General features: G+C 43.0%; 1 protein-coding gene across 1 annotated transcript; it reads right to left on the bottom strand.

Moving 5' to 3' along the window:
- Window positions 1-12444: 12444 nt before the first annotated feature.
- Window positions 12445-104934, bottom strand: LOC147454493 (uncharacterized). Its single transcript, XM_086516431.1, has 10 exons — window positions 104804-104934; window positions 104315-104433; window positions 104121-104179; window positions 66686-66750; window positions 66536-66600; window positions 66369-66458; window positions 66144-66277; window positions 25335-25440; window positions 14319-14484; window positions 12445-13130 (listed from the first exon to the last, which is right to left on the bottom strand). The coding sequence occupies exons 2-10, from the start codon at window positions 104412-104414 to the stop codon at window positions 13112-13114; spliced, it is 804 nt and encodes a 267-aa protein (XP_086372557.1). The 5' UTR covers window positions 104415-104433; window positions 104804-104934; the 3' UTR covers window positions 12445-13111.
- Window positions 104935-144179: the final 39245 nt, after the last annotated feature.

The raw sequence follows: 144179 nt of genomic DNA on the forward strand, positions 1-144179 counted from the left end.
TTGTCTTTCTATTTTTACCAACAATGAGTTTATATTGTGTAGATTGGAATAGTTAGTGTGTAATGGTTACTTACTATGTTGCCTTTCTATTTTTACCAACAGTGAGTTTATGTTGTGTAGATTGAAATTTTGGGAGTTGAAGAGAAGGCGTCGACAATAAATTATTCTTGGCTATTTTCTTAATTTGCATAGTGTTGTAATTTATCTTTTCAAACAATTAGCTACTATGGCTCGCTTGTAAATAATTAGTGAGAACTCACCCTAAAGAGGGTCATGCAATGACTGATAGTCACCACACAAAGACTAAACTGGAACTAAGTGTAAATAGGGACTTCCAATTTCTAGCACCAATAAGCAATAACACACATTAAATACCATACTCCACAAGAGGTGCCGTGGAGTTTGAGGCTATAATCTTTAGGCCATTGATTTGTAAGATTCATCTCTCTCTCTCTCTCTCTCTCTCTCTCTCTCTCTCTCTCATACTATGCAATGCTATGTTGTGTACTCTCTAATCTTGTCTACATCATATTCTCCTTACAATCTTTCACTATGGGAGAACGGTTGCTTTAACAATTCCAATTTTCAAACACACTTACCTCTTAACCTCTCACCATCTCTTTCAAAACCCAAGTACACACACATAAACTATGATACCATGCACACACACACACACACACACACACACACACACACATAAAGTATAGACTTAATAGTAAAAGAGTGTAATGGAAAGATGATGTAGACGAGATTACATAGTATGCAACATAGCATAAGAGAGAGAGAGAGAGAGAGAGAGAGAGAGAGAGAATCTTGCAAATCAATGGCATGAAGATTGTAGCCCCAAACTCCAAGGCACCTCTTGTAGAGTTTGGTATTTAATATTTGTTATTTCTTATTGGTGCCAAAATATAGAGACCCCTCTTTACTCTCAGTTCCACTATAGTCTTATTTGGTATTTAATATTTGTTATTTCTTATTGGTGCCAAAATATAGAGACCCCTCTTTACACTCAGTTCCACTATAGTCTTATTTGTTATTTAAAATTTGTTATTTCTTATTGGTGCCAAAATATAGAGACCCTTGTTTACACTCAGTTCCACTATAGTCTTATTTGTTATTTAATATTTGTTATTTCTTATTGGTGCCAAAATATAGAGACCCCTCTTTACACTTAGTTCCACTATAGTCTTTGTGTGGTGACTACCACTTATTGCATGACCCTCTTTAGGGTGAGTTCTCCCTAGTTTTGTTATACAAGCGAGCCATAGTGACTTACTAAAAAAATAAACTTGAACACTATGCAAATTAAAAAAGTGATTGAGAATAATTTATTGCCGACACCTTCTCCTCAACTCTCAGAATTCCAATCTACAGAGCATTAACTCACTGTTAGTAAATATAGAAAGACAACACAATAATTAACCATTACACCCAAGTACACACACCTAAACTATGACACCAACACACACACACACACACACACAAAACCTAGACTTGATAGTGAAAGATTGTAAGGGGAAGAGGATGTAGACAAGATTAGAGAGTACACAACATAGTAGCCCTAAACTCCACGATACTTCTTGTGGAGTTTGGTATTTAATATTTGTTATTGCTTTTGGTGCCAAAAATTGGAGGCCTCTCTTTACACTTAGTTTCACTATTGTCTTTGTGTGGTGGCTACCAACTTATTGCATGACCTTCTTTAGGGTGAGTTTTCACTAATTATTTATAAGCAAGCCATAGTGGCTTACGAGAAAAATAAACTATTTAAAACTATGCAAATTAAAAAAATGGCCAAGAATAATTTATTGTTGAAGCCTTCTCCTCAACTCACAGAATTCCAGTCTACACGATATCAATTCATTGTTAATAAAATTAGAAAGTCAGCACGGTAATTAACCATTACACCCAAGTAAATACACCCAGACTATGACACACACACACACACACACACACACACACACACACACACACACACACACAAAGTATAGACTTTATAGTGAAAGATTGTAAGGGAAAAATAATGTAGACAAGATTAGAGAGTACATAGCATAGCTTAGCATAAGAGAGATGGCTTAGGCTCAGGATCAAGCTCTCAAGTTCTCTCATCACACGGGAGACTTGGGGGTGACAGATTTGATACAGACTTTGTGGCCATTGGCCAAGTTCTCTGTGACACCATCAGACATAGCAGGATAAAGCCACATTATGGAATACTTTTTTGTTGCCACGCAGAGTCCACCATGCTATGCATATGTACTTGAGGACGATAGAGGATGTAGCCCGACAGAAAACATGTTCTTCTTGAGCCTGAGTTGGACAGACTCTACAATCACTACTATCCGGGGGTCGCTCTGATGCGAATTACTCCCCATCCAAGCCGACCTCAAAGATAGCAAGGTTTTTTGCTATTGTAGCATTGATTTTGTCTCACTGTCTCCATGAGGATCGTCTCATGGAATGTGCAAGGATTAGGTGGACCACCCCAATTTCAACGTCAACGGGTTTCTTGCGTCAGGAGCTTCAGTGATTCCTTGTGGGTGGTATGATTGATATTCTAATGCTTCAGGACCACCATGTTTGTGAGAGCCGCATTAGACAATGTGGTCAAATTTTGGATGGTCGTTTATGAGACACTTTGGTCAGCGCTGCATTTGGGCTTAGAGGCATTCGGGGAGGGGTATGTATGACTATTGCGCACTCATGGCCATTGTGGGCAAAGGTATTATTGTGCCACGTAGGACCTAGTGGATTAATATGTAGTTCAGGGTTGCGTCATGGGCTTTCTGAATATCTATGCGCCCAATGTGGCAAATGCGAGAACTACGTTTTGGTCACATATTGTAGAGTCCTAACTGCATGCAGAGCAGTGGTGTGTTGAGAAAGACTTCAACATGTTGAATGGATCCCTTAGACAGGATTGGAGATAGCCATGCTACTGTGCACGAGGCTAAGTTGGCATCTTGGGAGCGTCTATGTATGACCTTGAGGGTTTCTAATGTTTGGCACCATGTAGGCTTTGTGCGTCCCCTAGACATCTTGTCTTTCTCTCGATCTGACCACAAAATAGGAGTAGTGAATCTATTCCGGATAGATTTCTGCCACTGAACACATCTATGACATGGGTGGATTTGTTTGCATGCTGACATGGACCACATTTTTTGACAATGCGCCAGTGATTCTCACCATGACAGACACAGAGAGGAGAAAATTTATAGCATACCGATCCGATATTAAGCGTAGATTTGAAATTAAATGACAAGAATAGCAAAAATTATAGAAAACAATAGATCTAAACTATCACAACAATAGATTCTACAAACAAAAACTAAAAATGACAGATCTAGGCTACAATCCATATACCTGTCATAAAAATACCAAAAACACACACTGCTCCCTGCCTTCTTCACAAAAAAGCAAAAAAATCACAAAAATAGTAGCACAGCTGCACTTGGAGCCTAACACACAACACCTTCTCGACAATGGTGCCAAAAATATTGCATCACAAGGGGACTTGCTGTGCATTGTGTGTGAGCCACTAAGGCTACAAACACATAACTTGGATGCAAGTAAACTCACAGATGTAGTCGGTGTGTCACTCACCTCTACATAGCCATCGATGAAGGAACCTCGTACTCCAGTGAAGAGGGAGCTCACCGTCGCTGCTCACCCACCTCGCCGCCGTCTGTACTCACTCCCACTCACACACTCTCTCTCACACTCACACATAGCAAAGAGATAACGCAAGAGAGCTCGGGGGGTCCACCTCTATGTATGTAAGTATACTATGAGAGTTCAACAGGAGGGGTTTTTTAATTCAAAAGTTTTGGGTAAATTTACATAAATATATTTAAATAAGGGATTTTTTTATTGCACTTTGGAAAAAAAACCCGTAAGTTCATAAAGAAAGAGGGGTTGTTTTATTAGTTCAAGATTCACAAATAAGGGGTTTTTTAAATACCCTTTGAACGCACGTTGTATAGATGGTTTACATATAGTGGACCCCCCGAGCAAGAGAGGAGGAGAGTAAAAAATCTCAATACATTCGAGAGTAAGCAAAAACTAGGTTACAAGTCACTTCTCTGGATCATCTCGTTCACATATGGGTGCCCATGCTCGATCTACAATCAAACATGTTCTCTCTCTCTCTCTCTCTCTCTCTCTCTCTCTCTCTCTCTCTCTCTCTACTAAATCTGGTGTGTGCCTATCATCAATGATCACCCATGATTACACAGGTGGAACTGACAAGCCGTACCCATGACTCAATACAAATAATAATAAGAATGAAGCTTATAGTTAACATTGTGGCCATCGACTCTCACCACCTACTCTTCATGAGGATCCATATAAATCTAAGCCCCATGCGTGTTGGTCTTGTAGAAGGTCAATATGTGTTTGAACCTGAGAGAGGTTCTCGTCCTCAATTGAGTAGAAAAGGAAGACATCTGAGAACTTGAATTGAAGTAATTATCAAGCACTTCTTTCACTATGGTCTCTACCGGTCCCCCTTGGTTTACAATCTCCTTAGATACTCTACTCTCAGTTTCTCAAATGAAACCTTGATTTTCTACGACACGGCTTAATCTAAGGTACATAAAGACCCAAAATACTCGATGAAGTAGAACACCTAACTCTCAGAACCAATATCAATCCATTTTTGTTGTCATTAATTCTATCTGGCTATTACCCAAGCTTGATCTTGACCACTCCTATACAATCCAAGGTATATCATCGGTCTATTAATTTGCAAGTATATACAAGGACTCTTGGTAAAAAATTTAGCAGAGAGAAATTTAGGAATTTTGGGGAAAATGCACAAATTTGGGACAATTGTTTCAAAGCTTCCAATCTCCTTTGGGCGTCACAATTTCACATAGATGCATTGTGATGTGTGCGTAGACATGGAATGCTATCAACAAGTGTATTTACAATGTTCATAAGTTATTTTCAAATGCAAAGAACATACATGAAATCCAATTCCATGCCCACACAAAATTTGCTTCTCACTTGCAAAAATAAAAGAGTTGAGAAGTATTGTAACACCCAAACATCGTTTAGCTTATAAAATTCCATAGGGCCTGTGCACTCCATTTTAAACCAAGAAGAAGAGCTTGGATAATTTGTATTAGACTCCATGAATCACGAGGTGAGAAGATGTTATAGCTAGTCCAACATCTGAAGATAAGAAACTTGGACATACTAGGATACTTTTGAGAAAAACCAATAGAGTACTCCTCATTCTCTTCCCTCTCCATTTTTTGAGCACAATCAAAATAAATGCACTGCAATAGACTCGTATGCATCACAATAAACAAGGATGGACATCCCCACAAATAATAGACTTTTGACCTACACTAGTGCACTCTCAATCCCCTCACCAAAGCTTGCATCTGTTCTGCCTCTTCCCTCCTACTCGTTCAACTCCTACCTCTTTGTGCCAAGTGCCCTATGTATGCTCTAATGCTCATCTCTAAATAAATCTGCTCGTGAATTCTCTCACCCTTGTCTTCAAGGAGAAGGAATATGTGTTTGCATCTAGAGAAAGGCCTTCCCTTCATGTCTGGTGAAAACAGTGCCCTAGTTATGTGTGTGTGTGTGTGTGTGTGTGTGTGTGTGTGCGTATATATATAGAGAGAGAGAATTTCAAGATATCGTAACTAATTTCATTTTCCCTTCATACTGGCTGCTTCGATACTATATTGCACACGAGTCTTCCCGTATTCCTTCCCTAGCGCACATGGAGTAGCAAAATTTAGGGCCCTCCTGAGGATTTGAACTCAATCAGGTTCACCTTGCATTCCCTATGCTAACCACCTAAGCAAGGTACTTTCGATGCTGCACATTCAAAACCTGTAATTAAAAAAATAAATAAATTCAACCCCCTCCCAACCCCTCCTCCTTCTGTGTTGTCCCCTCTTGCTGAGGGTGATGCCGCAGCCTTGCTGCTCAAGCCTATGCCACGTGCGTCGACAACCTCCCCTTTTGGTTTGCTCCCCTCACGTGCGTGCCTCGACATCTTGTTGTTCGAGGCATCCACACAAGATTCCATCCGTGCTTTTTTCCCAAAATGGGTAGCACCTACTTGAGAGCTTGAGTTAGAATTCAAACTCTACAAACATCAAACGTATGAGTCACGATGGGATATCCAGATTCTTTGAAGAACATCCACCCTTGAGCTTGAGTTGGAACTTGGCCTTGAGTTTGGAGCCTAGACCTTTTTCACCTAGCAAACGTCAGCATTAAAACGTTGAAACTAACGATGCCTTGAACTTCTGTGAAGTTTGAAATTTGAATTTGACGTGAGCCATAGCAGGAAAGCTCGCCATACCTCTCTTGAAAACAAGCTCGCCATACCTACCTTATTGTTCCTTCTTTAGCGTGTAGCCAAGAAATCGCAAGGAAGATGTCTTGCAACGCGTGCGTGGGCCTGTCCTGCAATTAACGCACTTACACAGAAGTCTCCGCAGTTACCATCCCCCATCACACCAACAAAAAGCACAGGTCACAGATAGTGGAGCCTAAAGGGGGCCTATCAATTTTCTCTGCAGAGCTCTTTGTCGAGGTTTGCGTCTCTGCATGCTACATTGTTCTTTAGATAACCCTACATTCATCATTAGAGCTCTTCATCTCTTGCTAGAGCTCAATCTGTGTTGCATCCCCATAGTTGATCTAATGGGATCAACTCCATTTATGCTGCATTCAAGCGCCCTTCCTGGTCTTTCTGCTATGCATATGTCTTGTTTTATAACCGTTTTCAGTTAGCTTGTCGAAGAAGGCTATGTTGCAGCCATGACGTCCACTCCGCTCCGTCAGGATGGGGCACCAATGGGACCCGATGCAAACTCAGGAAAGACACATTCCTACACACCAAGAACTGCAGGAGCTATATCACAGGTTCCACGGCCATCACAATATCAAGGGAGTTCTCCCATGTCTCAATTCACACCAAATCAAACCGCTGGTTATGCATACAAGCCTCCTCCAAATCAAACACCTGGATTTGTATATAGGCCTCCTTATAGTACAGCAGATCAAGCTCCTTGTTTTGCGTACAGACCCCCTTTGAGCCAGCCAACATCTACAGAATACTCAGCATTGCCCGGGGCACCTATAAGTCGGTCAGCACTTACAGGCAGACATCTCCCTTCAACAACATTCAATCAGCCAACACCTACAGGACCCTCCCTGAATCAGCCAACACCAACAACTGGGCCTCTGCCTTCGACGACATTTGGGCAGATGTACCAATGTGCAGCCTCACCTCCTTCCTTTTTACCTCCTAATGCAGCTGCTCCTCCTCCAGTTTCCATGATGCCATCGCAACCTTTCATAACCAGCCAAATTGTGCCTCCTTACAGCAAGAATTCCATGCTTCCGCAACCTTTGATAACCAGCCAAAGTGTGCCTCCCTACAAAAGGGAGACTTGAGATCAGATATTGGTGTCGTGGCTATGGTAGCTTTCTTACTCTCTACAAGGCTCATAAGGCAAGCTGGCCATTAGCTGCCAAGCCACCAAGTGAGACATAGAGGAACAACAGCAATACAAATATGATAAGTCCAAGAGAAACTCTAGATTTGAGAGCACTCCAAGGTCATTGTGCATACGTGGTTCATAGCTAATGATCATTAACATCTTCAAAAATTGACTTCGTGCTATAGCCCAACCTTTAGAGACAGCTTTGAGTAGCCACTATTTCTCGGTGTCTACATAGCCAAAGTTTTAGCGAATTTGATTGTGTTATATTCAAGCCAGCTTATGAAACAAGAGTTTGAAAATGGGACTTGAATAAGTCCCAAAATTCCTAAATTGGTGTTAGCTTCAATCCTACCAAAGTAGCTCAAGGATGAACCTGCAACCTTCAATTTGAAAAAAACTCAATTTCAAGGAGCAAATAGTGTCCAAATTACTTCGGTTTCTAAACTATTTGTATAAGATATCTATTAACCTTGTGAACCAAAAAATGTCAAAAAATGTACTCTATGGCTAACAGGGGATAATAAGCGCGTTTATTATCTATTGAATCAAGAAAGCATCATTTTCCACTTTTGTTGAATTTCAATGGTTTAGTATATGACGCACAAGCTTTGAATGAGGTTTTACAAATTTTTGGGCAATTTTGGCTCAATTTTCATAACAATTTCTATGTTTGGCAGTTTTAGATGCAATTCAAGTGGTCATGCAAATCAAATATTGTCCAAATGACTTGAAACTTCTCCCAAGTATTGTATTACCACTATAGATCCAATTTCCTTCGAAAAAAAATCAAAAAATGAGTTTTTAGGGTGAAAGATAGTAAGTGCGCTCATTATTCACTAGGTTAAAATGAAGTTTTTTTTCAACTTTTTGACTTGTATTGGATGTTCACACTATAAAAAAGTCACAAATCCAATTTCATAGAGTTTGATTTAGTTTCCAAGTTTCTAGGCCAAATGTTGTATCTGTAGTTTGATTTTAGTGAATTATGGACCTATCTGTCAACTTATTATACTATTTTGAAACCTGTGGAGTTTTCAAATGGTTAAAATTTTGCATTTTCAAGCTTTAAGATAATAAGCACGCTTATTATATTGGAGCCCAATTTTGCAAGTTTTTTTCCACCTTTTCAATTTTCATAGTTGCAACAAGGTAATTCAAGACTTGTCAAGAAGTTTCAACAATTTCTATTCAGTTTGAAGTGTTCTTAGCCCCAATTGTCTGTCTCTACAGAGTGGAAATTTTTTCGGCTCAAGTTTTGCACTCAAATAAAACCACAATCTTTTGAGCCTTTACAAAAGTGCAACATACCACTCAACAAGACGTTTGAGTAAAAAAAATCAAATCTCAGACCTTAGCAAGAAAAGTGCTTATCATCTACATGTCAAAATATGCACTTTTTTTGAAATTTTGATGGCATTCATGTTTTATGCAAACTATTGCAAGTAGTTTTGGGCAAAAAAAATCACAACTGCATGCATCTATAACAAGTGAGATAATCATCTTTTTAAAAGCCGAACTTTGAAATTTTTCTTGAAAGCTAATTTTCGAGCTACCAACAAGTTAGTACAGCTTTTCCAAGATCAATGAAGACTAGAAATGCTGGCTTTGATGCCTCAAAGTCACCTTATGTGTCTTGTACTTGAAAACTAAAATTTTTTGTAATAAACTTCACTGATTACAATTAAGAGGGTGAGATGGGTCAAAAATTCACCTTTAAGTTAGCTCAGTCAAAGCCAAAGGTAGTGGAAAGTTTTCTTTATTTTTATTTTTAAAAAGAGTGTCAATTCCCAGACTCTGACATGGTCCACGCTGTCAACAACTCAAAAACACCTAATCTAAGCTTAAAAGTTCTCAACGGGTACAACTACCCACAAGATACCTCTACACAGTCGAAGTAGACACAGCTCAACCATACGATTTCTAAAAGTTACTCTAGGTGAACCTAGAGGAAGTTTGGATAATGATGAGATTTTTCTTAGTTTGGGTCACCTTGTCTCGAAAATGGCACCAAAATGTGAGCTTAGTGGTTGCCAAGCCTCGCTATCTTATTGTGGAGACAATGAAAACCACGTACATAAATGTCATACCGTGGGACAGAGTCGACTTAGCTAGTGCATGGAGGCTACAAGAGGTTGTTAGGCTCTTGGAAAACACAATCAATCCCTATCTACTCAAAGCTACACTAAATTGTGTGTTAGGCAACAAACGCTCACTACGGCACCCGCAAGAAAATCTTATTGATTCACTTAGCAAAAAAAGTCCAACCCCAACCAAACTTATAGATCAAATAGGTAATGCCTAAAGACACATACCATACCCTCAAATAACCCTTTTGACCACTTGCCAAGATTGTGCTTATTATCTACAGAGCAAATTTGACCTAATTTTTTTCCGGCTCTAAATACACCAAAGAATAAAATGAAGTTTTGTTATCTAAATCTTGATTTATGAATGGATCTAGAAGGAGGTTAGCTGCAATCAAAACACGATTTTATTGCGAGAAACGTAAATGCAACTTTTGCTTCCACTTGGAAACTTGTGACTTTGCAAAGTTTTAAAGTAGCCAAATTTGAAGCACTAGTCTCTAGCCTATTATAAGAAGCTCAATTTTGAGAATATAGGGCTAAGTTGATATTGCTAATCAAGCCTTTCTGGCTACTTTTAATGTTGTTTTTGGAAGTAGCAAAGTTTCCATTGTACCTTCTACAGACAATAATACATACAAGAAATCTAGTGACAATGGCAAAAAGAAGATAAAGTGCAATCAATGCAAGGCAATTAAAGCAATGTCCTAAGTTAAAAGACTCACAAGAAAGAGGAACATGAGATCACCGTGGATGTGTTTTCAGATGCAATTTTTGGTAATGTTGTGCAAGATTCAAAATGGGCATTCAAACCACATTGTGAGCACAATTTTTTTTATTTTTTATGATGCATTTATTACCATCACACCCGACCGTGACTATAGATTGGGAATGGCAACAATACACATTGCACCTCATCAAGTTATAATTACTTCTCTTGTGACCGCCTCTAATGAAAATATTATCATATATGTCAACAATCTCTCTTTCCGAGTCCATGCACTTTGTCAAATTGAGCTTGCTATATATGATAGCTCTTTCATACTTATTAATGTTCTTTATGTATACATGATTAAGAAGAATGCCATCCTCTCTCTTTACCTATGAGACTTGGCCTAGTCATAGAATTTGTGAAATATTGATGTACATTTTATGATCTCAATTTTGGCAATAAAATAGTGGCTTTTGGCGTGTTGACATGTGGAATGTATCAACTCAATACATCTGAAAAATCTTCGAAAATTTGAGCATGTGCTATTTTTTATTTTAAGGCTTTCTTACATGAAAATAATGACATGCAAGTTTTGTTCATCCAAATTTTTTGTTCTTTTGCAATCACAAAAACTTGATGGTGCTTTTTGATTCTCCTCTCTTGAATCACAATCTAGACATGTACGTGAAGGGTATATCTTGGGCACAATACAACATTTATAAGTTTCCAAAGGATGGTTAATTTTAGTAATGGATTTTCTAGAGAATCTTCCAAAGTGACTTTTGTTACCCGATGCATACTCCATCTTTTGATAATCAGAAGAAAACAAAATTATTGTAGAACAATCAAGCAAAAATATGCAAAAACCAATTCTTAAAGAAACACTTGAGGCCTCTGCAAATAAAGTGCTCACAATTTGCCTTCACTATTACTTAATTGGGCAATATCACTCCAGGCCTTCATTGGCGATGATAACTTGCACAAGAACGGCACCTTGTACATAAGCACTCGCTACACACAACAAAAAATTGTATGGATAATCCACTAAATCAAAGAACTCCGGCTCTCTTCGTTGATTTTGATTTTCGTATGAAATATAAATTTAGGTTTTGAAAAACTTTTGAAGCATTAGCTATTGAGATACAAATTCTCAAAAAAATTGGGACTTTGAAAAAAAGGTGTTAGAATTTCCACTTTCTAAACAAGAAAAAAAGAGCTTGAATAAAATGATGCATTCACATCTTCTGTGAGATACTTGCATTGACAAAGTTGTTATTGACATTGCTGGTAAAATTTTGCTTTTGACAATGTTGTGCACACAATATGTAAATAGGTATGCATATAGAAAACTCCAACGTTCACAATACACTCACAAATATGTCTGCATCAATGAGATTTGTTGGCATACATAGATGTTGTTTACATGTGCTGGGTGATAAGAGATGGGAAGTTCCATATCTCCCTACTAGTAACAAAATAGACAATACAAGAAAAATTCCCAAAATAAAATTATGTTTTTTTTTTTAGCATTTGGCCAAGGATTTAATGCACTTGTAAACGGCTAAGTTGCAAAATTTCCACGACAAAACTTTACAAGTTAATATTTACTCTTTGCATTTACATTAAAATTTGGCGATTACATCTCCCCAAACTCAAAAAACTAAAAAGCCTTTCAAAATATCGTAAGTACATAAGTGAAAGGGAAATAAAGGAAGTGGAAAGCCAAAAGACCTTCTGTGTCCATATAAAGAGAGATGGTCGATTGCAGATTGATACATTTGTGTTTTTCTTTGCTTAATTTCTCTTTAGCGTTTTCTTCTCTTTAGAGTGTCCTTGAACCATGTAAGGAGTGAATATATTTATGTTGAAGCCATTAGGTGTACCTTCAAAATATAATGTTAATCTTTGCATTTGTATTAAAATTTGGCGATTGTGCAGAACAGGACCGACAAAACAGTGTCAAATGGCAATGAAATTTACTTTGCAAGGGTCGCCCTCCCCTAGACCCTTGACAATCGGAGGGATCATTGCACAATCCTCCTCCCCCATGGCTCCCGGCATCCGCTGATCACCAAGGGATCAAAGGATGGTCCCTGAGAGACCATTCCCTACCCCATAAACACCTCAGTCATGACATTATAGCAATAAACACATTGACACTAGCAGCTTTCTCATCAAATCTTTCCAAAACTTGAACAAGGGTTAATGGAGAAGACCTCCAAGAAAAAGATGTGGAGAGGCCACGATGAATTTCGTTGCAGTCACTGCATAGAGGACCATGAGAAATCCATCTCCACTCTCAACTCAGCCAAGTGAATGGCATTCATGCACTGGACGCCTGTGTACCATACACGATGGGCCATGTGTTGCGATGTGATGCACTATCAGGAGGGAATGGAGTGAGAAAGCTTCATAAGATGCATTGAAATATGGTTAGGGTTTAGATTTTAGCGTTTAGACCCAACAAAATTATCTCGAACGCTACCAGACAAACAGTGAGTGTCCCAGCTGCACCATCTTCATGTGGAAGTTCTCTGTTATGCATGCTAAGAAGGTTTTGAATGCAACCTCAGAGAACAAGTTTGGGATTGACGTTGTCAGGCTCGGGTCCGAAGCCTGCATTTCCACCTTCCGCTCCTTGCATGAGTGAGGAAGAAGAACTTGTCTTCGAGCAATCTAAGCCTGTTCTCTTATATGGCAGCAGGGTAGGGTTGCAGCCGCCGAGGCTGCCCCATTGAGCAGACCACTGAACCACTCTTCAAAAAAATCACCATTGAAATATGGACAGATCAATTCACTTGGATTTAGTGGGTTGGATTGACCAGATGCATTGATCACAACAGTTGAGCTGATCTGCATCAGAAGCCATGGATGCAAGTTACCATGAGCAGGGAATCAATTTTTAGTAGTATTAGTGTCATGCAACCTTTAAATTCAACCTTAAATTAAAATTTCAATCACTGGAAAAACCCAAAAACCTTGCACTCGCATCACAGCTATGTGCCCAGTAGCTAAATTCGGTTACACATTTTTGTTTGTATGTACTGTAAAGTAGAACAACAAGCTGATCCAAACTCAGAGCTTCAGAAAAGTGGTTCAAAACTGGAAGTGACTAAAACGGGTTATATAAGTGCGAAATATTTCAAAATATTTCTAGATTTCGTACCCTTGCGAAACAAGTTTCTGATTTGTACATGAAGAACTGACAGGAAACTCTCACCCTAGTTGAGAATCAAGATTAAAAGTTGAAATTGATCCATGCTATCACATTTTAGCAAGAAACTGACTATGAACTTGCCTGGTCTTTTCTGCAGAACGTGGCTTGCAATCTTACTCTATAGAAAGGCATCCAACCCTATACTTCAAGTCTAAATGACTTATCGAACGACCTCCCATCCTACTTCAGACAACTTCATCTTCTTGATAACTCTCTTGAAAATTGTGCGAGTTCCTCAACATGCAAACGATCGTAATCATCAATTCAGCCGGCAGTTTTGTTGCTCTTTCGGTTGACAATTGTCATGGAAGATTCTCCCATTAAAAACCATAAGACATATTCAATCATACTAGTTAGAAGATCAATGTGTGATTTATATATCCAAAAATATATATGAGGAAGATACCAACAAACAGCTGTTTTGGTCTCCTTTAAGCTATCATTAATTACTTTTAACAAACCCTTTCTAGATACTCAAAAATACACATAACAATAGTGTTACATCTCAATAACGTACCATAATTACAGATGTTTGAAAATACGAGGCATCATTGTCTTTTTCAATGTTCTGCATGTGTTTGTTTAACTATGCTTCACTCAAAATTCAGCTTTATCAAAGAAAACACTTTTCCCTTCCTTTGGTGTGCAGAAAAATGATTGCAAAGGGTAGAAACTTCCTTTTGAGAAGGTTTCGCCACCAAATTTAAAATTTTAATAAGCCTCAAACTACAACATTAAGAGCAGGATTTCTGAAAACATAGCGTCAGCCCTGGTTGCATATACATAGTATCAGACCTGATGCATATTTTCAGTGTGTAGCGTACCTTGCACCCCAAATTTGTGAAGCAAATTCAGGGTGGTCCACAAAAGGATTTCGGTTGTGCTGGAAGAGAGCACACACACGAAAATTGCGCAACCTCTCTTCATTCGAGGGCGGATCCTCCAAATTCCATTGTAATAAAACAGATAGCTTACCCATTTGTGCCCTGCCTGCACAACACACATGCACCATGCCAACCTTGTACATGCACGACAAGCTTGAATTTCAAATTTTGAATAGCTACTTACACAAAATCAGCTCTGGCAATGCTAAGTGTTGAAAGCACACACACACACACGCGCGCGCGCGCGCGCACACACACACACACACACACACACACAGAGAGAGAGAGAGAGAGAGAGAGAGAGAGAGAGAGAGAGAGAGAGAGAGAGAGAGAGAGAGAGATGAACTGAAATGAAATGTTAAATCAAACGTCTTCAAAAGGCCAAAATGACCTATGAGACCAAACTGGTTTGATCCTGATGAATCTGATACAATGTCAGGATACAAAATAAAATGAAATGAAATGAAATAAAGACTAAATGGTTATTGTCATGAATCTAAGCATCTCCGAGCTGTGTAGCACTATAATGTGTGTGACGGTGAAACAATGGGTAGTACAATCTCCGTGTATGAACATCAATGTCTGAGGATGTCCGACATCAGGCGCTGACCGAGGATGTACTGCATCGATCGCTGTAGAATAACGTCGACGTCCAGGCTCATTCGTCAGGACCTGTCTCGGCTTGACACTAGGAGGACTTGGATTCAACTGACAAGAGAGTTGGGCACAAAGATGGCTTTCTATAGAGAGCATCTTCTCCAACTGACGAAGTTTGTGACTAGACCTAGTTACATGGATACACATAGATAGAGGGGCAGAGCACTCAGCAAAGCCCAAATATCACCCACGGGAGAGCCAGATGCCTGCGACTGGAGGGTACCTCATAACATTGACGGAGACTACGACACAGGATACGGGTCACTTTAGCTCGACATGCGAGACGCCCAGTATGAGTGGTGACCTCTATGCACGTAATAGACAGAGAGGGTGCATCCAAAGAGTACTTGAAAGGAGGCAATCTATCCATATTGAAGCCATGATGTCATCTGTTCATACCAGCGAGTAGTATCCCCCTGCAGTCCTAGCTGTCGGGAAGACTCACGAGCTAAGCGAGAATATCTGTGTCTGGGGAGGTTCCATAAACTCTGCATAAAGGAGACTGATCTGGTGAGTGCCTCCACCACAAGTGGAGATGCAGCCAGCTCTGCTCTGATAATCTCATGTGGTATGGAAGCCTCAGCTCAAATCATCTGAGAGATCTATAGAAACCAAGGGCCTTTCCATACATCTCCACTACCAGATCTGCTCTGGTGGTCCATTGAAGGTTCCCATGAGAGAGAAATGAAATGAAATGAAATGTTATATTAACGTCTTCAAAAGGCCAAAGTGACCTGGTACAATGTCTGAAAAGTGTGAGAGTGTGAAAATAAATGCGAAAAACTAAATACAAAGTATTAGATGATCTTCTTAGGAGCATTCTGGGTGTCTCGCTAGAATGCTTCTAATCCTTTGTTGTAGTCTCCTCCAGTGAAGTGTGCTTCTGCATCTCGGTCGTGGTCGTCTCGATTTCCTAAGCTCAGTCGCCCTGTCAATGAGGGTGCCTTTGGTATGAATGTGGGTACTCCTTTGTGCTCTGCCTTGTTTCTCCTTCCATTCTTGCTTCTCTCGATCCGAAGAAATCTGTGATCTGCCTCTGAGGTTATAGTGCTCTTTGTCTTCTCATTAGATTATCCCTGTGCCGATGTAGTTCCAGTAGGTACAGGCCTAAGCACCTTTGATCTTGGTATTGCATGACTCTATCTAGAGGTCCAAAGCCTTCTTTAAATAGGCAATGGAAACGCCCACGTATCTCATAGTATACGGTGCAATGGCATATGTAGTGTAATTCTGTCTCCGGCTCCATTCCGCATAACTTGCAAATTCTGCTCTCAGGTGGGATTCCCCTAAATCTGCCAAATTCAATTTCCAGTTGGTGTGAGGATGTACGAATCTGACCAATAGCACATCTCAAACCATGAGACAGGTGGGTATCCATGTAGTTCGGGCGAATCACAAAACCATCTTCAGATAGCTGTAGGAAGTTTCCTTTGTAGTCGGCCATCTTCGTGCCTAATTCTTGTGTGGGGTCTACCCATGTCCTCTTAGTGTCCAACTATATAAGATCCTGGCGGATGATTTTATTAATCTCTGTTCGTGTGATTGCTAGTGATGGAGCCTCAAGAGAGTATTGGTAGGGGGGTAATCTTTCCATACTGAACCCGTGTCTCTGAAACCACGAAGACAGCTGCGCATACCAGCATGATGTATCTCCTTTCATTGCTAACTGTCGAGAGGATTCGAGGGCCAATCTAGTATATCGGCAATTATTTGTATCCCACAAACCATGTATAAAGGACACTGATCTGGTAAGAGCTTCAATTTCTATCGGAGAGAGAGAGAGAGAGAGAGAGAGAGAGAGAGAGAGAGAGAGATGATGAAATGAAACGATATATTAATGTCTTCAAAAGGTCAAAATGACCTATGAGACCAATCCGTTACAAACTGGTGATTCTAATACCATATTTTGTGTGTGATGCATGTGCTTGAGTGTTGTTTGCACGTACGTGTCTGCCTCCTTGTGTGTCAGTGTGTGTATGATTACAAAAAAACAAAGCTTGTATGATTACATGGTGTATGTGTGTGTGTGTAATAGACTTGGACACTCCAAGCCGAAGATCTAGTGCAACACACACGAAAAAACTGAAAGAACTGAACAAAACTGAAAGAGAGATGACACGGCACGGCGAAGTTCCGTGCCCAGAGAGACTGGCTCCAAAGACTAGTGCTCCTCGGTATTTCTTTATCATTGTGCTTCACAAAGTGCAATGTCTGAGGATCCTCTTCTCTCAGCAGTGCTCCCAAGCTAATCTGCCTGAGAATGAGGCCCTGGCAGTTAATTTATAGGCCCTTGGCCTTCCAAAAGCACTTTAGATGAAAAGCGTAAGTTCCAAAAACATCTTGTTCCAAAAGCTGGCACCAAACACCCCAGCGCAAATCACGGAAATCCATACGACTGCCACGTCAACAGTCAACGAGAAAAGTGGGCGTCCATACACCTGCCACATCCTCAGTCCTCCACACAATTCTTGGGTGTGTGTGGTCCTGCTTTATTTTCATGCCTTGTGTCTCTAAGGCCCCATCGGACAGGGTCCCATAAGCTGGTGGGAATAGGCCTTTTTAAGAAAAATAGGCCCCTTGGCAAGACTTGTAAGTTGGTACAACTTCTTTTGCATCTTTCACTAGGGCTTTGAAGTTTGACCCCTCTCTGTCTGGAGTCGATCCTTTAGGCCATGCCACGTCATCACTTCGTGACATACCCCCTCTTGAAAGAATTGTAGTCACCCTTGATTACACCTAGCAGACACTGACTTTAAGTACCGACACACTAGACCACATTTATCCAGTACTTGCACGAAGACGAAAGCCGCTGAACATTCACATTACTATCCCCGTCGAGCTCTTAGATGAGAATCATGATTATTGTAACTTATTTAGCAATCGCACCCAGACGGCATTGATCTCTGACAGGTGTCTTGATTGACTAAATCTCGTTACTTACCCACATCACCCCTTGGGTGAACAAGATAGAAATGATGCAATCATTTCGTCTTATAAACATGCACTCAAACAATACATATGAGAGAGAGCACATGTAATAGATTCATTTTAGAAATTCCTATTCAAAATACTTATTTACATAAACTCATTCAGCAGAATACTATCATCTTGTCAGTATCCTTGAAATCTCAAAAGAAATCAGTGACTTTATTCTATCGACGTAACCTGTCACAAAGGAGCAGAGTAACTCTCCTCTTGTGCACTCCGCACTGCACCATATTCAACCTGTTGATTCCTGGGTAACTCTTGGAATAGTCTGTGCTCAACCAAAGCTTCAAGGTAAAGCTCTAAAAACTAAGGAGTATCTGCTAGGTCCTCCTCCTCTATCCATTTTGCATCCAAAGCCAGGTGGTTCCTGAACTTGACTAAATACTAGCGTGTCAGCTTACCTTTCACTTTCCTTTCCTTGTGAGCCAGGACCTGTTTTGGAATGAAAATCTTCTCTGTCTCTTCCATTTCCGGTCTCTTCCATTTCCGGTTGCTCCTCTGGCTCCCTGTCCATTGGCACTTCCCCTTTGAAAGATCTCAATAGACTCACATGAAATGCATTGTGAATATTCCAAGTATCTAATAACCTCAATATGAAGGATACATCATTGATCTTCTCCTCAATCTAGAAACGGCCGACGGCCGTATATCACATACTCAACTTTGGAAAAAGCCGCTCCTTACCCTTCAGTTTTTTGTAGGCGTGCCCTCTCAAACTGTAAAAGCACCCAATCATCCTCCTTCAGCTACAACTCACGGCGATGATTGTCTGCTGCCTTCTTATGCCGTGCTTGAGACTTCTCAAGAGCCTCGCCCACCTTAGCAAAGGCAGTGTCTAGATCCTTAGTGTGCTGATCTGCTTCAAAAATCTTATTTTTGGTGCTTAAAATAGGTGGAACCTTCTTAACACCCTCGATAATCTCAAATGGTGCCTTTCATGTAGACGTATGAACCGTGTTGTTGTAGGCAAACTCCACCAAAGGCAAATACTTCTTCGATTGAGTCTTCTGTTCAGAGATATATGACTTTAACAAGTCCAAAACCACCGGTGATTGCAAATCTGTCTGTGGGTGGAAAGAGGATGAGAATTGTAGCCATGTACCAATATTCTCCCACATTGCCCTCTAAAACAAATTGGTAGAGCGGGGATGTCTATCTGAAACTATACACTCAGGCATACCATGTAGTCGAAAAATTAGCAAGACAAATAGTTTAGCCAGAAGATCGGGTTTAATTGTTCTCTTTACCAGAATAAAGTGAGCCTATTTGTTGAATTTGTCGATAAATGTCCAATAGCCATCATGCCAACTCTGAGTCTTGGGAAGATAAAAAATGAAGTCCATTGCTATACTTTTCCACGGTCAGCTAGGTATAGGTAAAGGTTGTGGAAGACCTGGTGCCTTATGCCTGTCAAACTTGACCTTTTGGCATACTAAACAACTGCAAACAAACTCGCCCACATCATTCTTGAGCCTCGGCCAGTAAAACAACTGCTCCACACCTTTCAAGGTGGTGTCGATGCCGCGATGGCCCGAAAAAGGGGGAGAGTGACATTGTGTCAAAACCTTATTCCACAATGCTTGCGTAACACAACGGATTTTTCCGCATCAAATAGCCTTCCTTTAGGGAATAATCTGCAACTACCTCCCCACTCTGTAATCAGTCAAAGATGTCTGCAAAATCTGGATCTGTGGCGTACTGATCTACCATATCCTCGAAGTTGCGATTGCGAATCACCGAAATAGCCAAAATCAGTCGCTTGCGAGACAACGCATCTGCCACCACGTTTTTCTATCCGTGAACATGGATGATCTGAAAGTGAAATTGCAATGAAATGTTTGCCCACGGTATCTCTTGGTTCAAAGGCTGTTTCTGAGTCAAGAAGTACTGCAAACTCTGATGGTCGGTGAACACTATAAAGTTGGCTCCAAGTAGAAAATGGCGCCACTGAGTAAGAGCATGGATAACTGCCAGAAGCTCTTTCTCATAAATCTGTGCAACCGTTCTAGGCTTGAAAACATTTTGCTCTCATAAGCTATAGCATGGCCCTCCTGCATTAAGATTGCTCCCAGACTGCAACCACAAGCATCACTGTAAACTTCAAATGGTTTTTGCAAGTTTGGTAATACCAACATTGGACCAGTTGTCAACTTTTCTTTGTTGAAGGCTGTTATCTCAAATGGTCCCCAAGCCCTTTTTGTATCAAAGCATGCAAAGGAGAAGCAATACCAAAAAGCTTCGAACTACGTGTACATTCTTCCAATCTGGCCAATCTCAAATAGTGTCAATCTTGGCCGGGTCCATTTTTACACCCTCCGCAAAGACAATGTGTCTCAAAAAGTGTATCTTTCGCAAGAAAAACTTGCTCTTTTTCCATTAACCACCGGTCGATGTTACCATGGTGCCTGGAAAACCTGTAATAGATGGTGTTTGTGCTCTGCCTCACTCTTGGAGAATACGATGATGTCGTCGAGCAAGGTGCCCACAAATGACCTATACTCTCGAAAAATCATGTCCATCATCCTATTGAACGTTGCAAGAGCATTTGTGAGATCAAAAGGAATCACCAAAATACCCATACAATCCAAAGGACGTCTTGAGCGCGGTCTTGTATACATCTCCGGGAGCGATCTTGATCTGATGATAGCCACTTTTCAGGTCAATTCTACTAAAACATGTAGAAACCTGTAGCCTGTCTAGGATATTATCGATCTTGGGTATTGGAAACCTGTTCTTGATGGTGATTTTGTTGAGAGCCCTATAGTCAATGCACATTCTCCAAGATCCATCTTTATTTAAAACTAACAACACTGGCAAACAGTATGGTGTTGTACTGGGCTGAATGAGACTCTTCTCTAGAAGCTCTTTCAATTGGAGCTCAAAGAGCAGGTGGTGGCGCTTTAGACAGAGAGTTTGGGCACTCAAGGAATCCCTGCTAGTAGAGTGGCCACTGGACTTGCTGAGCTTAGTCACTTCTTCCTCGAGGAGTCTACACCGTACGGCTCACTTGGTTGCAGCCAAGGAGGAGGAGAAGCGTGTCAGAGGGGGCATTGCTTCCTTACAGCCGATGCAGGAGTGCCACCTGACAGTCCCTGGTTGGAGTAGCTGATATAGCAGACTCGACAGAAGCTGACTACCATTAAGAAGCTGCTCATGAGTTTGTCTTCCATCGACGGGCATCTCAGTGAACCCTGGTGGGTGACAGAGTTATGGGTGAGTTCTTTGACACTGTGGGTCCTCGCCATGCGCGCACCAGTGTTTGGCAGTTGAGGAGACTTGATGGGTTAGTTGCTACAGAGCCCGCGGATATGCGTGCAGTTGCTACTGACCTTTACCGTTAGTTGCTTTTAGTTGAGCCATAGTCAAAGCGCCAAGATGCATGTAGAGAGCAATTTTGGGGGTAGATGCCTTGCCTAGTTACTGAGTAGATGCGTTAGGGACTAGAGATGCTTGTCCAGTTGGAGCTCCACGAGGCCCTCAGGGCACTCCCTCGAGGTAGTTGCCCAGGGAAGGATGGTTTGACTTCGAGCTTTTTCTTGGAATACTGGAAGCTGCTTGGTCCGGATCTTTATAGCGCTTACAACACATTCTATACACTGGTGAGATGCCTCACAGTATGAGTAGGCTCCTTGGATGTGATTCGGCAATGGCGGTCCATCACCATTCTCAACTCAGCCTACAAAATCTTAGCGAAGGCTCTGAGTTTGAGGGTTCAGCCGCTACTTGAGTGCATTATACATGACACGCAGATAGGCTTTGTCAAGGAGCACAATATCCTTGACAACATCTTTATCTTTTGGGACGCTTCGGCCCTTGCACGATTCGGAGGAGAGGATCTTGTAATACTCCTCGATTTTGAGAAGGCGTACTACTTGGAGGGCACTCTGCACAAGATGGGGGTTGTTGATGCTTGGATCACAGGAGTGTCAGCTCTCTACAGATGTGCGCACAGTTAGGTGCTCTTGGCAGGGGGAAGAGGGGAGCACTTCATGCTCATGCATTCGGTTAGACACGGTTGTCCTCTTACCCCCTTCCTTTTTCTCTTCTATGTTGAGGCGATGAGCAGATTTTTGACTTCAAAGGAGGTTGGTTTGTGTGGTTTAGAGCTTCCTAATAGGGGACACACGTTGTTGGACGCCGAGTTTGATGACGACTTAGGCATGTACTTGGAGGGACAGGAGGCCAATCTGCACACGTGCGAGCAAGCTCTTGAGGTGTTTTGTTGTGCATCATGAGCACTGCTCAACTCAAGGAAGAAAGTGGCTTTCTGGGTTGGTCGTGCTCCTACGCTAAGGGCTTCAAGTAGATCCCCCCCGAGACTTCTATACGATACTTGGGTTGTCGAGTTGGCTTGGATCTGTCTCTAGAGCAGCAGATTGCTCCTCTCCTCCTTTCCATTAGGAGGAAACTGCTACATTGAAGCTTGGTACGGCTCTCTTTGGCTGGCAGAGTTGTAGCGGCCAACCAGGTGCTTTTGGCTACTATGTGGTACATCACGTTTTTGTTGGATCTTCTCGAGCTCTTGTATTAGCCAACTGGAGAGGGTGATCAAGGACTTTTTGAGGTCAAGGCGCGACACCCAGTCAGCTCGGGCCAAAGGATCCTGGCAGGTCCTCACTTTACCATGTTCTCAGGGAGGGCTGGGGATCATCGACCCAACACGGCAGAGCAGAGCCCTCCTTGGGAAGCTTGTGGTCACAGGACTTCTACCAAGGGAGGTGCCCTCGAAGGAGCTATTGCTACAGCAGATTCGTACATGAGTCCCTCACACGGGCGGCCCTTGGAGCCCGTCCATCAGGTGGATTTTTATAGAGATGCGCCGAGTTGGCCTGAGCAGGAATTGGGAGGACCACTTTTCTGCGAGCCTGCTTAGGTCCTAGGAGCAGCTGCAGAGTGGCCTTGAGCAGCACCAACCCACATGCATGGAGGAGCGCTTGAGGCAGCCTTTGGGACCCCATGGTTAGCACACAGCAAGGCCACTTGCTTGGTAGCAGGCCTCACGTTTCTTGGGGTCCCATGGCAGAGGGTCTAGTCCGCACTCTCGAAGACTGGCTACAATTTTTAAGCCTTCCCGAGGAGATTTAGAGCATGGAGTTATGAGGCATGAGGGGGTGCAAAGCATGTCTCAGGATATTACAAAGGCTAAACCTGCTGAGTGGCATACACTCTTGAGGCAGCAGCTCCCAGTTGGATGGGCTTTCACGCGATTGGAGGTCCTCATTGCAGTTAGGGCTTGCTCAGAGTCAGTACCCTACATGTTTTTCGAGGTTCAGGGAGAGGGTCGTCTTCACATAGTCTCAGTAAAGGCACCACACGTTGTGGAGTGTTGTTCTCAAAGGATCTGAGTTGTGGGCATCTGTGGGAGGACTTGTGTCATAGATCCTGACCCGGTAGATCTTGAGTCAAGGCACTGGCGGCTTTGGGCTGCTTGGGAGAACCACCCTTTGTTACGAGTGCAGTGGGACCCGGGAGAGTGGTTCTGGCGAGATCCTTTCTCTTCAGCCGATCACCCAGGGACTCCTTTCTTCCAGTACACAACTTATTTGGGATGCCACATAGGTTCGCCCTGCTACAGCACTTCACTGGTAGGAGAAGAGTCTCACAGTCGAGTTCTTGTCAGGATTCTGGCAGCGGTTGAGGGAAAGCAGGCAGCGGAGGAGAGTTACCATGTTTCAGTGGCTAGTTGCGCATAGAGCTATGGAATTGGGAGTTGGTTGGTACACAATGGCTTCTCGGCAACATGTGCAGCCTGTGGCCACCCTTTGGAGAGTCAGCGTCACTGTCTGTGGGACAGCCCCATGGCACACTGATGCCAGCACTTTTGACGGCCCAATAGTACACTTGGCAGTTGTAACACACTTGGGGTGTTGTAGCCTGATCCACACTCTCGGGCCCAGTGCCCCGTTTTGAGATCGCTTCCATCAGCAAGATGATAGTAATTCAAGGGGGTCGACCTACACTTCAGCTTGCCACAGAGCTCATCCCCTCGGACTGGTGCAATGATAGAGAGTGGTGTTGGGAGCTCATCTACGGCCTGACACTTTGGTTCATTTGGCGAGCCCGCTGCTTGTTTATTATGCGTTCTAAAAAGTGACAACATTTAAAAATCGATAAATTATCCTCGAAGCCTAATTTTCGTGCTTACTATGAATAGTAAGCAAAAAAATAGTACTTTTCAAAATGTTGATTTGGAGGCAAATTTCGATCTTTCAAAGTCATTGATCTTGTTTTAGTGCATAGTTCTATAGGTTAAAACCAAGAAAATACATCTTCTTAGAAATCCAAACTCTTTACCATGAATCATGATAAGCTCAAAAGTTATATATAGGATACGAATTTTGCAAATACGATGGTAAGTGTATAAAAAATCCATTAGAGGATTATTTGAAATTCTTTCCAGGATACACACGGCATTTTATTCACAATATTCAAAAAAGGGCACTTAAGTGTCCTGTTTTGATACCAAACACAAGGGTCAAGCGCTAAACATAAACTTTTTTTGAGCCTCAATGGTTTACAATTTTTCATACTTGTAGCTAGAGCTCTATTGACCTTTGCATGTGAAATACTTTATAAGGGCGGAACCTCAAAAAAACCTCTTACGCTCTGAAAAAATTAGGGAAAACTTTAATGTTTTAAAAATTTAAAAGCTAATAGCTTCTGCGAGGTTTCCAATACTCTAGGAACATTACTTAGGTAGGCTGCCTAATGCAGCCCAAAATGAGTGGGCTAGGTCAAAATGAAGACTGAAATGACATGCAAATCAGCTGCAAAAAATGATGGGCAGAAAGTGAACTGTGACATGGGACAAAATATCATATGGCCAACCCACAACGGCGGGCTTGTGCACTACATGTGGGCACCTTGAAAAATAGGAGTTGAAACATCTAGGTGACCCCTCACGTATTTCTTGTTTAGAAGGAGCTTATTATTAGTTATACGCACAGGGGAGTCCGACGCCCGGAAAACAACTGATTTCACGTTTTGTGCAGCAGGAATGACATTTCCCGCACCAAAGATGCCTTTACGAAACCCTCCCTAGTTACTATTCCTACACCCCCCACCCCTCCTCTCTTAAAATCCCCTTGACAAGCTTATATGAACTGCAATGATTATAGCCCCAAAAAAGCGGATTTCACCCTTGTTATCATCATTTTCCCAGGCCCAGTGGCTAAGTATATGTAAGATTTTCTAAGATATCTTTATTTCCTTGTAAAACACAAGCAGTTGTTTAACTGATACCATCAGTCGTGTCGCTCATGAGTTCCCTTGCTTAGCATCTCCCAATACAAAAAAAGGATATATAATTACCCTTATTGGGAGTATCTGAAAGCTGCAAATTACTGCCCTCGCCATGTTTGTCCACCCCATACCGTACAACCATATACATCAAAGATCGGGCTATATCTCCTCTTACCTATACACATAGAAATAAAAGATATGAACATCAAGATTAGGCTATATCTCTTACCCACACACATGGAAATAAATACATGTAATCTGATCGTTATTTAGAGAAATTCTGGGTTCTAGTTTGTAGGTGCATGCATAGAATTTTTGAGCATGTAATAACTGTGCACACATAAAGCAGTAGTTGTGGGTAATGGAGGGACACTTTGAAAAAATTGAGCAGGACTGAATTACCAGGAACACACCATTACCCAAGAACTACACCAGCTAGGTTATGTATCCTTTTTAAGAAGGCCTTCATTCCTTTAATAAACCATTCCTTAGGCGGCTAAGTCCAGCTTTTATAAAACCTCATGCATCATTTTAAACCCAAAAAAGTTGCTTGCATGGAGAAAGGCAACCACCACATATTGTGATTTATCTCTCAACATCATGGTTCTTTTCAAAAGTAAAAGACGGAAAATGCTTTCCGAGTTTATAGCAAGAACCCAGCCTATGTAGGCCCCTAGCACATATTTGAAGGCCCTTGGCCATGAAAAGCTTCAAGTTCTAAAAGCATCTGGCCCAAAAGCTGGCACTGAAATCAGCCAGAAAAAAATACAGATATCCGAACAGGTGCCACATCAGTAGCCAATGCAGAATGCGGGATTCCGTACAGCTTGCCAACGTGATTTACGAAACATCCTTACAGCTATTGCCCCATCATCAGTTGAATTCCAAAGAGCATTGTGTGTGTGTCCTGCTTTGTTTTTATGTCTTTAGGTCGCTTGGCCCCATCGGACGGGGTGCCATAAGTTGGTGGGAACTCTTCTTTAAAAATAGGCCACTTGGTGAGACTTTGCAAGTTGGTAAAACTTCTTCCGCTACTTCCGCTTCTTCAGTTACTTCTAGGGTTTAAGCCCCTCACCTTGGATCTACAATTTGGCTCCGGTCTTTAATGGCTTGACACGTCATCAATGTGTGACATCCTCCCTTCTTGAAAGAGAGTAATCGTTCGCGATCACCGTATATCTGCAAAACAACTCAAGTTAGCTCAAAAAACTTCCGAGGGACATTCTGAGGGAAAATCAGTTTTCTCATTCCAGATTGGAGCTCTTGATATCCTGGGTCGTTGGATTCCAGAAAAATCTCATCCAATAAGGAGTATATTCTCATTCCAAATTGGGGCTCTTGATATTCCGGCGTAGGAAAATTAGCCATCACACCCAGACCGTGCTGATCTTTAACGGGTGTCTTGATACACTAAAATTACATACCCAAGCAATCTCACCCAATTAGGAATATTTTCAATGGTTGTCACATCACAATGCAACACAAATGCTAACATATACATGTTACAAGACATAGACACGTATAGCCGCGAATGAACACTCCCCTCACAAATAACCATCCAAATCCGGTTCATGAGTTGTTCAATGACTCCCTCATCACTCCTCCCCCAAATAACTTACAAGGTCCGCGCCATGAGATATAGAGGCCTATTACAAGCAAACGCCTCCCAACCGCAGCCTACGTCATTTGGAGGTGCTGAGAGTAACCACTACTCAGACTTCTTAATACTCCCCCCCTAGATAACCATCCAGGCCCGGGCCATGAGTAAAAACAGCACTCTTTAAACATTCAATACTCCCTGTCACAAGACGGGCACCACGTGCCAATAGAAAAGAACAGACTGAACAAACTTTTAGCACTTCAATAACAACCGAACTAAGAGAGAGAGAGAGAGAGAGAGAGAGAGAGAGACGACACGAGACACTGAGTGGCGGAATTCCACCCCAAAGAGTATTGGCCCCAAACCTTGGCGCCTCTTTCGGTATTTCTTTATATTGCATCAACTCAGTACAAACCGGTACTCCAGACTCTGCACCTCCTCCAAGCCCTTAGCACATATTTAAAGGCCCTTGGCCTATGAAAAGCAATTTACATGAAAAGACTTCAAACTCAAAAGCTTCTGGTCCAAAAGCAATGCCAAAAAGCTGTCAGCGTAAATCACAGAATTCCGTACAACTGCCACGTCAGCACTGTCAGCGCGTTTTGCGAAAATCTGCCACGTCATCATAGTCAGCAGAAAAGCCGCAAATCTATACAACAACCACGTCATCAACTCTCCGCATCTTTTGTGTGTGTGTGTGTATGAGAGTCCAGCTTTATCTTAATTCCTTTGTCACTTGGGCCCTATCGGACAGGGTCCCCATAAGTTGGTAGGACTTCTTCTTCTGTTACTTGTTCTTCTTAGGGTTTAGGCATCTGTAAGTTGGCTCCATTCTTTAGGGCTTTGACATGTCAACAGTTTGTGACATCTCCCTTTCTTGAAAGAGAGCAATCGTCCGTGATTACAGCATATCTGCAAAACAACTCAAGTTAGCTCAAAAATTTTCGAGGGACATTCCGAGGGACATTCAATTTGCTCTTTTCGTGAAGGAGTTAGCTTTTCCGTTCGGCTCTTTTGATCAAGGAGTTGGCTTCTCCTTTCTGCTCTTTTGATCAAGGAGTTGGCTTCTCCTTTCGTCCAAATTGGAACTCTTGATATTCTGGCGTAGTAAAATTAGCCATCACACCAAGATTGCACTGATCTTCCACGGGTGTCTTGATGCACTAAAATTACATACCCAAGCAATCTCATCCAATTAGGAATATTCAGTAGTTGGCACATCACAATCCAACACAAATGTTCACATATGCTGTTACAAGACACAACAAACAGCGCCGCTGAGCACTCCCCCGAGGCAAACGGTCTGCGGTATGAAGGCGTCGTTCGAAGGTTTTCTAGCATACAACGGAACGCTCCCCAGGCATCGACCTGCATCGTTCCGAGGTTTTCAAACATACAACGAAACGCTCCCCAGACATCGGCTTGCATTGTTTTGAGGTTCAAACAATACCAAAATAGTATTTCTCACTTCTCCATCCGGGAGTAAAATCACCAATTACTGAAACCAGTATTAAAACTAGAGTCAAACATTTCAAATCCGCACCAAAACAGGTTCAAAACAGATACCATTCAGTTCAAACAAATTCCAAACAAGATCACCAAACAGTTCTCAAACAGATTTTGAACTTAAAAAGCAATCTCGACATCAGTCGAGCTCGAAAAGTCGAATGACTTTCCATCCTGAAACCTGCACCAAAAAATTAGGGTTAGGTTCATTTCATAGGGTCGTAGCCGAGTACAACATGGTCCATCAGCTCTTGGACAGTGTTTTCTTTGGCGGCGATGGTAGTCCCAAGATAGCAATCGCACTGGAACTCCAAGGTCGTGAAGAGACATCTACTGAGAGATGTCGAGGAATAGGGTTTCCATGGCAAGCATTTCAGGATACCCCACTCTGCCAGAAGTTGCACTCCGAAGGAAGATGTCAGAAACCATATAACTTCGGGCAAAATTTTTCTTGAAAGCTTGCCAAGTCCTTGAAGTGCGTGGCTTGGTAGCTATAGATATCAACATCTGCTGGCATTGCTTTTGGGAAAAACAGTAATTCGAAACAAATCTTGGATCCTTCTTTTGCAAGTGATCTTTTTGGCTTATGCCTTGTAAGACGTAAGCGGTGAAGACGGGAGTGCGCCCGATGCACGATGTAGTAAGGGTGGGAGTGGCTAATAAGTCCGGGGTCGGAGCATGAAGCCAAACTTTCCAATGAACTTTGGAAGTGCGATCTTGTTGTGTCTGCTCTTTGGTAGGACATCCGTACAGCAGCCACTCATCAGTTTCTGCGCATCTTTTGTATGTGTGTGTGTGTGTGAGAGAGTCCAGCTTTATTTTAATTCCTTTGTCACTTGGGCCCCATCGGACGGGGTCCCCATAAGTTAGTAGGACTTCTTCTTCTGTTACTTGTTCTTCTTACGGTTTAGGACCCTCGGCCGGCATCTGTAAGTTGGCTCCATTCTTCAGGGCTTTGACACGTCAGCAGTTTGCGACACTCCCCCCACAAATAACCACAAGGGTCGGGGCCATGAGTATGTGCAAGCATTCTTAAACATCAATTCTCTTCAATACTCCTCCCGAGAGTCGATCACCAATCATTGAAACCAGTATTAAAACCAAAGTTAAAACAACTCAAATCGGCACTAAGATAGGTTTAAAACAGATACCATCCATTTCAAACAAATTCCAAACAATACTTCCTTAAACAGAGTTCAAAAGTATTAAAAGAACTAGATAGATCATTCAGGTTTTTGTTTGGATAGCCGAACTTTGAAGACAACTACCTTGCCCTTCTGCATCAAGGTAAATGTACGGTTCCAAATCTGGAGTGTCGCGACATTCTTGTCATGCCAAGGCATACCCAATAGAACGTCACAGTTGCTTACTTCATAACGTGAAAATCGGCTTTTCTGTGATATCCTTGGATGATCACTGAAAGAGCACGAATGAGAGGTATCACCTTCTGGGTCTGACCGGTGGCTAACTCGGCTTCAATTTTGCCACATAATCAAAGTCCATCCGCTTCAGGAATTCTGTATAGATGAAGTTTTCGGTAGCTCCTGGGTCAAAGAAAATTAGGGCTTTGAAGCCGTTGACTTTGCCATATGTTCAACACAATTCATTTGTACTCTCAAGGCGTATGCCATGGATGTCAGGTACAAGTCCAATGGGCGGTTTCGCTGGTTTGGCTGGAGATGGTCCTCGGGCTCTGTCGACCGTCGATGCGGACGTTGGCTCTGCTGGTGTCACAAACTGGTGACGTGGCTACTGACTGCACACACACACATGCCCGTTGGCTGCTAGCTGCCCATGGTACACACAAACACCATTTTTGAAAAACGCGGGGGACTGCTGACGTGGCATGCCCGGAAAGTTCGGCGCGTTTCAGGAGACTGATGAAGTGGCAGCAGTGTACGGAACTGCCAGGCTGCTTTTCCTACGCAATTCAGTGCTTTATTTTACGCAAATGAAGCAAGAGAGAGAATTGCTTTATTTGCTCTAAGTAAATTGGGGATAAAAAGCTTTTGCTTTATTTTCTATTGGCTCAAGAGAGAGCTTGTGAGAGATAGAGCCTTTGCTTTATTTTTAGGCTTTTAGCTTTTGGGGGTCTGCTTTTGGCATCCCTTGTAATCTTTAAATATGTGAGCAGGCCTCTCACAACACACAGCATCTGGAAGTAGAATCTGAGTGTGAGCTCTTGCCGGCACTCCTGTACGTTGAACACAGATTAATACAAAAAGAAATACTGAAAGGGGTGCCAGTCTTTGGGGCCAATATCTCTAGGCACGGAACTCCGTCGGGCTAGTGTCGAATCAATTGTAAACTGTGACCTGTTTTGAAGTGGTTATTTGTGCTGTCCCGGTAGATTCTTGATTTGGAGTGTCCAAGTTTGTTACAGTGGTATCAGAGCACGGCCAATTTCTCTTCTAGGGGAAATCCGATCCCTAAATTTTTTTTTCCGCGGCACCTGTGGCTTCAGGCAAGGATCAGCCGACTCCCTCTGCATCCGGCGATGCGGGAGGGGATCACAACGAAGATTCATGCAAAGAGTATGGCCCGCCTCAGCCTACTTCGGCGGAGCGCCGAGAGATGGAGCGTCAACGATTGATTGGCGACGCAACAAAGATGATGCTCAATTTTGCGAAGGACCCAAAATTTGCAAAATATATGAGCGAGACCTTCTTCGATGAGGTGCATACGCAGTGGCAGAAGACCACAAAACCACCCCCCAAACTCGTTCTCAAGAAACCTCCTACTCCCACGAAGTATACAGAGAAAGAATTAGAAGAGGTGGTTGATGCAAGAATTGCTTAGCTTTTTGACGCACAAAACAAAGCTGAAAAGCAAGGCAAAAAGCAGAAGGAAGACACTGACTTCCCGCGCTATTTGGGTTGTCAGTTGACTTTTGAAAAGGCAAAGAAACAGAAGAAGCGTGTTCGATTTGAAGGAGTACCCAGTTCTTCTTCTTCTTCTTCTTCTTCTTCTGATAGTTATTCTAGCTCATCTGACTCGAGCGAAGAAGACCGAAAAGGCAAAAAGCGAAGCAAAAAGCAACGCTTCGAAAAGGGCAAGAAAAAGGCAAAGAAGCCAAAATCCATTAAGCAAGACTGCACCAATTAAATGGCTGAAATTCAAAAGGCTTTTTATTTCTTCTTGGTTGACTCGAGAGTATGAATGTGATATACGAACTGCTTGGAACCATCTTCGGATGACCAAGAAAGATACAATGGACGCTTATTGCGAGAGATTCTGGAGCTCTTTTCTACCCGACTCTTGATTTAAGAAGATCTCGTTCAAGGAACAGATTGAGCGGTTTACCTTGGTTCTACCTACAGAGATCCAAGATCACTGCTTGTAACAGAAGTCAGCTTCTATTCAGGAGTTGATGAGTCATGCAAAACGAGGTTTTTCCATTCACTCTGGCAGTCTGACTTACCCCACCGATGAGATCATGACACAAAGAGTTGAACAAACTTCGACAAATGAAAGTAGAAAGAGAAAGAGCAAGTCAGAAAAGAAAGATACACAACCCAAGCTTACTCCTCAGGAGCGGGCTCGCTTCATCAGGGAGGGGAAGTGCTTTGGATGCGGGGAAACTGGGCATATCTCCGCGAAGTGCCCTAACAAGGCACCAAATGAATAGGATAAAGAAAGGCCAGAAAGTTCTAAAGCAATTGAGGGACGTGGCAGAAAAGGCAGATAAAAAGCAGAACTGGTACCACATTGCGTGGGACCTGAACCAAATTAAATAAATGAAAGTACAAACTTTACCGTTTTTAGGGCAAAGGGAAAGATCAGGAAGCTCTTTTGAAGGAGCCAAGGCCGACTTCTTTTGAATTGGCGGCTCGATCTAGAATTACGCCCACCAGGCTGAGGCCACAAGCGGAGGTAGTTCGAGTGGCACCTGGACGGGATGTTTCCATTACACCGAGCATTGGCAATCTTTGTTTGCAATATCAGGGGTGTTTAGGGCACGAGGAGTTCTATGTAATTTCCTTGGAAGGTTGTAACGTTCTACTCCGTTGGTACCACAAGAGCAACGCCATGGTTGACTACCGGGCCGAGAAAGCGACTTTGACAAATGAAGGGCTCAGAGATTGTACTTAATGAACTTCAGTTTCGTTACTCACTTTTTTTTAGGAGAGAGCTGAACGATGGATGAAGGTCGAATATGTTTTGACTTGAACAAAAGAACGCCAAGATTTTCTCCACACTCATGTTGATTGCTTTTCAGAGGGCCTGCCAGGCGAGTTACCACCGCTCGTCCTGAAGATCATACTATTGATCTGATACCTAGAAGCACACCACCGAACCGCCCACTTACCGTGTGAGCCGAGCCCAGAACGAAGAGATTATGAACCAAGTGAAAGAGGTTTTGGAAAAGGGTCTTGTCCAGCCTAGTACTTCACCATATTGCTCTCCAGTGTTGTTAGTTTTGAAGAAAGACAGATCTTGGAGAATGTGCATCGATTATAGAGCTCTCAACAAAATCACCATCAAGACAGATTTTCCGATTCCTAGAATTGATGATATACTTGACCGACTTCAGGGATCTTCGTGCTTTAGCAGGATCGACTTGAAAAGTGGATATCATCGAATCCGAATCGCGCCGGGAGACGTCTACAAGACAGCTTTTCGGACGACTTTTGGGTTATTTGAGTTTTTGGTGATGCCTTTTGGCTTAACCAATGCTTTTGCGAAATTTAAACGGATGATGGACAGGATTTTTCGAGAGTACAGGCTATTTGTTGGCACTTTCTTTGACGATATCATTGTTTTCTCCAAGGATGAGGTAGAACATAGAGATCATCTGCTTCGAGTCTTTCAGGCATTGCGAGATCACAAGTTAGTGATTAATGCGAACAAAAGTGAACTTTTCCTACCAGAGATACACTTTTTGGGACACACTGTGTCAGCAGCAGGAGTGCAGATAGATCCGGCCAAGATAGAGACTAGCCGTGATTGGCCCGATTTGAAGAATGTCCATGAAGTTAGAAGCTTCTTGGGATTGTGTTTGTACTACAGGCGGTTCATTAGAAAGTTTGCAGAGGTTGCTTCCCTTGGCAGAAAGGAGTCCCTTTCTCGTGAGGACCCACAAAGGTGACTGCCTTTCAGACATTGAAAGAGAAATGGACTACAGGACCAGTTTTTGACTTTGCCGGGTTTGCACAAGTCGTTTGAAGTATATTGTGATACTTGTGGTCGTAGTCTGGATGCGGTCTTAATGCAAGAAGGCTAATATTGCCTATGAGAGCCGATTGTTTTTAAGGCTAGAATTGACAGTACAGATATGTGAGAGAGCTTTTGGCGGCTATCCATGCTCTTATTCAATGGCAACATTACCTACTCGGAGCCGATTTTACAGTTTTCACAGACGATGGAAGTTTACGCTACTTCTTGTCATAGAAGCAACTATCGGAAAAGCAGATGCGGTGGGCAAACATCTTGTCACACTTTACTTCCGGATTGTCCATGTGCAGGGACAGAAGAAATTGGTGGCAAATACTTTGTCTCGAAAGCCGTTGGTTCTGGATATTTTCGGGATACATCATAAAAACTTCGAGGATATGGTCGGTCAGTATGCCACAGATACAGATATTGTAGATGTATTCAGTTGAATACAGAAAGGGTAGATAGTAGCTGACTATTCCATTTAGGATGGCTACTTGATGAAGAAAACCATGTTGTACGTTACACAGCCGTTGAGGGAAAAGGTTATGACCGAATGCCACTGTCCACCTTTTACGGGTCACCACGGCATTGCTACCACCTTGAAAGGGATAGAGAGATACTTCTTTTGGCCGAGACTCAAGAAGGTTGTGGACGAGTTGGTGCGCAGTTGCTTGGTATGCTAGAAGGTCAAGTTTGACAGGCATAAAGCACAGGGATTATTACAGCCTTTGCCCATACCCACCCACCCCTAGGAAAGTTTTGCAATGGATTTCATCTCCCGAGAACACAGCGTGGGCACGACTGTTTATTGCCCAGGTCTTTACATTACATGGCATGCCTGAGACGATTGTCTCCGACAGGACCCCAGGTTCACGAGTTTGTTTTGGACGGCTATTTTGGGAGAACATATGCACGCGGTTGCAATTCTCGTCATTGATCCACCCGCCGACTGACGGGCAATCAGAGATTGCTAATTCAGTGGATTTGTTGAAGTCTTCTTTGTTGGGAGAACATATGCACGCGGTTGCAATTCTCGTCATTAATCCACCCGCCGACTGACGGGCAATCAGAGATTGCTAATTCTGTGGTACTGGATTTGTTGAAGTCTTCTTTGTTGGATCAGAAGACTACTTGGGAAAGGTTTTTACCTTTGGTGAAATATGCCTACAGAAACACGATTAACTCTTTGAAGGGAAAGGTGCAATTTGAGATTCTTGAATTTGCTATGAAGGTTCCACCCTTCCTTAGCGCGCAAAATAAGATGTTTCTTTGAAGCCGACCAGTTCACGAGGGACTTGGTCCGGAAGGCTTTGCAGAAATTTCAGGAAAAACAGAAAAAGACAGCAGATCGCCATTGTCGCGATTTGAAATTGAAGGAGAATGATTAGGTGCTCTTACATTATGGGAAGGCACGCCCAAGAAAGAAAAAAAGGCAAAGGAGCAGCTTCTTTGAAAGCTTAGCATGAGATAGTGTGGACCTTTCCACGTTTTCCGAAAAGATAAATGATATCTCCTTTGGACTGAAGCTGCCAGAATACTTGGAGGATTCACAATGTTTTTCATGTGAGTCTCTTGAAGCCTTTTGAAGGCGATGTGCCTGTTGATGAACAACCTGAAATGGAAGAAAACGAGCAGATATCCGTTCGAGAACAGACATTGGCACAGAAAGAAAGAAGGTAAAGCGAACTGACAATCTTGGATTACTTCAAAAACCTACTTCGCCTTGGATGCGAAGCGATTGGAGGAGGAAGATCTAGCAGATATTCCTCGGAATGAGAATCTTTACCTTGAAGCTTTTGGTTTAACATAGTCTATTCCAAATGGAACCCAGAATTCAGCTTGGCCGGAGATCTGGTGTAGTGGGTTTGCACAAGAGGGGAGTTACTCCACTCCTTTGTCAACAGATGCCTCAATTTTTGAATACTAGAGTCACTGATGTCTCTTTGAGCTTCAGGGATACTGAGAGCTGACAGTATTCTACTGGATGACTTTATGAAATGGAATTCCGGAATATGAAACTGATTTGTTCTTGACTTGTTTTTAAGTGCACGAACTGATAGACGAAATGACTGCAGCATTTTGGTCCAAATGATCTCGAATAGACATGGTTGCAATAGGGGTTAGTCAATCGGGCATCGATGAGGTCCTGAGTGGATCTAGATGGGATTGCTAGCTACATTGCCGATAAATCATGGTCTAAGATCCGAATGAATGTTAAATGTGATTTGTCATGTGATGTCGAGTGATGTGATTGTCGATTGGTACATGTGCTAGATGTGTGTTCCTAGTACGTCGGTACTAACAATCAGTGTCTGCTAAGACAGTTTATGGCTTCTATCAGTTTTGCAGGCGTAATCGAGGGCGATTACAATGCTTTCAAGAGGGGGGTATGTCACAAACTGGTGATGTGGCTACTGACTGCACACACACCTGCCCGTTGGTTGTTGGCTGCTGATGGTACACACACACCATTTCCGGAAAACGCGGGGGACTACTGACATGGCATGCCCCAAAAGTGCGGCGAGTTTCACGAGACTGATGACGTGGCAACAGTGTACGGAACTGCCAGGCTGCTTTTCCTACAGAATTCAGTGCTTTATTTTACGCAAATGAAGCAAGAGAGAGAATTGCTTTATTTGCTCTAAGCAAATTGGAGAGAGAGAGAGAGAGATAAAAAGATTTTGCTTTATTTTCTATTGGCTCAAGAGAGAGCTTGTGAGAGAAAGAGCCTTTGCTTTATTTTTAGGCTTTTGATTTTCAGCTTTTGGGGCTCTGTTAAAAAGATTTTGCTTTATTTTCTATTGGCTCAAGAGAGAGCTTGTGAGAGAAAGAGCCTTTGCTTTATTTTTAGGCTTTTGATTTTCAGCTTTTGGGGCTCTGTTTTTGGCATCCCTTGTAATCTTTAAATATGTCAGCAGGCCTCTCACAACTCAGAGCATCTGGATGCAGAATCTGAGTGTGAGTGCCTGTCCGCACTCTTGTACTTTGAACACAGATTAATACAAAAAGAAATACCGAAAGGGGCACCCGTCTTTGGGGTGTCCATAAGCTCTTGCATAGTTGAGACTTGCTAGGACAGACAATATTCCTGCAATGATGATGGTAGTCCAATGGTGTATCACTCGCACTCGTCCTCCAAAGGAATAAACTTAAAGGACACCGGAAGGTAGATATCGAGAAACCTTTGGTTATATAGTTATCCATGGTCTCTATGGCAAGCATTTTCACGTTGCGCCATCTTGACAAGATCCAGACTTCAAAGAGAGAATTCATATAACTGCGTGAAAATATTGTCTTGAAAGCTTGCAAGGTCCTTGGAGCATGCGGTTGTGTCGCGATTGAACTCCACCACTGCATAGCACTGTCTTTAAGAAATCCCACTGCTCGAGAAATCTTGGATTCTTCCGTATAGTTCTCCAAAGCATAGATGTTGTCGAATTTCTATAGGAACTGCAATGCTTTCTTCCAATTATTCACCCCGGAAAAGGTGAAAAATTTGACTGTCCTGCCGTCATCCTTGAAAACTTTAGGCTGGTTAGGCGCGTATCCCAAGTACGAAAGGCAAGGGTATCCATACGGGCTCCTACCATTGTCGCCTAGTGACAGTAGTGGTGGGGGAGGTGGGGGCAACAGCAGTGGCAAAAGCGGTTGCACTAGATCAGGATCAAATGGCTGCACCATATTCCTAAAGACTCCCGTGATCCGAACAGACGGCTGGGAAGATTGCCGATTGGAAGCTCTCCTACTTTCTAGTGCTGGAGGAGAACAGACTGAACAACTTTAAGCAATTCATAGTACAACTGGATTGAAAGAGAGAGAGAGAGAGAGAGAGAGTGCACGACACACGAGACAGGGAGTGGCAGAGTTCCACCCCAGGAGAGCACTGGCTCCAAATCTTGACGCCCCTTTCGGTATTTCTTTGTATTGCTTCAACTCAGTACAAGCCGGTACTCTATCCTTTGCACTCCCACGCGGAGACATACCAGAGAATGAGCCCATGGCACATATTTGAAGGCCCTTTTCCATTAAAAGCGGTAACATGAAAAGCTTCAAGTTCTAAAAGCATCCGACCCCAAAGCTGGCGCTGAAATCAGCCAGCAAAAAATACAAAAATCCGTACAGGTGCCACGTCAGCATCCATCGCAGAATGCGGAATTTCGTACAGCCTGCCAATGCGATTTAAGGAATGTCTATACAGCTATTACCACGTCATCAGTTGTATTCGCAAGAGCATTGTGTGCGTGTCGTGCTTTGTTTTTATGTCTTTAGGTCGCTTGGGCCCCATCGAACGAGGTCCCATAAGTTTGTGGGAACTCTTCTTGAAAAATAGGCCACTCGGCAAGAGTTTGCAAGTTAGTAAACCTTCTTCCGTTGCTTCTGATTCTTCTACTGCTTCTGGGGTTTAGGCCCCTCAGCCGGGATATGCAATTTGGCTCTGGTCTTGAGTGGCTTGACACGTCAGCAGTTTGTGACACTATGGATTGTGAAAGCTTTCCTTACTACCATTAAACGAAGCATGACAAAAGTCTTTACGCTATGATGCCATTATACCTTGAAAACAATGAGAGAGAATTAATTGGTCCTTCCAAAGAGCCTTTCTAGTTAGATTATGGTCTTCCACGGTTCCCCCATAGAGATACCAAGAGCAAGATGGTGATAGGTCACTGGGTAGGGGATGCCTTCTTGTCTGAGAGATGACAACACAGGAACAAACCTTGCCCCTTATCTCTTGCTTGTTTTCTTAAGTTTTTGTGTCATAATGTGCACAAATGATAATATCCATTAAATAATTAAGACCAACTCTCAATGATAAGATGACCTTGCAGACGCTGGTATTCAAATGGCACAGAATTATATTAAGAGCATAATGAGGAAACTCTTGAGGCTATTTGAGTTTCCTTGAACATGTTCACAAGTGTCCCCTCAAAACTTGGACAAGTTTCCTAGATTCACCATCCACTTATAGCCAAAAAGTGGAATATGAAATAATATAGTGATTGTAAGCAGCGAATTGTTGGTTGTTTCGCCCATCATAAAGGAATTAGCTTCTTCAATAGTTGTATATCTATCACTCGCTGGTAGAGTCTCATGGTTCCAAAAATGCTTTTGGCCATTGTATGATTCATTGCCTCTTGTTAGAACTTCTCACGGTACATGCAAGGACAACACTCCTATAGTCAAAGTAGATGAAATCTTCTGACCAAGACAAGAAGACATTTCACGATTTCAAAAATCTCCAATGTTATTCATCTCCTCCAAAAACACAAGAAATTGTGAATGTTGCAAAAGTGTTTCCATTGACCTAGACACTAACTGAGGAAGCTTTGATAGTCTACAAGCTTGAAGGTTAAGTCCTTTGATCAAGACTTTGGAAAGATGCACTCTACCAACCATCACAAAAGGCGGAAACGAAAATTGACTGTTAAATGCAATTCATATACTCAAGAGACTTTGGAGAGAAAGAGAGAAAGCTTGACACATCATTGGGGACCAGAAGATAGGTTGGTCCCCCCCCCCCATAAAGAGAATATCTTTATTACTAAGGGAGAATCTTTACAAGCACAGGAATGGGGCAAAAGCCCGTCCTCTATTTTTTTTCTTGTCCTTTTTCTACTTCTGACTGAGAGAGCAGAAGAACTGCTCTTTGACTATCGAGAGGATCTTTCCTCTTCTGTGAGATTTTGGGAAGCTCTCATAGGCTAGAGTCTACCTTCCACACAACTCATCGGAAGCTCTCATAAATGAGAGACTATCTTCCGCTAACTGTGTCTCTTCGGACATAATCAATCCTGCAATCAACCCATGGGCAAAATGCACACACATGCTGTAATTTTCTGCACATAACCCGAAACTGTTACCTAAGCGCGTTCCAATGCCAAAATGGAGGTCCTTTTCGTGATGGAAACGCTCCAAACTTTGTGTATGCGTAGAGTAGGTAGAGAGGAATAAGATTCTATTAAGACTTTGCTGAAATTCACCCTAATATAGGTGATCAGGGGCTGAAAACAGAGAATTTGAAGCAGCTAGATGAGAGAGAAAGAGAGTTTTCTACTACTTTACGCGATGAAACTTCTCCCACAGCTGCCTACAACCATGAGAGGCCTTGTTCTAGGTGATGGGTGCTCAGAGGCTCTACATATACCACAAGGTGCTGCTCTCAAGCTTCAATGGAGAACTTCACTGCGTAGAGGACGTTCAACTTAGGGGGGGGAAGGGTAGTGCACTGCCAACCTGGCAAGAGGGGGAGGGGCTGCTCTCATATAGCCAGCCAGAAGAGGCGGCGCTAGCTAGAAAAGAGAGAGAGAGAGAGAGAGAGAGAGAGAGAGAGAGATTGCATGGGTAAGTGTGCCAAGTGGCACACTTAATAATTTAAAAACCATTAAACGTTTGACTTTAAAAGTCCTATGCTAATTAATGAAATGTGTAATTAAGTGCACAACTGCACACATAAATGCAACCAATGAAAATGTTAGATGCTCCCCAATGCAATGCCGTACCAGCATTGCTCTGGCATTACATGTTCTCACTTGTCCGACCACTTGATCCAACATAGACAATTTAAATTAATCTAATTGACTTATCCTAAGGCCGTAAAAATAATTCAAGCCTTAGGGTTACTGTTGTTCTAAGGACCCTATCTCATTCCTGTGCTTGCACTAACGCGCGCGTAACTTTTTGAGCCACAAATCTGAGGCTACTGTCTACCCCTTCATTCAAGACCCTATTTCCCAATCACTAGGGCTTCAAGGTATTTTCTGCTAGGGTCTCCCTGAGGTGCTCTGGCCCAAGCTTGGGCGCACCTGAGGCCCCAGAACTGCTAGATCTATTCTGATGTGCACACAACTAATTAGATAATTCTTTTATCGTAAATACATTAATTATTTACAAAGTTTGACATAGTTACATCCCTCTTGGTTCTAAACAGTTGACCTCAACTGTAGAGCGTCAACATAACTGTGCAAGATGTCTGGGTTGTCCTTAAGATCGGACTCAGTCATCCACTTTGCATCTAAAGGGGTGTAATTCTTGAACTTGACTAAATACTTTCAATGTAGGCTCCCCGACTTTAGTTGTCTCTCAGAGTGGTGTATTATCTGTTCAGCTTGAAGGATTTCCTCAGTCTCTTCAACTTCTGGAGGATCTTCTTGTACTTGCACAACTGGAGGAGGTTCAACATATGATCGGAGGAGACTTACATGAAAAGCATTATGGATGCGCCAGTGAGAAGGTAAATCCAATCTAAAAGTCACGTCATTGACTTTATCTGTAATTTTGAAAGGGCCGTAAAATCTATGGGAAAGTTTTACAACTTTCCCTTTTCCGACCTACTTTTTCAATCTAGCTTTCTCAAACCGAAGCAAGACATATTGTCCTTTTTCAAGATTGAGATTCCTTCTATGCTTGTCTCCTTTTCTCTTCTGTTGCTCTCGAGTACGAAGAATCGCTTGCTTTACTTGTTGATAGGCAATATCAATATTGCGCACAAATTCATTTGCGGCGAAGATGTTTTCTTTGGTAACCATAACAGGAAGTAAGAGTGGCTTCCCATAAATAATTTTGAAGGGAGCTTTACCAGTTGAGGAATGTATGGTATTATTATACGTGAACTCAACTATCGGTAAGTACTATTCCCATTCGGATTGTCGTTTTGAAACATAGCACTTGAGGAGGTCTAAAACAGTGGCATTAGCGATTTCGCTTTGACCATCTGTTTGAGGATGATAAGCTGATGAAAAATCAAGCTTAGTTTCCAAGTTTTCGAATAAGGCTTGCCAAAATAGACTAGTCATGCAAGGATCTCTATCGCTGACAATAGTCTTTGGCAATCCATGGTGTTTAAAAATCTGAGCTAGAAATATTCTAGCGATGTGATCAGTTTTGATCGTTTTCTTTACTGGAAGGAAATGTACTTGCTTACTGAATCTGTCTATTATAGTCCAGATTCCATCATTTCCATTCTTGGATCTAGGAAGATCCGTAATAAAATCCATGGCAATACTTTCCCATGGCGTGTTAGGCACAGGGAGTGGTTGAAGCTTGCCATAAACTTTATTTTACTTTTTGGTAGACTAAACACTCACGTACATATTTTTCAATGTCCGCACGCAGTGTTGGCCAAAAGAAATATCTTTCAAGGGCACTAGTGGTAGCAGCAATTTCCGATGCCCGGCATAAGGAGAATCATGTGCTTCATCCATCACCTTCTGTCGTAAGGGCTTAGCTATGCATATTGCTTGTTGATGAGAGCGTATTATCCCTAATGGAATAATGTGGCCTTGAGTGACCAGCTTGAAGATCTGCCCAAATTGTAGCGAAGTCTGGATCTTGAGGATACAGCTCACTGAGAGATTCTAGTTCCTTATGATAAATTGTTGTCAGTGCATTGATCTTTGGACAAGAGAGCATCTGCAATCGCATTCTTTGTTCCAGAAGTGTGTAAAATCTGAAAATGGAACATTGAAAGAAAGTTGGCCCATCTCATCTGCTTTTTTGATAACTTTCTCTGTGTGAGAAAGTAGCAAAGACTCTGATGATCTGTCTTGATAATAAAATCAGCTCCTAACAGATAGTTTCCAAATGGAAAGAGCATGAATTATTGCCACTAGCTCTTTCTCATATATAGAAGCATGCAACTCTGCATCTTTAAGGCGCCGACTTTCGTAGGCTATGGCGTGACCCTCTTGGTTCAAGACTGCTCCTACACAATCTCCAGATGCATCGCAATATACCTCAAAAGGTTTGCGGAGATCAGGGACAGTGAGAACAGGTCCGTGACTGAGTAGATACTTAAGCTTTTCAACAGCTTATTTTTGTCCAGGCCCCCAATGGAATGGAATCCGCTTCTTTGTCAGATCATGGAGGGGACCTGCTATAGCGGCAAAGGCTCGAATGAAACGCAGATAATAGGAACAGAGGCCGAGGAAACTTCATACATCATGTATTGTAGTTAGCGTAGGCCATTCTACAACTGCTTGAATCTTATCAGGGTCCATTCTCACCTGGTTGTGAGATACTATATGGCCCAAATAGTGGATTTCTTTTAGAAAGAACTCACTCTTCTTAGCATTCACAAATAATTTGTGTTTGCGTAATTCTTCAAACACTAATGCGAGATGCTTATAGTGTTCGTCTTCCGTATCTGAGAAGATTAAGACGTCATCGAAGAAAACGCCTGTAAATCTTCTATATGAGTAAAAGATTCTATCCATCATTCTGTTGAATGTGGCTGGTGCATTAATGAGTCCAAAAGGCATCACTAAGAATTCATACAACCCGAAGGTTGTTCTAAATGAAGTCTTATGCACATCCTAAGGAGCTATGCGGATTTGATGATACCCGCTCTTCAAGTCTATACGACTAAAGACACTTTCTCCTTGTAACTTATCAAGAATGTCATCAATCCGAGGGATTGGAAATCGATTCTTGATTGTGATCTTGTTTAAAGATCTATAGTCTCTATGCACATGTGGAATGTGCCATCCTTTTTCGATACTAGCAAGACAGTTGAACAATATAAAGAAGTACTACGCCTTATTAAGCCCTTCTCCAAAAGTTCGCTAACCTGCTTGAGGATTTCCTCTTGCTACATTAGACTAAGTCGATAAGGGGGCTGATTTGGAGGAGAACTTCTTGGGATCAAATCAATTGTATGATCCTCAGATCGAGGAGGTGGGAGTTCATTTGGAAGTTCATATGCAAAACAATCTTTAAAATTTTCTAATAACTTAAGTCTTTTTTGCTCTAAAGAGGAAGAAAGTTGTGAAGCAGACACATCTCTCTCTCTTGCAAAAATCAAGTACGCTGAAACCCACTTTTTCATTACTTTCTTGATTGCAATGTGATTGGCGATGAGGATACGCCAATCACCTGCATCCGCAAGTACAAGGTATTCCTTTCCTTTATGATCAAAGGATAAAGTTTTCTGAACATAGTCAGGAATGGGATGCATCTTGTAGTGCCAAGGCATTCCCAAGATAACATCACACCCTTCAAGGGAAGCTTGTAAGAAAGACTCTTGATCTTTATAGTTGTCGACCTTTAAATTCAACTTCCCTATGATTGGAGTAGAGCTGGAGTTCTGCCCTTTGAAAGCAAATTGTGCTTGAATAGAAACTCCAAAACGGTTGGGCTGTAAATTCGTGTCATCGGCTAGCTTTGTAGAGATGAAGTTTTCTGTACTGCAAGGATCAAACAGAATAAGAGCCCGTTGGTTGTTGATGCTACCCCATGCTTTAAGAAGAGCTCTTTCTTTTCCATCCTTGGTTGTATTCCCATGTACATCTGTATCTGCATTGGAAGAGGGTGATTGCGGGGTTTTGGTAGGACAATCACCCTTCATACGTCCAATTTGTCCACACTTGAAGCATCTTCCTTCGCTGATGTAGGTTCTCAATTCAGCAGGAGAGAGATATTTCCCTTTCTTGGGCTGATTTGACTTTGCTTCTGCATCGGAGGCGGTTCTTTTCTTCTTTTGAGAAGAAGTAGAGGTAGGCTGCTCATGGAGAGCCTTCTGCTTGGCATGATAGGTGCTTTGCTCCATCTTCCTGGGAGTACCCTTGTCATGTATTCCATCAGCTATGTACCCTTGTCATGTATTCCTGGGAGTACCCTTGTCATGTATTCCATCAGCTATGCGAGCTGATTCCATAAGTATCTGCAAGTTACCTCGAGGGTAAAGCTTCATAGCCTTTTGCAAGGCTTCATGCAATCCTGCTTCAAACTTGCGCATCATCTCTGAACCTTCAATCTTCTTGAATGGAGTGATTTTCAAGAGAACGTCCCAAAACCTATCCACATAGCGTGGAACAGTTTCATTCTCTGACTGTGAGAGTCGATCCCATTCTTTCTTTATCTCTTCCTCATTGTCTGGAGGAAGGAACTCTACGTAGAACTCCTTGAAAATAGTCCAATCTTGGGGATTGCGATTTTCTAAGATCAGGGTTAACCACCAACTGCTGGCGGTGCCTTTCAGGTACATACTGACATGGCGAAGCTTGGATCGTTCTTTAAAGTTCCCTTCTGCAAATGCAACTTCAAATTGGCGGATAAAAGCCAAAGCTTTGTCATTATCACGCCGTCCATTGTAGGTGTCGAATTTTACATCTTTGTCTCCTGACTTGAATGTTTTCTGCCTGTGGTGCTTCGTCTTATGATGCTCCTTCTTTCTATGCTTAGACTCCTTGTGGGCAGGAGTCCTTTCCCTTGAATGCACTTCTTGCTCCGACGGATCGTCAAGAAACATGTCTTCTGGAGAGACTATGTCATCCAGATCCTTCATGAAAGAAAACTAAGGAGAATCAAGAGGGTCCTACTCTTGAACCTATAGATTAAACCGCACATGACGTTCTAGAGGTTTCCTCTGCCTCTTGTGCATACGGGAGGTTCCAATTAAAGGATCTTTCTTTGGTTCTGGCACCTTTCGGTTCTGCGGGATTTCTCCTGACCCCATCGGCACTTTCTCCTTCCCTTTCAAAGAGTATGGAGAATCTTTTGGACTTTGGATGGGAGAGAGCTTTTTGCAACTCTACCACCTGTTGTTGAAGGAGAGAGAACTCTATCTCGCGTCCTCCCATTTCTGCAGTCTGCCAAGAGCCGTCAATCCCTTAAGGAAGAGAGAGATGACCTTGCTCGGATACCACTGTTACAAAAGGCGGAAGCGAAAACTGACTGTTAAATGAAATTCATATATTCAAGAGACTTTGGAGAGAAAGAGAGAGAGCTTAACACATCATTGGGGACCAGAAGATGGGCTGATCCCCCATAAAGAGAATATCTTTATTACTAAGGGAGAATCTTTACAAGCACAGGAACGGGGCAAAAGCCCGTCCTCTATTTTTTTCTTGTCCTTTTCCTACTTCTGACTGAGAGAGCAGAAGAACTGCTCTCTGACTACTGAGAGGATCTTTCCTCTTCTGTGAGATTTTGGGAAGCTCTCGTAGGCGAGAGTCCACCTTCCACAAAACTCATCGGAAGCTCTCATAAATGAGAGACTATCTTCCACTAATTGTTCTCTTTGGACATAATCATTCCTGCAGCCAACCCATGGAAGAAACATGCAAAACGCGCACACACACGCTTGCTGTAATTTTTTGCACATAACCAGAAATGGTTACCTAAGCGCGTTCCAATGCCGAAATGGAGCTCCTTTTCGCGATGGAAACGCTCCAAACTTTGTGTATGCGTAAAGTAGGTAGAGAGGAATAAGATTCTGTTAAGACTTTGCTGAAATTCACCCTAATATAGGTATTCAAGGACTGAAAACAGAGAATTTGCAGCAGCTAGACGAGAGAGAAACAGAGTTTTCTACTACTTTACGTAATGAAACTTCTCCCACAGCTGCCTACAACCATGAGAGGCCTTGTTCTAGGTGATGGGTGCTCAGAGGCTTCACATACACCACAAGGTGTTTCTCTCAAGCTTCAATGGAGAGCTTCACTGCGTAGAGGACGTTCAACTTAAGGGGGTGGAGGGGAGGGGGGGTAGTGCACTGCCAACCGGGCAAGAGGCGGGGGGCTGCTCTCATATAGCCAGCCAGAAGAGGGGGCGCTAGCTAGAAGAGAGAGAGAGAGAGAGAGATTGCATGGGTAAGTGTGCCACTTGGCACACTTACTTAATAATTTAAAAATCATTCAACTTTTGACTTTAAAAGTCCTATGCTAATTAATGAAATGTGCAATTAAGTACACAACTACACACATAGATGCAACCGATGAAAATGTTAGCTGCTCCCTAGCGCAATGCCGTACCAGCACTGCTCTGGCATTACCTGTTCACACTTGTCCGGCCATTTCGTCCAGCATAGACAATTTAAAATAATTTAATTGACGTATCCTAAGGCCGTAAAAATAATTCAAGCCTTAGGGTTACTGTTGTTCTAAGGACCCCATCTCATTCCTGTGCTTGCACTAACGCGCGCGTAACTATTTGAGCCTGAAATCTGAGGCTACTATCTACCCCTTCATTGAAGACCCTATTTCCCAATCACTAGGGCTTCAGGGTATTTTCTGCTAGGGTCTCCCTGAGGTGCTCTGGCCCAAGCTTGGGAGCACCTGAGGCCCCAGAACTGCTAGATCTATTCTGATGTCCACACAACTAATTAGATAATTCTTTTCTCGTAAATACATTAATTATTTACAAAGTCTGACATATTTACACCAACAAACTGCACAATAGTTGATTTACTAACAACCTGCTTGGTTAAACACACTTACAGAACGGTGCTTTACCTTGATAAGCTCTAAAATACACTCTATTTTCTTTGCACAAAGAAAATTTCTCTACTGGTTAAGAACTTGGAATGTGGACCACATTAACTACTACCCTGATGGATTATGAAAAAAGAGGAGAAACTCTCCTAGAATGAGTAAAACAGAATGTAAAACAGCTACATCTTACAAAGGGAGGAGGAAAGAGCCAAATAAGTGGCATTACTGCTAGCAAAGATCTTACTCCACCGTTAACCAATGTGTAATAGGACTTATTTTTCAAAGTTTTACCAATAACTTTTGTTTCAAGTAAAATTTAATCGTTTTGAAGTTTTTCCACAATTTAGGAGTTTATTCTGATTGTTTTCCTTCAGTTTCAAATTTTGACCAAGGGCATACTTTGAGAGCCACTTTTGAGGGTATTAAGGTCTGATTTTTGAAAAGTTTTGTATGTAGGAAACATAGCCCTAAACACAAGGAAAAATAGATTCCATCATTTTGATACTCGTTTCAGCCCATAGATAAAGAAAAAGGTGAAAAAATGTTGTTTTACACCATTTTTGTAGAAATTGCCAACTTACAAGTTGATTTTTGGAGAATCCAAGCAGGATGCAGCATTTTCGCGTCAGAGGATTGTCGAAGAGCGCGACAAGACGAACAATTTCATGTGAAACGGGCAGATTCGAAGCCGTTTGGGAGCTACAAGCCGTTAAAAATGGCCAAAATTGTACGACTTTTTTTTGTAAAAAGTTTTCTAATTTTTCTAAATTCGCTAATACGGGATATTTTTAGTGCCATTTTTTTTGTTCCTGTGCACGACGCCTCTTTTCAACCCTACTTTTGCCCAACTTTGCTAAAGACAAGAGTTCGGGTGCAAAAATAGCCGCTTTTCTGCTAGCTATTCGAGGAGACGGACTCTATCATCAAAAGAGGCTGCGCGATTGTGATTGTGACTGTGATTGAAAGTGCGATCGTGGTTGTGATTGCGAGTGTGTGTGAGACTGTACGCTTCAAAGGAATTGTCCAATTCGTCTTCATCTTCTTCTGACAACTCGAACAGCTCATCCTCTTCTGACTTGAGTGATGAGGACAAAAAGGGCAAGAAATGATGAAAGGACCATACGTTTTATTCAAAAAAGGAAGCACTTTTACAGAGCTAATCAGTATGATTTTCTGGACGACAAGGGCAAATGTAACAAACTTGGACACTCCAAGTCAAGATTCTACCGCGACACAGCAGAGATTCACTTCAAACAGTTCACAATTCACAATTGATTCGACACGGCCCGGTGTAACAAACTGTTGACGTGTCAAAGCCTAAAGAATGGAGCCAACTTACAGATGTGGCCGAGGGGCCTAAACCCTAAGAAGAACAAGTAACAGAAGAATCACAAAGTGATGACGTGGTTGCCCAAGAGCAGAAACCCTAACCCTAATTTCTACCAAAAACCCTAAAACTTGCAAACTCTAATTCTGGAAACCCTAACCCTAAAACCTGAAAACCCTAATTCTGGAAACCCTAACCCTAGAACCTGCAAACCCTAATTTTGCTGCCAAAAACCCTAACCCTAACCCTAAGGGCAGCAGGGAGATTTCCAAAAATTGCGCTGGCTGATGACGTGGCAGGCTGTACGGATTTCCGTGATTTACGCTGGCAGCTTTTGGCATTGCTTTTTGGACCAGAAGCTTTTGAGTTTGAAAGCTTTTCATGTAGGACTGCTTTTTAGGCCAAGGGCCTTTAAATATGAGGCTAGGGCTCATTCTCTGGCATGCTTCCTGGTGAAGGTGCAGAGTTTGGAGTACCGGCTTGTACTATGTTGATGCAATATAAAGAAATACCAAAAGGGGCGCCAAGGTTTGGGGCCAATACTCTCTGGGGTGAAATTCCGCCACTCCGTGTCTCTCTCTCTCTCTCTCTCTCTCTCTCTCTCTCTCTCTCTCTCTCTTTCAGTTCAATTGTTATTGAAGTGCTAAAAGTCTGTTCAGTCTGTTCTTTTCTATTGGCACGTGGTGCCCGTCTTGTGACAGTGGTATCAGAGCATCAGGCGTGTGCTTTTCTGAAAGCATACCAGTCCTACAAAAGAACAGACAGAGCTAATGGAATTTTATTTGAGGCATCAGAACCCGGACTTATTAGCCACTCTCACCCTTACTTCATCTAGCATCGGGCGCGCTCATGTCTTACAGGGCATAAGTCATTAAGATCACTTGCAAAAGAAGGATCCAAGATTTGTTTCGAGTCACTGTTTTTCTCAGAGGCGGTGCCATGCAGATGTTGATACCTACCAAGCAGCATACTCAAAATACTTGGCAAGCTTTCAAGAAAAATTTTTGTCCGAAGTTATACGGTTTCTGACATCTTCCTTTGGAGTGCAACTTCTGGCAAAGTGGGATATCCTGAAATGCTTGCCATGGAAACCCTAGCAGATTATATCTTGAAATTTCTCGACATCTCTAAGTAGATGTCTCTTCACGAACAGATGACCTTGGAGGTTTAGTGCGATTGCTATCTTGGGAATACCATCAACGCCAAAGCAACATTGTTTGTCCAAGAGCTAACGGACCATGCTGTGCTTGCCTCGGCTACGACCTCATGGAAGGAACCTAACCCTAATTTTTGGTGCAGGTTTCAAAGATGGAAAGTCAGTCGACTCTTTGAGCTCGACCAATGTCGAGATTGCTTTTTAAGTTTGAGTTCTGTTTGATCTTGTTTGATGATCCTGTTTGGAATTTGTTTGAAATGGATGATATCTATTTTGAACCTGTTTTGGTGCCGATTTGAATTGTTTGACTCTGTTTTGATATTGGTTTCAATGATTGGTGATTTTACTCCCAGGTGGAGAAGTAAGAAACATTGTTTGGTATTGTTTGAACCTCGGAACGACGCAGGCCGATACCTGGGGAGCGTTTCATTGTATGTTTGAAAACCTCGGAACGACACAGGCTGATGCCTGGGGAGCATCTCGTTGTATGTTTGAAAACCTCCGAACAACGCAAGCCGATGCCTGGGGAGCGTTTGGTTGTATGCTTATAGAATAATTGTTATTGTAACTCCCGGCCCGGACATGGATGGTTATACGGGAGGAGTATTAAGAAGTCTGAGTAGTGGTTACTCTCAGCACCTCCAAACGACGCAGACTGCGGTCTGGGGGGCGTTTGGTTCTAAAAGGCCTCTATATCTCCCGGCCCGGACCTTTTTAGGTTATGCGGGAGGAGTGATGAGGGAATCGTTGAATATCTCCCGGCCTAGACCTTGTTAAGTTATGCAGGAGGAGTGTTCATCGACGGCTTTATGTTTCTATGTCTTGTAACATGCATATGTGAGCATTTGTGTTGCATTGTGACGTGCCAACCACTGAATATTCCTAATTGGATGAGATTGCCTGGGTATGTAATTTTAGTGCATCAAGAACCACTGGAAGATCAGTATGGTCTGGGTGTGATGGCTATTTTTACTACGCCGGAATATCAAGAGTTCCGATCTGGACGAAAGGAGAAGCTAACTCCTTGATCAAAACAGCCGAAAGGAGAAGCTAACTCCTTGATCAAAACAACCGAAAGGAGAAGCTAACTTCTTGATCAAAACACCCGAAAGGAGAAGCTAACTTCTTGATCAAAACACCCGAAAGGAGAAGCTAACTCCTTGATCAAAAGAGCAGAAAGGAGAAGCTAACTCCTTAATAAAAAGAGCAAACTGATTGTCCCTCGACCCTCTGAACTTTTTGAGCTAACTTGAGTTGTTTTGCAGATATGCTGTAATCGCGAACGATTACTCTCTTTCAAGAAGGGGAGATGTAACAAACTGCTGACATGTCAAAGCCTAAAGAACGGAGCCAACTTACAAATGTGACCAAGGGGCCTAAACCCTAAGAAGAATAAGTAACAGAAGAATCACAAAGTGATGACGTGGTTGCCCGAGAGCAGAAACCCTAACCCTATTTCTGCCAAAAACCCTAAAACCTGCAAACCCTAATTCTAGAAACCCTAACCCTAAAACCTGCAAACCCTAATTCTGCTACCAAAAACCCTAAAATTGCAAAAACCCTAACCCTAACCCTAACCCTAAGGGCAGCAAGGAGATTTCCAAAAATTGCGCTGGCTGATGACGTGGCAGGCTGTACGGATTTCCGTGATTTACGCTGGCAGCTTTTGGCATTGCTTTTTGGACCAGAAGCTTTTGAGTTTGAAAGCTTTTCATGTAAACTGCTTTTAGGCCAAGGGCCTTTAAATATGAGGCTAGGGCTCATTCTCTGGCATGCTTCCTGGCGAAGGTGCAGAGTCTGGAGTACCGGCTTGTACTATGTTGATGCAATATAAAGAAATACCGAAAGGGGCGCCAAGGTTTGGGGCCAATACTCTCTGGGGTGAAATTCCGCCACTTCGTGTCGCATGCGCTCTCTCTCTCTCTCTCTCTCTCTCTCTCTCTCTCTCTCTCTCTCTCTCTCTCTCTCTCTCTCTCTCTCTCTCTCTCTCTCTCTCTCTCTCTCTTTCAGTTCAGTTGTTATTGAAGTACTAAAAGTCTTTACAGTCTGTTCTTTTCTATTGGCACGTGTGCCCGTCTTGTGACACCCGGTGGAGTTTCGTGCCTAGAGATATTGGCCCCAAAGACGGGTGCCCCTTTCGGTATTTCTTTTTGTATTAATCTAAGTTCAAAGTACATGGGAGTAGGGAGGCGCTCACTCACAAACTCTACGTCCAAATGCTCTGAGTTGTGAGGGCCCTGTCCACTTATTTATAAGTTTACAAGGGATGCCCAAAAAGCAGAGCCCCAAAAGCGGTCAATTTTAAAAGCCTCTTAAATAAAGCAACTGGCCCAAAACCTTTCCAAAAATCAACCAGCATAAATCTGGTATTTCCGTACAGCAGCGCAAAACGCGGAATTCCGTACAGCTTTGCCATGTCACCATTGCAGCGCAAAAAGCGGGACTGCCGTACTGTTTGTCAACGGAATTTTCGAGACTGCCACGTCCGCTTGTCCCCGCATTTTTCGGTGCTGCCAGCCAAGGTATGTGTGTGTATGCTCTGCTACCCCATGTCCTGGGCCATGCCACGTCACCAGTTTGTGACAGCAAAAAGGTCAAGGAATTCAAAGAGGGTGGACAGGCGGTAAAATTTGAATACTTTTCAGGGTTTCGAGATGCTCCAAAGGCTTTAGCCTTTATTCAACAGCTTGACATCGCATATTCTAGAGACCGCTATACAAAGCACTCCAAGATTAGACGAGCAACATCCTTTTTGAAAGGCAATGGACGGACATGGTGGTCCACTCTCTTGGTAAGAAAAGAAGCACCGACAAAGTGACTGAAATTTAAGAAACTCTTTATTTCTTCATGGCTCACTCAAGAATACGAACGAGACGTGATTACTGACTAGAATCATATTCGGGTGGCCAAGGCAGTATCTTTGGATACTTACTGTGAGAGATTTTGGGATACTTTTCTACCTGCTTCATCCTTCAAGAAGATCACTTTTAAGGAGCAAATTGAGCAGTTTTGTTGTGGACTTCCCAAAGAAATTCGAGACTATTGTCTTGAGAAGAAGTCGGAGTCCATACAACAATTGATGGGACATGCTAAGCGGGGATTTGCTATGCATTCGGGTTACTTGACTTACCCACCAAATGAACCTTGAACAAGTCAAAACAGAAGCAGACGACAGAGAGAGACACGATCTTAACTGACAGAAGAACAGAGAGACGAATATTTCAAAGCACGAAAATGTTTTGAATGTAGAGAACAAGGACATATCTCTCCACGGTGCCCCAAAAAGGCACAAGAATAAGGATGACTGACAGATTGAAAATACAGCGGGGCAAGGAGAAACTCATACCAGAATAGATATTAGATAGAAAATTATGGATGAACTAGCATTATTTTGCTTTATGAATTTATAAACGAAATAGGATGACTTTGATTTATATACAAAACTAATGTTTTATGAAAAAACCTGCTATTTGTGAACAAATAACAGAATTGACAATGAGATAATGATGATTTTGGAGCAATGATAGCTCCCGAATGAACATGATAACGAATCATGAATTTTGAATCACGAATGATTCAATGGAGCTATCGTGCGCATCAAGAGTTCTTGCAGGATGAGATGGCCGTACAGCTAGAACTAAATGATTGAACCACTCTGTTCAATATGAACTCAATGTATGATTGATGGATTGGGATCCCCGGAAATGATTACTCACACACGACAATGCTCGAGTGCAGATTGAATGATTGACCAAATGACTGCAGCAATTCGGTCTCGGAAATCTATAGACATGATCGCAATATGGATTAGTCAATCCAACATCAGTAAGATCTGGGATAGATCTAGATGCGATTGTTAAATACGTTGCCAGGAATCATGGTCCTAGATCAGAACGAAATCCATGGACGTGATCGCAATATGGGATTAGTTAAATTGACATCAGTGAGGTCCGGTGCGGATCTAGATGCGATTGCTAAGTACGTTGCCAAGAATCACGGTCCTAGATTCTATGTGATGTGCTCTGAATGTGATCTAACTGTGATCTAATTGTGATGTGATGTGATTGTTTTCTGTTTACAAGTGCTAGATTTGTGTCGTCTAGTGCGTCGGTACTTAGAGTCGGTGTTTACTGAACTAATTTATGGCCTATGTCTAATTTTGCTGGCATAATCGAGGGCGATTACAATTCTTTCAAGAGGGGGGTATGTCACAAACAGATGACATGGGATGACTACCCGGGTAGAGAGTATAGACAGAGGCTGGATGTGGCATGCTAATGTGGCAGCCTGTACGGCCTTCCACATTTCGTGATGACAGCTAATGACGTGGCAGCCTATACTGCCTTCCGCAATTCGTGTTGACAACTGAATAGACTGTACGGATTTTCCGCATATTGCGTTGGCTGCTTTTGCTGGCAGATTTTTGACCAATTGCCTTTGGGATTATTTGCTTTTATGTTTGGAAGCTTTTGGGGCTCTGCTTTTGGGCATCCCTTGTAATAATAAATAAGCCCAAGGGGCCTCACTCGCATCTGGACACAAATCTTGAGAGCGGAGGACCCCTTCGGGTGTTGTACTTTGCTCAAGCTTTAATATAATAAAGAAATACCAAAAGGGGCACCAAGTTTTGGGGCCAATACCTCTAGGCACAAAACTATGCAGGGCCGTGTTGACTCAAGTTTTGAAGTTGTGAATTATTTTTAGTTATTCTCTCATGTGTCGTGCCGGATTCTTGGGTTGGGGTATCCAAGCCTGTGACACGCACGCCTCCAAAATCTTTTGCTCAGGTACAAACCAAAGGTGCTTCGACTTGCCCGACAGTTGGGGCAAACAAAGGCAAAGGGAAACAATCACAATTGTCTGCACTTCCAGCTTCTCCAAATGTTAAAGACAAAGGGAAAGAACAGGTTTCAACCTTTCAGGCTTGGATAGTGCCCAAGAAAACCGTTAAAGCCTGTATTCCTACATCTTCTCGCAACTATGTGTCCCCTTTGAAGAATGTTGCTCACAAAAAACTCCCTTGTACTGACAACACTTCTTTGGCTGAGGCCTGGGACAAGGTTGTTCGCTCCTACAATGAAGTAGTTATGGGCGAAGCCTGTTCATCACAAGATACCCTTATTTTTAGTCCTCCTGGTCCAGGTTTTGATGCATCTCCTCATGTGCCTACAGCTACTTATATCCCCTTTTTTTCCGTTTCCTCGCCTACTGTATACACCATATAGAATGCATAGTTCTTTGAATTGCATCTCCTATAATGTCCGTGGGTTATGCAATCACGACAAGTGGCGGCTTACCTGGCACTATGTACATACATGGAAAGCGGACATAGTGATTCTTCAAGAACATAACCAGTATCAATTTGCAGGGCAAACTTCTTACTTTGCAGGCTATTCGATAGCCTATGCAATATCAGCTGGCTATTCTGGAGTGCTTATGCTTGTTCGACATGAGCTCTTCCCAACCTTGGTCTTTAATGACCCGGTTGGACAATGGATGGTCATCCAATGTAAATGGGGAAGTCTTTGAGTTTGGCGGATTATATGCATACACAGCTTCTGTTGATAGGGCACAGTTGTGAAGTGTCGTCTCTCAATATTGTTGGCGTTCTAATGCATTTCTCTGTGGGGATTTTAATAATGCACCAAACCTTGCAGATAATACTACTGGGCACTCTCAAATGCTTCATATGGAACGACAATCATAGGATCAGTTTATGTTGACATGTAATGGGTTGGATTTCTGGCCCCTTTTGCATGAGAATGATCCAGAATTCACTTTTCAACATAACGCTCGATCTATGTATCGCGCTCGACTGGATCGTTGGTATCTTTTTCATATGCAGCAATATGATGACTTTGTATGTGAGATGAGGATTGATTATGCTATGTGTCTCTCGGATCATTTCCCGCATGCATGTAACTCCATTTTGGTTCCTTTTCTATCAACGACTCCCTACCCAGGAAGAGACTTTTGCATGTCAATGATGTCAAACATGAGATTTTTTGCACTATGATTATGAATATCATCCCACCTTTGACCTCTCATATGCACATCGATATGGACACAGCTTGGTTTCGGTTTGTTATGCATGTTCAATGTGTTATCCAAGATTATGGTAGGTATCATTACAGCAAGATCTTTGAGACTCCTCCTCCCACGCAAGAAGCCCGCCAAGCGCGTCACTTGTTTTTATCGCATGTTACTCCCATGCTTTCGATGCAACAGGCTCAAGACTTGGAAGTTGTTTTCACTGAGTTGGAAGTGTACGCCAGCTTGCTTGATTTGGAGCAGTGGAAAGCTCCTGGTTGGGATGGTCTTTCTATGGAGTTTTTCTTGTCTTTTTGGGATTATTTAAAGCTATCACAATTATTGATCATGATGAATACGGCGGGAGCAGCGGGACTTGCCCTCCTCTTGGAAAGAAGGCTTGCTCAAGTTGATATGTGAAAAATTTTCTCATTGGAGGCCTGTTACACTCATGCCGTGGTATATAAATTGATGGTCAAAATGCTTGTTAACCGACTCAAGCGTTTTTCGCATGAAGGCTTGCATCAATCTCAATACGGTTTCATTCCTCGACGTCAAATTACTGATAACCTCGCCAATGTCATCATTGGAATGGAATATGCAAAATACACTCGACAGAATGTCTTGGTTATGCAAGTTGACATTGAAAAGGCATTTGACACTGTTCTTTGGGATTACATTGCCGATACCATGCAACACTTGGGATTTGGGCCTAGACTATCTCGTGTCATATTTTTCTCGTATGCACACAACACTTTTGCAGGTCTGCTCTCTCTCTCTCTCTCTCTCTCTCTCTCTCTCTCTCTCTCTCTCTCTCTCTCTCTCTCCCCACCTTTGTCGGACCCACCAGAGCCATGCCCTGAGACATGTACTTTCTTTACTGCTGAGAGGGTGAGGAAAACCATTGAAAGGATGAAGACAGGGAGCGCACATGATCATGATGGCCCGGTAGAAGAGCACTTCAATGCTAGAGATATGCTTGCAGAGCTTCTTGCTATGATGTTTAATCGAGCCCTGCATGAGGGTTTTTCTGAGACTTGGAGTATGTCCACGATTGTGCCTATTTTCAAGGCAGGAGATCCCACAGTTCCCGAGAATTATCACACCATCATGGTTGGTCACACACTGGCTAGGCTATATGCATCTATTCTTGAGCAGGAGCTGAGTAGATGGGCAGAGAGAGAGGGCATACGAGCATCAAGACAGGCAAGTTTCAGAAGAGGTTTCTCCACTCTTGACTGGATTCTAACACTCCGAGCTATTATTGAGGAGGACAGACACCACGGCAGGAGGATCTATTGTAGCTTTGTGGATTTCCCCAAAGCTTTTGACACAATGCCGAAAGCCAGACTTATGCGCAGACTACGCGGCATGGGTGTACCCATTGAGCTGATATGGGGGATTTTGGCTTTATATAGGACCAGTGGTGGGGCCGGTACGCACTACCGAGGGTATGTCTGACATGGTCCACTCCACTATTGGGGTGAAGCAAGGATGCCCACTATCTCCGACTCTTTTTGGGATGTATGTGGATGAGTTTTCGGACTATGTAGAGCGAGAGGGAGACAAAGGTGCTCAGCTTGTAGGGACATGGATCCGTTGTTATATGTTGATGATATTGTTTTGATTTCTGACTCTCCAGAGGGGATGCAACATCATTTAGATGCTTTGCACATATTTGCTCATGATAGTGGATTGTCTGTTAACCTTGGGAAAACCAAGGTTATGGTATTCAATACCACATCACAGTGGGTCCGGAGGTCAGCACCCACATTTACATATGGCCAGGAGACAATGGAGTACACAGATACATACAGCTATCTTGGGGTGGTATTCAGTGGACTGGTGTTTTCATTGAGGAGAGCAGTAGAGACTAGACTGACAAGAGCTTATGCAACCTTGGAAGGATTGGAGAGGATGTGTTTGCAGGTTTAGTTTCAGGAACCGCGAACAAAGCTCTGGCTTTTTGACACTCTAGTGGCTTCAACTATGCTTTACTAAGTTCAGATATAGGGACCCTCACTAGACCACCATGGCAGATCTGGCAGCATGGATGGATGGAGATGTATGGAGAGGCCTTTGGTGTCTATGATTCTCGGATGATTTGGGCTAAGGCCTTAATGCCACATGAGATTATCCGAGCCGAGCTAGCCGCTCCCCCTCTCGTGGTCGAGGCATTGACTAGATCAGTATCCTTTATACACAGCTTATGGGACCTCCCAAGAGACAGATATGCTCAGCTAGCTTTGGAGTCATCTCGACAGCTAGCGCTACAGGAAGATAAAGCATGTTGGTATGGATAGATGGCGTCATGGTTTCAGTCACATGGTTTCAGCATGGATAGATTGCCCCCGTTTTAGTACTCCTTGGATGCACCCTCCCTGTCTCTTACACGGACAAAGATCACCAGATTCATACGTCAGGATCTGATTCAGTCGGATACCAGGAGCACATGGATACACCCGACATAGGAGTGGGCACGAAGATGGCTTTCTATAGAGAGCAACTTCTCCAACTCACAGAGGACGGTTTTGTGATAGGCCTGCATACATGGATACACTTATCTCATGGGATACGGTGTGCTATTGGGCAGATATGCACATCCTCACATCAGCTTCAGATTGAGACTGGCCGATTTCGAGGAGTACCAGCAGAGGCCAAGATATGTCACTTATGTCGCCTAGAGCCAAAGACAAAGCTGCACTACACATGTCGTTGCCCCGTGTACTATGAGATACGAGGCTGCTTCCACTGTCTATTCAGAGAGGGTTTTGGACCATTTTCTAGAGTCATGAGATATGAAGATCAAAGATATCTTGGATTCTTTCTACTAGAGTTGCGCAAACATAGAAAGAGAGCTTCTAAGGACATCAGGGGAGAGCCAATCTCAGAGACAAATCATAGACTTCTTTACACCAGCCAGAGGAGCAGTCATCACAGCACATCTCAGATCCCACCCACACCAGAGGTACGCTGATTGATTGAGCCATTGCGCTAGGTAGATCCAGGCACCCACGACCACAAGGGGCCTCACATCATCGACAGAGGTTGCAGCAGAGGATCCAGTCCACTCTAGCTCGACATGCGAGATGCCCAGTCAGAGTATTGACCATGGAGGATATTGATGAGATTCGATAGCGACCGATGAGGGATCTCGTCTTAGCCGCCTACCTTTGCTGGTCTGCATTTCATTTGTATCACTTGTGATCTGTATCCCTCTTTGTATCAGCTTACCCATTATATCGGCCCTCACCCCACCACCCTTCCCTCCCTTATTTCGTTTCAGTTTTAGTTTTTCAGTTCTTTGTACTTTCTGTACTCAAACATTGTATCAGATTCACCGATTGTAACTTTTTGGTCTAATAGGTCATTCTAGCCTTTTGAAGACGTTAATATAACAATTCATATCTCTCTCTCTCTCTCTCTCTCTCTCTCTCTCTCTCTCTCTCTCTCTCTCTCTCTCTCTCTCTCTCTCTCTCTCTGTGTGTGTGTGTGTGTGTGCAATAGGGCCCCTGCACTAACTGCCCGCCCAGGGCGAGAGAAGCCCTATGGGGGGCCGTTCAGATACAGCCCCGCCCTTCTGCTCAAGCCGAAAACGGCCCCTCTACTCAGCCCTTCTGCCTGCCTACAAACCTGTCAGCCTACAGACCCAACCCCTCTACCCGCCTCCAAACCTGCACCTTTAACTCGAATTTTTAGGCCTCTTGTGTTGCTCGTAGCATTGTAGGCCACTCACATTGGTTGTGTCCCTTGTCACAACCAAGATGGTGCAACCCTCCAGATCCGAGCCTCTAAGTCACTAGACCTCAAACAGTTATTTGAACTCCAGCCAGTCAAACCTTTGAAGGTTTGAGAAATCACCAACAAGCCCGTTCAGACTCTGTTCATTTTGGAAAGGTAGTAAAGGAAGCCACAATATCTTCCTTTGACACCCCGATCCCAAGCAAGAGCTTCCTCGCAGTGGTTGTTGCATCAAGAAAGGATCCCATTGGACCCCAAGAAGCAAGGATTACCGCCCTCGAAGCTCAGATTCAGGAACTCATTGGAGAGAATGAGAAACTCAAGCAACGCTTGCTTAAGCTAGAGGAGACGAAGGAAGTAGACAGCCAAACTCTACTCGCAAAAGCCCAAGGTGTTGAAGCCTCCCTTACCAAGACCGTTAAAGCAATGAAGGGAGTCCATGAAGCGACACACGGGAAGATTGACACCAAGATACATGCAATTTTACAACAATGCAGACTACAAGAATCCCTTGGTCTTAAGGTCGGGAATGGAGGACTTCACTCACCATGGTGCACCAGCGAGGACACTCTCGAAGAAGCAATCGCCAAACTCAATGACATTCTTTAAACTGTCAACATCAAGCGTGAAACCATTTCTTGGATCAACTACACACACACGCATGTGCCATGCGGCAGTGTATCCTCACCTTCAAGGACAGAGAAGAACGGAAGAATCTAATACGCCAATCCCGCCTCCTCAAGGGGAAAAACGTTTTGGATCGTCGAAGAATTGACCACAAACCAACTCAAAGCTAAAGCAAGCGAGCTCAAGAAGGTACATGAAGCCAACCGAGGTGGTAAAGCCATCATCCAGGAGTTTCAAAATCCCAAATCGGGTATCCCCACAGCTAACTCCCCCTAGGTTTTGTTTTCCCCCTTTCTTTTTACCCTCCCAATGGACCCTCAGTCCTTAACTGACATGTATCGTCATCTTCTGCTTAGTCAAAACCGTTGTAATGTTTGTTTTTGGTCCCATGGGTCTTATCTAACCTCCGTGGACAATAATTCTCTCTCTCTCTCTCTCTCTCTCTCTCTCTCTCTCTCTCTCTCTCTCTCTCTCTCTCTCTCTCTCTCGTAGCCTGCTGCACACCCCTCGCATAGCCTGCTGCACCCCCCTCACGTAGCCTGCACCCACTCCCCCCCGCCTGCTGCTGTGACAGCACGCACAAATTTCCCCCACCCACCCCCCGCCTGCTGCTGTGACAGCACGCACAAATTTCCCCCACCCACCCCCCGCCCACATGCTGCTGTGACAGCGCGCACAAATTCCCCCCACCCCCCCCCCACCTGCTACTGTGACAGCGCGCACAAATTCCCCCACCCCCCGCCCACCTACTGCTGTGACAACGCGCCCGCAGATACATACATTTCCCCTCAACCCACAGGTACATACACCCAGCAAAATTCAAAATCCAGGAGGAATTCCCACAGGAATTTTCAGTCTCGGCTTTTCTGGATTTTCCGAATTTTCGCATTCTCAAAATCCTGTATTTTCAGACCTGCAGGGATTTATTTGCAAGGAATTTGGAAACTGCAGAACTCACAGATATTGCAAGTTGACACGTACAGAAAGCAAATATATGCCATGTAGGCTGAATGTGGAAACACATGTATGCATAATGCGGTGCGTATAGGTTGCTCTCTCCTCTCTCTTAGAAAGTGAAACAAATAAGGCAAGACAGATGGCGGCGCACTACATGGTCACAAGCAAGAGGATGACAGCCATTGAAAAGGAGTTGAAAGAATGCAAAGCCCACATGGATGAGTGGAAGAAAGAGAAGAATTTAATTCTTGAATGGAAAAAGAGGGAGGAACAGGCGAGGGAACTAGAACGCAAGGAGTTCCGGGATGAAATTCAAGCTTTAAAAAGTAGCATCTCAGCCCTTCGGAAGGAACTCGACGAAACCAAAGAGGGAAGACGCCTTGAAGATGGAGAAATTCAGCCATCAATGATTGACGAGCTGAATAGTATACGAGCACAAGTCAAAGAAATAAAGGAGGAAGGAGAAATGAAGACCTCGTGGGTGGAGGTTCTCTCCAAAACGCAAAAGAAAATGGATGAGGCTGAAAAATGGATTGAAGTTGTCAAGAAGGGAAAGTGCAAGGAAATTCCGACTACACCCGACATCATCAACAAAACACTAGAAGAGGAACAACGAACAAGGGTACGCGCTCTACACGTGAGAGTGACCGGCCTAAAAGATTCAGATAAGGTGGACCAAGAGGTGAAGAGCCTCATGTCCATGATGGGGGTGGAGAAACCCTCGCACACACAAGCTTGGAGAGTGGGCAAGAAGAGTGAAGGTAATGGGGAGAGTTCAAAAAAACGGGCTCTCATTTTGCGCTTTCCCTCCATGGAAGAAAAGAAAGACTTTTTAAAGAAGAGGCCAACCCTCAAGAAAACAGGTATCTTTTTAGGAGATGATCTTACGCTCTCACAGCTTGCACATATGAGAGAGGTCATGCCAGAGATTATAGCAGCAAGGGAGAAGGGAAAGTTAGCTTTCTACAGAAATGGACGAGTAGTGATTACAGAGCACCGCTCTACATGACGGTGCGAGACCTCTGGGACCACTCTTAGGATGGCGGTTTGGAACTGTAATGGTTCATATAGACTTGATGTGGGGGCCTTTGAGGACAGCTTCAGAGACAGAGACATTGTTTTCTACTCAGAGACTCATCAGGCTCCAGGACAGTTGATGCCGCATATATCAGGATACAAATGGGAGACAGCTTGCAGGACATGCACCAGAACTGCGCATGGGACTAGAGGATCAGGAGATGTAGCAGTTCTTTTCAGAGAGGAGCTCCAACCACTACTGCACATAGTTCAGAGAGATGATCAGGCCAGATACTTGTGGGTGAGGCTGAGGGCAGAGACTGGACGTTTCTTGTACATCGCCATATGCTATTTTCCTCCCAGCACTTCAGTATATGCTTCACCCAGAGGACAGTCTCCTTACTCTGTACTTGATGATGATATCTGGGAGTTCTCCAGAGATGGAGACATCATACTCCTGGGGGATTTCAATGCCCGTACAGGCAGCTCACAGACAGTCTTCTATGACACATCAGAGGAGATGCTTAGAGAGCTAGAGCCAGAGGAGATGGGACTTGAGAGATGCTCATACGACATAGAGCATACAGAGTATGGGAGATACCTGAGAGAGATGACGACTACTCACAGTTTAGCCATACTAAATGGCTTAACGTACTTTCCCATTGTCTAAAGGTTTTACTTGTTTTCCACACAGACATGGGTCCAACACTGTAGACTATGTTCTGACACATCCGAGCTTTATCTCTCACATTCAGGATTTCACAGTGGGGCCCAGGCCTGTTGGGATAGCAGTAGATCATGCACTTTTAATATTATCAGTCTCCTTTGAGTACAATACATCTCACGCCTCACGGGGTGATAGACATCCACGCTATACTTTTACACCAGAGACTGACTCAGTCTATGTAGAGGCGATACATAGGCTTTTATGCACATTAGAGCCAGTATACACAGTGGAGGAGATCACATCTATGCTGACAGTGACATTACATGGGGCAGCGACAGAGGCATACCCACACACTTAGCCTGGGCAGAGACGTCGTTCTAGGCACATGCCTAAGAACAGCTAGTATGATGAGGAGTGTCGACAGAGGAGAGCTCAGATACAACGGGAGCTTACATTGGGAGTGATCACCTATAGGCAGTCTCGCATTGCTACACAACGACTAGTGCGACGGAAGAAGCGAGCTTTCTTGGTCCAGATGGAACAAGATTTATATCAGCTCTTCCTTAGTAGAGATTCAGGAGAGGCTTGGCGTCTATTCCATGAGAAGTCTCCCCCACCAGTGATTACTTCTACAGAGATATGGGGGCAATATGCAGCATCTTTATACACTGTACCTGGACAACCACCACTACCAGACCCACCACAACCATGTCCGGCTACGAGCACCTTCTTTACCACTGAGATGGTAAAGGAGGCCATTGACAGGATGAACACCAGACGGGCACAGGATCATGAGGGTTTGGTAGCAGAGCACATTATACATGCTGGGGATTTGTTGGCAGAGATGCTTGCACGGCTATTCAACCGTGTCATGTGTGAGGGCTTCCCTGAGTCTTGGAGATTATCTACTATTGTACCTATCTTCAAGACAAGAGACCCCACAGTGCCGGGGAATTACCGTACTATCATGGTAGGACACACATTGGCACGGTTATATGCATCCATCCTCGAGCATAGGCTGAGCAGTTGGGCAGAGATTATGGGCATACGGGCACCTGGGCAGGCTGGTTTCAGAAGGGGTTTCTCCACACTAGATCATGTCTTTACACTCAGAGCTATCATTGAGGAGGGTCGAGCACATGGTAGACGGATATACTGCAGCTTTGTGGATTTCCGCAAAGCTTTTGACACAGTACCGAGGGCCAGATTGATGCACTGACTTATGGAATTGGGGGTACCCACAGAGCTGATGTGGGGGATTATGGCATTGTACAGTTCAGTGATGGGTCATGTACGCACATCAGAGGGGATATCTGACATAGTTCACTCCACTATCGGAGTGAAACAGGGATGCCCACTGTCCTCTACTTTATTTGGTATGTATGTTGATGGGGTCTCTGATTATATTGACAGAGGAGGAGATAGAGGTGCTCAGCTTGCAGGGACATGGATCCCTCTTTTATTGTATGCTGACGATATCGTGTTGATATCAGACTCGCCGGAGGGTATGCAGAGACATTTGGACGCATTGCATAGTTTTGCAGAGGATAGTGGATTGTCTGTCAACCTTGGTAAAACCAAGGTCATGGTATTTAATACCACGCCACAGTGGGTTAGGAGATCAGCACCTACTTTCACATATGGGCAGGACAGTATGGAGTACACTGATGCATACACATATCTTGGGGTGGTCTTTAGTGGACCGAGGTTCACACTGAAAGTGGCAGCAGACACTAGATTGACTCGTGCCTATGCAGCCCTAGGTGGTTTAGAGAGGATTTGTTCGCAGGTTCAGTTCCAGGAACCTCGAACAAAGCTCTGGCTTTTCGATACTTTGGTCGCTTCAGTTATGCACTACGGGGTTCAGGTTTGGGGACCGTCTATTGACAGTGCTGGATGGAGTAATATGGAGAGACCCCTGATATCTATGATTTCTAGGCTGATTAGAGCCAAGGCCTCAGTCCCACATGACATCATACGAGCGGAGCTGGCTGCCCCACCTATGGAGGTTGAGGCACTCACCAGATCAGTATCATTTGTACACAGCTTATGGGACACCACCAGGGACAGGTATGCCAGGCTTGCTCTTGAGTCATCCAGACAGCCGGCATTACAGGGAGATACATCATGTTGGTATGCACAGATGAGCTCATGGTTTCAGAGGCATGGTTTCAGCATGGACAGGCTGCCCCCTTTCCAGTATTCTCTTGATGCACCATCCTTGGCTCTTACACGGATGGAGACTACTATACTCATTCGGCAAGATCTTATCCAGCTTGATAGCAAGAGGACATGGATAGAGCCATCACGGGAGTTGGGTACGAAGAGGGTTTTCTATAGAGAGCATCTTCTTCAACTCACAACAGACGGATTTGTCACACGGCCCAGTTACATGGACACACATCTATCTCATGGGTTACGATGTGCCATAGGCCAGATTCGCACATCTTCACACCAGCTTGGGATTGAGACAGGTAGATTCAGAGGCATACCAGCAGACAGTAGGATATGTCAGTTATGCCATGCAGAGCCAGAGACAGAGTTTCACTACATATGTCGCTGCACAGTCTACTATGAGATACGGGGACGCTTTCATTGTCTATTCAGAGATGGTTTTGACTCTTTAGATAGAGTCATGAGATATCAGGATCAAAGATGTCTCGAATTATTCCTACTTGAGATTCAGAGACATAGAGACGCTCTATTGAATGGGCAAAGACAGAGACAGTCGCAGAGACACATCTCAGATTTCTTCAGTCTGAGTACCACAAAGGCAGAGGGGACACCACCACCACAAAGCTCGGTTCCCACCCATACACACACCAGCGGTACTCTCATTGATCGAGCTATAGAGTTAGGGAGATCGAGACGACCGCGACTGAGGAGGGGAGCCACGCAGCACCGGTGGAGATTGCGGCAAAGGATCCATAGGATTCTAGCACGACACCCAGAGTGTCGATCAGGATAGGCTTCATGCTACTGCTATATTGTATCATGGTGACACTTATCCCCACTTTATACCCTTATGGCATGATACCATTGCTCAGCCTACCAGCCACCCATAGGAGTCGGTAGCACTCCTATCAGTTCTTTGTTTGTACCCAGACTTGGTACTAGACTCATCATTGTAATCAGTTGGTCTCATAGGTCATTTTGGCCTTTTGTAGACGTTAATATATCATTTCATTTCTCTCTCTCTCTCTCTCTCTCTCTCTCTCTCTCTCTCTCTCTCTCTCTCTACTCACATGTGCCAACTACAAGTAACCAAACCGTCTCATATCAACTGCTCATCAATCGACCACGATGCCACACGGTGAGGCTCGTGTACCATGAACACATTAATGCATCCCCCGCCAGGCATCTCTCTAGCTCCCGTCTCAATCTCCCCAATAAGGGGGTCTACCAAGCCCCTGCATATTCCGTGAGACAATCCTCATGGGGAACCTGACATAATGGAAGGGTGCAGCAGCAGCAAGTCGTGCAATCTTTGCCAAAGGCATGGACGGCAAGTAATCCGTGTTTAAGCGACTATGCGGCTGCGAGAAACCAGCACAATAAGCCAGGTGTCTAAAAAGAACCCCACCAGCAGCACGCCATGCCTCTGCCTCTGGCCAAGAATCCTCCTAGATACATACATCGACAAGCCATCAAGGGCTCTAGACTAAAACGTGATGGAACACAATTATGACCTCACTGTTGGCTTGAAATTGGTTAAGGCAGGAGTCTTGAGTCATAGAAGCCCAAAAACACATGGACTGCTGTGGAAGGTCCACAAATCATGCAGCATTTTCCATGAATAGTCCAAAATGCAAAATAGCTGTGCTCACTTACATCGTCAGTGAATCGTGTGCCACATTTGTGCAGTTAGAGAATTGTGAAGAAACATACCTTCCTTGGTGGCATCCAAAACTTTTTGCTTGTAGCAGTATCTGCAGCAGATTCTTTAAAAGCAGGCATGAGACAGGTTTTGTCTATGGCTGGCATGCACTCTCCAAAATACTTTTTGCCACGTGCAGAATTAACTGCAATTTTTTAAAGATAGAATTAGTTAACCCAATAATAGTCGATCTCCTTCGTGTTCCTCAAGAATGTTGCTGTAACAAGAATGGCTACCGTTAGCATCTGCAGGCCGTAGATTATGTAGATCAGTAAATTCTGGTTGCCCTCTTTTCAAACCATAAGAACTGGGCCACAGGTGTTCTCCTGCAGAAACCAACAAGAAAAATTAGCCCCATAACTTGGAAGCTCGGTTATCACACATCTAAAGAAAACACTCTTACTATTCCATCCATCTGGTTTTCCTGCCAGGCTTTTTGAGACTGCTTTTTGAGAGTAAATTTCAATACTGCAAATGTAGAAGAGCCACTTACACATTTTTAAAATGCGGAAAAGCCACTTTTATGACCCCAGGACATTCAAGAAGTGCTCACATTTCAGGAGATGCTTCGGGATCTCTCGATTCTGCTGCATCCAGAAACTTTAAAGCATCCCAAGTCTGAAAAGTAACAATCCGTACATTAGACACCAAAACAAAACCAAATTTGGGCAAAACATCTACGGGTTAACTCCAATAAGTCCCTCCCTGAAGGCAAGTAGTCCAAGATGTGACAAAGGCATCTTTTAAAGTGTTTGCTTCCAAATACAAGAACAGACAAATGCTGAAAGTTGAATTAAAAATAAGAGTTGAAATAGACATGTAAACTGGAACTGAGGTTTAACATATGCTTTGCATATAGATTTCCTCGTTAACAATTTTTCTCCCTAAACACACGATCGCATACTTTTTCGACTGTCAGAAGATTTCTCTTTCTCAAGGTCCTCTTTAACATGTCCATCTTGTTACCGACCACCCACTAAAGGCCAATCCCAGAACTAAGGATCAATTGTGGCACCAAGATTGGTTCTCGTAAATCACAACCTTTTCACCCACTACATCAAAATGACAGAAGGTTCACCCCTACCTGAAATGTCATGGAGGTTGTGATCGTGTACCCCCAATGAATTCATGATTCCATATATCGTGGCCCAGATTACTACAAATGCAATCTAAACTCACTGCTATCTACATGTGAGCCACATCAAATAAATCCCACCATACCTAATTTGTATGCGTACTCTCATGCCACAATTGATGCCCATCTGCTGGAATGGCATCCTCAATCTATGCTAGCCCAGACAGCCAACCCCCTAGAATGGAGCAATGCTATGGAATGAAATCCACAACAAGGAATTGATATCATATCCACTAAAATATCAAGTAGCTCGACCCCCATCCCAGCCAGCCAGATCAATGAGTCGCTCACCCAGCCGACGTCCCCCATGATCTCAAACATAAAGAGTTCCAAATAAAGGGTTGATGAAGGCATGGATATCTATTATCATATCCACTGAAATATCGGACAAGCTGGACCCTATCCCAGTCACCTAAATCAACATGAGACACTCACACACGTGATGACCCTCCCGATCTTCAACATAAGAGTTCCAGATGAAAGATTGATGCCCAATCTCCTCTGGTCTATTTTTCTGGGTCAAGGGGTAATTTGGGAGGCGGGTAACCTGGCACTCTCCCTATATAAGGAGGAGGGGCCCACCTATAATATCACCTTGTGGCTCATTACCAATGTTGTTGTCACGTGACACATCCCAACCCTATGTGTCCGTGGACAAGCTACAGCATGATCAGGGTTCAGTCAGTTCATTCAGTTCAGTCAAGTCTAGAATAGCAATGATCTGGCACTTTTGTGAGTCTATTCGTAGACCGTACATGCCCAATCACTTAGAATAGATGCATATCCTCTGGTTGCACACAGCATGATCATCGGAATTCCCATCAGAATCCATTAGCATCAGTTAGGGGAATTTTCCAGTGCATTTAGCCTATTTTCCTATTTTTGGTTATTTTCACTTATTATCTTTAAGTGACTTTCCAACAAAAGTAGGTAGGGCAATTTTGCTAAGTTAATATATACGCAAACCCAAGTTAGCACTAAATGGCAGAAGAGGCAGCAGGAGCTTCCCGCTCAACAGGCAACTTCTCAGCAGTACCCCCCTCAGCATCAAGATCCATCGCCATCCAAGGCCATCCTTGGCGTTTTTCCCGCGGCCAACCACTCTCAGGCCTTAGCGTTTTCAGCATTCCCTAGCGCTATGCACATAAGCAGTTCCAACGTTTTCATACCTCAGCAGATCAGCGTTTTTGACATCAGCCATTAGCGTTTTTATTCCCAGCAGGCCGGCGTTTTTGCAAGGATTAGAGGCAGCCAGCGTTAGTGCATTGGCAGCCCCACCGCGTCGGGATGCACAGCGTTTTCAGCCTATGACATAGAAGCAGATCAGCTCCAGATCGGTTGCAAAAATTCCCCCAACTTTCGCCCAAGAAAACGCAGCCAAAACAGTCATTTTCAGCCATCAAGTCGTCGTCGTCACCACCGTTGTCGTCATCGGCATAGTCCAAGTTGCATCAGTCCATTGCATTCGCATTGTACACCTTTGTGCAATCAAAGTAGACCACTCTCGCCGACGAGAGTGGGGCCTTCGGAGGAGGGTTTTAAAACCTCTCGGTGTCGTATCTCTTCTCTCTCCTTCTCTCAATCTCATTCACTTGCACGCACAATATCCACTCACTTTGTTCGTGATCATAACACTCCCCATAAGACGGAAAGCTCTCTCTTTCCCTAAGAACCAGAAGGAACCTTGAGCAATAAAGATCACTAATCTTGAGAAAATACAACATTCTTTCCGCTGCACCTTACATTGGTATCAGAGCTTTGGAAGTGTTCTGCATTACTCAAGGAAAGAACCACAAGAACCGCAAGAATTTTTTTGCTTGTTGCAATCGCACGAACCCAAGTTTACTTGGGCGTGGCGATTCCTAATCGTGTTTTGTTGAAGAGTGACAGGAATCCCAAGAAAGAAGGGCTTGTCCAGCCTCCCCTTGTGTCTCTTTTCACTCATTGAGAGCGGACCGTGCAATTAGCGGCCGGCCAATCGACGTGAGGTGGGAAAAAGCAACCTTGGTGTGAGCGCAAGGCCGCCAAGGGGTGCGCCCGCAGAAAAGAGTAGAACTTGGGTGAAGAGAAGATCCTTCTCGAACGCGATTTGCAAGCGAAAGAAAACCTCAAGAACCCCAAGAACCCAAGGCCCTCAAGACTCAAGAACCTCAAGAACCCACGATTCTCACGAATCAAGGACCTCAAGAACCTCAAGACCCTCAAGAACCCAAGTTCCTCACGAGCTTAAGACCCCAAGATCATAGTGCATGGTCGTCACCCGAAGCGGCATGGATACTTCGCATTCAGGTGATGAGCATGAGAGAGGCGACGAAGGATTCTCCCCACCAGGAGATTTTTCCAACCCTCCCCCTTCGCCATCTACGCCAGACCCTATGGAGGCAATGATGGAGCAGATGATGGCCATGATGGATAGACAGGAAGACAAGCGCCTTGCTTTATAACGCGAGCGCAACGCAAGAAAAGAAAGAAAAGAACTAAGGAAGGAAGAAGCGGCAGCAAGAAACGCAGCATTGGAGGCCGATCGTGCCGCTCATAGATTGCTCATAGATTGGCTATGGAGGCCGAGCGTGAAGCTCATAGATTGGCTATGGAGACCGAGCGTGAAGCTCGACGAGAGCTACGCACTCAAGAATTGCTTGCCCAAGTCCTCGCCTCAAAGACCGAACCACCCAAAGATCGTGGGAGTTCGTCCAATGGCGCAGGCCACGATGCAGATTCACACAATCCAGTCACAGAGAAGTTGATTTTCAGTAAGTATGACGGTAAGATGGATGCTACTGTTATTCATTCTTGGTTGCATCGATTTAATGCTTATTTTGCGACAACTAACAAGACGAGCAATAGCAAAGTTTTGACGGCAGCTATGTACCTTGCCGGTGATGCCATTAATTGGTACCACGCATGGCAAGAGGCACAGTTAGCCGCGCACCTAGAGGCAGTCGACGATTTCACGCCCCTCTCTGGGCTGATTTCCAAGACAAGCTCAAGGCGCGGTTTATGCCACCTCAGTACCTCGCACGGTTGAAGGACGATTGGCGCGCTCTCAAGCAAAATGGTATGCCGGTCATGTCTTTTTCGAATCGTGTTTTGCAGCTAGGTACCCAATTACGCATGTCGGATGAAGAGCGATGAAACCGGCCCGTAGGGCGGTAGGCGTTGGCTTTCACCCGAAATTCTTTACTTTATATACACACACAGAGCACTTTGCAAAGAGAACCTGCGACGGGAGTTAACACTTGAATTCACACACGGCTCGGAAGCTAAAATGCTCCGAGCAGACGCCGACAACCTGTAGGCCCCAAAATTGGCGCCCCTTTCGGTATTTCTTTATTCTTTAGGAGGGTAAATTACAAGGTAAGGTCCTGGGAATCCTTCACGTGTATCCACCTAGATACCATTTGATTTGGCCAAATTTCGGCAGCATAACAGCCCCAAAACTTGCGCGAAACCAATTCCCCTGCTGGAACTCGCTTGCACTGTCGTATACCCTCTGATTCCTGTCCAAAAACAGTAAATTCAGCGTGCTGTATTTACTGGTTTTTGCCCTGTTTTCAGCCCCAAACAGTCCCCTAACTGTCCTCTGCCAGTGGGGCACGATTCCCAATGGTCCTGGCGTCCGTATGGCTGAAAAACAGTGAATTTACAGCGCATACACAGCGCTGATTTTGCACCTGTACGGTGAGGTTATGACCCTCACCAGTGCCTGCTTTGGAGCAGCAGCTAGCTACCCCTGTTCCTGCTCAAGGAGGCTCTTGCCTCAGCACAAAAGCATGAACCCACACAACTGTACATCAGTCAAATGAGTAGCCCTCTTGTGGGGCATCACATAACTGCACGTAGGGGAGAGAGAGAGCAGTGTGTAGTGTGCAGGGCATCACTCCTAGCACCACACTGTACATGAGAGGGAAAGGAAGCACTCCATAGCTCTTAACCTGTGACGAAAGCTGAAATGAGGCCTCTCCCAGCATAAAAATCAGCGCCCATTTTTCTGCAAGAGGCAAGTGCATGAAAAATTGACACTTGGCGCATTTACAAGCATTTGCCCGTTTCGGGCTCGCCGCTTAAAAATATCCTGACCGGTTGCCCAGTTGACTTCGCGGTAGAGTTGTAAAATGTTACCCTAGTCATACCGGAGGTAATGACGCGAACACATTTCACGGCCCAAAATAGCAGTTCCCTAAATTTTAGGAGATGCTTCCGTTGGGCTCCCACTGGTCTTCTGACCATCTATCCTCATTGGGACCGCATCCAAAATTGCAATGTGGCCCAACTGTCGGATACTTTTTATTGGTAGTCCCACCTTGACTTTACGCCTTAATTGAGTTCACTTCCTAGTATCCACCAACTTGCTAAGTGCGACGGGGGGACCTATATGATCTTGCTCTGAGCCTAGACATCCTCTTACCATACGAATTCCAGTGCCGACCACTTCCCGTCTGCGGGTGAATCTACCGTTCACATTGGCCATACAATGTCCGACCATTTGCTACTTCAAAAAGAGGGTCTCAAACAAATAAAATAAACCCCATTGGAAAGAAACCAACAACCAAGGTTAGCAGTTGCCACATCTCTGTGACATGGTTAATAACTGCCACGTCCTCGTGACATACCCCCCTCTTGAAATCGCAAACGTCCTCGATTGCATACCATAAATACACGCCATTGATGATCTTGTGCTATCAACACTCTTTTATCATCGCATGTATCCGCAAGAAAGGTCGTAACATACATAGATACAAATGACTTAATGAGGCCTTCATACTTTTGCCATTTCCATCTATGGCACTGAACTCATATGTACATTTGATGTACTAGCTCTATCATTACCCCTCCTTTGCACACGTTGGGTTGGGGCATAAGTAGGCTGTAACCCAAAGGCTTCAAGGTAAAGCTGCAATACATTTGGTGACTCTGACAGTTCATGCTCTTTCATCCACTTTGCATCCATAGGTGGATAGTTCTTGAACTTCACCAAATAACGTCTTGCAACTTGTCCTTTAACTTTTCTGTCCTTATGTGCCAAAACTTGCTCAGGTACCAGGATCTCATCAAGTTCCTCAACTTCTGGCTGATCCTCAACTGGCATATCTTCTGGCACATCACAAAGGGTCTTAGAAGACTCACGTGAAACGCATTATGAATCTTCCATGCATCAGGCAATTTCAGCCTGTAAGCCACATCGCTGATCTTATCAAGCACTTGAAAAGGCCCATAGTAACGCATGCTGAGCTTAGGAAACAGTCGTTCCTTGCCCTTCATCTTCTTTAACCTTGCCTTTTCGAACCTTAGCAGAACCCAATCACCAGGTGATAACAACAATTCACGACGGTGACGATCAGCAACCTTTTTCTGTTTTGCCTGAGTCTTCTCCAAGGCAACTTTAATCTTCTTATACATCTCATCCATGTTCTCAACATATCGATCTGCCGCAAAGACCTTGTCCTTTGTGTGCAAAATGGGAGGAACCTTTTTGCCGCCTTCAACAATTTCAAAAGGTGCTTTGCCAGCAGACGAATGCACCGTATTATTGTACGCATACTCAAGCATAGGCAAATACTGTTCCCACTTGCCCTTATTATCTGACACATAGCATTTCAGCAGATCTAAGACAGTAGAATTAGCCTCTTCTGACTGTCCATCAGTTTGTGGATGAAACGAAGACGAGAACTTGAGCGTAGTACCCATGTTCTCAAACAATCCTCTCCAGAACAAACTGGTCATGCGAGGATCACGATCACTGATAATCGATTGTGGCATACCATGGTACTTAAACACATTGTACATGAACAAGCGTGCCATCTGATCAGATTTTATCTTCTTCCTGACAGGGATAAAATGGGCCTGCTTGCTGAACCTGCAGATAATGGTCCATATACCATCATTCCCTGTTGGCGTTCTTGGAAGATCAAAGATAAAGTCCATAGCAATGCTTTCCCATGGCTTATCCGGAATCGGCAGTGGTTGTAACAACCCTGGTGCCTTTTGCCTGTCAAACTTGACATTTTGGCAAACTATGCATGCTCGCACAAAGGCATCCACATCTCTCCTCAAGGTAGGCCAATAGAAGAACGTCTCTATCGCTTTAACTGTTGCATCAATGCCACGATGCCCTGCATACGGTGGGACATGACTCTCTTCCATGACCTTATGTCGCAATGGCCTAGTGACAAAAGTCTGCCATGCATCATCATAAAACAATCTCTGAGGAGGTAGTGCTCGTGATGTTGCCCCTCTTGTAACTGTTCAAAGATCCTTGCAAAATCTTCATCAGCAGTATACTGTTCCTTCATGTCATCTAGCTGTTGAACGTGGCAGGAGCATTTGTTAGCCCAAACGGCATCACTAGAAACTCATAAAGACAAAATGTCGTTCTAAACGCAGTTTTGTGCACATCCTCTGGGCTTATACGAATCTGATGGTACCCACTCTTCAGGTCTATCCTGCTGAAAATTGCAGCACCCTCTAAACGATCGAGAATATCATCAATGCGAGGAATAGGAAACCTATTCTTGATGGTATTCTTATTCAACGCACGGTAATCAATACACATGCGCCATGAGCCATCCTTCTTCTGCACTAGGAGCACTGGGGAGCAAAAGGGTGAAGAACTAGGCTGAATCATCCCCTTCTCTAATAACTCCTCAACCTGGCCCATAATCTCTTTCTGCTGCGCCGCACTAACCCTGTAGGGAGGTCTATTTGGTGGGCTACACCCTGGCACCAAATCTATCCGATGGTCCTCGGGTCTCTCTGGCAGCAATTGCGACGGTAATGAATCAGAAAAACAATCACTAAACTTTTGCAAAAATGCTGACCTTTCTTTATCTAACACAGATACATTTGACTGATCACTATCTGAGACATCACGTGCAAAAATCAAGTACACAGAAAGATGATTCTTTATTACAGAAGTGATAGCAGAAGCAGATACAATAGGGACTGACTCTCCTTTAAGCTTTACATCCAAGATGTGAGTTTTGCCCCTATGCTGTACAGTGATCTTTTTGTTGTAGGCATCCAAGACTCCATGCACTCGGAACGTCCACGGGATCCCCAACAAGGCGTCACAACCTTCCAACGGCATGATGTAAAACTCTTCAGTGTCCACATACGACTGAATATGCAGACGCAGTTTTCCAACGATGGGAGTAACACACTCTGAGTGGCCAGGACATGCCAACGCTGCCTCTGCTGTGTGACCCATCTCTTCAGCTTTGATGCCGAGCTTCATAGCTAACTCTGGTGAGATAAAGTTGGCTTTGGCACCTGGATCAAAGAAGATGAGTGCCGTCTGATCCCTAACTTTACCCCATGCCCTGCATAACTCACTGGCATCTGTGTTGGGCCTGTCACCCACCATGTCTGGCACTAAACCTGCCGTGGGTTTAGGCTTCTTGCCTTTCTGGTCTTCTTTATCCTCTGAGTCAGCTGGCCTTTTCCTTTGTGGACAATTGATAGAAATATGACCAGGCTGCTCGCATATAAAGCATTTGTTCTCAGCCATTAGGACCTTCTTTTCCTCGAGCGACTTGCGCACAAAAGGCTTCCTTTTCTGTTTCTTTGCCTGCACTCCAGAAGTCCCAGCTGAATCCTTGTCTTTGGTGGCCTGTTCTGACCCCTGTGACGTATTAGGAGCCGTTTTCACAAAGGGCTTCTTCGCTGAATTTTTCTTTTGCTGCCCTCCTTTATCACTGCTCGGAAATCCACTGTCCTCTCCTTTCAACAAGGCAAGACGAGTATTCGCAACTTCCATAAGCTGAGTAAGGGTAGCCACTCTGTTCTTTGTACAGTAATCGCGAAGCCCTTTAGGCAGCCCACAACAATACTTCTCTATCTGCTCTGTCAATGGCACAAATCTGTAGGAGGTCACTGAGAGTAATGCTTTACAAAACCTCCTATTGTACTCCAGCAAGCTCTTGCACGAAGCTGCCGTAAGCTGGTGCCAATCTGTCAGGACATCGGCTTCAAATTCATTTGATAGCCAAGCAGATGCAAACATTTGCTTGAAGTAAACCCAAGTGGCGGGTGCCTGTCCTTGCATTAACAATGTCGTCCACCATGTAAGCGCATTGTCCTTTAAGAAAGTGGCAGCTTTCCTGACCTTCGAGGCCTCTGTAAAATTCCCTCCCGCATAAGCTGTATCAAACTGTACTAGGCATGATCGGCACGCCTTGGCCATTCACATTTTGCGTCAGAGGTGCGATATATGGCTGCTGTCCAGAAAAACCAGCCATGCCAAAATGACCCTGTGGCACCCCAAACTGGCCCTGGTTGCCGTGGAAACCTTGCTGCATGCCGATAGTACCATACATGGGGTTTGGCATGATGCCTTGCATACCCCCGAACACTGTTCCTAGCATGTACGGCTGACTTCCAAACGCATAACCAGCCATACTTTGGAACACTGATCCACCCCCAAAATACCCAGGATGTACCGTGGGTGGTGGAAAAACTGAGTGCATAGCCTGGTATCCAGCTCCCTGTCCATTCAAGACAGCATGCTGGCTCTGAAAGGTGGCGGGCTGAACTGGCATAACCTGTGGAATAGGCGTTCTAGCCACCTGTTCAAGCACGGGAGGAACCTGCTTTGGAGCCCCCGACTCCGCAACATGCGAGTGTTCCCTTTCCTCCTGCGCCTCATGAAGTACCTGGGCTTGAGCTTCAACAAGCTCTGTACGCGGCATAGGTTGCCTATTTTGCTGTTGCACTGGTGGCGCTTGCAAGAATTCCATAAACCTCGGATTCTGCACCAGCTGCGAAAAGACATTCACCGCGGCAACTAACTGAGTCTTAAACGCATCATCCTCAAGTTGCTCTGTCATAAAGCCCTGTACTACTGGAGGGACATTCACGTTGACAGGAGGTACAGACTGACGTGGCCGTGAGCTCTCGCCAATCTCAAAAACCATAGGAATCTCCTGTCTGTCCTTTGGAGAGGAACCCTCTTCCATAATTCCCTTCCCCTTGTCGGCCATAGTGTAATCCCCGCGTTCTTGCACTGTGTGTCTTTACCCTGAACAATCCAGGCTCACTCTTTAAGGAAAAAGTGATTGATATCCCAGCAATGGAACCATGAAACCGGCCCGTAGGGCGGTAGGCGTTGGCTTTCACCCGAAATTCTTTACTTTATACACACACACAGAGCACTTTGCAAAGAGAACCTGCGACGGGAGTTAACACTTGAATTCACACACGGCTCGGAAGCTAGAATGCTCCGAGCAGACGCCGACAACCTGTAGGCCCCAAAATTGGCGCCCCTTTCCGTATTTCTTTATTCTTTAGGAGGGTAAATTACAAGGTAAGGTCCTGGGAATCCTTCACGTGTATCCACCTAGATACCATTTGATTTGGCCAAATTTCGGCAGCATAACAGCCCCAAAACTTGCGCGAAACCAATTCCCCTGCTGGAACTCGCTTGCACTGTCGTATACCCTCTGATTCCTGTCCAAAAACAGTAAATTCAGCGTGCTGTATTTACTGGTTTTTGCCCTGTTTTCAGCCCCAAACAGTCCCCTAACTGTCCTCTGCCAGTGGGGCACGATTCCCAATGGTCCTGGCGTCCGTATGGCTGAAAAACAGTGAATTTACAGCGCATACACAGCGCTGATTTTGCACCTGTACGGTGAGGTTATGACCCTCACCAGTGCCTGCTTTGGAGCAGCAGCTAGCTACCCCTGTTCCTGCTCAAGGAGGCTCTTGCCTCAGCACAAAAGCATGAACCCACACAACTGTACATCAGTCAAATGAGTAGCCCTCTTGTGGGGCATCACATAACTGCACGTAGGGGAGAGAGAGAGCAGTGTGTAGTGTGCAGGGCATCACTCCTAGCACCACACTGTACATGAGAGGGAAAGGAAGCACTCCATAGCTCTTAACCTGTGACGAAAGCTGAAATGAGGCCTCTCCCAGCATAAAAATCAGCGCCCATTTTTCTGCAAGAGGCAAGTGCATGAAAAATTGACACTTGGCGCATTTACAAGCATTTGCCCGTTTCGGGCTCGCCGCTTAAAAATATCCTGACCGGTTGCCCAGTTGACTTCGCGGCAGAGTTGTAAAATGTTCCCCTAGTCATACCGGAGGTAATGACGCGAACACATTTCACGGCCCAAAATAGCAGTTCCCTAAATTTTAGGAGATGCTTCCGTTGGGCTCCCACTGGTCTTCTGACCATCTATCCTCATTGGGACCGCATCCAAAATTGCAATGTGGCCCAACTGTAGGATACTTTTTATTGGTAGTCCCACCTTGACTTTACGCCTTAATTGAGTTCACTTCCTAGTATCCACCAACTTGCTAAGTGCGACGGGGGGACCTATATGATCTTGCTCTGAGCCTAGACATCCTCTTACCATACGAATTCCAGTGCCGACCACTTCCCGTCTGCGGGTGAATCTACCGTTCACATTGGCCATACAATGTCCGACCGTTTGCTACTTCAAAAAGAGGGTCTCAAACAAATAAAATAAACCCCATTGGAAAGAAACCAACAACCAAGGTTAGCAGTTGCCACATCTCTGTGACATGGTTAATAAGTGCCACGTCCTCGTGACAAGCGAAAAGAGGCTTTTCTCTTTGGATTGGACGAGTATATCAAGTACGATGTCGAGGTACTCGATCCAATCGATCTCAACAAGGCGGTAGCGATTGCTCTCGCAGAGGAGATGAAGCACAACAAGGGAAAGCCTAAGGAGAACAAGACTTCCACAAGTACCTCGCAGACTCCTTAGAACGGTAAGAACGGTAAGAATGGTAAGAATGATAACCTTCTACCCAATCTACCAACAGTATCTCATCAAAGAATTCTTCCAATGAATCTACGGGTAAGGCTAACACAATTGCTAAACCTAGGCTTACTCCAGATGAAAAGGTAGCACAAGGAATTGTAGAAGGTTACATCACTTCGGAAGAACAAAGCACTTATTCTAAGGAAGGTCGTTGTTTTCATTATCACATTAAGGGTCACATAAAAAGAACATGTCCTAAGCTTGAATCGAATGAATCTAAAGAACCCACAGCACCCACTATATCTGTCAATGCAATGAATGATAACACGATTGTGCCCAAAGTTTCTCAGGACCCTCCCATTGATGATTCTCTCATTAAATGTTATGGTCGTACGTCGGGGCACCGTTTTGTCATATTGTTTGACCCAGGTAGTATGCATGATGTGATCAGTCCCTCTCTTGTTGAGAGAGCCCGCCTCGAAGTTAGTCCGAGATCTCCTATCGAGGTCTCTGGCTTTCGTCCTGGTATGGACGCTCTCATCACGAAGGAGTGCCTTGATGTGTTGTTTGCAGTTCAACAGACTGCCTTCACTAGAAGATTTGTTGTTTCTCCTCTCTCAGGATGTGATATGATTTTTAGGCATAAAATGGTTTCGTGAAATAAACCCTCTCGTTGATTGGGGGGCTAGCACTTTAACTCTCAATGCCAAAAGTGATTCTCTTACTGTCTTTCATGGAGTGGATACTTCTCCTTCTCCATCTCTCATTGCTAATATGCAGGACAAGGTTGAAAGGATTCGAGATAAGTAGACTCTCTCAGTCTCTTTTTCTCCACAGCATGACACACAGAACTTGCATGATGATGAGAAGCATGATGAATTGAATGATAATGATTTGCATGATAATTTGAATGACAATGATAAGCATGATGATTTGGATGCCAATGATTTGCATAATGGTTTGGATGACAATGACAAGCATGATGATTTGCATGATCAAGATGTGATTTCTCACGAGCATGATGATTTGCATGATCAAGATGTGATTTCTCACAAGCATGATGAGTTGCATGAAGAAGATATGATTGTTCACAAGAATGATGTGTTAGTTGATGCTTTTTCTAGCGAAGCTAACCTCGTTGTAGATTCGATCAATCACCAAGAATCGATCTTGGCTTTCGAGTCGAGGTCCAAAGAACCCCCACAAGACGATTCGATCATTCAGGACGAACCGATCTTGGCCCTCGAGCCTTGGTCCAAAGAACCCTCACAGGAAGTATTATGTGTTTGCATGATTGATACACACGCATTGTTCGAGTGTTTCATTCGTGACGGTTTCCTGTATTTTAGTCAGCATCGTTATGTGATCCCTTTTACTAGGCATGACATATTGTATGTTGAGCACGTTTCTCTCATGGATGAGCACGAATGTATGCGGATTGTTCATGAAAAGTTGAAAAGTATGTATGTCGGGAAGTCACATTCCATGTCTCTTCCTTGGCATGACACAGTTTCTGAAAGAGCACATGATTGTATGAGCACCAAGCATGGGCATTTCCATTGTGATTTGTCACAGTTAATTGATTTCGATCACACAGAAAGGATTCGACCACATTGTTTGCATGTGTTTGATGAACGGATTGTCACTCCGTCTCTATGTTCATCTACATTGCATACACAGTCTTTAGAGAAGACAAGATTTTTTCCTTCACTTTACATGGAATGGGTATGTTCATGATTTTGTGTTGGAGTTGGTTTCAGGAATTTTCAGCCATGGAGATTCTTGAAGACGACAGAAGCAGGTCTCTAAACGAAGTTGAAGCAAGAAAGGAGATTCAAAAGACTTTGAGTCGCTTTCGGCGCGGCCCAAAGAAGCAAGCGTTACAGACCTTTATGAAGTTCAAGTATCGCACGACCCACACATCAGAGTGGGCCGGCGAAGAGTCCCTTCCAGGATTCCGAATGCTGTTGGCAATCTCCCTCGACGCCATACAGTTCGGTACCAGTACCTCACTTTGAAAAGGAGGGGATGTCACGTGACACATCCCAACCCTATGTGTCCGTGGACAAGCTACAGCATGATTAGGGTTCAGTCAGTTCAGTCAAGTCTAGAATAGCAGTGATCTGGCACTTTTGTGAGTCTATTCGTAGACCGTGCATGCCAAGTCACTTAGCATAGATGCATATCCTCTGGTTGCACACAGCATGATCATCGGAATTCCCATCAGAATCCATTAGCATCAGTTAGGAGAATTTTCCAGTGCATTTAGCCTATTTTCCTATTTTTGGTTATTTTCACTTATTATTTTTAAGTGACTTTCCAACAAAAGTAGGTAGGGCAATTTTGCTAAGTTAATATATAAGCAAACCCAAGTTAGCACTAAATGGCAGAAGAGGCAGCAGGAGCTTCCCGCTCAACAGGCAACTTCTCAGTAGTACCCCCCTCAGCATCAAGATCCATCGCCATCCAAGGCCATCCTTGGCGTTTTTCCCGCGACCAACCACTCTTAGGCCTTAGCGTTTTCAGCATTCCCTAGCGCTATGCACATCAGCAGTTCCAGCGTTTTCATACCTCAGCAGATCAGCGTTTTTATTCACAGCAGATCAGCGTTTTTGCAAGGATTAGAGGCAGCCAGCGTTAGTGCATTTGCAGCCCCACCGCGTCGGGATGCACAGCGTTTTCAGCCTATGACATAGAAGCAGATCAGCCCCAGATCGGTTGCAGAAGTTCCCCCAACTTTCGCCCAAGAAAACGCAGCCAAAACGGTCATTTTCAGCCACCAAACAGTCCCCGAATTCAGCGATTAGAAGATCACAGATTTCAGCCATCAAGTCGTCGTCGTCACCACCGTCGTCGTCATCGGCATAGTCCAAGTTGCATCAGTCCATTGCATTCGCATTGTACACCTTTGTGCAATCAAAGTAGACCACTCTCGCCGACAAGAGTGGGGCCTTCGGAGGAGGGTTTTACAACCTCTCGGTGTCGTATCTCTTCTCTCTCCTTCTCTCAGTCTCATTCACTTGCACGCACAATATCCACTCACTTTGTTCGTGATCATAGCACTCCCCATAAGACGGAAAGCTCTCTCTTTCCCTAAGAACTAAAAGGAACCTTGAGCAATAAAGATCACTAATCTTGAGAAAATACAACATTCTTTCCGCTGCACCTTACAGTTGTGCAAGCGTTTGGGATCACTCTCTCTCAATGTCTCTCATCTACAAGCGTTTTCTTTCTAGCTTACCCAATCACTCTCTGTCCTTCACGTTTTTGTGCAGGTAGCCATCATTGTGGAGAAGAAGGCCATTATTGGCGGGAATGTCCAAAGCGAGTCGGTAAGGCTTCTACTTCTTCAATTGTAGTGAAGGCCTCAACCTTTGTTCATTGGAGATGCTACCTACAGAGACCTCTCCAGGGATATCAGAGGTTGAGACAACTCTTGGATCCTTCATTGTGGTGCTCCACGGCACATGACAGCTTCGAAGGATCACTTATCCAACATGCGATGGCACTGCGGTTCCATTTTCATTGGCGAAAAATCGGAGAATCCTGTTCACAGCAAGGGTATCATGGAGTTGAGTCTATACAGTAAATGGGGTATGCACACCTCCAAGGTTATTTATGCTCCAAAGTTGGGTTTCCATCTCATGTTGGTGCACAAATTGTGCAAGTTAGGCATGGAGGTGGTCTTCACCATCTATGCAATGTCCATGCGGGATCTAGACTCGACAAGGAGTGAAAGGGGGCACGGTGGAGCAAGGTCTCTACACACACCAAGCTCTTTCGATACTCCTACAGGTTATAGCATTATCGGTTTGGGCATATCGACTGTTGATGCTCTTCGTCGTGCTTTTCATGAACAATTGATTGAAGGCTTAGTACTTACCAGATGTTGGGAGTAAACATGGGATATGCATCACTTGCATTCGTGGGAAGTAACATAGAGAGGCTATTCAGAAGCACTCTACACATCGAGCTACTACAGTTTCAGAGTTGGTTCATGCCATCCTTTGTGGACCTATGAAGAGTTCCTCCTTGGGCAGAGCTCTCAAATTTATGTTGCTAGTGGATGATTTGAGCCGCTTCACTTAGATATACTTTTCAAGCACAAGTCAGAGGCCTTTGATTGCTTCAAGAATTGGCGTACAATCGTGGAAAAGGAAAGCAACAAATTTTTCAAGACAATTCAATCACACAAGGGTGGGGCATTCACCAAAACCAGCCCGTAGGGCGGTAGACTTTAGCTTTCACCCGATTTTTTACTTGAACTTCACAATTCACACAGAAACTCCACGAATTAGCTTGTGACTGGAAATTACACTTCAAACAAAACACGGCCATGGAGCTAGAGTGCTTCCAAGCAGACAACGACACCCTGTAGGCCCCAAAGACTGGCGCCCCTTTCGGTATTTCTTTATTCTTATTGCAAATAAACGATCTGAACGCTTTCACCTAACTCTCACCAAGCTGTCCATGGCTGTAGTTGCAGGTTTTTGACCCAATTTTGCCAACATAACGACACAAAAACTCCTATAGGTCAAAAGTACCCATCAAGGACACTTTCCCTTGCAATTTGGAAGCTTTCCAATGAGCTGCAGGTCAATTTCAGCGTGCTGTAATTCCCTGTTTTGTCACTATCAGGTGCCTAAAGCCCTATTTAAGCATCCCAAGGCTTTCGCGAGGCTCCCCTGGCCATGTCCTACAGTTAGGTGTGAAACCCTAAACCTGTAGAAAAACACAACAGGCTGGAATCTTCTGCTTTGGATTGTTTTCGGCAGAGCGAACACATCTATGCGTGTCTCAATTGATCCCGCACACAATGGGACAGTTAGCAATTAGCTAATCCGGTTGTTGTACAAAAGGCTCTTGCCTTGGCAAACGCGTATAAAACCCCCAAAACTGTACATGGTCATCTGAGAAGCCCAACTAGTGGGGCATTACCATATGTGCAAAGGGGAGAGAGAGATGCGCGAGAGCAAATTGTTGCGCTACATGAGACAAGGGTGAAGGCAAGCTTTCCATTAAAGCTCTGATCACCTGCATCCATTACTCACACACACACTGAAGTCACACTGAGTTGAAAAATCAGTCCCCCACTCCAAAAAATGGACCCTCCCCTTGTGTGTTGGCTTGCAGGTTGCTCTCCTACTGCCATGTGTCCAGTTTGCCCCTCTTGAATTAATTTCCTAGTACACCAACTTATAAGTGTCGCGAGGGGCCTAAAGACTTTGAATTGAGCCTAGACACACTTTTACTGCTCGGATTTCAGTGCCGACTGGCCCGACTATCTCGTGGCGACTTGCCCTCCACTGCTGCAAGTGTGACTCTCGGTCATCGGCTGATTCACACTGGGCATACAATGTCCGTCCATTTGTGACTTCAAAAAGAGGGTCCCAAAAACTAAATAAAAATCAAGGGAAAGAAACTAACAACTAAGGTTAGTGGTTGCCACAGCCTCGTGACATGCGAGCTCGCAAATACTAGATCGCCATCAAAGTCTTTGTGGGTGGAGCCACTTGCGACCGGTCTCCTACGACTCCACTTCCACGGAAGACTCCGTTTGAGGCTTACTTTGGTAGAAAGCCCAATGCCTCATTTTTGGATATTCAAGAGCCCTACGTCCATCTACCGAAGAAGTAGAGGGGGCCACCTCTAGCAGCCCATTGTGGATGGCCCGTGTTTCAAATGGATGTAGTCTCGGCTTTTCTCGATGGCAACTTAGAGGAAGAGGTGTATGTGGAGCAACCTCCCAAAAAAATTCGATCTTTCTAAATAATATGGAGGAAGATAAGGACTCAAGTTGGGCAGAGCTAGATTCAGAGTGTCACGAGTTCCTTCAAGCCCATGCCAATTGTTCCTTAGAGGGTTTGCTTAGCTAGTTACCTCCTGAACAATTAGAGGATCATACCATAGAGTTGATACCTGGTAGCACTCCTCCAAAATGATCACCTTACGAAGTGAGCAGAGCTTAACAAAAAGAAAACATGAGCCAAGTGAAAGACCTTTTGGAAAAGGGTTTGATCCAGCCATAGTTACCCGGAACGCGGAACGGGAACGGCGACGGGATCCCTGCGGAACGGGGGAACGGCTAGGGGTCCGGAACGGGAACGGCGCGGAACGGGAGGTATAAGAACACCCAAATAGTGCATTTTTTAGCTCCTCGTGTTTAAATACAAGGAGTATTAGAGTGCTTTGACTCTAATACTCACAAAAAACTCGTTTTGAAGACCATTCAACCTTGCTATTACTAGATGATGAGAGAGAGAGAGAGAGAGAGAGAGAGAGAGAGAGAGGGAGAGAGATTTGAGAGAGTGAGAGGGAGAGGGAGAGATTTGAGAGAGTGGGAGGGAGAGGAAGAGAGCTTGAAGGCTTGAAGCCTTGAGCCTTGAGAGAGTGTTTGAGAGGGAGAGATCTTGAGAGTGTGAGAGGGAGAGAGCTTGAGCCTTGAGGATTAGCTTGTGGAGAGAAAGGGGGAGGGGGTGCATTTTATGAGTCCTTGAGGCCTTGCACACTTCAAAAAGAAGCCCAAACATTTACTTCAACTTTTTCAATTTTTGCCAAATTTGTTTGTAGCCGTTGGCCTTTCCAGGGGCATTCTGGAACGTTCCAGGGCGTTCTGGAACGTTCCGGAATGACCATTCCGGTTTGCACTGGCCACCCGGAACGTCAGACGTTCCGGGACGTTTCGAAACGTTCGGGAAGGGAACTGCCCCCCGGAACGGGGGCTAGGGGGCGTTCCCCGGTAACTCTAGATCCAGCACAGTGCTTCACCTTTTTGTTCGCCAGTGCTACTTGTACACAAGAAAGATAGAACTTTGAGAATGTGTATAGACTATAGGGCTCTTAATAAGATTATTATCAAGAACAGATTTCCAATACCATGATCGATGATATACTTGATAGATTACAGGGTTCTATTTGTTTCAGCAAGATCGACCTTAAAGTATAGTTACCTAGAATGGGAAATCGGAACGGGGAACGGCAACAAGCATGAAATGCCGTTCCGTGTTTCCGATACTCACATCTGAAAGAGGGAATGGGGATCTGGAACGGGAATTTAGGATGGGAACAGGAACTGGGACCTGAAAATGGCCATTCCTTGTAACTATGTCTTAAAGTCACTATTATTAATTTAGGATCACTCTTGGAGATGTATACAAGACCGAGTTCATGACATCCTTCGGTTGTACAAGTATTTGGTGATGCCTTTTGGTCTCACAAAGACTTCTACAACGTTCACAAGGATGATGGATAAGATTTTTTGCGAGCGTAGATAGCTTGTGGACACATTCTTTGAAAAAACCATTGTTTTCTACAAATCCGAAGCGGAACATAGAGAGCATTTGTTGCAAGCATAATCAAGGCGCTGAGAGAACACAAATTAGTGATCAACAGGAAGAAGTGTGAGTTCTTTCTACCATAAATATATAATTTTTGGGACACATTGTTTCATCCAAGGGTGTTAGCATGGATTGTCACAAAGTGATGACGTTGCATGACAAACTGGAAGAGAAATGGCCCAGTGGACAAGAGAGACTAAACCGACCAACTTAAAGAACTTATGGAGCACTTGTTGAGTGGCCTAACCCAAAAATAACCAGAGCTTGACCCCTGTGACTATTTTCCAAAAAACGCGCTAACATGCTAACGTGGCAAATTGTATAGACTCGGATTTTGCATTGTTGTGCTGACATGGCAGGCTATACAGATTTTCGTAAATTGCGCTGACTGATTTTGGCAGTTTTACGTGGGGAGCTTTTGGGTCTAATGCTTTTGGATTTGCAGTGCTTTTGATCTGACGCTTTTGGGGCTCTGCTTTTGGGCATCCCTTGTAAGAATAAAAGAGCCCTTGGGCCTCTCACTCTGTAGAGCATCTGGACGCAGAGTTTGAGAGCAAAGGACCCTCGAAAGTTGTACTTTGTTGTGAGCAATAATAAAGAAATAATGAAAGGGGCGTCAATCTTTGAGGCCAATGCCTCTGGGCACGAAACTCCGCTGTGCCATGTCCACTCTCTCTCTCTCGCTCTCTACTAAAGTTCAGTGATTTTGCAATTTTTGTTCGTATGTTGCTATTCCCAAAGACTGCCACCCTTCTCGGTATTTCTTTACTATTATGCTTTACAAGGTACAATGTCCGAGGGTCCTTTCTCAATGTTCCCAAGCTGATATGAGGAGAATGAGGCCCTAGTGTCACGTTTGTGACTATGTTAACAGCAATACAACTACTCCTAGTCGCAGACGCGAAGTGCCATGCCAAGGAGGACCCCTGCGCTTGGATGGTCACACCCCTTCGCCCAAGAGACGTGCCTCTTTGCCAAAAGCCACACTCCTTCGACAACTGGTCACACCCCTTCACTCTACGGGTGCAACTCTTCGCCCAATGGTTGCAGCTCTTCACCGAAAGAATGTGTCTTTACCTCTAAAGTCATGTCTCTTCACCAGGAGACGTGTCTTTTCATTTATTTCTCTTCGTCTCCTATATAAGGAGCCCTTGTAATCACACATTCAATCAATCAACACAAAGTCTTCTAAATCTTGTTTCTGAGTTCAGTTCAAGTTTCTTAAGTCTTAATCATGAGTTTAAATACTTAATAAAGGATTAGTACCTAGTATCCTTACAGTGGTATCAGAGCAAAAAAAATTCCCGGGACCCGAAGGTTGTGAGTCTCTCACCCTCGCTGCTACACTCTATCCCCTTCCCGCAGTTGCATGGAAGTAGAAGAAAGATGGTACATACGACCATATGAGGTAACATGAATATTTATGTTCCAATTCTATAAACAAAAGACAGAACACAGATGTGTGTGTGGCGTACCCGGAGAACCTTGTGCACTTTTGTTTGGGTGACACCCTTTCGAACCGCACTCGCACTTAGTCCCTCTGATAAACTTCACAGCTTTATCGACGGACTCGAACCCAACCTGAAGGACGATGTGCACAAATACAACCCTACCACCTTGGATGTTGCAATTGCCTATGTGGAGCGTCTTGGCGATAATCGGCGCCCTACAAGGGATTTTCTCCCTGGTGACAGACTTTCAAACAGCGCTAGCTTTTTACAACGCGATCGCAGAGACAGCTATAGCCAAAGTCAGCAACATCAGTCTCAGTTCAAACAGCAAGCAACGCAACCTTATTCAACTTCAAGATTCTATTCTCAAGATCGACAATCTCAAAGCAGATCTTCTTCAAATGTTCCTCCACTTGATCGTGGTAAAGGACGTGATTTTTCTCAAGATCAGCATTCCAATACTTAGTAAAGCTCTTCGTCAAATGGATCTTCAACTTCAAAGAAGGATGGATTATGTACAATTTGCGGTGGTGACCATAGATGGTATCAACGTCCAAAGAAACCAAATCCGTCTAATTTGAAAAGAAATTCCAACGCGGAAACATCATCGAATGCTGAACAACCAGATTCTACAAAGGATAAAGGAAAATCAGTGGTCAATACGATTCGTGTCTCCGAGGATACAACTATTCTTATGAAGCATGCTCAATGCAATTCTTCAGTTTTGGAGCCTCTCTCAAAGCAAGTTTTGAGCCTTCTTAGAACTGTCAATGGTCGCTCCATCAACATTTTGGTGGACAGCGGATGTTCTAATAATTTAGTCAACACTCAAATAGTTCAACAGCTTGGTTTAACAACTCAGAAAACATCTTACTTATATGATGTGGAATTAGCAGATGGATCAGTTTTAACTTGTGATCAGACAGTTCGACAGTTGTAGTTCGAGATTCAAACTTATGTAGATCAATTGGATTTCAAAGTCATGCCTTTATCTTATTACGACATGATTCTTGGTCAGCATTGGTTATTTCAGTATGATCCCGCAATTAGCTTTCAAGAACGTACTATCAATTTGTTCTAAGATGGATGTGAATTGACTTTACACGGGCTTTCTCATGCGGAAAGAGTGATTCAACCCTCACGTGTACTAGTCAAACGGCATGATACAGTGGATTATGAAGAGAATATGATTTCCGATGCAGATGCAGATGTTATTATTGATGAATTTTTGGATTCATTAACTTCTCTTGAATCAATTGCTGAAGACAGATGATTTCAAGCAAGAAGTTTTTCCAAGTGATACTTCGTTACCAGACAAAGATAAGGAGATAATTGCAGATTCTGAGTCTGAAGACGACTATGCTCTCTTTGATTCTTTACTGGATGATGATATGCCAATTGCAAGTCATGAAGTGACAGTTTCTCAAGATGATTCTGAAGAATTTTGGGATTCATGATTGGAAGATGATTATACTCTCAAGCCAAAATCCTCTCTAGTGATTTATAAAGTTAAAGTTACTCCATCTGAAGAGTACCTTGAGAAGATTTCCTCTTCCCCAAATATTTCGCAATTACTGGAAGATTTTGAACCAAAAGTCTTACATCGCATGAAGAATTTTGAAGATCAACCTCTTATTGCAGTCAACCTGATTATGCCAGATTCCTCTAAAAAGTCTTTGAATAATGCAATGACATGGGATTTGGTAGTCAAAGCAAAAAGGCTTCGCAAGAAGCAAAGGTTCAAGACAAAGGTTTCCGATAACTCAAAGACTGAAGATTTTCGAAGATTCAATGCTTTTCTAGAGTTCTATCAACATCAGAAGTCATTTCTTTGACACGGGCTCTCATTTTAAATGGGAGGGATGTCACGATTGTGACTATGTTAACACATCTACTCCTAGTTACAGATACGCGAAGTGCCATGCCAAGGAGGACCCCTACACTCGGATGGTCACACCCCTTCGTCCAAGAGACGTGCTTCTTCGCCAAAAGCCACACTCCTTCGACGACTAGTCACACCCCTTCCCTCTACAGGTGCGACTCTTCGCCCAATGGTTGCAGCTCTTCACCGAAAGGATGTGTCTTTACGTCTAAAGTCATGTCTCTTCACCAGGAGACGTGTCTTTTCATTTATGTCTCTTCGTCTCCTATATAAGGAGCCCTTGTATCACACATTCAATCAATCAACACAAAGTCTTCTAAATCTTGTTTTTGACTCTTGAGTTCAGTTCAAGTTTTTTAAGTCTTAATCATGAGTTTAAATACTTAATAAAGGATTAGTACCTAGAATCCTTACACCTAGGCACCCTTATAAAGGCCCTTGCCCTATCCCAAAAGCAGTTACATGAAAAGCTTCAATTCTAAAAGCAAATGGACCAAAATTTGGTGCCCCAAAAGCCTCAGCACAAGTCACGAGAATCAATAGCTTCCATGTCATGAGTCTCTACGCAATTTTGTAGCTCTTGCTTTATTTTAAGGGCTTTGAGCCCCTCGGCCAAACTCTGATAAGTTGGTAGGGTTAGGATTTTAAAACCTAACCCTATAAATCTTTTGGGCCACTCTGCCAAAATTTGCAAGTTGGTGAAAACTTTTTCTCCTTCTTCCATTAAGGTTTAGGCCCCTTGCCTGCCCGTTAGGCGTTGGCTCGTCGACAATTTGCAACATGTGCCAAGGTTAGAAGCCTTTGAAGAAGTCTCAAGAACAGCATAAGAAGGCGGCAGACAAGCATCGACGTCCTTGCAATTGAAGGACGATGATTGGCTGCTTCTTGGATTTGAAAAGGCACGCCTTAGAAAGAAGAAGGGTAAGGAGAGGCCTTTCCAAAGCTAAGTATGCAATACTATGGCCGGCTACAGTCCTTGCCGCATTACCACCAACATTTTCAAATTTCAACCATCTTCATCTTCAGCATTTTCAGTTTCAGCCATCGCCGCGACAGTAGAAAGGCTACCTAATAACTTGGCTAGTCGGTGTTTACATTGCGGTAGTACCTACATCCGCAATATCCACAAGTTTGGAGGAGTTTTCATCACTTTATGCATTCGCAAGCATCAGAAGTATAGATAGAAGGGTGGCAACGGTGCCTCACCTTTAACAGGGGGGAATGTCACGTGCGCACTTCATTTGCGCTACGTGGACAAGCTTCTGCTATAGTCTAGCGTCAATCGTGGTTAGCATAGGACCTAGCCTCGCACTCTGTGAGCCTCTAGCAGGACGTGCATGCCAGGCCGGTCATAGTTGCATACCCTCGCTTGCACAGTAAGGTCACTTAAGCATATAGGCATATGAACAGTCACTTATTAATAAGTGACTTTGACATGACATACATTAAAAGTGGGTAGGGAAAACGGCTAAAGGACCTATAAAAGAAACTCTTCAGGTACCAGTAGAAGGTGTTGGAATTAATAAGTGACTTTCACATGACATACATTAAAAGTGGGTAGGGAAAACGGCTAAAGGACCTATAAAAGAAACTCTTCAGGTACCAGTAGAAGGTGTTGGAATTAGGGTTGCAGAGAAACACACACAGTTTGGAGAAGACGAAGGAAGCTCAAGGCACACAATAGAGAGTGTGTTACTTAGTGTACAATGAAAAGATAGATAACCCTAGAGTGATGGGCGTATATACAATGCACGGGGGAAAAAACCTCCTACAGAGGGAAAAAATGCCCTTGGCGGTCCTAGTGTGTTCACACACATCACTACCGCATGTATATGGTAACAAATCCCCCTTGGAGTGATGCGGTGAACAAGAGCTGGCACATGAGTAAAGGGAAGTGCCATGCCCTGAGGACATGATCAGTCCACAAAGGGAAGTAAGCCCAAAGCTTTGCGGAAAGCTTCGAGCTTCTTAGGAGACAATGCCTTTGTGAAAAGATCTGCAAGGTTGTCCTGTGTTGGCACATAAGCCAAGCTGATCTCTCCTGCTGAGAGCCTCTCCCTGACATAGTGGTCATGCACCTCAATGTGCTTTGTGCGAGCATGAAAAACTGGGTTCCTCGCAATTGCCAATGCGCTCTGCCTATCAGTGTAGATAGTGTTGGCAATGTCCTGTCCCACACCCAAATCAGCCATAAAGCGTCTGAGCCATACACACTCAACCGTAGCTGTGGAAGACTGCCCTGAACTCAGCCTCACAACTCGAAATGGCCACAGTAGGTTGCTTCTTGATCAGCCATGATATACATGAATTGCCAAGCATGAAACAAAAACCACTTGTCTGGCGGCAATGATCCTTCCTTGGGATAAAACAAGCCAAGATGTAAAGTGCCACTAAGGTAGCGAAAAATCCTCTTAACTGGACAGCTTGCCAATGCCTGGGCTATTCATAAATCTGCTGACCTATGAGACTGCAAACTGAATATCTAGCCTCGTGTTGCATACATAAATGAGGCAGCCAACAGTAGTTTGGTAAGGAGTGACATCAGCAGGATCGCCAGCATCATGTAGACTCAACTTCAAACCTGTTTCCATGGGAGTGGCAATAGGTTTGCAATCCTCAAGTCCAAATTTACATAGCAATGTCTCTATGTAACTTTTCTGACACAAGGCAATACCACCATCACACTGCTTAAACTGTATGCCCAAATAATGATGCAACAACCCCAAATCTTTCATCTTGAAAGTAGCATTCAAATCAGCCTTAAATTCAGCAATATATCTCTCATTTGGTCCAGTGATCAGCAAATCATCTACATAAAGAACCACAATGAGAAGTACATCACCCTCACGCTTTACATACAATGTGCTTTCTGTTGGACTGTTACGAAAACCTTGTTTGACCAAATGAGTGTCAGCTTTCTCATATCAAGCATGAGGAGATTGCTTCAACCCATACAAAGCCTTGTTACATTTGCACACTTTGTCCTCTTGTCCTTTCTTGACAAAACCGCGAGGCTGCGTTACATAAACTTCCTCAAATATGTCACCATTCAAGAAAGCAGTAACAATGTCTGATTGATGTACATCCCAACCAAAATGAGTTGCCAATGCACATAGAAAACGCACAGTAGTCATACGACAAGTGGGAGCAAAAGTCTGTTCATAATCTATGCCTTTTTGCTATGCATAACCCTTTGCAACAAGTCGAGCCTTATGGCGATCGATCTCACCATCCGGCTTGCGTTTCAACTTGTAAACCCACTTCGTACCAATGGCCTTTTTGCCAGGAGGCAAATCACATAAAGTCCATGTGTCATTTTCTATAAGTGCATCATATTCTGATTGCATGGCAGCCATCCAATTTTCTGAATTCTGTGCTTCATCAAAAGATAGAGGCTCCTCAACATCATGTAAGCTAGACACAGCCAAAGCATAACAATCTGATGCATAAGAGGCGAGAGCCTGAACGAGTACGACTAGACAAAGGTGCATCCAATTTACTGTCACGCAATGTATGCACCAGCCATTTTGGCTACCTCTAGCCTGCTCATTTTCAGCTCTTTCCTCATCAAGTACATCATGTACATCTACATCAGTGATAGGCTGATCTGTAACATTTTCAGAAACCCCCGTAGGCTGTACATTTGCCTCATTGGAATTTACATTCGAACTTCCACCACTGAAAAGAGGCAACAAAGTGTCATAAATACCCTGTGAGCTTACATTACTATCTCTAGTACATGACAGCAAGGGCTGAACAGAATCTTCCACAAACACTACGTCCCGTGAAACCAGAATACGCTTTGTTTGCGGATGATACAACCTGTAAACCTTTGCTTTCAACAATATAGTCAACAAAAATACATTTGACAGCCTTATCATCCAATTTTCTGCGATGTGTTTGTGGCACCAAAGCATATGTCAAACAGCCACAAACAAGCATGTGCTCAATAGAAGGCTTTCTATCATGCCATGCTTCATATGGAGTAATAGACTGCAAAGCTTTCGTAGGACACCTGTTTAGTACATAAGTGGCACACATGATGGCCTCAAGCCAGAAAGAATGCGGCAAAGCTTGACTTTTGACCATACATCGTGTCATTTCCGTAAGTGACCTGTTTTTCCTCTCAGCAACACCATTTTGCTGAGGTGTATAAGGCATTGTACATTGGTGTATTATCCCACGACTAGCCAGAAATGCATTAAATTCATGAGACATATACTCCCCTCCTCGATCGGAACGGAGGGTGCCCATAGTACATTTCGATACGTTTTCAACCATAGCCAGAAATTGTTTGAAGCACATAAAAACTTCGGACTTTGCTTTAAGGGGAAATACCCATGCATGCCTGGAGTAATCATCAATGAAAGTCACGAAGTACAGGTAATTGTCCAAGGACGGAGTTTGCATGGCCCACAAACATCACTATGCACAAGCTGCAACTTGCATGTGGCCCTAACTGAACCATCCTTTAAAAACTTTGAACGCTGCATCTTACCAAAATACAGCCTTCACAATGTTCATCAAGCTCCCCATCAACTGGCACATCACCTTTAAAAGGTTTCAAGAGACTCACATGGAATGCATTGTGAATCTTCCAAGTATCGGGCAGCTTGAGTCGAAAAAAGACATCATTTATCTTATCTTTAATGTGGAAAGGGCCATAATACCCCATGCTAAGCTTTAGAAAAAGCTGCTCCTTTCCTTTTTGTCTCCTTAGGCATGCCTTCTCAAAATGTAAGAGCACCCAATCATCTTCCTTTAATTTCAAATCTCGTCGATGTCGATCTGCTGCCTTCTTACTTGAGACTTTGCTAAAGCCTCCCGAACCTTGGCAAAAACAGTGTCCAAGATAAAGTGTACTAGTCGGCTTCAAAAATCTTGTCCTTAGTGCTGAAAAAGGGTGGAACCTTCAGAGCACCTTCAATTATCTCAAATGGCGTCTTCCTTGTCGAAGAGTGAACCGTGTTGTTGTAGGAAAATTCCACCAAAGGCAATAAAAAAATGCCATTGAGTCTTTTGATCAGAGATGTAAGACTTCAGTAAATCTAAAACAACTGAATTTGCAATCTCAGATTGCCCATCTGTCTATGGGTGGAATGATGACGAGAACTGCAACCGTGTGCCAATGTTCTCCCAAATAGCCCTCCAAAACAAACTCCTGAATCGGGGATCTCTGTCGGAGACTATTCTCTTAGGCATGCCATGTAATCGAAATATTTGTTCAATGAACAGTCTCGCTAAATGATCCGTCTTGACAGTTTTCTTCACTGGAATGAAGTGGGCTTGCTTACTAAATCTGTCAATGGCAATCCAAATGCCATCGTGCCCACTCTGTGTCTTCGAGAGATCAAAGATGAAATCTCATTGCAATACTTTCCCAGGGGTGGGTGGGAATGGGTAAAGGCTGTAGTAATCCCTGTGCCTTATGCCTGTCAAACTTGACCTTCTGGCATGGCATACTAAACAACTGCGAACAAAGGCGTCCATATCCTTCTTGAGTCTCGGCCAAAAGAAATAACGCTCCACACCTTTCAAGGTGGTGCCAATGCCGCGGTGAGCCGTAAAAGGTGGACAATGGCACTCAGTCAAAACCTTTTCCCTCAACGGCTATGTAACACACAACATCGATTTCTTCATCAAGTAGCCATCCTGTATGGAATATCGTGGCACTATCTCCCCATTCTATATCCGAGTTAAACCATCGAAAAAATCCGGATCGGTGGCGTATTGATCAACCATATCCTTGAAGCTTCTATGATGGATCGCCGAAATAGCCAAAACTAGGGGCTTTCGAGACAAAGCATCTACCACTAAGTTTTTATGTCCTTGAACATAGACGATCTGAAAGTGTAACTGTGACAAGATGTTAGCCTGCCGCATCTGCTTTTCCGAAAGCTGCTTCTGTGACAAGAAGTAGCGTAAACTCTGATGATCAGTAAAGACCGTGAAATCGGCTCCGAGTAGGTAATGTTGCCACTGAGTAAGAGCATGGATCACTGCCAATAGCTCTTTCTCATAGATCTGTGCTGTCAATTCTGGCCTTGAAAACAATCTGCTTTCATAAGCAATCACATGGCCTTCTTGCATTAAGACCGCTCCCAGACTACGACCACAAGCATCACAATAAACTTCGAATGGCTTTTGCGAATCTGGCGAAGCCAACACTGGTCCAATAGTCAGTTTCTCCTTAAGTGTCTGAAAGGCAGTCACCTCTGTCGGTCCTCACCAGAAAGAGACTCCTTTCTAAGTCAATATGTGCAAAGAGGAAGCTACCTTTGCAAACTTCCGAATGAACCGCTTGTAGTAAGAACACAAGCCCAAGAAGCTTCTAACTTCATGAGTATTCTTCAAGTCTAGCCAATAGCAGATAGTCTCAATCTTCGCCGAGTCCATCTGTACTCTTGCCGCTGAGACGATGTGTCCCAGAAAGTGTATCTCCGGCAAGAAAAATGCACTCTTTTTGGCATTGATAACTAATTTGTGATCATGCAATGCCTGAAAGACCTGTAGCAAATGGTGTCGATGTTCCGCTTCATCCTTGGAGAAAACTATAATATCATCAAAGAAAGTGCCGACAAAAGATCGATGCTCTCGGAAAATCCTATCCATCATTCGGTTGAAAGTCGCTTGAGCATTGGTGAGTCCAAAAGGCATCACCAAAAATTCATATAAACCAAAGCTTGTCCGAATGGCTATCTTGTAGACATCTCCCGGAGCGATTCTGTCTTTTCAAATCAATCTTGTTGAAACAAGAGGATAGAATATCATCGATCCTTGGAATCAAAATCTGTTCTTGATAGTGATTTTATTGAGAGCTCTATAATCAATGCACATTCTCCAAGATCCGTCTTTCTTTAATACCAACAAAACCGGAGAACAGTAGGGTGAAGTACTCGGCTGGATAAGACCCTTTTCAAGAAGGTCTTTCACTTGGTTCATGATTTCTTCATTGTGGGCTCTACTCACACGGTAAGTGGTTCGGTCGTGTGCTTCCAGGAATCAAATCATTAGTATGGTCCTCAGGACGAGATGGGGGTAACTTGCCTGGCAGGCCTTCAGAGAAACAATCAGCATGTGTGTGGAGAAAATCTTGGCGTTCTTTGTCTAGTTCAGACATGTTCGTTCTGTGTTCATCATTCAACTCTTTCAAATAGATCGAGTAAACAAAAAGACTGGATTTCATTAATTTTGAAATGGTGGAAGCCGATACAATAGGGACGAACTCAACCTTCAACTTTACATCTGGTACAATTTTTTTGCCCTTTTTATTTGTCAAAGTTGCTTTCTTGGCCCGATAGTTGACCACGGCGTTGTTCTTATTGGTACCAAGGGACTCCTAGGAGGATGTCACACCCTTCCAAAGGCGTGATGTAAAAGTCCTCATGCCCTAAATACCCTTGACAATGCAAACAAAGTTTGCCAATGACAGGCGTAATGGCTACACCCCGTCCGGGCGCCGCTAGAACTGCCTCTGCAGGTGGCCCCATCCTGTCGGGCGTAATCTCGAGCCGCGCCGCCAATTCAGGTGAAATGAAGCTGGCCTTGGCTCCTCCATCGAAAAAGATAAGGGCTTCTTGATCTTTCACTTTGTCCCAAGCTCGACAAAGTTCTGTACTTTCCTCTGTGTGGCTTGGTTCGGTTCCCATGCAATCTGGTACCAGTCCTGTTTTCATCTTGCCTTTTCTGCCACGTTCCTCTGCTGCTCTAGAGCTCTCTAGTCTGTCTTCAGTCTGTCCTTGTTGTGCCTTTTTGGGGCACTTTGCGGAGATGTGCCCTTGTTCCCCGCAACAAAAACACTTCCCCTCTTTGAGATAGTTAGCCCGTTCTCGAAGACTCAGTTGGGGTCGTGTATCTTTCTTTTCTTGGGGACTCTTTTTCTTTCTACTTTCATTGTTGGAGGTCTGTCTGGTCCTTTGAGTCAAGATTTCATGAGTGGGGTAGTCAAGTTTCCCGAATGTATCAAGAACCCCCGTTTCGCATGACCCATTAATTCTCGAATAGAATCCGACTTTTTGTTCAAGGCAGTAATCTCGGATCTCTGTAGGAAGTTTGCAGCAAAACCGCTCAATCTGTTCCTTAAAGGTGACCGTCCTAAATGAAGAGGTCGGTAGAAAAGAGTCCCAAAACCTCTCGCAATAAGCATCCAAAAAAACTCCCTTGGTCATCCGAAGATGGTTCCAAGCGGTTCTTACATCCCATTCGTACTCCCGGGTCAGCCAAGAAGAAATAAAGAGCCATTTAAATTTCAACCACTTGATTGGGGCTTCTTTCCTCAGAAGAAGAGTGAACCATGTTCGAGCATTTCCTTTTAGAAAAGATGCAGCCCTCCTGATCTTGGAGTACTCTGAGTAATGCCCTCCAAAGAAGGCTATGTCAAACTGCTGGATGAAGGCCAAAGCCCTTGGAGCATCTTGGAATTCAGAAAAGGATTCAAATTTTATAGACTGTCCACCCTCTTTGAATTCCTTAGTCTTCTTGCTCTTATCTTCGAGAAAGTCGTATTCGTTGGCTCTGTAGAAATGCTTCTTCTTCGCGTAAAACATGTGGTCGTTGGAGTCCGAACTGTCAGAGGATGACTCCTCTATAGAGCTATCAGAAACTGGTCGAAATCAAAGTTTCTTTGCCTTTTTCTTATTCTTTCCGAAGCTTTTCTTTTTGCTTTGCTTCTTCTGGGTAGTCCTTCAAAACGCACACTTCTTCTGCTTTCTTGCAGATGCAAAAGAAGATTGACGGCCCAAGTAACCGGGGTAGTCAGTCCCCTTCTTGCGCTTCTTCAATTGCTTTTTCGATTGATTCTTCGTGTCCAAAAGATAATTGATCTGGGTCTGAACCACCTCTTGAAGTTCTTCTTCCGTATACATCCTCGGGGTAGGAGGTTTCTTGATTGCCGGTTTAATAGGTGATTGGATGGCTATCTGCCATTGAGTATGCACTTTAGCCATGGACGGCTGAGTCAAAAAATTTGCAAATTGGGGATCTTTAGCAAACTGAAGCATCTGCTTTGTGTACTCGTCAACCTGTTGTTGTCGACGTTGCATCTCCAAAATACTGTGTAGGCCGAGGTGGACAGTACCTACTCATCTTCTATCAAGTCGTTTGAATCGTCTGTGTGTTGTCTCCTCCCGCCTCAGCGGTTGCAGAAGAGGTCATATGATTCTTTTCGGAATCCATAAGTGTCGCGAGAAAAGGGATCGGATTTCCCGGTAGAAGAGAAATCGGCCGTGCTCTGATACCACTGTAACAAACTTGAACACCCCAAGTCAAGATTCTGTGGCGACACAGCAGGGATTCACTTCAAAATACTTCACACAATAAAGAGTCGACATGGCCCGGCGTAGTTTCGTGCCAAGAGAGATAGGCCCCAAAGATTGGCGCCCCTCTCGGTATTTCTTTTATATTGATCTTTGAGCAAAATACAATTGCCGGCGGGTGCTCGTTCTCAGACTCTGCGTCAAGATGCTCTGCAGAGTGAGCCCCTTGGGTTCAATATAAAGGTTACAAAGGGATGCCAAAAGCAAAGCTCCCCAAAAGCATTAAACTCAAAAGGCTTGAGCTCCAAAAGCATCTTATTAAAAATCTGCCAGTAAAAAGCACTCAATATAAGTTCGGAAATCATACAGCTACCCAACATAAAACGCGGAGAATCCGTACACTTTTGCCACGTTTGCCCGTCAACATAAAAAGCGGCATTTCCATACAGCCTGCCACGTCAGCAGCTTTCAGCGCCAAACATGGAATTCCGTACTGTGTGTGTCCAGCCATTGCCACGTCATCAATTTGTGACACTCACAAAGTGATGACGTGGCTGATTGTACGAACATCTGGAAAGTACGCTGACTGGCTGACGTGGCAGTCGTACGGACTTTTCGCTTTTTTTTTTTGTTGGCTGTTGACGTGGCATGGCTGTACGGATTTCCGCATTCAGCGCTGTTGCTTTTTATTGGTAGATTTTTAACAAGATATTTTTGGAGCTAATTGCTTTTGATTTACTGCTTTTGGGGGCTCTGCTTTTAGCATCCCTTGTAAACTTTTATAAGTGACCCAAGGGGCTCACTTCTCAGAGCATCTGGATGTAGAGTCTGAGAGCGAGCACCCGCGGGCAGTTGTACTTTACTCAAAGATTAATATAAAAAGAAATATCGAAAGGGGCGCCAGTCTTTGGGACCAATATCTCTTGGCATGGAACTACGCCGGGCCGTGTCGATTTTGTCTTTAATTGTGGATTGTTTCAAGTGAATCTCTGCAGTGTCGCGATAGAATCTTGATTTGGGGTGTCCAAGTTTGTTACAGGCTCCCTATCCTATGGCTATTCACCTTTGAAAGTTCTCAATACACTCACGTGAAATGCATTATTAATCTTCCAAGTATCTGGCAACTTAGTGTCATGTGCAAGAGAAAGTGTTTAAGGCCAAACACAAGGGTTACTTTACTTCACTTGAAAGAGAAACTCAAACTGAAGACAATGAATGAGAGAGAGAGAGAGAGAGAGAGAGAGAGAGAGAGATGACACAGCATGTCAGGTCCTAGCCACCCTCAAGGGCTGCCTTGCTCTATTGCCAGAGCAAGTACTTGCTTTATTACTTGCACAAACTGTTGATACAATGATGCTAATGCTGAGATGCTAATGGGTACTTGATGCAGATGCTTGGTACTACTGAGATATTGAAGGGTACTGCGGGTACTTGGTACTTGGTACGTGGTACTCCAGGGTCGACAACGATGACGAAGACGAGGAGGAGGAGGCTATGGGCTGATTTGCTATCGTGGCGATGGCTGAAACTGAGAACACTGAAGATGAAGATGGCTGAAATCTGAAAAGGCTGTTGGTAATGCGGTAAGGACTGCAGCCGCAGTGAGGCTATGGTGAAAACTCTAAGGGCTGAAATCTGATGGCGATCATAGGGCGAAAATACTGATGGCTGCCAGAGAAAACGCTTGATGATGGCTGCCCAAGCGCTGGTACTGCTGAGGGGCTCTTCTACTGCTCCTCTTGCCTTCTGTTACCATATACATGTGGTAGTGATGTGTGTAAACACACTAGGACCGCCGGGGCATTTTTTCCCTCTTTAGGAGGTTTTTCCCCCGTGCATTGTATATACGCCCATCACTCTAGGGCTATCTATCTTTCCATTGCACACTAAGTAACACACTCTCTATTGTGTGCCTTGAGCTTCCTTCGTCTTCTCCAAGCTGTGTGTGTTTCTCTACAACCCTAATTCCAACAATTGGTATCAGAGCAGGTTGCCTTCTCCTGGGCTTAGTTGCCAGCTACTCGAGCACACGCCTGCTCACTTTCTCCAATTTCAGTGAGGTTTGGCGAGCGTTCGCAAGTCAACAAATATTTCGGGATAGCTCATAGAGCTTAGTCTGCTCAGATTTCTGATTCGGGCACATTTCAGCCTCCGTTTCCACTACAGGCATTACACAGGCTATTTCGTCATTTTGTGCAGAATTTATGTCAGTGCCGTTTTCTGCATAACAGGTGCCTTACAGTCTTCTACGGTTTGTGCTATATAGCACGTGTTGTTTCCGCTCCGTTTCTCCTCTTTTCGGGCAGTTTTCACATCAGGAGCAGCATTTACCATGGCTAACAACAACACAGATGTGTTCAAGATATTTGCTGCTGAGTTCAGGTTGGATGGGGACAATTACCCTATGTGTGCTTATATGATGCAACACGTTCTTGTGTCAAAGGGCGTCTGGAATATTGTGCAGAGCATTGATGTACGTCCTGGTTCTGAGGATGTAGGCGATGTTGAGGATGTTGCAAGTCTTGCTGCAAGAATTGCTGCTATTAGAGTTGTTTTGTCTACGGCAGAACAAGCTCGTTGGGATGTAAAGGATGCGTAGCGCCGCAGGGTCATGCATTGATTGCGTTGTCTGTGAAGCGCAACATTGTCCCTCACATTCGTTCAGCAAAATCTGCAAAACATGCTTGGGATATTCTAGCAGGTCTTAATGCAAGCCGCAATGAGGCTAAAATTGCTTTGCTGCGTAAAGAGCTGGAGTCCAAGATTATGCATGAGGAAAATGATATGGACACTTTTTTTGCTGGTGTCAAGGATATCAATGAGCAACTTATTTCTGCAGGTAAAGTCATTTCAGACAGTTCCCTTGTGCAGACTGTTCTTGATAGCTTACCAGATTCTTCCCAGACTTTTGCTAGTACTTGGAGACTTATGACCCAAGGAAATTCAAAAGTTGTCAAGTTTGATGCGTGCACATTATTGTTGCAAGAGTCACTTTCTAGAAAAAACAGGACTAGACAACGTGCAGTTGAACAGGCTTTTATTGCTTCTCAAAGAAAGGGTGGTAACAGCAATGCAGCCACTTCTTTTGGTTCTGCTGCGAGTGGCAAAGCTTCTGTTCCCAATGCTTCTGCTGGTAGCACTTCGTCTGGCAATTCTGGTGATAAAGGCAAAAAGAAGATGCGTTGCCATTATTGTAAAGCTAATGATCACTTGATCAAGCAGTGTCCTAAGTTGAAGGCCAAAGAGGCTAAGAAGAAAGAGGGTGAATCCACTACAAATGCTGCTGGTTCCACTACAAATGCAGCCATTGTTGAGTCTACTGTAAAAGGAGACTGTAATGCTGATGTTGATGCAGAGTGGGCTTTTAGTGCAGAGTGCACTTACAATCTTGTTGTCCATGATGCATGCATGTCAGTTGCTACAGATTCACATGTGGGTATTTCGATAGTGGTTCTACAAAGCACATTACCTCACATCGTGAATTGTTCACCTCTCTCGAGTTTGTCCCTCATGAGAATTCAGTCACTTGTGCCAACAATGCCTCTTATCCGGTTCAGGGAGTTGGAAAGATTGTGCTTACTGCTGCAAATGGCAGTTCTTTTACACTTGTTGATACACTTCATGTACCTGGGATCAAGAACCCGAAGTGGCAGAAAGAGAGGAGATACTCGTTCTTGAACAGATTTTGGCACACAAGGAAAGAAAGATGAAAGGTAAAGTGATTCGGTGATTCTTGGTTAAATTCAAGAACTATCCCGCATTGGATGCGAAGTGGATGGAAGAGGAGGACCTAGCAGATACTCCTCAGATTTTGGAACTTTACATTGCAACATTCACTTTAGCATAGTCTACTCCGATAGTACCCCGAGCTCAGCAAGGGTGAATCTGGTGCAGTGGGTTTGCACAAGAGGGGAGTCACTCCGCTCCTTTGTCAACAAGTTACCTCAATTTTGAATAAGGTCACTAATGTCCTCTTTGGGTTTCAGAGATACTACTGGGCTGACAAGTATTCTACTATATGACTTTATGAAACGGAATTCCCGAAAATGAATATGATTGATTTATACTCTCTCACTTGACTTGTTTGAGTGCAGGAACTGAAATACAAAATGGTTGCAGCATTTCGGTCTAATAAATCTCTATAGACATGATCGCAATAAGGATTAGTTAATCGGGCATCAATGAGGTCCGGACTGGATCTAGATGCGATTACTAAATACGTTGTTGGCAGTCATGGTCTAAGATTTGGAATGAATTTTTTTGTGATTTGTCATGTGATGTCGAGTGATGTCCTATGATGTCCGAAGTAGGTCAGCCTTGCTCAAAAGGTCGAAGTAGCAGAAATGTTTGAAGTCAAAGTGCACTAACTATTACAAAATTGGAAAAAAATACCACAAGTTTTTGCTCCATGAGCAATCGGGGATGTCCATAAGTTGATTTGCTTTACTTCGACTTTCTTGAAAGTTGCTCTTGTGAAATTGATACCGAGCTTGAAAATTAGATTACGTGCACTTTGCTACATAGTTAGGTACTTACGGACCCAGGCTTTGTTAAATGCCTTCACATGCACTTGCACGCAAACATAAACATTTGTATGCAACAATTGTATAGAGAAACCTTATGTTTTCGTGGGTTCAATGTTAATCAAAAATTTCATGATACGCAAAAAAATTCAGCAATTACACCGAGATGTACCTCCGAGACTCTCTCCTTGAGCAGACTTCATCGGGTACTTTTCCTTGCACCTTGCACCACCCTTGTGGTCTCTTGTGTGGGAAAAGACCCTTAGGGTGGCCTTGGGGACCAGGGCACCCTTCAGGCATTCAACTTTTAAAAAAATAGAACGAAGCTTTCTTTGCACACAGAAGCGATGGTGGCCTCTTGTCAAGAGAGAGTAGCTCACTCTATGGGATAGACCCCAAATTGGGGCGCCATACAAACAAATTGTGCTCCTCTCGACAACGTGCACCCGTCAAGCCCAAGCTCGCACACTTTTGTGCAGGTCAACCCCCCCATGGTGGTTGTGTGTAGAAGGCCCTGCACATGTAGGTTCATGATCAGACAAGGAGAGGGAAGGCCCCGACCATGCACATGCAAAAGCATGCATGCACTTTCCTCCCCTTTGCTCTGATACCACTAAGAGGACAAAAGGTAGCAGACCTATCCCCGTGCCATCGTCCTGAAGCCTTGCTCCAAAGGACCCATGTCCTCACAAGTAAGTTCGTGAATGAGTTTCCGCAAGAGATCTTTCATTGGAGTACTATCCTGCAACAAGCATCTTCGTGAAGGCTGTTACTCAAGAGGATTTTGTCATAACACCTTCGGCTTCTATATGTTGTTTCAGCAGCAAGTGCCACGAGGAGTTGTTAAGAGTTTCATCCCTTGCTGCTTCATGTTTTTTTGTCATTCTTGTATACTACGTTGCATGTAGATTGCATGGTTGGAACCTTTTAGGCAGATCTGTCCCATTAATTATAAGCCAGAGGTGGGATTTCTCATTTTTAACCACTTTTATGAGGTTTTTAGGTTTTTTCCACATCTATAATTGTTGGGTGATTGCCCTATCTACACCTACTTCACTTTGTATGTGCCTAGAGAGGGTAGGCTATCACTTGTGGTTTGAGTTGCAGAGTTTTCTCTTTTGGTATCTACAATGTTCTCTCTCTCTCTCTCTCTCTCTCTCTCTCTCTCTCTCTCTCTCTCTCTCTCTCTCAGGTGCCCTCTCACACAAGGGTGATGGGATATGGAGAGAGGAGGAGGATGGCATGATGGGCAGCAGATGATGTGCCTTCTTTCTGTTGATGGAATTGCCCTAAGATGGAGCTGCCAGGTAGGCAACAATGGCCGCCAATGTCCTCCCATGATATAGGGCTGGAAATGCCAGAAACATCCACAGGATGATGGTGCTAGGGTCCTCAAATCTCTTAAAATATGTGTAATATTGACCTCTAGCTTCAATGATAAATCGGTATTGGCTTGAGAAGGAACATTGAGATGTCAAGCTTGACATGAGCTGTCACTCACCTCCTAACCATGTGACCATTACACTCATCGGCGTAGGTGATAGCTGAGACAGAATGTTGGCATGCACGGATTAAACTCCAATCAGGATACTCTTCCTACATATCCTCCAATACATCACTGCTAGTCTTAAGGCAGTGCATGTTCCATCTATGAGCATGGACTATGAGATAATGCTTACCGAGCCAAAACATGCCACCAAACAACAGGAAAGTCTCGTTCCACCAATCTCGATGATCTCTGCAGTAAGAATTGGGTAAGGTCTGAAAACTTGGTGACTTATTTTACAGTAAACTCTCACCCTGAAAAAAACTATTCTCAATGAAGAGTTCTGATGGCTTGCCCTCCAAAATGACAATCAGTGTAAACTCTCACCCTGGCAAAAAGTATTCTTGATAAAGAGTTTTGATGGCTTGCCCTCCAAAATGGCAATCGGCGAACGTGCAGAAAACCATGGCATTGGGCTAAGTCGCATGGGCTTGCTCTCCTTCAACCTGCCCAATAACATTTCACCAAATGTTCTCTCTCTCTAAATGTCTCATCAGCACAAATGTTCTCTCCTTCAACCTGCGCGGTAACATTTCACCAAATGTTCTCTCTATAAATGTCTACATCAGCGCAAAAGGTCATCAGTTTCTGTGCTTTTAGCACGAAAACTCCTATGAGCCACCAAACTGATGTCAAATCTCTGTCTTACATGACTGCTACTGATCTCTCTCTCACCAAAAAGCACGATTGCTCCTCATGCAAAAGGCTGATCCACAGGCTATATGCAACCTGGCCCATTGTTTGTGTCTTGGTAGCAGCAACGAGATGGATCATCATCATCATGCATGCGTGCACTGAAGAGCGCAAGATACGTACCTGATGGTAGGAAAGAACGCGATGGTTTCGAACAATCTTGAAAAGCCTGTTGCGTAACGCTTTTCCCTGGAGGCCAATGGTGTGATCGTAATAATGAGCAATGTCAGCGCAAGACTCCAAGGGTTGTGGTGCTTTACTGCTGTGGACCTCTGCTACTGCCAGCCCATTGACACTCGTGCAGGCCACAGTGACGAGAGCCAGACATTGCCCCGCAAAACGCTCGCCCAGGGGATGACGGGAGCACGTGTCTAAGGTACTGGGCCTCGTTAGCAGCTCGTTCATTGTGAAGACAGTGTGTAGCACCTCGCATTGCCTACACTAGAGGAGTTGAACTGAACTCGAATTGAACTCAAACCGGTCTTGACATGTTAAAGAGTATTCTCTCTCTTACACAATCTCACTCTATTGTGTGTTGTGAATTTAGGAGTCAACAAAAATTGTTAACAACTTTGTTTTTTATTCAATATCACCTTTAGTACGCCAAAATCGTGTTGCTCCAATTTTGATCCGTGGACTTCGCAAAAGTACCATAAGAAGGGTTGGAACTCGTCTAAATTGATGATCTTGGTCATTTATAATATATGAGCGCATGACCCGTTCTCCAAATTGAGCGCACGGGGTGGGGGGGCGCCGGGGGGGGGGGGGGGGGGGGGGGGGGAGAGAGAACACGTGGTGGAAGCTCAGCTCGCAGCCATATATACTAAACTCATCGTTGTTTACTATTATTTTAAATATTTGAGAAAAAAACAAAATATACAAGTCTTCTTGTATGGGGGAGTTTGCAAAGTCCTTTCCATTTTTTATAATGCGTAGGAGCTTGCTATTCCCACGGAAGCGTGACATTTTTGGTGCATTCATTTTTAGTGCATTCATTTCACTGCATTGTCAATACTGAGTAAAGAATTCACAGGCTTTTACGTACCCATGTATATTTATATTCATTTTTCAAATGTTGCAACCAATGCAATGTTGTTTGCTAAATCTTTGTCAATGAGCTTGTTGTCATGTGAAGGTCTTGTGTAAGGCCACATGCCTTCAAGGTGCAAGCATAGGTGATTGCATTTGGAGAAAGGCTTTCTTGTTGCATCTGGTTAAAAGAGCCCATGGCTTCCTTGCAAATCCATGTTGGACATATCCTATAATTAAGGTGCAAGCATAGGTGATTGCATTTGCAAAAATACTTTTCCTTTGCATCTAGCTAAAAAAACCCACAACTTCCTTGCCAAATCCATGTTGGGCATATCTTGCAACCAACACACTCCAAGAGAAGACACTTTGGATAGAAAACTCATCAAGAATTTTATGTGCTTTCGTAAGGGCACCACATTTTTCATACACTCATCAATGTGCTCTTGGATAGAAAACTCATCAAGAAATTTATGTGCTTTTGTATGTCATTGCATTTGGCATACATTTTGACCAAAACATTTCCAGGCACAACATGTTTCTCCAACAGCCTTGATCAACAATCTCATCATGAATTCTCTGACTTGTGTGAAGGTCTTGCATAAGGCCACATGACTTCAAGGTGCAATAATAGGTTATTGCTTCTAGAGAAAGGCCACACCCTTGACCAACAATCTCATCGTGAATTTTCTCACTTGTGTGAAGGTCTTGCATAAGGCCACATGACTTCAAGGTGCAATCATAGGTGATTGATTTTGGAGAAAGGCCATCCCTTTGCATATAGGCAAAACATGCAAGTGTCCATGTCACCGCAGGCATTTTGGGCATGTCTTGCAGACAAGAGACAATATCCAGAAGAGGATGCCCATCAAGTACCTTTTGTAGGGGAGACACATTTTTTATGTAGACTGATTAAAGCTCTACCAAGAACAAAATCTTTCTCCAATAGCCTTGAGTACACAAGACCTCAGTAAAACAGTCAAGAGTGTCCTTGCCACAAGCATGTTGGGCATCCCCTGCTGACAACGCACTGCAAGAGATGACATCCCAAAGAGGATGCCCATCAATTACATTTTATAAGGGAACCACATTTGGCATAAAAATAGATCAATGCATTGCCAAGCACAAAATCTTTCTTTAAGTCCCTGAGTACGCAAGACCATAGACCTTGTAGGTGCAAGCATAGGTGACTACATGTGAAAAGAAACCCTCCATTTGCATTATGCTTACAATTGCCAAGAGATTCATTGTCATAGCTGTGCTAGGCAAATCTTGCGATCGACGTGCTCCAAGTGAGGACATTTCAAAGAGGATGCCCATAAAGAAAATTTTGTGCTTCATGATGGCACCAAATTTCACATATATATTGACCAATGCATTTTCAGGCACCACGTGTCTCTCCATATATCCCTTGAATAGTCATCTTGTTGTGATTGCATGTGTATCAACCAAAGCATTGCAAAGCACAACATGTGTCTTCAATAACCCCTAACTAACAATATCATCTTGAATTCTCCTCACCGATGTGAAGGTCTTAGATATAAGGCCACATGCCTTTCAAGGTGCAAGCATAGGTGGTTGCATTTGAGAAAGGTCTTACCCTTCGTGTTTGGGTTAAAATAGCTCTGAGCTTCCTTGCCTCAACCATGTTGGGCATATCTTGTGATCAATGCACTCTAGTAGTAGGTGACATCCCGAAGATGATCCCCATCAAAAACTTTTAAGGCTTTTGTAAGGGCACTACATTTAACATATGATATCAATCAAATCATCGCCAAGCACAACATATTTTTCCAATAGCCCCTTCCATGCAATATCTCACCCATGTGAAGGTGCAAGCGTAGGCATTGCATCTGGAGAGAGGCCTTCCCTTCATATCCATTGAAAAACCCACAGGTTTCATCTATTCACCCCTAGCTTACTCTAGTTTAGCTTTAGCTCATTATGAGGATCCCATGCTCGAGGCACCCCATGATGCCCAATCTCAATCATGGATTCCAAAACCGTGCAAGACAAGAAGTAATGAGGGTAAGAGCAATCCTAGAGTATGAATTTCAATTCCACAATAAGATTTTGGTAAGTGGTTGTTGAAACATTATCTTGTGCATGTAAGCCACTCATTGATATGCATGCCAAGTGTTTAAAGAGAGTGGACAAAATGAAGGACGATAGGATAATGGCTCAATGTCAAATAACTCTCTCTTATATATGCATGCCAACAACTGTCTTTTTGTGCATTAACAACTTTGAAAGGAGATTGATAAACATGTAGGATGGTGGTGTTATAAACACCATCAATAAATAAGCATTTTAAGGTCTCTTTCCAAGGAGTTGTAACAATGAAAGAGATCGAAGGAGACGTAACCTATAAAAAATAAGTGATGACTACTAAGTTTGGGACATTAACACAAAAAAGTAGACTCATACTCCAAAATGAAAGTTATTGGATAAAGAACTCTTGAGATATGATGACAAATGTAACTAAAGCCTTCACAAGACTCCACTCTTCAGTAGACTCAACATCATTTTTATCAAATTCATTTTTGCTAGAGAGACATAGGCAAACTTTTGCTTTTATTGCATGTCTTTATGGTATCTTGATTTAGATATAAGGACCTTGTTTTTTTATTTCTCTCTAAGAACAAACAATTGCAACGACATCTTTCCACAATTGCAAATCTTTCTCATTCATGGTCTAAAACCCCTTTCAACACTTAGCATAAGCTTGGGCATATGTCATACCACTCTTTCTTGCACAACATGCCCAGTATTCTATCAATATTTTATATAATTAGGTGGCAAAGAATCATTATCAACATAAAAAATAGACCTTGCAAGCTAAAGTAGATAGACATGTGTCATCTGAGTGTAACAAAACAAATTTTCCTAGTTGAACTTCTGTCATGGGATTAAACTCTTCTCTTGGTATGTCATGTGGAGGACCACAATAATGACCATTGTACTTTTCAAAACCAATGCATCATATATGTATTCTTTTGAGAACTCATGATAATCCCATCTAGTTAATGAGATCCTTGACCAAAAGAATCTATAAACATTTCGCTAGATTTTCACAGTCTCCAACCGGGTCTAGAACGAGCAAATTTGCTCGAGTTATGTGAAAGTTATGGCTTTTGGGAAGCATTGAATGCATTATATTTTGATGCAATTATCGATGAAAATAGGGGTTGGTGGACCAAATTTGTAGTCTAGTATGTGGAATTTATAATCAAATCTGCTCTAGTTATGTGTAATTTACAGCTTTTGGGAAGCATTGGATATTTTAATGCGATAATATTTTGGATATGATATTTGATGGGATGATTCACCTAGCTACCTAGCTAGGACATAGAAACAACATACACATAGTGCATGTGAGAGCTAATTAGAGGATTAGCACAAATCTCTCTCTAATCAAAGTCTAAAGCTAATCTACAAAGCCTAATCTAATCAATTACACACATGAGTGTGGCTATTAATCAAGGTGCATTTCACTGTTAATCTCCATTAGCATACACATCAATTCCCTCATGGAAGAAATTGATTAAAAAACCTCCTAATCTACACAGTAATGGTGAGCTCACATAGAGAGAAGGGTTTTTAGCATGCATGTACACACAATCTCCATCAAGCACTTACACAATAGGAAGAAAATAGAAGCTCATAGGAAAATTAAACATTGATTACATAACCTACACACATACAATTAGTGACTAATCAACATTGATTACATAACCCACACACACATACACTTAGTGACTAATCAACATCAATTAGCATAATTAGTTGATGAAAGTGACAAGAGCAAGAAGGCAGAGACCCATCTTCATTAACGCATAACAAATGTCGTGCATGGAAGAGTATAAGGCCAACAGTAGCATGGGTAAAGGGGGGTCAAGGCAGGATGGGTAGAGCACAGAGTTCCCAACTCTCTCTTGGTCTTAGATTGGCATCAAAGCTTGAGTGGAGAATATATTTTTGTGATTGTTGCATGCATGCAGGAGGGGAGCTGCGGAGGAACAACCCCGAGGAAGAAGGACGTCATCATGTGCAGGGCCGCTTATACACACAAGGGAGGCACTGTCGACCTGCATCAAACTGGCTCTAGCTACTCTTGATAGGTTTGCAAGGGCCGGGCACGTTTTTTTGTTTCTGTGGTGTGCCCTTTGGAGCCTTTTGTTGCGCCTCGGTTCATCCTCATGCTCTACGTAGTCGATTGCTGCTCGCCGCCATAATTGTTTAGGTGACCCTTGGGTTCACACCCTAAGACCACCAAAAGGTCTCCCCAGTTTTGAAAAATAAAAAGCCTTTCAAAACACCTTAAGTACATAAGTGAAGGGTGAGTTTAGGAAATGAAAAGATCCATGAAAGTGGAAAGTCAAAAGGCTTTTTGTGTCCATATAAAGAAGGGATGTTCGCGTGCACATTCATTCATTTGTTTTTTTCTTTTGCTTATTTTTCCTTTAATGTTTTCTTCTCCTTAGAGTGTCTTTGCACTAGAGAGGTGGTGAATATATATTTTTTGGGGAGGTCATTAAGGGTAGCAAGGGGATTTCCCCCCACTACAATGGTTGTAAGCCACCCATTATTGGGTAGCTTCAAGTGACGGTAAGTGTTGAGTAAAGGCAAGGCCTATCTGTTGCTAGCATCTGCATCAGCATAAAACTATTAAAAAAAGCCGTCAATTCAACGATCTTCCTCCAGCCATACATTGGAATTCCAACCACCAAGGCTCGGTTTGGTGTGGCAGATAAGGCTTGATTCAATGGCAGTTACTCCACCATTTTTGGGAAAACAAATCGAGCAAGGAGCCCTTGGTTTTTGCAATTTTTTGGAAATGTAATCCTCAAAAAGGCTATAACGATTTTTGTGACCTATTTGCAAAGGTCATTATGACATAATTTTAGAGTTGTTATTGATGTGGGGTTCCTTTTCCCGATTAGAAATTTCTTAAGTACGGCTCATATTTTCCATGGTTTGTAGTTGCTTGTCAGCTTGTCAGCAAGGTATACTTAATCTTAGACAACCTTAGCAAAGCGATTATTTTTACAAGGTATTAAGTTTTTTTCTTAGCTAAGCATTGCACCATGGATTTGAACATAGATATGCCTTTTCGATTTGACTTTGAGCATCTTGCACCCATTGCATCTGTTGTTGCCTCACCATCAACTACTCTCACGAAGGGTGCCCAGACAGCAACAAGCATGGAAGATAGCATCGAGTTGCTTGATTTGTAAGAATTTAGGGCATTACAATCATGTACGTTCATTTTGCATGTTTGAATGAAAATGTCACTAAATTGTTTGATCTAGTGTGCAATATTTGCATTAGAAAGGGCCCTGCAAGTAAGCAACTTGGAGTTTTATGAGGCATTGTTCCTACAAACGCTGGCCCTAGCATGCTGAAGCAAGGATCCTTGTTGGGTTCCTACCCATTCTCACCCAGAAAGAGGAGGATGATGTCGTTATGTGCCATGTATACAATTGAAATTCAAATGTTCACCTCACTATATATGTGTTTTGTTACGTGGGGCTAAATGCTACAATATACAGTGTCATATGTGTGAGAACGGCTGCCACAATTGCAGTTGAGTACATACCATGCCGGGGAGATGAGGCCCTAGACATGGCACTATGGTATGTTTTCTCTCAATAATATATGCCTAATTTTCTTTTAAAATGTAGAAATGTCAAGTGTTTCAAAGTGACACGCTTGTTCTGCCTACAAAGTTAATGCATGCAATCTCGGCCAAAAATAGTTGAACACCATTTTAGATAATTTGGGAAAATCCCATTTTCCAAATGCTAATTGGGATGTCAAGATTGTGTTATTTAACTCTTTTAAGGCTCAATTTGTCGTTAGTCTAGATGTGATGTCAACATTCTACCTATTATTTTTATTTTCCTACTTAATAATCTATAATAAAACCACTAATGTAAGTTATAGCAAAAGGATTTGCAATCAATAAATGCTTTTAAAACTTTAATCAAGGCTTTTAGAGATGGCATCTTAAAAGAAGAGGTATCCAACAACACCCAATAAGATGGCTACTAAGCTATATAGGTTTATTGCACCAATATCAAATGTTCTTATAATATCAATGACCTTAATTTGCTTGTATAGCAAAGTACTAAGTCTTTACTTTGCATCACTATCAAATACCAATTACACCATAACTAACATTTAGCAATTGGAAAAGCTTAACAATACTATAGAGTATCCTATGGCCCTAAGACCATAAGATGCCACATATGGCACTTATAGTGCCATTTGATATATTTTGTGTCCTATAATGTAACATGAGACACTTATAGAAATAAAATGTCTTAACTTTGCAACACTATCAAGTTTTAATTACATTTAATATTGTATAATATAACCATAACTAATATTTAGCAATTAGAAAACCTAAATAGTAATATTAAAGTATCCTATGGTCCTAAGATCATAACATCCTACTTATGGCACTATATCTCTTTTGTGACCGTAAGTTGTTATATGAGACACTTACATAAATATAACTTTATAGTTTTAAGTACAATTTTTTCTTTACATAGAAATACAATATAAGAACTTTCCATATAATTTTGTGGTCATGAGATTAAGATTCTATACAAATATGCTATATCTACTCCTTAATACATGTTTTAAGACTTTAATGGAAGATCTTAGAGTTGTTGTCTCTAGGAAAAGACATGTTTAAAAACACCATTTGTTGTGACTACCATAAAATTTTGTACATCGATTATGCCAAATCATATGAATTGTAGACACAAAGATTACCAACAGGTGCTGGTCTCATGTAAAACAAAGCACTAAGTACAAAGAGTATGGTGTCTTCAAGATAGAGGGTGTTAAACAAACACCTTTTTGTAGTACTCCACTCTTTTCATAAAATTGATGATCTTGATCTTATATCAAACAAAGTACTATGTACAAAGAGTATGGTATCTCCAAGTCTGAGGGTGTTAAACAAACACCATTTTTGTAGCAATAACATTTATAAACAATAATTGGTAGTTTATATCACTCACCAAAAAAACATTACTAAGAAAGAAACCATAGCAATATGCCATAAATATTAAACTATTAAATTATAATGCTATTTAAATAAGAAAAGTATCCTCATAATAAGATGCACCTCACAAATTCAAATCTTTGTTACTTTTCAAGCTATAACATGCATGTTCTCATTAAATAAAAAGATTGAAAATATATACAACACCAAAAGTTTTGGTGGATGATATTTATGATGCATGATGAGTACAACAAAGATCAAGTTATGTTTAAACTCTTTTTCTTCAGATTTGGAATCCTTCAAAAAATATAATATCATTTTAATATGTATGATCATACAGTCAATAATCAAATTGTGATTATAAAGCAATGAGCACATTCTACACATGGCACCCAATATGTTACATGACAACTTCTGTGGTACATTTTAGAAAAAGCACCTTGTTTGTCTTATAGCCTCAAGGTCATAGGGGTTTAATAGCATATGATGCATATCCCTTGGATTCTTTTGACATTAAAATTGTGGAGTGGTAATTTAAAATGATAAACACTTCAAAAGATTCTCAAAAAGGTTTTCTTTTCCCTAAAAAAAATAGGCCTTCTTTTTTAGCTATCATTAAATTGAGCCTAAGTGTGAACAAATAGGCTTATGTTTTTCTTTGCAGTTCTCAATATAGGCTTTTGATTTTTACTTTGTGACTTGGAAGTAACCTCCTTGAACTTAGGATCATAGGGTGCTAAATCCAAGCCACACACAGTAAGTGATTTGTGGAATCAATTATACCACCTTGTGGCCTTATGTTCATAGGGTGCAAATGTCATGGAGTGAAAATCATGTGGCTTCTTATAGTTACAATTGGTAAAGGTCTTGTAGAAGATAGAGGTGGTGCCCTATTGCATTGAGACCATAGGGTGCTTTGCATAAAAACAAATAGCAAGGTTCTTACAATTTGGCTTCATGTAGCTACATTTAGTAAACGTATAAAAAAAATATCAAATGGTAAAAAAGACTTTAAATTTTTTAAATCCTCTTGTATCTTGAAACCATAAGCACTCTCACAAGAGATTCCAAAGATCGTTTGTAGATGCCAAAATATTACAAAAGCTTGTTCCATACATCTTGTTGCACGCTTAAGTTGACAAGGAACCCTATGGCCCTAAGACCATAGGGTGGTCAAGTTTCCTTAAGTAAGGACCATATGCTCATCTTTTGGCACCTTCATGTTAATAGAGAACCCTATGGCCTTAGGGTCATAGAGTGGTTAGGCTGCCTTATCTAATACATACATAAGCATTATGTACTAATGGATATGTACTATAACCCTTTAGTCCTAGGGTCATAGGATGCTCTTTGGAATCTCTTGTGAGAGTGCTTATGGTTTCAAGATACAAGAAGATTTAAAATATTACAAAAGCTTGTTCCATACATCTTGTTGCATGCTTAAGTTGACAAGGAACCCTATAGCCCTAAGACCATAGGGTGGTCAAGTTTCCTTAGGTAAGGACAATATGCTCATCTTTTGGCACCTTCATGTTAATAGAGAACTCTATGGCCTTAGGGTCATAGAGTGATTAGGCTGCCTTATCTAATACATACATAAGCATTATGTGCTAATGGCTCTGTACTATAACCCTTTAGTCCTAGGGTAATAGGATGCTCTCTAATATTGTGGTCTTATAAGCCTTTTGCCCTAGGTTAAAAAAATGATTTCTATGTAAGTGGAAAACCCTATGTCCCTAGGGTCATAGGATGCTCTCTATTATTGAGGGCTTGAACCCTATGGTGGTCACAAATTTCCTTATGTAATTGCATACAAGATCCTTATGTACTACATACATAGATGACCTAATGGCTCTCTATTGGAATTTTGTGGCCACAAGGTCATAATCTTATCTTGTTTTACCCTTAAGCTAATAGACATCCATATGGCCTTAAGGCCATAGGGTGGTCAAGTAGCCTTAAGCAAGGACCATATGCTCATCTTTTTGCACCTTTATGTTAATAATGAACTCTATGGCCTTAGGGCCATATGATGGTTAGGTTGCTTTAGGTAAAATTACATACAAAATCATTATGCACTAATGACTTTGCACTAGAACCTTGTGGTCCTAAGGTCAAAAGATGCTCTCTATGTTAGTAAAAGATCCTATGGCCAAGTTCATATGATGTCCTCTCTTACTGAGGGCTTATAAACTTAAAGTGTATGTGCTCAATTTTGTATCTAAGGACAATATGCTCATCTTTTTACACCTTTATGTCAACAAGGAGCCATATGGCACTAAGTCCATAGGGTGGTCTAGTTGCCTTGTGTACTAGATACAGGATTTGTATGTGCTACATACAAAGATGACCGAATGGCTCTCTATTGGCATCTTGTGGCCCCATGGTCATAATCTCACATTTGTGAATCCTTACATTAAAAGGGAACGCTATGGCCCTAAGGCCATATGGATTTAGTATAGAGCCATTAGTACATAGTGCAAAAACAATACAAAACTTTGTTTCATCATCTTTTTATGTGTAAATCTATTTAAAAACATAAGCTTTCTCACAAAGTACATAATGACAGTGCATTACAAAACCTTGTTCCATCCTCTCTTCAAGTGTAAATCTATTTGACCTAGCCTATGGCCTTAGGGTCATAGGGTGTTAATACAATAAAGTGCAAATTTTTCTATGGTTACAAATCAACTTTTGGCCTTATGACCATGTACATTGTTCTTAATAGCTCAATGATCTCAAATTACAAAATAAAAGACTAAAAATCTTTCTAAATAAAAAAACTAAACATTTGGCACATCAAGCTCATGTGCTACTCATAACTCTAATAGAAAAATTTAGAACACTTTCACATCTTCATGTATGTTGAAAACATAAGCACTCTTACAAAGGTTTTTCTATACACAAAGATCATTTGTAAATGCCATAACATTACAACATTTTGTTCCATCATCTCTACAAATGTGAACCTATTTAATACAATATTGACTTTTGAGTTGTTTGATATAATTCTTGGCTTCATGTGCTTTGATCACAGGCTCTTTGTACCCCAATTTCTGAACAAGCATAATTAACTCAACTCCTTTCAAGGTTGATATAGATTTGATATTCTTCAATATCCTCATTTTTTCTTGATCAAGTGTCAGCCTTTTCTTATCTTGACTTCTAGTGGACATTCCAGTACTGCTAGATGACGCACCATTCTCATCATCAAGAATGCGAGGAGCTTCTGGTAGCCTGCTTGTAGAGTAGGTTTTTTGTAGACAAACCAAATTGCGCTCCTCCCACTCTGAAACAACCTTTTGTACATGATTGTAAAGCTCGTGACCTTGCACTACGGGAGCTTGTCCATACAAAGAAGATCTTGTAATTGTACGAATGTCGTTGACATGATGAAGAGCTTTGGTATATGGTAGCAGCTCTCCAAGGAGAATATTATCCTTCTCATCAATGTTAAATGATGGTGGAAATATAAAATTTAATGTAGGATTAATGCATCCTTTCAATGGTGCATCATCTATAAGAAGCAATCTTTTTAAATCAATCCCAAACTTTGCTGATGCAATAGCTAAAGGTTTGAAAAATGCCTCTACTCCAGGATTGTTGGGGCAAGTGATTCTTGACTCTACACATTGTTGACATTGGCTTTGCCCCCAAATCATAAAGAATGGAAATTGTTCTCCAGCTACCTTCTCTAAAATCTTGATGATTTGCATAACCTGTGTATCATTAGTTGTTGACCATATGCCAACATTGGAGATGCTTAGGAGACTCTTTAAAAACTCAATGCATCCTGGTCGCAAAATAATATACTCATGTTTAAACTTCAAGCTCTTCATTTTTTTGGACTTTTGCCAACAACGCCTCAAAAGCAATCCACACAAGCTCAATATTATAGTCAGCGTTGGTCCATCATTGGATGAAAGATTTGGATCACCATGCACTCTAATGCTCAAATCTTGAGCTACTAAAATGTTACTAAAATGTTATTGACAGAGTCTTCTTCTGTCCTTCTATATGATTTGGAGCTTGCATCATCGTCTACTTCCATTGTATCGCTGGAATTTCTGTCCAACAACTGCGATGGTTGACCTTCAAAAACTTGTATCTCTTTGTCATCTTCTTTACAAGCTTGTTGGTTCAAATGAGTATTGATAGATTCTTCTTCAATAGGCTCAATAGCTGGAGCATCCTTTGTATCAATGACCTCACAAGAGACACTGTTAACTGTAAAGTCTTGTTGAAGAGCTGCAAGTTTAAACAACGCCCACTTTTAGCTTTGAAAATACCTACAATCTTGATGGCTTAAAAAAACATTAAGTATCCAAACTACATATTAAATATCTCATAATTATATTGCAATGTTGTATATACTACATGATATGTTTATTTAATGGCTCTATACTAGCACCCTATTGCCCTAGGACCGTAGGGTGCCTTCTATATGAAAAGTTTATAGCTATATGGACATAAGGTGTTGAGTTATACATAATGACTATAGGCTCATCTTTTTGCACCTCTACAATGACATCCTCTATCCCTATGGCCATGCAGTCCTCTCTATATTTGTGTGGAGCCATATGTTAGTGAGGAACCTTATGGCCATTTGTCCATAAGGTGCTCTATTTTGAGTCATTCGAACCATTGGAACATTATATTGCACATCTATATTGGCACCCTATGGCCCTAGGGCCACAAGGTGCTTTCTTTGCTAACTAAGAAACCTATGATCACTAATGTGGCCAATGAGAGCATTACCTATATAGTACACATAGTGAAATTTATGGGACTAGGTGTACATAAGGTACTTATGTAGAGCTTCAATGACCATAAGGTGCTCTCTTTTGAAGCTAAGGACAATAGATTCATCTTCTTTTTACCTGTGTACTAGCACATTAGGGATATGGGATCATCTTTGCATTACAAGGTAGCCTATGGCCCTAAGGCTATAGGGTGCTATTTATGATAACAAGGAACCCTATGGTCCTAAGGCCATAGGGTGGTCATGTTGCTTCACTACTACATATACAAGAACGGAGGGATTTTTACCTTGGTTTTTATGGTGTATGAACCTTTTGATCCTAAGCCCGTAATTTGTTATATGCTCTTTTACAAGCTACTACTTACAAAGTGTGGCCTACAATTAGAACCTTTGACCATGAGGTCACTAGTCATAGATTTTTTTAAATATTTTAGAAGATGCATACAATTGCCACCCTATGGCCTTAGGGCCATAAGGTTGCATGTCTACAAAGAATGATATGATGTTACAACCATGAAATTTGTCTTCAACAATGAAAAACCTCTGACCCTAAGATCATAGGATGCTTTGACAAGACCCCTAGCCTTAAGTGGTACAATGTCATATGTGTGACAATAAACCTCATAGCATCACATAGCTTAAAAGCATTACATAATATATCAATAACAACATAGCTTTAAAGTTTTACATCATACATCATTTGATCACAAAGCTAAAGGATGACCTTTGTAACCTCATGTCTATGTATAAATTTTCCACTTCAATTAAATTCATTTATTTTGAAAATACTCAAGCTCACAAGTATACACTCTTGTGGTCACATATATAATGGGTGCTCTTTGCCACCATATGTTCATGACATGATATTTACACACTTAAATTTAATTCATCTAATTTGAAAACATTAAAACTCACAAGCGTGCAAAATAGTTTTTAAAACAAAACAATATTGTTGGTCAATATTTACAAAATCAAAGAGAAACAACAATCTTGATATCATGGGAGAATTGTCGTTGGTTGACCTTCGGAGGCTTGGATCTCTTTGTCATCATCTTTATGGACATTTTGGTTTAAATGGGGATTGAGAGGCTCTTTTTCAACAGTTTCAATAGCTTGAACATCTTTTGTACCGATGACCTCACATGAAACATCCTCAATTGCAATATTTTGTTGATGACCTGAAAGTTTAAACAACACCTACTTTTAGCTTTGAAAATACTTACAAATGTGATGAATTTCTATAATCAAGCACTTAGAAAAAAGATTGAGTATCCAAATGACATATACATGAGAATTAAATTACAATGCTTTATATACTATATGCAAAGTTCACTTAATTGCTCTATACTACCACCCTATGGCCCTAGGGCCATAGGGTGCTCTATATGTTGGTCAAGAATCTTATGGCCCTAGAATCATATGGTGTCCTCTATATTGACAGTTTATAGTTTCATGAATATAAAGTGCTCCATTTCACACATTGGGACTATAGACTTATATTTTTTGCACCTCTATGGAGGTATCTTTAGTCCTTGTGCTATACCAACCTCTCTTTGTTAGTGAAGAATTCTATGGATCTACACGAGTATTTTGTACTACATACATGTACCTCACGTCCATCAGGTGTTCTATTTTGGGTCATTGGGACCATATGGTCATTACATTACACATTTGTATTGGCACCTATGACCCTAGTGCCACAAGGTGATTTCTATGCTCAATACAATTCCTATGGCCACCAAATTGACATAAGAGTGCATTATGTACTACCTACATGGTCACATAACGGCTCTTAAGCCATTAGGTGTAAATAAGGTAGCCTAAGTACTATGTATAGCTTCTTTGTACAAACATCATAGGTCCATGGATGATCTTCATGTTGAAAATGGGCCTTATGGTTCTAAGGCCACATGGTGCTATTTATGTCTACAAGGAACCCTATGGCCCCAAGGCCATAGGGTGGTCATGTTGCTTTATGTACTGCAAACAAGACCTTAGGGATTTCCACTTGGTTTTTGTGGTGTATGACCTCTGTGATCATGAGGCCATAATTTGTCTACAAGGAACCCTATTGCCCCAAGGCCATAGGGTGGTCATGTTGCTTTATGTATTGCAAACAAGAGCGTAGGGATTTACACTTGGTTTTTGTGGTGTATGACCCCTGTGATCATGAGGACATAATTTTTCTACAGGGAATCCTATGGCCCCACGGCCATAGGGTGGTCATGTTGCTTTATGTCCTGCAAACAAGAGCTTAGGGATTTCCACTTGGTTTTTGTGGTGTATGAACCTGTGATCATGATGCCATAATTTGCTATATGTTCTTCTACAAGCTACTTACAAAGTGTGGTCCACAATTATCACCTTATAATCAAAAGCTCACTAGCAATACACTTTGGATCCCTTTTTTAACGATTCAAAAAAACTCTAAGCAATGCGGTGATCAAATTTATGACCATACGGTGCTCAAATTTATACCAAAAACTATTGACTCACCTCAAAAAGCCACCCTTAGGTCCTAGGGCCATGCGGTCCTCTCTTTGTTAGTGAAGATCTCTATGGCCCTACAAAAGTACTATGTACTACATAGATGTACCTCATGTCCAAAAGGTGTTCTATTTTGAGACATTGAACCATAGGATCATTATATTGCATATTTTTATTAATAGCCTAAGGTCACCAAAGTGGCCTACAAGAGCATTATGTACTACCTACAAAGTACACTTAATGGATCTTAGGCCATTAGGTGTACATAAGGTTGCTTAGGTGTTATGTAGAAATTCTATGACCATAAGGTGCTATATTTTGAAGCTAAAGACCAGACTCATCTCCTTTTTGCCTATGTACTAGCACCATAGGGCCATATTTGATCTTAATGTTAACAAGGATCCCTATGGCCCTATGGCCATAGGGTGCTGTTTATGATTACAAGAAACCCTATGGACCTTAAGGCCATAGGGTGGTCATATTGCTTTATGTACTACAAACAAGAGCCAGGGATTTTCACCTTACTTTTTGTGGTGTATGATCCCTATGATCCTAAGGCCATAATTTGTTTTTTGTTTTTCTACAAGCTACTTACAAAGTGTGGTCTACATTTATTACCCTTAAGGTCACTAGCAAGACACTTTGGATCTCTTTTTTGACAACTTTGGAAAAAGTCTAAGCCTCTTAGTTAATCTATAACATAAAATATTTGACACTCCTATTTAGGATATTTTATTGTTTCATAGAGTCATAACCCTATGGTCTTGAGGCCATAGGGTGTCATGGGAACCATATACTTTGCACCCAATGGTCACACTACCCTATGACCCTAAACTTTAGATTCATGGGTTTTTCTAAATTCTATAAATGCTACATACAATTTCCATAAACTTAAATTGATACAATTTTATCAAGGTCTTATAAACCTAAATTGATACAATTTTATCAAGGGCTTATAAAACTAAATTGTAAGTGCTCTATTTTGCATCTAAGAACAATATGCTCATCAATTTTGCACTTATACATGAATAAGGAACCCTATGTCCCTAAGGCCATAAGGTGGTCTAGTTGTACTACGTACTAGAGACAAGATCTGTGTGTGCTACATACAAAGATGACATAATGGCTCTCTACTTGTATTTTTTGGCCCCATGGTCATAATCTCATCCTTTTGCATCCTTACATTAAAAAGGAGCCCTATGGCCCTAAGGCCGTGGGGTTTAAGTATGGATCCATTAGTACATAATGCCAAAACAATACAAACCCTTGTTCCATGATCTTTTCAAGTGTCAATCTATTTGAAAACATAAGATTTATCACAAAGTACATAATGATAGAACATTACAAAATATTGCTCCATCATCTGTTCAAGTGTAAATATATTTGATCCAGCCTATGGCTTACAGTCATAGGGTGTTGATACCATAAAGTGAAAATTTTCTTGTGTTTATAAATCAACTTTTGGCCTTATGACAATCTACATTAACCTTAACATCGAAAATAAACTCAAGTTACAAAATAAAAAGAAATCTTTAAATATGAAAACTAAACATTTGGCACATCAAACTCACATGCTACTCAAACTTTGATAGAAAGATTTAGAAAACTTTCACATCTTCATATTTTGTGGTTATATTTGATTCATCTATTTTGAAGATACTTTAATTACCAAGCATACATATCTTATGGGCACATGGTTAAAAGGTGCTCTTTGCTCTTTGGCACCATTTGTTCATGAAATATTTGCACACTTCAATTCAAATCATCTCATTAGAAAATACTCTAAATCATAAGCATACACAATTGTTTTGTGAAATAAAATCAAACCAATGTTTAAGATTTCAAAATCAACGTTCAAGATTACAAAGTCAAAGAAAAACACCAAACCAAATACCAATGTTCTAAAGATCATGAAAGAATTGAAATTTTGGCTAGCTTAACCTGTTTCTTGTAGAAGCTCTAGAATGGCATCAGCCTCAACATCTAATGGCTCATCGATTTCTTCATTCACTGAGTCCTTGCCGTTATCATTTTGTGGAGTAGAGACCAAACCTGCCCACCTTTTAAGCTCGTCATCTTCATTTATTGTAGAATGGCAAAGAGCTTCTAGCTCAGTCATTTGCTCATTGGTACAAGCAACTGAGATCACCTTTCGTTGTTGTAGAAGTGCCTCTTTGGTCCCGTAACCAAGTGAAAATATGTCCACTACCTTATCATCCTCTTTGAGACAAATACACTTGATGGCGCGCCGAACAAAAAAAGCTTTGGCAGTAGTCATAGCATCAAACTCTTCATTGTCGTCAATGCCTAGAGTAGACATTGGTTGAAAGAGAGACTCCTTGAGACTAGAGTGATTGGCAAATTGCTCTTCTTGACTAAAGAATGCCCAAACTCCAAAAATTACTTCACGAAGAGCAGTGGGTTGGACGGTCCCTGATGCTATTAAAGAGCCAAGAGGCAAAGCATACAACTCATACCATTTTGCTTTTTCAGAGATTGCCTTCTCAAGAGAAGCAGCATGTTGGTACTTGACTAGACCAACAATAACAAATTCTGATGGTTGATGTGCTATCCTACAAACTCCATCAATAACCTTTCCAAATTGAGCAGCACTCCAACCACTAGATATAGTGCCCTTGTGTGTTGTGTCTATGATACATACACCAACACGCACTGTAGAATTATTCTCACCTTGGAGAAACTCAATGCCTTCTAGATTCTTCCCCATGCACTTTATGGTCCATGGCAAGCTGAATTGTAATCTAGATGAACCATTCTTTTGTGCAATGATCCATTGCACATATCCCTTGGTAACTTCTGGAATTGTTGGGGTCTCCTTTGTTTTTTGAAGCCTAAGATGTAGCCATTGGGTGCAACTAATAAAGAGAGATTTGTAGATCTCATCTGTAATGTTATAATGAGATCTACATTCCTCCCATGAAGTAATGGCTTCTACTGGATCAAGCTCTTTGAATAACTTGAACATCTCAGCCAAAAACACCTTCGTTTGTTTTATGTTTGTTGCACGTGTAGAGAGGTCTATCATGTCTGGTTGATGTGGTTGCTTCACCAAGCAAATCTTTTCTTCTTTGATCTCCTGTTGTAATAGCTTAACATCGTTATCTTCTAAGCCTCGTAAGCATCTAAAAGTAGTTATACTTGGTTGGTGTCCACGTGAAAATGAGGCTTGATGGTTCTCTAGGATGTTTATCCACTCCTCATAGATGTCTTCTGGATACATGACCATGTGGGCTTCTCTATTCGCAAATGAGCTATGGTTAAATGTGATGTTTGCCACAATCACAAAGGCCTACAAGAAACAAAAAGTAATAAGGTTTTATCTACAACTGCAGATTAAGAAAATTAGAAACAAGAAATAGAACTTACATCCCAATCTTTTCGACTCTCATGACCATGGGGAACACCTGCCTTTGGTTTTTTTGGACAAGAATATGCTAGCCACTGTCCACACCCATGCTTCAAGACCTCCACATAAGGTTGGGTTTTCATTGTTGTCTGTGTCTCTGTGTTCTCCATTTTGGAGATTCGCACTGCAATCTCTTTAGGGGCATCTACAACAATCCTTGAAGTTCTGTATCTGTAGAACTCTCTCCTTGAAGCATACTTTGTGCTCTTGTTGCGCAAAAATGCTCTAGCTGCTATTATGGAGTGTTGACCAGAAAGAATCCAGTAGTGGTATGTTGCCAGCTTGTCTGCATGTACTTCATTAGCCTTTAGAGGCTCCTTTTTTATGGGATCATATGGCATAAGGTCAGCTGCATTGGAGACTGGTCTAGAATGCTTTGCAAATTGTCTCAAAAGGAACTTTACATACACACCTGACAATGGCCTACATTTGAAGTGATCAGGTGCAAGATTGCATTGGTCAACAGAGATGAGTTGTGTAAACTGCACCCCAAACTTGAAGTAGTGCTCTATTCCAATGTACCCATCTAGCCCACTCTTGAAAGTCTTCTTAACATCCTTATCAAGATCTTTTTCTTCCGGCTGAACAATTGAGGCTAGCACCTTCACTGAGGCTGAATCTGCAATTACTGCTATTGAAGGAGTTATTAAAGGAGGTTCAGTTAAGCTAGCTTCATCCCTACGTGGAGCCTCTAGAGGTACAAGTGAAAGACTTTCTTGCTCCACATTTTCGGTGCTATTTCTGACTGAGGGCGTCTCACTCTCCTTTAAAGTCTTCTTCTGATTAACTTGACTTGTACCTTCATTTTTTCGCTTCTTACTATTCTGTGCCTTCAAGCTGGCTAAATACTGAATAACTTTCTTGAAGCCTTCAGTAAACATGTCCATGAGATTCTCGCTGGGAGTATCTTCTCTGATTTCTATCCACCCTGCCTTTATCATTGTCTCTCCATCACTGCTATCTTTCAGCAACTCCCAAGCAAAGGCCATGGGCTCTAGCAAGTAACAATCACCGTTTTGTACTTTCACACCAAGACATGGGGACATGTCAAGATCTGAGCAATCTTTATTTATCTCCTTGACAATTCCACAATCTTTGAAGGGAGATTGTTCTTTATCTCTAAAGAAAAAGTGGACTCTCTCATCAGATTTACCACTTGGTAAGTGAAAATCTAGATACCATGGGCTTGGAGTGGAGCCTGTTGCATCAACTGACTTTGGCATTCTTTTCTTTGAAGAGGATTGAGCCATATCTTTGAAAACATAACAATATAACATTATTTGTATTTATGTTCGATTTGAATATGATTGAGCCAAGTTTATGTAAACTTAACAGCATAACATTACTTTGTTATAAATGGCTCTAGTGCTACATGGCTGGCCTAGGTGCCCAAGTAGAGTCTCTATATTGAATGCTACTAGTCAAATAGAAAACTACCTCACATTATCTAGCCATGCTTGATCTCTGAACATTGTACATTGCCACCCTATGGCCCTTAGGCCACAAGGTCTCCAAATGGGACATATGACACCTTGTGATCCTATGGCCCTAGGGCCATAGGATCTCCAAAAGGAGCTTATGGAACCCTATGGACCTTGAGATTGTACATTGGCACCCTATGGCCCTTGGGCCACAGGGTCTTCAAAAGGAACATAGGGCACCCTATGACCCTAAGTCTATAGGGTCTCACATCATACTTGAGGGCATCCTAGGGCCCAAGGGTGGCCATAACAAACATAGGGAACCCCATGGTGCACATTAACGGGCAACATGGCAGCCCTTACGGTCCTAGGGCCATAGGATCTCCAAACGGAACATAGGAAACTCTATGGCCCTATAGATCTCTAGATGGGACATAGGGCACCCTGTGATCCTATGGCAGTAGAGCCACAGGATCTTCAGAAGGAACATAGGGAAACCTATGGCCCTTGATATTGTTTATTCCTAACCTATGGTCTTGGGCCACAAGCTCTCAAGATGGGACATATAGCATCCTTTGATCCTATGGCTCTAGGTTCCTTATGTTCCTTTTGGAGATCCTATGGATCTAGTGCCATAGGATCTCGAAAAGGAACATAAGGAACAATATGTCCCTTGAGATTGTACATTCCCACCCTATGGCCCTTGGGCCACAAGGTCTCCAGATGGGACATAAGGCACACTTTGATCCTATGGCCCTACGCTCCTTATGTTCCTTTTGGAGATCCTATGGCCCTAGTTCCATAGGATTTCCATAAGGAACACAGGGAACCCTATGGACTTTGAGATTGTACATTGCCACCCTATGGCCCTTAGCCCATAAGATCTCTAGATGGGACATAGGGCACCCTATGATCCTATGGCAGTAGAGCCATTGGATTTCAAAAAGGAACATAGGGAAACATATGGCCCTTGAGATTGTACATTCCCACCCTATGGCCCTTGGGCCACAAGGTCTCTAGATGGAAAATAGGGCATTCTTTGATCCTATGGCCCTAGTTTCCTTATGTTCCTTTTGGAGATCCTATGGCCCTAGGGCCATAGGATCCCATAAGGAACATAGAGAACCCTATGGCCTTTGAGATTGTACAAGGCCACCCTATGGCCCTTGGGCCATAATCTCTCTATATTGGACACAAGGCACCTTGTGATCCTATGGCCCTAGGGCCATAAGATCTCGAAAAGGAACATAGGGAACAATATAGCCCTTGAGATTGTACATTTCCCCCCTATGGCCCGTAGCCCATAAGATCTCTACATGGGACATAGGGCACCCTGTGATCCTATGGTAGTAGAGCCATTGGATTTCCAAAAGGAACATAGGGAAACATAAGACCCTTGAGATTGTACATTCCCACCCTATGGACCTTGGGCCACAAGGTCTCTAGATGGGAAATAGAGCATTATTTGATCCTATGGCCCTAGGTTCCTTATGTTCCTTTTGGAGATCCTATGGCCCTAGGGCCATAGGATCCCCACAAGGAACATAGAGAACCCTATGGCCTTTGAGATTGTACAATGTCACCCTATGGCCCTTGGGCCATAAGCTCTCTATATTGGATACAAGGCACCCTGTGATCCTATGGCCCTAGGGCCATAAGATCTCGAAAAGGAACATAGGGAACAATATAGCCCTTGAGATTGTACATTTTCCCCCTATGGCCCTTGGGCCACAAGGTCTCTAGATGGGACATAAGGCACCCTTTGATCCTCTAGCCGTAGGTTCCTTATGTTTGTTTTGGAGATCCTATGGCCCTAGGGCCATTGGATCTCCAAAAGGAACATAGGGAACCATATGGCCCTTGATATTGTACATTCCCACCCTATGGCCATTGGGCCACTAGGTCTCTAGATGGGACATAGGGCATTCTTTGATCCTATGGCCCTAGGTTCCTTACGTTCCTTTTGGAGATCCTACGTCCCTAGTGCCATAGGATCCCCATAAGGAACATAGATAACCCTATGGCCTTTGAGATTGTACAGTGCCACCATGTGGCCCTTGGGACATAAGCTCTCTAGATGGGACACAAGGCAGCATGTGATCCTATGGCCCTAGGGCCAAAAGATCTCGAAAAGGAACATAGAGAACAATATGGCGCTTGAGATTGTACATTTCCCCCCTATCGCCCTTGGGCCACAAGGTCTCTAGATGGGATATAAGGCACCCTTTGATCCTATGGCCATAGGTTCCTTATGTTTGTTTTAGAGATCCTATGGCCCTAGGGCGATTGGATCTCCAAAAGGAACATAAGGAACCATATGGCCCTTGAGAATGTACATTCCCACCCTATGGCCCTTGGGCCACAAGGTCTATAGATGGAACATAGGACATTCTTTGATCCTATGGCTCTAGGTTCCTTATGTTTCTTTTGGAGATCCTATGGACCTAGTGCCATAGGATCCCCATAAGGAACATAGAGAACCCTATGGCCTTTGAGATTGTATAGTGCCACCCTATGGCCCTTGGGCGATAAGCTCTCTAAATTGGACAGAAGGCACCCTGTGATCCTATGGCACTAGGGCCATAAGATCGCCAAAAGGAACATAGGGAACAATATGGCCCTTGAGATTTTACCTTTCCCCCCTATGTGGGACATAAGGCACCCTTTGATCCTATGGCCATAGGTTCCTTATGTTCCTTTTGAAGATCCTATGGCCCTAGGGCCATAGGATCCCCATAAGGAAGATAGAGAACCATATGGCCCTTGAGATTGTACATTCCCACCCTATGGCCCTTGGGCCACAAGGTCTCTAGATGGGACATAGGGCATTCTTTGATCCTATGGACTTAGGACGATTGGATCTCCAAAAGGAACATAGGAAACCATATGGCCCTTGAGATTGTATATTCCCACCCTATGGACCTTGGGCCACAAGGTCTCTAGATAGGACATAGGGCATTCTTTGATCCTATGGCCATAGGTTCCTTATGTTCCTTTTGGGGATCCTATGGCCCTAGGGCGATTGGATCTCCAAAAGGAACATAGGGAACCATATGGCCCTTGAGATTGTACATTCCCACCGTATGGCCCTTGGGCCACAAGGTCTGTAGATGGGACATAGGGCATTCTTTGATCCTATGGCCCTAGGTTCGTTATGTTCCTTTTCAAGATCTATGGCCCTAGGATCCCCACAAGGAACATAGAGAACCCTATGGCCTATGAGATTGTACAGTGCCACCCTATGGCCCTTGGGCCATAAACTCTCTAGATGGGACACAATGCACCCTGTGATCCTATGGCCCTAGGGCCATAAGATCTCAGAAACGAACATAGGAAACAATGTGGCCCTCGATATTGTACCTTTCCCCCCTATGGTCCTTGGGCCACAAGGTCTCTAGATGGGACACAAGGCACCCTTTGATCCTCTGGCCATAGGTTCCTAATGTTTGTTTTGGAGATCCTATGGCCCTAGGGCTATTGGATCTCCAGAAGGAACATAGGGAACCATATGGCCCTTGAGATTGTACATTCCCACCCTATGGCCCTTGGGCCACAATGTCTGTACATGGGACATAGGGGATTCTTTCATCCTATGGCTCTAGGTTTCTTATGTTCCTTTTGGAGATCCTATGTCCCTAGTGCCATAGGATCCCCATAAGGAACCTATAGAACCCTACGGCCTTTCAGATTGTACAGTGCCACCCTATGGCCCTTGGGCCATCATCTCTCTAGATGGGACACAAGGGCCCTGTGATCCTATGGCCCTAGGACCAAAAGATCTTGAAACGGAACATAGGGAACGATATGTCCCTTGAGATTGTACATTTCCCCCCTATGGCCCTTGGGCCACAAGGTCTCTAGATGGGACATAACGCACCCTTTGATCCTATGGCCATAGGTTCCTTATGTTTGCTTTGGAGATCCTATGGCCTTAGGGCCATTGGATCTCCAAAAGGAACATAGGGAACCATATGGCCCTTGAGATTGTACATTTCCACCCTATGGCCCTTGGGCCACAGGGTCTGTACATGGGACATAGGGCATTCTTTGATCTTATGGACCTAGGTTCCTTATATTCATTTTGGAGATCATATGTCCCTAGGGCCATAAGATCCCCATAAGGAACATAGAGAACCATATGGCCCTTGAAATTGTACTGTGTCACCCTATGGCCCTTGGGCCATAAGCCCTCTAGATGGGACACAAGGCACCCTGTGATCCTATGGCCCTAGGGCCATAAGATCTCAAAAAGGAACATAGGGAACAATATGGCCCTTGAGATTTTACATTTCCCCCCTATGGCCCTTGGGCCACAAGGTCTCTAGATGGGACATAAGGCACCCTTAGATCCTCTGGCCATAGGTTCCTTATGTTTGTTTTGGAGATCCTATGGCCCTAGGGCCATTGGATCTCCAAAAGGAACATAGGGAATCATATAGCCCTTGAGATTATACATTCCCACCCTATGGCCCTTGGGCCACAAGGTCTGTAGATGGGACATAGGGCATTCTTTAATCCTATGGACTTAGGTTCCTTATGTTCCTTTTGGATATCCTATTGCCTTGGTTCCATAGGATCCCCATAAGGAACATAGAAAACCCTATGTCCTTTGAGATTGTACAATGCCACCCTATGGCCCTTGGGCCATAAGCTCTCTAGATGGGACACAAGGCACCCTGTGATCCTAGGGCGTTAGGGCCATAAGATCTCGAAAAGGAACATAGGGAACAATATGGCCCTTGAGATTTTACATTTCCCCCCTATGGCCCTTGGGCCACAAGGTCTCTAGATGGGACATAAGGCACCCTTTGATCCTATGGCCATAGGTTCCTTATGTTTGTTTTGGAGATCCGATGGCCCTAGGGCCATTGGATCTCCAAAAGGAACATAGGGAACCATATGGCCTTTGAGATTGTACATTCCCACCCTATGGCCCTTGGGCCACAAGGTCTCTAGATGCGACATAGGGCATTCTTTGATCTTATGGCCTTAGGTTTCTTATGTTCCTTTTGAAGATCCTATGGCCCTAGTTCCATAGGATCCCCATAAGGAACATAGAGAACCCTATGTCCTTTGAGATTGTACAGTGCCACCCTATGGCCCTTGGGCCATAAGCTCTCTAGATGGGACACAAGGCACCCTGTGATCCTATGGCCCTAGGGCCATAAGATCTCGAAAACGAACATAGGGAAGAATATGACCCTTGAGCTTGTACCTTTCGCCCCTATGTCCCTTGGGCCACAAGGTGTCTAGCTGCGACATAATGCAGCCTTTGATCCTCTGGCCATAGGTTCCTTATTTTTCTGTTGGAAATCCTATGGCCCTAGGGCCATTGGATCTCCAAAAGGAACATAGGGAACCATATGTCCCTTGAGATTGTACATTTCCACCCTATGGCCCTTGGGCCACAAGGTTTGTACATGGGACATAGGCCATTCTTTGATCCTATGGACCTAGGTTCCTTATGTTCCTTTTGGAGATCCTATGGCCCTAGGGCCATAGGATCCCCATAAGGAACATAGAGAACCATATGGCCCTTCAGATTGTATAGTGTCACCCTATGGCCCTTAGGCCATAAGCTCTCTAGATGAGACACAAGGAACCCTGTGATCCTATGGCCCTAGGGCCATAAGATCTCGAAAAGCAACATAGGAAACAATATGGCCCTTGAGATTTTACCTTTCCCCCCTATGGCCCTTGGGCCACAAGGTCTTTAGATGGGACATAAGGCACCCTTTGATCCTATGGCCATAGGTTCCTTATGTTTTTTTTGGAGATCCGATGGCCCTAGGGCCATTGGATCTCCAAAAGGAACATAAGGAACCATATGGCCCTTGAGATTGTATATTCCCACCCTATGGCCCTTGGGCCACAAGGTCTCTAGATGCGACATAGGGCATTCTTTGATCTTATGGCCCTAGGTTTCTTATGTTCCTTTTGAAGATCCTATGGCCCTAGTTCCATAGGATCTCCATAAGGAACATAGAGAACCCTATGTCCTTTGAGACTCTACAGTGCCACCCTATGGCCCTTGGGCCATAAGCTCTCTAGATGGGACACAAGGCACCCTGTGATCCTATGGCCCTAGGGCCATAAGATCTCGAAAACGAACATAGGGAAGAATATGACCCTTGAGCTTGTACCTTTCCCCCCTATGTCCCTTGGGCCACAAGGTGTCTAGCTGCGACATAATGCAGCCTTTGATCCTCTGGGCATAGGTTCCTTATTTTTATTTTGGAAATCCTATGGCCCTAGGGCCATTGGATCTCCAAAAGGAACATAGGGAACCATATGTCCTTTGAGATTGTACATTCCCATCCTATGGCCCTTGGGCCACAAGGTCTGTAGATGGGACATAGGGCATTCTTTCATCCTATACACCTAGGTTCCTTATGTTCCTTTTAGAGATCCTATGGCCATAGGGCCATACGATCCCCATAAGGAACATAGAGGCCCTTGAGATTGTACATTCCCACCCTATGGCCCTTGGGAACCTAGGGCCATAGGATCCCCATAAGGAACAAGGCACCCTGTGATCCTATGGCCCTAGGGCCATAAGATCTCGAAAAGGAACATAGGGAACAATATGGCCATAGGTTCCTTATGTTTGTTTTGGAGATCCTATGGTCTTAGGGCCATTGGATCTCCAAAAGGAAAGGAAACCATATGTCCCTTGAGATTGTACATTCTCACCCTATGGTCTTTGGGCGACAAGGTCTGTCGATGGGACATAGGGCATTCTTTCATCCTATGGACCTAGGTTCCTTATGTTCCTTTTAGAGATCCTATGGCCCTAGGGCCATAGGATCCCCATAAGGAACATAGAGGCCCTTGAGATTGTACATTCCCACCCTATGGCCCTAGGGAACCTGGGGCCATTGGGTCGTCAAAAGGAACATAGGGAACCATATGGCCCTTGAGATTGTACATTCCCACCCTATGGTCCTTGGGACACAAGGTCTATAGGTGGGACATAGCGCATTCTTTGATCCTATGGACCTAGGTTCTTTTGGAGATCCTATGGCCCTAGAGCCATAGGATCCCCATAAGGAACATAGAGATCCATATGGCCCTTGAGATTGTACAGTGTCACCCTATGGCCCTTGGGCCATAATCTCTTTAGATGGGACACAAGCGACCCTGTGATCCTATGGCTCTAGGTCCATAAGATCTCGAAAAGGAACATAGAGAACAATATCGCCCTTGTGATTGTACCTTTCCCCCCTATGGCCCTTGGGCCACAAGGTCTCTAGATGGGACGTAAGGCACCCTTTGATCCTCTGGCCATAGGTTCCTTATGTTTGTTTTGGAGATCCTATGGGCCTAGGGCCATTGGATCTCCAAAAGAAACATAGGGAACCATATGTCCCTTGAGATTGTACATTCCCATCTTATGGCCCTTGGGCCACAAGGTCTATAGATGGGACATAGGGCATTCTTTGATCCTATGGACTTAGGTTCCTTATGTTCCTTTTGGAGATCCTATAGCCCTAGGGCTATAGGATCCCCATAAGAAACATAGAGAACCATATGGCGGTTGAGATTGTACAGTGTCACCCTATGGCACTTGGGCCATAAGCTCTCTAGATGGGACACAAGGCACCCTGTGATCCTATGGCCCTAGGGCCATAAGATCTCGAAAAGGAACATAGGGACCAATATGGCCCTTGAGATTCTACCTTAACTCCCTATGGCCTTTGGGCCACAAGGTCTCTAGATGGGACATAAGGCACCCTTTGACCCTATGGCCATATATTTCTTATGTTTGGTTTGGAGATCCTATGGCCCTTGGGCCATAAGGTCTCTAGATGGGACATAGGGCATTCTTTGATCCTAGAGCCCTAGGTTCCTTATGTTCGTTTTAGTGATCCTATGGCCCTAGGGCCATTGGATATCCAAAAGGAACATAGGGAACCATATGGCCCTTGAGATTGTACATTCCCACCCTATGGCCCTTGGGCCACAAGGTCTGTAGATGGGACATAGGGAATTCTTTGATCCTATGGCCCTAGGTTCCTTATGTTCCTTTTGGAGATCCTATGGCCTTAGTGCCATACGATCCCCATAAGGAACATAGAGAATTCTATGGCCTTTGAGATTGTACAGTGCCACACTATGGCCCTTGGGCCATAAGCTCTCTAGATGGGACACAAGGCACCCTGTGATCCTATGGCCTAGGGCCATATGTTCCTTTTGGAGATCCTATGAGCCTAGGGCCATAGGATCTTCCAAAGAAACATATGGAACCCTATGTCCCTTAAGATTGTACATTCCTATCCTATGGCCCTTGGGCCACAAGGTCTGTAGATGGGACATATGGCACCCTTTGATCCTATGGCCCTAGGTTCCCTATGTTTCTTTTGGAGATCCTATGGTCCTAGTGCCATAGGATCTCCAAAAAGAACAGAGGGAATCCTATGGCCCTTGAGATTGTACATTCCCACTCTATGGCCCTTAGGCCACAAGGTCTCCATATGGGACATGGAGCACCCTTTGATCCTATGGCTCTAGGTTCCTTATGTTCCTTTTGGAGATGTTATGGCCCTAGGGCCATAGGATCTCTAAAAGGAACATACAAAACCCTATGGACCTTGGAATTGTACATTCCTACCCTATGGCCCTTGGGCCACAAGATCTGTAGATGGGACACCCTAAACACTGTGATCCTATGGCAGTAGGGCCATATGTTCCTTTTGGAGATCTTATGGCCCTAGGGCCATAGGATCTTTAGAAGGAACATAGAGAACCCTATGGCCCTTGAGATTGTACAATCCTACCCTATGGCCCTTGGGCCACAAGTTCTGAAGATGGGACATATAGCACCCTTTGATCCTATGGCCCTAGGTTCCTTATGTTCCTTTTGGAGATCCTATGGATCTAATGCCATAGGATCTCCAAAAGGAACATAGGGAACCCTATGGCCCTTGAGATTGTACATTCCTACCCTATCACCTTTGGGCCACAAGGTCTCTAGATGGAACATAGGGCACCCTTTGACCCTATGGCACTTAGGCCACAAAGGTCTCCAGATGGGAGATAGGACACCTTGTGATCCTATGGCCCTAGGGCCATAGGATCATCAAATGGAACTTATGGAATCCTATGGCCCTTGAGATTGTACATTGGCACCCTATGGACACAAGGAATTAAGATGAGATATAGGGCATCCTTTGATCATATGGCCCTAGGGCCATATGTTCCTTTTGGGGATCATATGGCCCTAGTGCCATAGAATCTCTAAATGGACCCTAGGGAAGCCTATGGATCTTGAGATTGTACATCGCCACCCTATGGACCTTGGGCCACAGGGTTTTCAAAAGGAACATAGGGCACCCTGTGACCCTAAGTCCATAGGGTCTCACATCATACTGGAGGGCATCCTAGGGCCCAAGGGTGGCCATAACGAGCATAGGGAACCCCATGGTGCACATTAATGGGAAACATGGCAGCCCCATGCCCCTAGGGCCCTAGGGCCATAAGATCTCCAAAAGGAACATAGGGAACACTATGGCCCTTGAGATTGCACATTGCCACCCTATGACCCTCGGGCCACAAGATCTCCAGATGGGACATAGGGCAACTTGTGGTCCTATGGCCCTAGGAAACCATATTGTTCCTTTTAGAGATCTTGTGGCCCTATTGTTCCTTTTGAACATAGAGCACCATGTGATCCTATGGCCCTAGGGCCATAGGATCTTCAATAGGAACATAGGGAACCCTATGACCCTTGAGATTGTACATTGACACCCTATGGCCAGATGGGACATTGGTCACCCTATAGTACGATGTGAGACCACCCTATGGCCTTATGGTCATAGGGTGACTTAGGGCCATATGTTACTCTTTAGTATGAGGTGAAACCCTATGGCTTTATGGCCATAGGGTGCCCTAGGGCCATAGGTTACCCTCTAGTATGAGATGAGATCCTATGGCTTCTAGTATGAAGTGACACCCTATGGCCTTATGGCCATATTGTGCCCTAGGGCCATATGATTCCCTCTATTTTGATGTGAGACCCTATGGCCTTATGGCCATAGGGTGTCCTTTGTAGCCACACCCTGTCTACCCTTCTAAAGATTCTATGTGTAGTTTTATTTTAGTGACCCAAGGCCATAGGGTTCTCTCTATGCCATCGAGGGCTGAAGGCCGTAGGATCCCCTCTATGCTAGTAAGATCCTTTGGCCACAAGGTGCCCTCATTCTTTCAAAAAAACCCTCTATGCTCTATGCTCTATGCTCTATATTAGGAACCTATGGCCTTCAGGCCATAGGGTCCCATGTATGCCATAGGGAGCTATATTTGTCAATAAAAAACACTATTTTCTCTATATTGGCACCATGTGGCTTGAAGGCCATAGGGTCCCCTCTATTCTAGTAAGAGTCTCTCCATGCTCTATATTGGCACCCTTTTGCCTAAAGTCCATAGGGTCCGCTCTATGCTAGTAAGAACAGATCTATGCTCTATATGGAACCCTGTATGCTAGAAACCACTATGAGGGTTTTTTGGCAACCTATGGCCATACGATGCTCTCTTTATGGCCATAGGGTTTGTTGAATACTAAGGAAAACTCTCCATGGTCTATATCTGGGCATCTAATGGCGGTTGTGCCATTTGCTAATAAGAAACCACCATTTCTCTAGGTTTTTCTTCTATTGTTTTACGACAACAAGGTGCCATGCTCCATGGCAATAATTTAAGAAAACCTAAATGCTCTACATTGACACCCTATGGCGCAGGGCCCACGTGTGATCTATGCTACCCTAAACCCCTCTATGCTCTACGTTGACACCCTAGGGCCCCAGGGCCACAAGGTGCTCTCTCTCTCTCTCTCTCTCTCTCTCTCTCTCTCTCTCTCTCTCTCTCTCTCTCTCTCTCTCTCTCTCTCTCTCTCTCTCTCGGATTTAAATTGTTAATTTGGCCTTATTATCAGTCCTCCCTCTCTCTCAGCTTCCTCTCCTCTGTTTGTCTCTCTTACTCTCCTTTCTCTCTCACTCCAAACAACTATTTATCTCCCTCTTCTCATCTCTCCCCATTCATAAAGGGCTTCAATATCTACCGGTAGCATCGTCATTCACGCACCCCCTACCACATCTCCTCTTTCGAGGACCTATCTCACACCAACAGAAAGGTTAGTTCTTTTCTGTTTTACTGTTTTACAGTTTTACTATTTCACAATTTTACTGTTTTACAATTTTAATGTTTTACAGTTTTACAGTTTTACTATTTTTTTATAGAGAGCGGTAATTTTTTTTAAAAAAAAGATTGAGCTTACCTGTGAGGCACTGCGTAGAGAGGGAGAGAGAACGCGAAAGAGGCGGCACCACAGGGTGGCAACGGGCGGCTATTCGATGTCGTGAGAGGGCGGCAACGGGCGTATTCGATGTCGTGAGAGGGCGGCACCACAGGGCGGCAATGGGCGGCTATTCGATGTCATGAGAGGGCGGCACCACAGGCGCAGCAAGGGCGACAGAGGGGCGCAAAAGAGGCGTTTGGGAGAGGCGTAGGGAGGGCGCACGGAGGGCGTTTAGGAGAGGAGCAAGGAGCGCGCACGGAGGGCGTTTAGGAGAGAAGCAAGGAGCGCGCAGAGCTGTGTTCGAGAGAGAAGACTAGGGTTTCGAAAATTTTGAAAAGAAAGAGAGAGAGAGAGAGAGAGAAAGAAAGAGAGAGATAGAGATTAGGTTAAAATTTCAAAATTCAAAATTTGACTTTCAAGTTTTAAACCTAAACTTCCCGCTCTCTTTTATTTTGAATTTTGAAGAGTTTATAATCGTTTTTTTAAGAAGGAGAGTCATACCAAAGGAGTCATAGCCAAAAAAAAAAAAAAAAAAGTATAGAATTTTTTCAAAAAATTTACGTGAGACTTTGTCAATGCCCGTGTCGTCTCGCTACGAGTGGAACGACACCCATGGTCGAAATCTCCGTCCCGGGACCAAAATCACATACTGAAAAATACACTTAAAAACATTCAAAATTAGAGAATTTTCCCTCGAAAAAAGTGCGATATTTTTTCGTACAGTATTGATCGGGAGACTTGAAAACACATTTTAGAAAAATTTGGGATAAGCAAAAAAAAAAAAAGGCTTTTTTCGCCACATGCAATTGCACACTAATTGCACGTGTTTTGAAAGTGTAAGTATACATGCAACATACATGTATATATTTATACAAACAGTATTTAAACAAGGAGGTCATATACTAGAATGGGTTGCAAAGGTGCTGGTGCGTATTTGCGAAGAGGCTTGTAAAGGTGCAATTTGATCACACATTTGATCATGCGATACGTGCACACCATTGTTTTTTATGTCCCTTCAAAGACATAAACATGTCATATGGATGTACATCCACGGGACTACTTGAGACACGGTCTCTAGATATAATCAATGGTTGTGGCATATTATCAATGAATGTGGATGCGCCGCGTGGCATATCGTGCGGCTCATACGTACCCCCTTATGTCCTGGCAGGCTCTAGCTTTCTGAAATCACTATATATAGCACCCTATGGCCCAAAGTCCATAGGATGCATATATAGCTCACCACAAAACACAAATTGAGGAGACCTTGTGGTCATAAATCCATAAGATCTATATATATTTATCTAGAAACATCAACTATAGAATCCTATGGCCTTTTGTCCGTAGGATGCTCATATAGTCATCATGAAACACCTACATATAGGGCCCTATGGACCTAAGGCCATAGGATGTATATATATAATCACTCCCTAGGCTATGGACCTTGTGGTCATAAATCCATAAGATCTATATATATTTAGCTAGAAACATCAACTATAGCATCCTATGGCCTTTTGTCCGTAGGATGTTCATATAGTCATCATGAAACACCTACATATAGGGCCCTATGGACCTAAGTCCATAGGATGTATATATATAATCATATCAATACACCTACATATAGCATCCCATGGACCTAAGTCCAAAGGATGTATACAAACTCATTGTGTCCCTAAGGCCACATGATGCTATATACCCATCATGAGACAACTATATATAGCGCCCTATCGCCCTCAATACAAAACGCGTTGATAAAACGTCATATAGACTAAAGTCCATATGATTTATATATAGTCAACACAAAACACCTTCATATAGTGCCCTATGGTCCTAAGGCCATAGAATGTTATAGACCCATCACGAGACAACTACATATAGTGCCCTATGCCCCTTAGACCATAGGATGTGTATGTATGCATTGCGAAACACCTGAATATATCATCCAATGGCCCTAAGGCCACATGATATTATATACCCATCATGAGACAACTATGTATAGTGTCCTATGGCCCTTAGGCCATAGGATGTGTACAGTTGCATCGCAAAACACCTACATATAGCTCTATATTGGCCCTAAGGCCATAGAATGTTATATACCCATCGTGACATAACTACATATAGTTCCCTATGGCCCTCAGTCCATAGGATGTGTATAGTTGCATCACGAAACACCTACATATAGCATCCTATGGCTCTAATGCCACAGGATGTTAAATACCCATCGTGAGACAACTACAAATAGTGCCCTATGGACCTCAGGCCATAGGATGTGTACAGTTGCATTGCGAAACACCTACATATAGCATCCTATGGCCCTAAGGCCACAGGATATTATATACCCATCATGAGACAACTACATATAGTGTCCTATGGCTCTAAAGCCACAGGATGTTATATACCCATCATGAGACAACTACATATAGTGTCCTATGGCCCTTAGGCCATAGGATGTGTACAGTTGCATCGCAAAACACCTACATATAGCTCTATATTGGCCATAAGGCCATAGAATGTTATATACCCATCGTGAGATAACTACATATAGTTCCCTATGGCCCTCAGTCCATAGGATGTGTATAGTTGCATCACGAAACACCTACATATAGCATCCTATGGCTCTAATGCCATAGGATGTTAAATACCCATCGTGAGACAACTACAAATAGTGCCCTATGGCCCTCAAGCCATAGGATGTGTACAGTTGCATCGCGAAACACCTACATATAGCATCCTATGGCCCTAAGGCCACAGGATGTTATATACCCATCATGAGACAACTACATATAGTGTCCTATGGCCCTTAGGCCAAAGGATGTGTACAGTTGCATTGCAAAACACCTACATATAGTTCTATATTGGCCATAAGGCCATAGAATGTTATATACCCATCGTGAGATAACTACATATAGTGCCCTATGGCCCTCAGTCCATAGGATGTGTATAGTTGCATCACGAAACACCTACATATAGCATCCTATGGCTCTAATGCCACAGGATGCTAAATACCCATCATGAGACAACTACAAATAGTTCCCTATGGCCCTCAGACCATAGGATGTGTACAGTTGCATCGTGAAACACCTACATATAGCATCCTATGGCCCTAAGGCCACAGGATGTTATATACCCATCATGAGACAACTACATATAGTGTCCTATGGCCCTTAGGCCATAGGATGTGTACAGTTGCATCACAAAACACCTACATATAGCTCTATATTGGCCAATAAGGCCATAGAATGTTATATACCCATCGTGAGATAACTACATATAGTGCCCTATGGCCCTAAGTCCATAGGATGTGTATAGTTGCATCACGAAACACTTACATATAGCATCCTATGGCCCTAAGGCCACAGGATGTTAAATACCCATTGTGAGACAACTACAAATAGTGCCCTATGGCCCTAAGGCCACAGGATGTATATTTACTCAACACAAAACACCTGCATAAAACATCATATGGACTAAAGGCCATATGATTTATACATACTCAATATGAACCACCTACATATAGCATCATATGGCCCTAAGTCCATAGGATTCTGTATACCCATCATGAAACAACCACATATAGTGCCCTCTGTGTATATAATCATAATGAAACACATACATATATACTCACAATAAAATGATTTTGTGATGGTTTTCTTAACAAATATTTATTGAAACCTTCTTGTAGGTATGGATTTTAATCAAGGTGATAGAGTATGCATGTTTGTAGCCACACAAAAGGTTTCCCTTGGGAGTGTCTGTGAGACAAACCCAAATGCATATTGCTCAGGAATGCTTATTGGTGAAGGAAATGTATCGGTGTCAGTTGATTTGTGTTTTCAAAAGAAAGCACTTATTCCATTTCCAACAATGGATGCATTGACAGTGGGAGATGCTTTTCACAGTATTGTGAAATGGAGTATTGGGTTGCTACAACATATGGATGAGATACACTACGAAGGGGTTTCTATGTCTGAGACTCACAAAGGAATGGGAGCATTCGAGGCACAGTCTGATGGAATGAGCTATAGGGAGGTTTGGAAGGATAAGAGGGTTCAACTTTGGGATGAAAGCAAAACACATGTAGTAGCCGAAGGGGTTGTCATGTATGTGTTTCCATTTGATTCCGTGAACTTTTGTGTGCTAGGTGAAGATAACATCAGTATTGGTATTGAAACATCCTATGCTTGTGAGGCTACTATTTCTGCACAATCTGATGTATGCAGCATCAATCTGGTTTGTTGGCCTATCAAGAGAGTGACAACTATGGATGGAAAAGCGTTGTTACATTATGAGGATTTACATGCTAGTGACGCATTACAAAATACATGCATTGAATCAGCTTGTTTGGTAGAGCCTATTTCAAAAAAATGAAAATATTGCTTTATGAATAGGAAGCCAAAAATGTCTATGAAACCTTCTAAGAGATCCAATCAAGCATCCCTATCATCTGTCCAACTTGTTTCAACCATATATTGTTGCTCTATGAGGTGTTGTCAATATGCCAATAGAGATAAGGTCATGGCTATGCGCAATGAATTTTGGGGACAAAGTTTGCAAAATAGAACCAACTATGTGTATGATACAATGTTGACTGCTTGGCGTGAGAACAAGGCAACTGCAAAGACTTGCTATGTATTTTCTTTTAATGGAAATGAGGTCTGTACTAGAGCTTGGTACGAAATTCATGGCATTCCAAAAACTTTATTTTATCGTTACCGTGAACAGTCTGAAAATGGGGTTCGACGCTCAGTGCATGGTAATGATGGTGTCATAAGAAAAGGAAGAGACCATATAGAAATGGGAAGGGCATTGATGCGCTCTTTTGTAGATGATAACTCAGAGAAAATGCCACATAAGAGTAGAACTATGGAAGATGGTACCAAAGAAACCTTGCTTGCAATACCAAACACGTACAAGCAAATAGACATCTTACATGATGTCAATAAAACACTCGAGAGTATGTGTCTCAAGCCAATGTCTAGCACTACATTCAATAGGGTTTGGAATACAAAGTTTGCTATTGTGACCTTGTCAAAAACAAGCGAGTTCTCAAAATGTGTTGTGTGTAGTCGGATAAAGTCTCAACTAGAGTCAACAAAGGATGATGAGTTGATTTCATGTTTGTAGGATGAACGTAAAATTCACATGATGCAACAACAAAGCTGTAGAAATGTGTACTACACCTGGCGTAAGTTCTCGCAAATGCAAAAGGATAAGTACTTATGCATTATACATGATAAAATGGACCAAAAAAAGATAGCAATACCTAGATTGCGAGTGAACTCAAAAGACCATGCGAATGCATATCAGTTGCAAGTATCATTAACAGGTATGATAACACATGGGCATGGGCATGGGCATGGGATGTATGGTCATTTCTCGTCGAATGGTCTATGGCCTTCAGATCCGAATGCTACAATTGGTTCCCTTGCATTATGCTTACAGAATTTGGAAAGAACAAAAAACCATGGGCTAGGAGATTTATGTCATGATGGTATGCCACGCAGCAATGTAACATTGTTCAATGCATTGAATTCAAGGACAGCTTTAGACCACCAAAACAGAATGATGAAAGAGTGTGAGAGGAATGCATCAGCAGCAGCAACACCACCATTGGCTATTGAAGGATGTAATGGAGAGATTTCTAACTTGCAATCAGCCTCCTCTCAATGTGTTGTGGATACCATGACCACTCCCGTGTTTCAAAAATTGCCTGAGAATCTTCTGCTACAGCTAGATAATTGTGCACGAGAGAATAAGAATCGATATTTATTTGCATACTTATCCTTGCTAGTAGCAAAAGGTGTTTTCAAAACCGTGCATTTGGGATTCTTAATGGTGGGTCATACACATGAGGACATAGATGCAATGTTTAGCAGGTTCTCAGAGAGATTACGAACAAGAATGACCTACATTTTTCCACATTTGATGGAACATTTTCAAAAATGTGAAAGTTCAGCTCCAGCACCATTTTTTATGACGCAAGTTCTTGACTTTAAATCCTTTGTTAAAGGGTACATGTGTGATGGACAAGATGCTCTTATTGGACACTCTAAGCCACTTCAATTTCGTTTCTTTATGCAAGGTGAAATCCCAGTAATGCAGTACAAAATTCACCCCAAATCACCTGATTGGATGCCGAGGGAGTCAGGAATTGAGTTGTGGAAAAAAGATGATCAAGGGAAACCAAAATTTCTAGTAGGTTGTCCAGATGTGGTTCCTATAGCAGACTATGTGAGGGATAGTCCGCTTGTTATTCAAGGGATTAAGACATATCTTGAATTTTGGAAAAGATGGACTCTACTAAAGGGAAAGGAGCACGATTCTACAAAATACATGGAGCCAGTTATTATTTATTGGCAAAAAATAATTAGTGAGCTTGAACAACCAACCAATAAACAACTTGGTGAATATACATCATTTTGGCCAAAGACTACAGGGAGTCATAGAATGCAACAGATAGAGGAAGACACAGATGAGTTTCAAGGATATGAAGAATTGAATGATCACTATGTTGGTCCTCAAAGTGCAAGGCCACAGGAAGCTTTTAGGCCTCAAATTGATGTAAGGAAAGGGGATTTTGTTCTTGTGAGACCCGCAGATCCAGAATATCCGATATGGCTAGGAGTTGCAGAGTCAGATGTTGATGTAGACAGCTCATCTCCTAACTACAAGAAAGTTTTCATTCAATATTGGGCACCAAAACATCGGAAAAAAAATCCCACAATCCAAGAACAATATGAGGATTGTTGGAAAAAGAATTGGTGCTGCAATCTTGCTGACCCAAAGCGTTGGGAGTGTGTTGATTCAATTGTGTGGTCATGGACTCCAAGGGGTGGAAGACTTGCAGAAGCAATTAAAATCCCATCCAATGTTGTGGAGAAAGCACAAGCTAGCTTAATAGGAGAAATTGACTAGCATTTCATTTTCATATATTGTTTTTTCTTGTTATCCGTGTCTATGTATGTTTTATAAAGTATCAATTAACACCAACATGAAAAAAAAAGGTGTTTCTCAACACCACCATTTTCTTGAGAATCTATCTCTTTGTCTAATGTAACACAAGTCCTCAAGACAAGTCCCAAAATAATTGAAATTTTCCCAAATCAAATGGGAAATAGGAATCCTTAGGCATTGAAATCAGTCCCAAAGATGTGGAATTTTCCCATTTTATCTAAAAGAGTGTTGTTGGTTTCATGTGTGGTCATAAAAGATGTATCCAAAGTGCATGGTATGTACAGTGGGCCTGGAAATGGGTGGTGAGGCCCTAAGGGTGCTGCTGTGGGTGATCAAAGGACTGTGAGAAAGAGTTTCCTGGAGGTGAGGCTAGCGACGGAGTATGGCGGGAAGGGGTATGTGAAGAGCGCGTGCGAGAGCGTGTGTGTGTGTGTGTGTGTGTGCAGAAATGGAGAAGAGAGGAGACACAGGTTTAGGTGGACTCCAAACACAATTAGTGTTAGGGTTATGAGTCCTTATTCTTTTATGTAGAATGAATGGTCAGTGTTAGTTTCCGGTAGTCCCGCCCAACACTTAGGTGCAACACATTGGGCTTTACCACCCCAACAACCTCCCACTTAAAGGACAATGTGCCTTTAAGCCAGGATGACAATGTATGTATATATATATATATATATATATATATATATATATATATATATATATATATATATATATATATATATATATATATATATATACAATACAGGTAGACAATGACCATGATCATCTACCCAATGCCCATGAGTGTCCGAAAATCTGCAAACTGCTCTGAAGGTAAGCCCTTTATTAGAAGATTAGCAGGGTTTTCAGTGGTGTGAATCTTGGCAAGCTGCAATCGCTTGTCCTCAAGCACCTCAGGAATGAAGTGATACTTCACATCCACATGCTTTGTCTTTGCATAAAACACTGGATTCTTTGCCAATTGTATAGCACTTTGGCTATCACAATGTAACACATGCATCTCAACATTGATTCCCAAGTCTCCCACCAGCCGACCAAGCCATATAGCTTCCTTGCAAGCTTCTGAAGCTACAACATATTCAGCCTCTGTAGTAGTAGACAAGGT

The sequence above is a fragment of the Adiantum capillus-veneris genome, chromosome 7 (genome assembly GCF_014529385.1).
Source record: "Adiantum capillus-veneris isolate H3 chromosome 7, ASM1452938v2, whole genome shotgun sequence".
NCBI lineage: Eukaryota > Viridiplantae > Streptophyta > Polypodiopsida > Polypodiales > Pteridaceae > Adiantum > Adiantum capillus-veneris.

Bases quoted from the DNA above. Each gene is read 5' to 3' on its own strand.
- LOC147454493 (XM_086516431.1), bottom strand. From the start codon at position 104,414: ATGCGACTTAGCCCAATGCCATGGTTTTCTGCACGTTCGCCGATTGCC. The intron at 104,180-104,314 runs GTGAGAGTTTAC...TTCTTACTGCAG, and splicing joins CAAGAATACTTTTTGCCAGG to AGATCATCGAGATTGGTGGA. The intron at 66,459-66,535 runs GTAAGAGTGTTT...TGGTTTCTGCAG, and splicing joins AAAACCAGATGGATGGAATA to GAGAACACCTGTGGCCCAGT.